The 143,673-nt window shown below is 46.8% G+C and overlaps 4 protein-coding genes across 6 annotated transcripts; 3 read left to right on the top strand and 1 right to left on the bottom strand.

Moving 5' to 3' along the window:
* Window positions 1-24,028: 24,028 nt before the first annotated feature.
* Window positions 24,029-52,141, top strand: GDF10 (growth differentiation factor 10). The gene is made up of 3 exons (XM_084632914.1): window positions 24,029-24,563; window positions 34,493-35,400; window positions 51,399-52,141. Exons 1-3 carry the CDS (start codon window positions 24,269-24,271, stop codon window positions 51,588-51,590), a joined length of 1,395 nt encoding a protein of 464 aa, XP_084489040.1. The 5' UTR covers window positions 24,029-24,268; the 3' UTR covers window positions 51,591-52,141.
* A 6,341-nt stretch (window positions 52,142-58,482) lies between these two features.
* GDF2 (growth differentiation factor 2) lies at window positions 58,483-66,304 on the top strand. The gene is made up of 2 exons (XM_084635010.1): window positions 58,483-58,983; window positions 60,925-66,304. Exons 1-2 carry the CDS (start codon window positions 58,638-58,640, stop codon window positions 61,869-61,871), a joined length of 1,293 nt encoding a protein of 430 aa, XP_084491136.1. The 5' UTR covers window positions 58,483-58,637; the 3' UTR covers window positions 61,872-66,304.
* Window positions 66,305-81,771: 15,467 nt separating this feature from the next.
* Window positions 81,772-102,103, top strand: RBP3 (retinol binding protein 3; the record flags this gene model as incomplete). The annotated part of the gene is made up of 4 exons (XM_084632830.1): window positions 81,772-84,819; window positions 91,937-92,127; window positions 100,149-100,291; window positions 101,715-102,103. 4 exons carry the CDS (start codon window positions 81,772-81,774, stop codon window positions 102,041-102,043), a joined length of 3,711 nt encoding a protein of 1,236 aa, XP_084488956.1. The 3' UTR covers window positions 102,044-102,103.
* A 9,673-nt stretch (window positions 102,104-111,776) lies between these two features.
* ZNF488 (zinc finger protein 488) lies at window positions 111,777-143,432 on the bottom strand. 3 transcript variants are annotated; one of them, XM_084632984.1, is made up of 5 exons: window positions 143,192-143,432; window positions 134,377-134,570; window positions 122,336-122,558; window positions 114,949-115,177; window positions 111,777-112,975 (listed from the first exon to the last, which is right to left on the bottom strand). In XM_084632984.1, the coding sequence occupies exons 3-5, from the start codon at window positions 122,549-122,551 to the stop codon at window positions 111,807-111,809; spliced, it is 1,614 nt and encodes a 537-aa protein (XP_084489110.1). In that variant the 5' UTR covers window positions 122,552-122,558; window positions 134,377-134,570; window positions 143,192-143,432; the 3' UTR covers window positions 111,777-111,806. The 3 variants fall into 3 exon arrangements, with proteins under 3 accessions (XP_084489110.1, XP_084489111.1, XP_084489112.1); XM_084632985.1 differs by lacking the exon at window positions 134,377-134,570; XM_084632986.1 differs by lacking the exons at window positions 122,336-122,558; window positions 134,377-134,570; window positions 143,192-143,432 and adding an exon at window positions 118,724-118,839.
* Between the last annotated feature and the right edge of the window lie 241 nt (window positions 143,433-143,673).

The following is a 143,673-nucleotide window of genomic DNA, read 5'->3' as shown; positions in this document are numbered from 1 at the left end:
CTTCGCCAATAAAAATGCCTAGCAAATGCAGCTTTTTCCATTTCATTTTAAAGTGAATATGAAAAGAAACACATACAGAATCTTTTTTTCCCCCTATAAACATAGCTATGTTAAATGTATGATCCAGGTATGAAAGTATTTTTGTATATGTGTATCTGGGGCTACTTTCTGTTTTGAAAGGGAGCTTTTACCCAACAAAAATGGCAAATCACTTTCACATATAGAAAGTTATATGTGTGGCATTCCTTGCCTGCAAGATGGGAATAGTCAGTGTAAATAATTTACATGAATTCCTTTATATATAAATTAGTTCTACTCATGGAGGGTATCTGTTACACTTAATATTTTTAAGAAATCAATTATTATTATTGTTCATAGACAGCATCACTTTGGAGCCCCAACCAATGTGAGGGCCCCGTTGTGCTGGGCTGTACAAAGTTATGGTAAGAGGCAGTCTCTCTGAGGTTGTATTTGCCTAATCTAGACTGTAAGCTCTTGGGGGAAAGCTGGGTGATCTTGTGTACTAGACCTTATGATGCACATAAAAGAGGTGATGGAATTTGCATTGATTTTGTAGGTAGTGTGTGAGATTCAGCAAATGTGGTCTCTTCCATTTTCAGTGCTGCCATTTACATTGTGAAAGTGGAAGTTGGGTGGTCATTAACATAATAAGCAATTGAAATCTTTGAGAAACTATGTTGCATTTTGTGTAGCAAAAGAAAAATACAAATCAGAGATACAAAGTAAATAAAAGATTCAATGGGACCCCTTCCACCATGGGGCTCTTTCCACCACTTGGTCATAGTCCGCAGTCTCACTTTTTAGCTTACATTGCAAACTCTCTGCCTCAACATATGGAAACACTCTCAACTTCGGAAAAAAAAAATTCAGACAAGGTCCTTACCGCTGGGCTTCTTGGGATGTCCAAAGCCTGGCTGCATTTAAAATGTTGTTGCAGGGAAACCATACCTTTATGAAGCACCAATAGCTAGAGAGCTATATTAATGTGCTCATGCTAACAGTCTACAAAACACTTCATGCGATATAAATGACTGCCTGGACTCAGTATGCAGCCCAACATCTATGCAGTTACCACCCACTACATCCAAATGATAGTTTCATAGAGTTTAAGGCCAGAAGGGAACATTAAATCATCAAGTCTGTCCTCCTGCGTATCACAGGCCACAAATTTCACCCCACTCCTATGTTGAGCCCAATGACTTCAGTTAAAATAAAGCATGTCAGTCCTCAGAAAACTAAACTGTTGTGTACCGCAGGCAAGGAACATGAGAGACTGAGGTGTCCTTAATGCTCAAGACTCCACTGATGGCAGGGAACTGATTAGATGAGAAATACCCAGGTGATGCTAGCCAGCGATCCAAGCCCTATGCTGCAGAAGAACCTCCAATGTCCCTGCAAATCTGACTTGGGGGAAATTCCATCTCAACCCCAGATCTTGCCCTCAGTCTAACCCTGTGCACACGAGCAAGACTCACCAGCCAGGAATCTAAGACAGAGGATTCCAACTCAGAGCACTGGTCTGCCCCGGTTCTTCAGGAATTCGTCTCACAACCCACTGAAAGCATCCCCCCACACTTAGCCCTTTGCTTGTTACGCACAAGTAAATCCTGCTGTTCTACCATTGCTTGAAAACAGATATGCTGATGAGGCAATGCGTTTTTATTGTTGACCTCATCAGAGATCAATGATACTGAACAAGGGTAGCATATTAGATTGTCTATCCAAATATCTGTATAATGATTGGCCAAGTCAGTAACAGTTTTCCGTGAATTAATTCAAGAGACAGTCACATCACATATGAAAATCTCTGCTAGCAGATTGGTTTACCGGGGTCAATATAAATTTTGTTCCCACGACTTCTGCTTCTAACTCCTCTCTGGAAAGTTTAAAGGAAAAACTGTTACACTTGTAAAATTCATGGTCGAGATGAGGAGCTGGCCAGATAAAGGTATGGTATTCATAAGGCTAAGATTTTGTCATGGGTATTTTTAGTAGAAGTCATGGGCAGGACACGGGCCGTAAAGAATATATCATGGAAGAATGAGCCCCGCCGCCCAGGCTTGAAGTCGTGGAGGGCACGTAAAATCACGGAATCTGTGACCGATTTGTAGCCTTAGGTATTCAATATAGAGTGTGTGTTAACTTAATGTTTTGGGTAAACATCAAGCTGTGTTAATCCTTGAGATAAATATGGATCAAGATATTTTCCCCACAGGTCAATATTAATGATAAAAATAATTAATATCTAGCTCTTTGGTCATGCTTTCAACCAGATCTCAAAGCACTGTACAAAGAAGGTCAGTATAAATATCCCCATGTCAGATATGGGGAAATTGAGGCACAGGGAGGAGTAATGAGTTGTCCAAGGTCACCCATCAGCCCATTGGCAAAGCTAGGACTAGAACCCAGGTCTCTTGAGTCTTAGTCCAGTGTTCTAGCCATGAAAGCACTGGACCACCCTGCCTGAAATCTAGATGTTCCTGCCAACAGAACTCAATATCTGATTGTTCTCTCCTGAAAACATCTGAACGGGCAGCTGATCACCTTTATAATTCCCACTTAGGTTACAAGAAGCAATGAAGCGCTTCAGAAATTAGGTCATACTAGATGATCAGAGTGATATATTCCGGCCTTGGAATCTATGAAAAAATTCATTGGTTGAACCCAAGTACTCCTCAAAAATGGCAGACTTGTTAATAATTTAAGTTGTCTCCATATCACTGATGGCTTCCTGGTCAATAAACAGATTATAATTAATATCAAAAGGAAATATTGGCCCTGATTCAATGCCCACTGAAGTCAATTAAAAGACTCATTGACATCAGTGGGCATTGGTTCAGACCAATAATAAATACATTATTACTGATATAAAATGAAACATTGCCCATTTAAATAATATCTTCAGGTCCCAACTACATGCACCTCAAGGGGAGATGCACATGTATTCCCAGGAGAGAATCTAAAAGAACAAACCCCATGTGTTTCATAAGAGAGCATGAAAAAGCATGGCAAAGGGTATGGAACAGTATGGAACGGCTTCTGTATGAGGAGAGATTTAAAAGACTGGGACTTTTCAGCTTGTAAAAGAGACGAGTAAGGAGAGATATGATTGAGGTCTATAAAATCATGACTGGTGTGGAGAAAGTAAATCAGGAAGTGTTATTTACTCCTTCTCATAACACAAGAACTAGGGGTCACCAAATGAAATTAATAGGCAACAGGTTTAAAACAAACAAAAGGAAGTCACACAACACACAGTCAGCCTGTGGAACTCTTTTCCAGAAGATGTTGTGAAGGCCAAGACTGTAACTGTGTTCAAAAAAGAACTAGATAAATTCATGGAGGATAGGTCCAGCAATGGCTATTAGCCAGGATGAGTAGGGATGGTGTCTCTAGCCTCTGTTTGCCAGAAGCTGAGAATGGGCAATAGGGGATGGATCACTGGGTGAATACCTGTTCTGTTCATTCCCCCTGGGGCACCTGGCATTGGCCACTATCGGAAGGCAGAATAAGGGGCTAGATGGACCTTTGGTCTGACCCAGTATGGCCATTCTTATGTTCTTATTTTATGTAATGGGACTGAATCCTTCCTGAACTACTCTACAGAATGGCCATTAATTTGGCCACTCAGTTGAGATGGTGTAGGCCATCACATCTCTCAATACCATGACACCCACAAATATCCTGCAGACCGCGTAACAGCCCTAGGGGGTTGCTTGTAGGCTGCCATTGATTGTTGACATTGTTGTAACATTAGCCTAGGCAGATCTGTATTTGTGACGAGAAGTTAACTACTCCTTCAAATCTGAACCCCCTCCATCTCTTTTCCCTGGGAAGACATTGCTTCTGTTTTGGAGAGCGCCATCTACTCTTTGGGAATCTTCCCTGTGGAGAACACCCAAACCTTCCAGGGATGGGTTATAATAAGTAGGTTCCCCCAAAGATTGCAATCCATCTTCCTTTCCTACCAGGAGTTGAGATACAGAATCCTTTGTGAATCTCAAAGTCCTGGCCCAATCCTAGAACTGTGACAAAACTCTGGTCATCAGGTCTATGCTGCCCATGCTACTCATGTCCTGCAGATAAGGCAGAGGCCTTTACTGGGCAGAGGTCTCAGCACTTAGGCATCTCTGAAATGTTACCCTAAGTGACTTAGGAGCCTATGCCCTATTTTCAAAAGTGACCAAGCACTAAGGCCCAGGTTTGTAGAGGTCTTTAGGCTCATAAAGATGCAGATTAGTGCCTAGTGGAATTTTCAAAAGTGTCTAACTCCCATTCATTTCAAAACCTTTACAAATCTGGCCTTTGGGAGCCTATGTCCTATTGGCTTTCAATGAGCCCTCTAAGTGGCCAAGTCACTTTTGAAAATGGGACTTAGGAGCCTTTGAAAGTTTTACCCTTCATGCTTTTTCTTTCACTTTATTTTAAACATGAGGGTTCTAACATTTTTAGGACTTCAACCTCTTTTGCATTTGATTAAGGAAATAAACTAAGATACAGAAAGACAAAAGGATGGCCCTGCTGATGATTAAATAGCAGGAGGAGAATTCTAGGAGGAGGAAGAGAGAGAGAGAGAGAATTACGGGTATGATTTTAAAAGGAACAGAGCATCAAGGAATCTCTGTAATTCAGTCTAAGACAGACCGTACCCACCCTTGGCTGCATATACAGAGTAGCACCCAAAGCTTGCAGAGGCATGTTTCCATACTGCAGGCACATTTCAGGGGATTTCTCAGATAAGAAAAATCATGATGATCAAATGAGCATAACACAGTTCCTCAATCAGTATAGCCAAAACGAACTCAGTCAGTTCCTGTGGCTGCCTACATTCTCCAGTCACTATGCTGATCAGATCAGCGTGCACCTGTGCAACTTAACGTATCATCTCCCCTGAACTAGGCTATCAATGTACAGCTATTTCAAAGCTGTAAACACAACTTGAGACAAAGGGAGAGAGAGAGAGAAGAACTTTCTGGAGTGAACCTAGGTATAATGTGATAAAACTGAGCAAAGGAGAATTTAGGCTGGGGATCATAGAATCATAGAATATCAGGGTTGGAAGGGACCTCAGGAGGTCATCTAGTCCAACCCCCTCCTCAAAGCAGGACCAATCCCCAATTTTTGCCCCAGTTCTCTAAGTGGCCCCCTCAAGGATTGAACTCACAACCCTGGGTTTAGCAGGCCAATGCTCAAACCACTGAGCTATCCCTCCCCCCCTCAGGACAATATTCCTACCAGTGAGGTCTACTGATGAGAAATTGCATTTATAAAGCACCTTCCAATCACATGGTTCTCTAATTACTTTACTAATCAATCACACATAAGAATCACTTGACCAACTGCTGCAGAGCTGCCACCTCTACAGTGAAATGTAACACCACTAACCAACAATTTAGGACAGGAAGTGAAGACACTCTCGTTCAGTGCTAAGGATAGAGGGAATTTAGATAAGCAGAATAAAATAACCCATATTGGAATCTGGCCAGGACCACTAGGTCTTATAGAAAGTGTAATAAAGTACCCCTTTAAAGGCCACATGTTGCGTGGGCCACAGTTTCATCGGGTTCAATACAGCCTCCAGAGAAGAGCACCTCTTTCCAAATCGGCAGCATCCCTTCCTGCAGTACATGAGAAACCTCCCGCCCAAGTGTGGAGCCAGCCAAGCACTGCTAGAGCGATCAGACAAGATCATCCCAGGAGGAAGCAGGGTGAGATAGGATAAAACAGCCTCCTCAGGAAAGTAACCCAAGTCCCATGGCACGAGTCCTTGAAAGCTGAACTGAAAAGCCCCTGGAGAACACACTCTGCATGGGCTGCGGGAGCCAAGGGGAAAGATGCAAAGAGTTTGTTTCATACATAAGCAGGAGCATTAGATCCCGCTGGCAGACCAGTCCCATACCTGACACAAACGGAAGTCCCAACATCTCCTCTGCAAGGCTCCCAGAAGGCACCACAGTTTGTGAAAAATCTAGAGTGGACTCTTCAGGGGGATGCATGGAACTCAGAGCAGGCTGATTCCTCTAGGAAAACCCATGCCTTTTCCCTGGAAGAGAAAATGAGAAGCTTCTGGAGAAGAGCATGCTGCTGAGAGCCGACTAGAAATGCAGCTGCCAGTGGCCACACCCAGGACTGCCACAGCTTCATACTACTGAGAAATCATGCCCATTTTCCCCCTCTTGCTTTATTTGGGACATCAGAGCAGGCTCCCACTCCCATCCCCTCACGGGTCCTTTGACTTACTTACCTCACTGAATTACCACACAGACTTCCAATAAACTCCCATCACGTGACTGCTGCACTGCCTTTCACTAAATCACCATCCCCTTAAAGGTCCTTCAGACCTCCACCCCCACACCTTCCCCATCCTTCCTTTGCCCTTTTCTACCCTTCCCCCCCCCCCCGCTCCTTTAGCCTGCTTGCACTGATAGATCAAGTCTCTCCTCAACATCTACCCTCCCCTCACTCAGTCCCCATGCCCTGGTGATGGGCTAACCTCATGCTCTTCCCACACTATCTAATAAAATCACAATTAGTAAAGAGACTCAGTCCCAGGCAACATGGCTGATCCCCTAAAACATCTTGGTAAAGCTGCAGCTCAGATTGAGAGCCCATATCTGTATTTAGTATCTAGGGCCAGATCCTCAAAAGCATATAGGCTCCTAACTTCTACAATGGAAGCTTAACTCCCTTTAGGGATCTGGGCCCTGGAGCATAGCTAGCTAGATAAATGGATTAGATGAGAAGACCCAGGGCTTGTCTACACATAAACCGATACAGCGGCACCGCTGTAGTGCTTCCATTAAGATGCTACCTACACCGACAGGACGAGGTTCTCCCATTCATGTAGGTTCTCCACTTCCCCATGAGATGGTAGCTGCATTGACAGGAGAATTCTCCCATCAACCTAGTGCTGTCAAGTTGACTAGAAACGCAGTTACACCCTCCTAATTTCCTAGTGCAGACCAGGCCTAGGACAAGGAGGATGGGTAAGATGACCATGCCCTAATAGTATGCAGTGTTGTTGTAGCCGTGTTGGTCCCAGGATATTAGAGAGACAAGGTGTGTCAGGAAATATCTTTTATTGGACCAATTTATGATAGTTTCAATAGCTTATATACTCCCACCAAAAAGCCATTGTAAACAGGCCTTCAGGGCACTCTCCCAGGCACACTGGAGTCCAGGAGCCAGTGCTGTCCTAGATCTACCACTATCCAGGCCCAACGCCACATTATCCATTCCCTCAGAGTCCCAGTGCCACAAATCTATCACCCAGTGACACTGATCAGACTGACACCCACTTCTCCATTGCCCTGGGGCTGCTGTCCAACCCCACTTCACTAGTGACCTGAGGACCTCAAGGCCCCGAGCCTGAATGAATCCTGAATTCCTATCACTCTCGAGTTCCCTTAGGCTGTTGCCTGGATCCAGTAGCATGTTCTTATGACTAAAGACCCCAGGGCAGCTATCTAGACCATTTATTACCTATTATTAGCACTTGACCTTCCTGGTGCTGCTGATCAGAACCACTGCTCCTCACTTGACTCCCTGGCCTGAGGCTCTCAGTCCGACTGCCTGAAACCAGCAACACTTGGTCTATTACATGCCATGTCTTTCAAACATGTCCCCACTGATCTTCCTCCTTCTCTGCAGCACTTATCCAGAGGGACCATCTCACTCCCTGAAGGGGATAATGAGGGGGTGTGAATTCCAAACCAGCTCGTTCCAAGAGCTTTGAAGCCAAGTAACTCGCACACCCGGCCCGAGATTGTTTTTAAAACAGAAAGATCCCCAAAAGAGAAAAGTTGACAGGGAAAACATGAGAAGCACCGTACGGAGCTGGCCTTTGTTCTTTAGTATTTTCTAGGGACTCACACTGCACATAGCAAAGCACTGCTACCGAGTGCGGAAATGAGCCATGGCAAGATTTTAACGTGCTTTGTTCTGCTTTAATAGTCAAACCCATTAAACCATAAAAACATAACGATGCCCATAAAAATCCAACACTGCTCGCTAACGACAGGGCGGCTGGAAGTTGCTTTTGCTCTCGCACAGCCTCACCGGGCTGCTTTACTAGCTTGCTGACTCCAGGACGCGGCGGCACCACGGCTGCTTTCGGCTCCCGGAGAAGGAGCCTGCCCCACCGAAGGACACAAAGAGGGAAAGCTTTGGAGCCTTGTTTGATTGAATGTTTTACTGTTTGCTGCAGAGCTCTGCAGCCCTTTCCAATTGCAGAACACCTTGTTTCATGCCCCCTGCTGCCACCTCCCTCCGCAGAACCGCTGGGGCTACAGGCTTCACAGGAGCCGGAGCACTAGAAGGTAGATGGCCTTTGCCAGCTCACTTGGATCATTTTACTAGGACAGGCTTGCTTCTCTAGTAGGATACTGGGGGTTATTGAGGTGCAGGCTACAAAAACCTGGTGTGTGTGGAGAACCTCTGCAGATGGCCCTCTGGCCATGGGCCACAGATTTCTCTGATCTAACTAGTCAGGTGAAGATGGGCTGGACGCAAGTTGGCTGGTAGGTGTCCTTCAGAGGCCTCCATCTGGCAAGATTGGTAACTGAGGAGTCGGCACTCTTCCCTCTGAGACTGCTCCCAGCCTGGTGTGAACAGCACTGAACTCCTGGAGAAGCCATGTGCTGAATACGATGTAAAACTGCAGTCCTCTCTAGAGCTGTGCTGAGTGCAGAAGTTCCGTTTTGCGAACAATTTTGAGATCTGTCTTTGCTCTGAATCAGAACAAAAACGTCAAAGATCTTGGCAAAAGAAAATTCTGAAAAAAAAATGTCCGTTCAGGCCAGTCAAAACCATTCTTATTTTGTATGATAATGTAAAAGATGCAGTTTTTAAAAAGTCAAAACAAAATAAAACTAAAAACATTTCATTCTGAAAATGTCAAACCAAGATGTTTCAGCCTGATTGGAACATTTTTCCTTAGTTTTCTTCCAAAGCAAAATTGATCTGTGAGGTATTTCAATTTTAACTGGACCACACGTTCCAATAGAAATGGTTTCTCCCATCTGCTCTAGTCCTGACCACTTGTGGTCAGTGAGTTTCCCAGGTGACTTTTTATACTAGGGGTATTAGAATTAGTGCACTACCCAAATTCCAACTCAGCTAATTATGTTCTGCCTTCTTAAGACCTCTGTGGTTTTATTTGGACAGAGTGTTCCTCTTTACTTCCTTACCTGAGGTGCAGAGTTGCTGTGTGCTGCTAAACAGCTAGGTGAAGCAATCCCTCTGCATAGTTTGCAAAGAGCTTCAGCATGAAAGGTATGATATAATGGCAAGATCATAGAACCTCGCATGTTGCGCATGGCTCTCTCTATCACCGTTTCATTGGGTCCACGCCAATATCTCCTATCCTTCCACCAAAGAACCATTGTAAACAGGCCCTGGAAGAGAAGCTGGAGGGCCCATTGGTGAGGACACTAGCTTGGAATAGGGTTCAATTCTCTGCTCTGACATAGATTTCCTGCCTTATCTTGGGAAAAGTCACTTAGCTTCTCTGTACCTCAATTTCCACTCTAAAATGAAGATAATAGCACTGCCTTGCTTCGCAGAATGGTGTGAGGATAAATACAATAAAAGATAGTTTGGAATTGGGGTCATGTAAATACCTTAGCTAGGCCATTCCGCGTTTCTACAATGCATGGTGGTGTCCACAAAGGACAACAAGCTGTTGCTATCCCATAAGTGGCAGGGCGTCCCCTATGGAATTATTATTGTCCTTAGGAGATCCACCTATAGCCCAAGGAGCTGCTGGTATTGTGGGAGCGGGTAAGGCTCACTTTTAGGAACCACTGCTCTTCTAAGAGGGGAAGAACTTGTGTGAAAGAAGCTATAGACATGTAATCTCTGTTGCATTGTGTATGTAAAGGCATCTTTTAAAAAAACAGTAGTTTAGAGTTCTGAACAGATGACTCCAGATATAAGGAATCAGGAGCACATTCCAACTGTGAGGGGATTTCTCCCCCCCAGATTTAGAAAATCTCTGAGCCAGCACTCGAGAACATATCCATCTCATGGTTAGAGCTGAGTGAAATTCAGAATTACCATTGTTTCAAATTTGTCCCAAATTGGGACAAAAGTTTATATTACAAATATTTGTGCAGACCAAAAATGCTTAATTTTTTTATTATGAAATAGCAAAATATTTTGACATTCTTAATGGAAACAAACCATTTCTACTTGCCCAAAATAAAAATATTTTGTTTTGGTTTATTGGATTTTCTCTAAACACTTCATTTTGAGCCAGTTCAATATTAAACTGCATTTTGCTACAGTGGGGCATTGCCTTATGGGCAGGGGTGAAAGTAACATAGAAGACTTACTGGTATGGGGGCCTGGCTCCGGGCCCCCGGAAGTAGGGGAGGGGGGCTTGGGCAGAAGAGACGGGACTGGGGGGGGGTCAGCCTCCCCCAGCCAGCCCATCCACACTGCCTGACCCATGCTGCGCGAGGCTCCAACAGCGATTTAAAAGGGCCCGGGGTTCCAGCTGCTGCCATGGTAGCCACAGTGGCCGCTGGGAGCCCCGGGCCCTTTTAAATCACCAGCTCCTGGGGCAGCTGCCCTTTCCTTCTCCCCCCCACCCCCACCAGGTTGGCAGCAGGCCGCCGATGGGGGGAGGGGGCGGGCAAAAGGGGCAGTGATGTTAAAGCAGCAGCGCTTTAATGTTGGCTGCACAGGGGCCGGTACCAGCCACTTCTTACCACTACGCCGTACCGGCCGACTTTCACCCTTGCTTATGGGAGTTATAGTTCAGGCCCTCAGAGTATATGGGCCATGCTCCCTGATTAGACTTCATTTCCCATAATGCACCCAAAGTCATGTGACTGCATCACATTGTTGATTCACATTGGCTCACAAATTAAATATGAGTCAACAATGTGATGCAGTTGCAAAGGGGCATATTAACAGGAGTGTTGTATGTAAGACACCGGAGGTAACAGTGCCACTTGACTTGGTACTGGTGAGGCCTTAGCTGGAATATTGTGTTCACTTCTGGGCACCACACTTTAGGAAAGACATGGACAAACTGGAGAGAGCTCAGAGGAGAGCAACTAAAGTGATGAAGGGTTTAGAAAACCTGACCTATGAGGAAAGGTGAAAAAAAACCTGGGCATATTTAGTCTTGAGAACGGATGACTGAGGGGAGACCTGAGGATAGTCTTCAAATATGTTAAAGGTTATTTATGAAGGGGATGGTGATCAGTTGTTCTCCATGTCCACTGAAGGTAGGACATGTAATGGGCTTAATCTGCAGCAAGGGAGATTTAGGTTAGTTATTAGAAAAAACTTTCTAACTCTAAGGGTAGTTAAGCTCTGGAACAGACTTCCAAGGGAGGTTGTGGAATCCCTGTCACTGGAGGGTTTTAAGAACAGGTTAAACAACCATGTGCCAGGGATGGTCTAGGTTTACTTTGTCCTGCCTCAGCGCAGGGTGCTGGACTTGATGACCTTTAGAGGTCCCTTGACCTACATTTCTATGATTGTATGACTCCCATGATGCACCACACAGCTCAGTCAGAGAGCTATACACATTGTATTATGGGAGAGGTAATCCTCCAGGGAGCCCGACCCATAGGAGAGAATGCGGGCCTGAATACCCATAAGGTGATGCACTGAGAGAAATGCAGTTTAATGTTTTGTTAAATTGATTCAAAACAATATTCTGGGTTTCTTAAAAAAGTGAAATATTTTATTCCTGTCAAATTGCCTTAAAATGAAATATTTTATTCTGATTTTTCCTAATGGAAAAAAAATTGGGGGCATAATTTAAATTTTTCTCACAGAAAATGTTGATTTTGGAAAGATAGCATTTTGTGTTAGAAAGTCACTCCAATGGAAAATTCCCAGTCAGCGCTACTCAGGGCATCCTCAGAAAGTTGCCTATTACACTTCTCTCACTGACAGCTTTGTCTTATTTCTGCCAAACTAGAAGAGTCTAGAGGTGGTTCTAGTGAATACCTTCTTATGAGGACCAGTCAGTCACCATGATCGATTTTAGCAATCCCAAACTGGCTGCTCAATTGTCTGTGCCTACATGGCTTTCCTTTTAAGAACCACTGGCTGCGGGTTTAGGAGGATCAAGCAGCACTGTGGGGCTGTGCATCTCATTCAGAACAATGGCCACTTCTGTGTGCTCAGGGCTAACTCAACTCAAATAAACAAGCAACTCTCTGGCATACGCTAAGTGGCTGCTTCAGGCCTTCCTGGGGTATAAACAGAACCATAATCAGATTTGCAGATGCCACCAAAATGGAAAGGGCAGCAAATGCAAAGACCACCCAAACCAAAATGCAAAGTGACCCCAAGGGACAACATGGGCTGCAGGCAACAAGGGGATGTTTGGTCTTACCCAGTGTTGAGTCCTGTAGTCATGGAGGAGAAATAAAGAGCACAAATACTAAAGGGGGAGGGAGCAAACAGCTGCATTCTATTCATTAAAGAATTTATTTTCACCTTCTCTGCTCTACACTGTCCCATGTAATGATGGGCTGGTTGGTGATGGGAAGGTGGGAGGCAGGCATCCCTGAGAGGATCACTAGGGAAAGAAGTGGTCCACAGTGTTAATAATTTTGAGGCCCCTCGCCCAATACAAGCCAGAATCTGGCTCAGATCTTCAGAATCCCTCAGTCTACCCCCAAAGAGGCAAATAAATCATTCAAGTTGCCGGCTGCCCAGCGAGAGTTCAGATCACAGACAGAAGAGGGAGGGGAAGAAGCCAGACAGGAATTGGCACCGTGATGCTGGATGCCCAGCATTCCACTTGTTCCATGCGACTTTCCAGGCCAGTGTTGACCCAGAAAAGCAACAGTATTGCAAAAGACGTGGGTCATCAGAGTTTACAGTAGCAGAAGCCTTGCTTACCTATAGCTCAGGGGAAGTTTGCTGGGCCATATTGTACTATACCACACTTATTGCACACACTCAACACAGTCTTCACGTGCTAATACAGCATGGAACTGGAATAACATGAAGCAGCAAAGGGTGAATTCTCACCTTCTTTGTGACACTGCTTTTAAACCACACGAACAATTATTGAATAAAGTACAGCCTTGAAAAGAGTCTGCTGGCATATGCTAACAAATGCCCATTTTATTGACTAAAACAGGGTACTGGGATCATTTTAATAAGAACCAGAGGACACACTGCCCAAGTTGATTCTTATCACTGACTTCCACTTTGCCTACAAGTGCAGACAGGGTTCATTTCTAAGTATTTATCACATGGCAAGTTTGAGGATGCTCTTCCCCAGTGCTGCAGCTAAACCTAGTCCCAGGGTAGGCCCCAAAACAAAATCAAAGTGAAGGAAAGAGAAAATTATTAACGCAGGAGAAAGGCATCAAACTAGAGTTCCACTATGAAAAGTGGCTATATAAAATGGTGTTTTCTTCTGACCTGGTCCAATGTTTACTGAAGTCAACAGGAGTCTTTCCACTGAAGGCAGTGAGCTTTGGATCAGGCCCTTGTTCCCTGCCTTTACTATCTTCTGACTTTAGTGACAAAAATAAGCGTGCTCTGCTTTTGTCTCCTGTTTGCCCTGAAGAGCCACGAGAGCAAGCTGGACTCTATTCCTGCTAAGGAGTCAATAAAATGGTTTACCAGGTTCCAATTGTAAGAGCGACCAGAAACTTCTTTGAAAACCCACAGACACCAATGGGGCGGCACAGGTTTTCCCCAAGGGCCCAGCGCAGCCTGCAGAACTTCTATCACCGGTGCTGATGCACAAGGAGGAAACAGCCCAGCTTGATTCTCAGATCCCAGAGTGAGTTTTCAGAGTCGGGCGCTAAATAAAACCATCGCAAAGTGAAAACGTTGGATCTGGAAATCTTTGTCCGACAATAAACGTTGCACCATTCTATGCCATTTTGAGAGAACATAGTAATTGCCACACAAGTGGCACATTTAATCCAGGATCCGATCTCTGACAATGGCCAGTTGCAGATGCTTCCAATAACACTGGTTCCCTTTTATCCATTGTTTTGTTTCTATGCTCTAAGAGGAGCCGTAGTAAAGGGATTTTTCGGAGTAGATGCTCATTTTAAATCACACGGGATTCAATTCTTTAGCACCTATAACCTCATTTTCATGATTCTGCATTTCTGCCCTCTATACTTTCAGGGTTATACTACCACCCATCAGTAGGGTGACCAGATGTCCCGATTTTATAGGGACAGTCCCGATTTTTGGGTCTTTTTCTTATATAGGCTCCTATTACCCCCCACCCCCTGTCCTGATTTTTCACACTTGCTGTCTGGTCAACCTACCCATCAGCATATCGGACTCTACATAATAACTACTGATTTTTATGTGAACTCTAGTGAACTTCAGGGAATCTCCCTTTTGGGGCTAAACCTTCTGCATAGCATAGGAGATTTTTGTTTGTTTCTAAATTTTATTTTATTGTGTTGTGGCGGGGGGGGGGTGTTTTTGTTTTTTAAGGTTGATTGGTTCCAGAGTTCACTGGGGGGAGAGGGGTTAGGGTACCAGGGTTTTTTTTGGGGTGTGAATGTTTGAGTGTCATTCTTATGGAGGAACTGCCTTTCCCAATCTACAACAGACCTGTGATAACAGCAGGTTTGTGTGGGGCTAAAGGTGAAGTTGAGTTTAACATAAGTGATTGCTGAAATTTACGAACCAAGGCTTCAGTGGCAGACAATGGGTACCAGGGGAAGATCAGTTTGGTCCTTCATCTAGTGTGATGCTTTGGTTTTCTCTAGTCAAATAATCCCATCCACTCTGTTTTGTAATAGGTGCCTTCCTAATAGCCTGAGAGTTATATAATGTTAATGGAGTGTTAGTGTGAGGTTGGAGAACAAAACATTCTATTTCAAACCCTCATTTTTCCATTTGCAGGGAATGAGGACTATTGCGGAGTTTCAAATGATTATTTCTGTGGTTGTCATTCTGGCATGATCTATTTTCGGGAAAGGCTGTGATCAATCTAGCAGAAATGTGTAAAGTAGCAGGGCCAGATTTTTCCCACGTGTAACTCCACCAATATCAGTGGTGTAAGATGGGGAATTAGTTTGGCCCACAAAAGTCATAGTAAGAAAGAAAACTCACAAATCCCCATAGAAATGTTTGGCAACAAGCAAAATACCCATATGGACCCAAGCCCGCCTAAGGTAAAAATGGTTTTTTTGTATGAATAGATTGTAATCCCTTCCATTAATATAGCACCTTTAATCCCATAGTAGTTTACACATCTTTAATTTGATCCCAAACTCATTGAATTCAATGGAAAGATTGCCATTGACTTCAACAGGGACTTTAATCAGGCCCTTTATACATACATTCCCTTCGCTCCCTGCTATGATGCAGTCACCTCTGGATAGAACACAAACAGCAGCTTAATACTGCAAGGAAACCCTGTGCAGCAGTGTAGGACAGGAAGTAAAGGACTAGAACTGAAACTGCAGGAGGAATTTAGGGATGTAGACAGTAATGGAACTGGACTGAAAATAGACAAATTCAGACCAGAATTAAGGTGCAAATGATGAACAGTGAGAATAATTAAGCTCCCGGAACAATTTACAAAGAAATGGGGTGGGTTCTCCATCCCCTGCAGTCTTTAAGCCAAGACTGGATGTGCTTTCTAAGAAATCTGCTAGTGATCAGGCAGAAGTTATAGCCTTTATTCAGAAGTTAGTGGGTGAAGTTCTCTGGCAGGAAGTCAAATAGATGATCATAATAGTTCCTTCTGGCCTTAAAAATCTATGAATAGCCCCAAATGGAGACTGATCAGGCTTCCATAATAGAGCTGCTCTTTCGGGGTCGGGGAGAAGTACTATGGAATCTATTTGAATGATCACAACCCTCATCCTTAACCACAGCATGGGGCCCTGAAACACGCTGATAGAGCATTGAGTCATTATTGACTCAGAGACAAGAGCGTCACGTGCATCCTCAAAGGTATTTAGGCACCTAGCTCCCATTGAAACCAGTGGGAGTTAGGCACCTAGATCCCTTTGAGGATCTGGGCCTTAGCACTCGCCATGTCTCTAGATGCTCCCATGTGCTTTTTCTATTCCAGTCACCAATGAGTGCACCATCCCTATACAAGTGGAACTTGTCCCTTTCATCTTTGGTACAGACCAGAACGCAGCAAATGGCTGCAGAGACCCCAGGCCTGTCTGCAATGGGACTGGGGTTCCCAGTTGCTGCTATGTAGTTTTTTTCCCCTTGTCATTTCACTTCTGAGCAGGAGTCAGAAGATGCATATTGCAGCTGGCCATTAAGTACATAATGCCTCAGACCAAGCCAAAGCATTCACCCCCAGCCCTGCTTGCTCTCATGAAAAGCACCAGTGTTTATATTGGCGACTGTTGCTCAGCAGGTATTGATCTTGCCTGTTAACTGCATCAGGCTGTGCTCTGAACTTACACTGAACACTGACCTCAGTAAAGTCTTTGCTGACTAGAGAACTAGATGACTCAAGGGACTGGCAATGGGATGTAGGGCCTTTCTCCAATAGACTGCTGGCTGGTATCGAGCCAGATTGGGTGGTAGGGCTGGCTGCAATCTTTCCGTCAAAACTGTTTTTCAACAGAAAGTTGGGTCTTCAGCTAAACAATGTTTCACAAAAAACACGTGTTTTCCAGGTTGATTTTTCATCAAAAAACCCAAATGTCTGAAAATCAAAATATTTCAGCCAAAACCACAATAGTTCAGTTGCCTCATGTCCCCATTTTCCTTTATGGGCTGAGCTCCTGAGCTGGACTACATCCCCCATCATGCACCATGCCCAGGGACTTCCATGATTTACCACTTCTGGCCCGCAGAGAATGGAACCATGAGGCACCCAGTGGACTACAATTCCCATGAGGACTATGACAGCATTTCCATAGCACAAGATTTTGGAGTTTGGCCAACATTTTTCAGTATTTGAATTTCCACTGGGGGTGCGGGGGGCAGAATCAATATTTTCCACAGAGCACAATAATATTTTTTAACAAGCTCTAGTTGGTGGTGATGTGACTGTTGCAATCTGATGGCTATTTGTTGTCCTAAGTGTACTGAGTTTGCATTTCAGTCCAGCTCCCAGCAAAGAGTTGTCTAGATCAGTGATCTCCAAACTTTTTTGATTGCGCACCCCTATCAGTAAAAAATTTTTGAGCACGCACCCCCAATATATGTATATTTATGTATAAATTAGATACATGTACTACTGTACTAATATTACTATTTATAATAGTACTATTATGTACATTATAAAACATACACAAAAATAGAAATTAAAAAGGTGAGAAAGATGAAATAAACAATATTTTCTAAAAAAATTATTTTATTTATTAAAGGTACAAAAAACCTTTTTGGTCTCACTAAAAAAATATTATTATTAATAATAATATTTTTAGTGAGAGCAATGTGATTGAATATGCTTCCTTATTTTTGAAAATCTTGGTTTAACACTTTGTGATACAGCGATTCGAAGGTCTGGTTCTAAGTTCAGTTCATTTCGCACCTTGGTTTTAATGGTTGTCGTAGCTGAAAAAGATGCCTCACGAAGATACGTAGAGCCAAATGGAAGAAGTGCATCGTTTGCTGCGCTTACTAAATCATGATACTCATTTTTCAATCCCATCCACCAATTACGCAAAGGTTTTTGTTGAAATTCGGCTAGTAAATTTCCATCTTCCCTGATGTCAATCAGTTGTTCTTGCAAACTAATTGGAAGGTGTTGCATTTTTATATTTTTAACAAATGGGTTCAAAACCCACTGAAACTCGTCATTTGGAAGATTTTTAAACAGGTTAGAAAATTCTGTTTCCAAGTTTTTTAAGTGTGCAGATATGAGAGTTTTTATAGGTGACACACTTACATAATTTTCGGCAACAAAATCACATAATGATGGAAACATTTCCAAACATCCGTTTTCAAAATGCTCTCTCCACAGCATGAGTTCCTTTTGAAAAGCAGTTACTTTCTCACTCATTGTTAAAGCGTCACCTTTACCTTGAAGGGACAGATTAAGTGTGTTTATTTTTTCGAAAATATCTGCTAGGTAGCATACTACTGACAGCCACTTGTCATCACAGAAAAGGTCAGCAAATTTGGAACCCTTGTCTTTTTATAAAAGAAAAATGCATAACTCATCTTTAAGTTCGACAACTCTTTTAAGCACTTTGCCCCAAGATAACCAGCGAACCTCTGTGTGGTACAAAAGATTTTCATGGTCACTCCCCATCTCATAACAAAGTATTGTAAAGATTCTACTGTTTAAAGGTCTTGTTTTTATAAAATTAACCACATCGATGACATCCTGTAGCACTTTGTGCACTTCTGGCTCCAACTTCTTTGCTGAAGTAGCTTGCCTATGAATGATGCAGGGAATGAATTTCACGTGTGGTGCTATCTGTGTAACCTTACTCCAGAATCCTTTCTTTTTTCCAGTCAAAGCAGCCACTCCATCAGTGGTTACACTTACGCAGTTTTTCCATAAAACATTGTTTTTATTAAAGAAGTCATTTACTGTTGAGAATATATCTTCTCCGGTACATCTTTCCTTTAGTGGCTCACAAAAAAGTAGTTATTTGCTAGATTCTGTTTCAATAATGAAATACACAAAGACCATAAGCTGAGACATGTTAGAAACATCTGTACTTTCATCCAAATGTATAGCAAACCTCCCACACTGAGTAACTTGTTCTAATACTTGTTTCTTCAAATCTTCAGCAATGTTTTCTATGTGTCTTCCAACCGTATTTGCTGACAAAGGAATGCATTTTAGTTTGTCGCCATATTGTTTTCCATGTATTATTTCATCCATTTTTACCACAGCAGGAAAAACAAGTGTTTCCCCAATGGTATGTGGCTTTTTGTCTTTCGCTCTTAAGTAAGAAACCTCAAAAGAGGCTTCTAAACATTTATCATTAAGTTTAGTGAAATTTTGTAAAGTACTGGATTGAGTATTGCATGACTTTAAACATCGCTGAAAAAATTGAAGAGGTTTGTCTTCATGTTCTGGATGCTTAGTTTTTAAATGTCTTGCTAATCGAGATGGCTTCATACTATCATTAGTTAATATCTCAAGGCACAATATACACTTTGGGCGAGGTTCATCGTTAAAGATAGTGGATGTAAATCCATATTTCAAATAGTCTTCTTGATCATTTCGAATTTTTTGGGCCGACTTCTTGTCAGATCTGATTAGATCGTCATCGTTTTTTACCTCGTAATGTGGCTGACGAAGTGCTCGTACTAGGAGCAGGAGAACTGTCAGCTCTGCCATTTTCTTGTTGTTCGCTTGTGCTCGCATTATTAGTATTATCTTCAATCCGCGGTTTCTTTGCAGGAATCTTTTTAAGCCACTTGTCCATTTTGTGAGGGTTAGTTTAGTTAAAACTAGATAATATAATCCGTAAATCCACTTAACCGGGCACACGTAAACTGCAATTCATCGCAATACGCTGAAAGCGAACAAACGAGTGAGGGCGCCACTGTCAACCCCTCCACATTGTGGAACTCCCACTCTTCCCTCAGGATACCTCGCAGGGCCGGATCCAGGCACCAGTGCAGGAAGCACGTGCCTGGGGCGGCACACTGTAAGGGGCGGCATTCCGGCCAATCTCCGGGTGGCTCTCCTCCGGCTGCCCCCCCCTTTTTTTTCCCTCCGGCGGTGCTCCTCCTGCCGCACCCCACAATGGATCATCTTGTGCACCCCCTGGGGGGCGTGCACCCCACTTTTGAGGCCGCTGGTCTAGATCACAGAACCACTACTACAGCGGGCACTAATTGGGATCCCTGCTAGAGAGCATAGCTGAGAAGCCAGGGACTGAAGGAACCTGGTGCCCGAACTCATGGATAAGTTCCACCAGAAGAAGATGGAGGCTTGTGGGTGGTGGCAGCATGAGGGAATCACTGCCTGTGCATAAAGAGAGGAGCGCAGGGCAGACACACAGATCCAGGCCATCCGCGTTTGAGGCAGACCCTTTGGCCTTTCCTGTGAGGAGGAGCAAACTCTGCCCCCACCGTGAGACAGTGTGGGAAAGCTCTGCAGTGAGATCTTGGTGGACATTTCCTTCAAAGGAACCTCCTCCCCTCCCATGACCTGGGCCATACCCTTGACATTACATTGATCTGATGGAGGCCATATTTGGAGCCCAGTCCTCCGAGACACTGAGATGAATGGTGCCAAGTGCCCTCCTCTCCATTGAAACTGATGAGAGTTGAAGGTGCTCAATACCTCAATCAGTCAGGTGCTGGGTGTATGTTACAAGGCCCACTGATTCTCTCTGGAAGAGGGAGAGCTGGTTATTATTTTAGGATGGGTGGTTTCCTGGGAGTGCTCTAAGAGAGGACACACACATTGATTGTACCACTGATTTGTAGTGCTGTCTGTTTTAACATGTGAGCACCTAGGACTTGGGACAGGTCCTTTAAAATCACACTAAATAAACAATCCACAGCTCCATAGTGCCTTCCTTTGTGGATATCACAGCACTGCAAACACGTTAATTAAGCTGCAGGTAGGCAGGGACCATCAGAGCCATTTTATAGTTGGTGTAGCAGGCTGCAGCCCTTCTCCCAGCTGGACGCTTTAAACTACCCTCAGTCACTTCCACCCAGGCTGGCAACAAAGTCTTTCAAAACCAAACAGAACAGAACAAAACCTTCCCAACTGAAGCCCCTTCCTGCCATCTGTCTGTGCTGGGGCTCAGCCTTTAGCCTTCCTCCCTGACTTAAAACCCTGATCTCACCAAGTCAGCCCTTTCTCTCCTGGGCTAGGGCTGATCAACAGAAGCCGTCCTTCCCTATATGGGAGGAGGCCTGTTATATGCAGCCCACTTTACCAGAGCTTATCCTGATTGGCTAAAAGGGGAGCCTTGTCCCACCCTACACTACAAAGGGTCCCACCTGCTTAAAGAAACAGTAGCTTGGATTTTCCCAGATGCTAATATCACCCCAGGACCACTTCCTCTCTCCTAGCACCTGCCTCTGTCATTTTCTAAGCTCATGTCTACTCCTGAATTCCTGGAACAGGACAGCCTGGCCTCTCAGCTTTCCTCCTCTGGCCTTAAGGGGCCAGTCCACCCTGTTACAGCTGGGTGTGATAAAGGCACAGAACATTTTTCATTCACAAGCCAGAAGGGACCACTCTGACCATCTAGTCTGTCCTCATGCATAACCTAACACTTTACCAAGGCCACACAGCAAATCAGCAGCAGATGGGAACAGAACCAGCAATCCTGGCTCCCAGTCCCCTATTGTTATTAAACAACACTAATATTATGGTAGCAGCTAGTGAGCACAATCAAACTGGGCCACATTCTGCTAGGGGCTAGAACCCTAGAACACTCTGCCGCTGCTTTGTCTGCTTCATATGCAAGTATCAAAATACTTTAACTCTTGCCCAGAAAAAACAAAGAAACAAAAAATCCCTCTTGTTCACTATACATCGCTCTGTTTGTTGCCCCTCTTGACATTGGATTGCATGCAAAAAGCTTTGTAGAAGTTTCACTGTTCACATCTCTGAGAACCAGCACTCATTCTAACCAGCACTCGTAGCCCACAGTGTTTCAGTCAATCAATTTGCAGTTACCATTTTGTGGATGTAAGGAATGGTCCTGGGTAATCCTGGCTAACCACGCAGCATTACACAGAGCAAGATATTTTTGCACATGAGAAAAGAATGACCTAGGCTAGGTCATAACCAGAAATTTGGGCTAAAGCCCAAACTTGGTAATGATTCATGTTTTAACAGCTTCCCTGGAGTTTTAACCTTCATTAGCCTGGCTACTGGCATTATTATTGAAAGAAAGAATTTCAAAACAGATTTTCGACTCTTAAAAACAAAAAAAGACTTTAATAAGCTGCTTTATTTCAGAACCACAAAAAGGAGATTCACCCTATATTTCCTGCATTTATGTTCTGTGAGAAAGCACATGTCCAGGTCATAACAGTTCCTTTGTACAGGTGTCTCTGGTTCCATAAGAAATATTGCTTTCTGTTTCATATGTGAATGTTATTAAATGGTGTGGAACATTATTTACAGCATGTTCGTTGTCGCAGGAAGAGATCTGCGTTTAAAATCTTGAATGTGTGTTCTAACTATAGTGAGATTTCCCCAAGTCCTTGCTCACAAAGCTTTGACTTGAGCTATTTAAAAAAAAGGCTCTTTACTTGGCAAGGGCTTTAATTAGCAGAAATTTCCACGCTAGGAATATTATTCTGCATGAGCAGAAATTGCATAGCTCTTGCCTGTAGATGCCTTAGAGATGCCATTGATTGGCCATATTCAGAACAGGGGAATTATGTGACCCAGTGCTAATTTGAATTCCTTTACCAAACACATTTTTATTTCATCATCTCAGCTGCATAAAAGAGTCAAAGTACTAGAGCTTTAAAGCCTTTGAATTCCTGCTGTTCTGCAATAAAATAAGGCAAGAAATATTAGCCATCCCTGGTTGATTCTTTAATTCTTTCCCAACAATGTCAAAGTATCAGTGTCCTACAGGTTTTAGTGCAGGTTAAAGACTGATACAAAGCGTAGGCTTGAATAGGAGTTTGGAGTGAGTTAAGGGGAGAGAGAACATTTTAATAGGACATTGGTCCAAAATAGCCCAGCTTGTTCCTACCTCCTGCTGCCTCTTCCTCCTTTTCACAGGACCTTGATTGTATAGAAACACTACAGACAAAAACTACAAACAACAAAAGGTTTGCTCATGCCCCCAGTGGAGGTCATGAGCATGCTACCATGGAGAAACAGAAAAAGCATCAAAGGATGGTCTGGATTATTTATAAGCAACGATTAATTAATGGGAGGTTTGATACTTTAGCAACTTACTCTGGGCAAATTTGTATTTGCAAATTGTTCATTTCAGACATGGAAGAGGAGTAGAGCAACTGTAGCCTGGTGCTAATTTTAAAAATGAATCAAACCTTTCTTTGCCCCGGTCCAAAAACGACAAACTTGTGGTTCAGAGGCTTTCAATGGTATCTGCTCCGATCTGACACTCCAAGGTTAGAAAATCACAAAAAGGTTGTGTTATACACAGCAACAGGAGCTTTTTCCAACATTTTTTTTCAATTATTGCATTGTGTACTCTCCAAGAAAAGTAACTTGTCTTGGCTTTGGGAGGAACAGCTTTAAAAAGAGAGGCAGAATGAACTAATTCAGTTCAAATACACCCCCTCTCCCTCACAGATCGACTTGAAAACTGCAGTTCACTGTAACTACATTTATATCCACTGGGCAGCTATGACCTGTAGTTCAGAAAAACCTGCATCACATGACGAATTGGCCATGATGCAACATACACCTAACTGAATTCCCAGCCCAAGTAAACCCTTCAGAAATCCCTCCAGCCTCTTCCCCCTTCAGATCACACTCAGAAATGCTTCCAATGCTCGAACTCCAAGCCTTTCCTCCCCCTTCAACCCTTGCAACTTAAATACCTGCTTCAGAATTAGCAATGAGCCTTGTTTCATGGCAGGACAGCTCAGGTTAGCTCTCCCAAGAATACATAACAGTTGCTAGCTGATTGATTCACCTCTCCTACATTCTTGCAGCAAACAGAAAGGGGTAATGCCTTTTGAGATTGCACGCTCGGTTTTGCTTTAATCCAACCTAACAATCCCTCTGTTTCTTTCGTCATCTATCAATGTATCCCTCTTGCTTTGTGTGTGTTTCTGCTCCTATCTACCTATCCCTCTCTACTACTTGCTTACTAGGGCGACTTCCTCCTAGCTGTCTTCCGATGATTCTGTTCTAATCTCTGCTCCCTCCTTCCCCTGGCTTTCTGGAACCCAAAGTGCTCCCCTGTTCAGGTTGGGGCCCCAGCCCTGGCTGTGACATGTGTCTCCCATCAGTGGCTGAGCTCGAATTAACGCAGACGCTGTATTGGAAGCAGAGGGAACGAACTGTAGCGCTCCCTGCAAACTTTCCCAGCCCCCGGAAACCCTCGCCCCCCGGCGAGTCAATTTCGGAGCCGCGCATGGCCGGGTGTGTGTCCCTCCCCCCGTGCCCCCAGCCCAGCCCGACCTCCCCCAGCCCCGGTGCCAGCGCTGCTCACCTCGCGGGCCAGGGGATTGGCCGAGCGGGCTCGGCATCAGCAGCGCGGAGGGGTCGCTCCCACCTCCCCATCCCAGCCCGCATCCCGGGGCACCAGGAGAGCGGCTGCAGCAGGGGGAACCTGGAGCCCCAGCCAGCGGGCGCCGCTAGCCAGGCTGCAGCATCCCCGAGCCGGCGCGCGGCTCCGCAGCTCCCCGCGGGTCTCGGTGCAGCAGGATCCCCCCGATGGCCGGCCGCCTGGCGTGCTGGCTGCTGCTCTGGGCGCTGGGGCAGGGGGGCTGCCACACGCTCCCCGCGGAGGAGGAAGGTGCCAGCCGCAAGCCCAGGCCCCCAGCGGCTCCCCTGGCCATCGCCTCCCCAAGCAGGGACCCCCCGGGGGGCTCTTCGCCCTCCCCGGCGCTGGGCAGCCTCGCTCAGGACGCGGTAGCTGTCCACATGCTTAAACTCTACGAGAAGTACAGCCGGGAAGGCAGCCGGCCTGGGGACGGCAACACGGTGCGCAGCTTCAAAGCCAGGCTGGGTAAGCCCCTTGGGGAGATCCGCGTGTGCTGGGAGGGGGGTCAGAGGCACTGCGGGGTTGGGGGGCCCCGGGATCGTGGGCAGAGCTCCGGCCCTCCGGTGCAGGCGGACCCCTGCGAAGCTGTCCCTAGCTGTGCGGAGTGTCGGTGACGGGGGCTTCCTTGCCTAGATCATTGAATCCTGGACTGGCAGGGACCTCAGGAGGTCATCTAGTCCAACCCCCTGCTCAAAGCAGGACCAAGCCCCAATTTTTGCCCCAGATCCCTAAATGGCCGCCTCATGGATTGAGCTCACAACCCTGGGTTCAGCAGGCCCCTGCTCAAACCATTGAGCTATCCCTAAGCAATGCTGGACGTTTCCCTGCTAGTAACACCTACGCTGCCCCGTCGCTTTGCTCCGGGAGCCACGTCCAGTCTTCCTGCGTGCCCAGAAGCCGGCAGAGTACTCATTTGTTTACCAAAAAACTACTGTCCGCCTTTTTGAGAGCAGCCCTTGGCCTGGCAGAAAGCTATCAGCCAGGGGAAGTGGTTGTCCAGAGGCCCTCCCGCTAGTTCAGAGGGGTCTCCTCGCTCCTAAGATCATTAAATAGTCCCCAACTAGGATGACAACTGTGCAAACTTCACCGATTTTTTTTTTTTTGCATCCAAGTCTTTCAAAGACTCCCAGAAGCTGCTGTTAGAAACAGCGCCACCTATGGGACTTCTCTAACGGCTCACTCTCTTCCCGTGGTACCTAGTATTAGCTCTAAAAAGATATAGAGCGGGTGGGGGAATCTGTCTTCCTTTGATGTAGGGCAGCAATAGGAGACCGGCTGCATCCAAAACGCTTTATTCTGAAACGCGTTTGATAAATCAATCTAGGAAACTGTCCGTCACTTAACTGAAGAAAAGCCATGTTCAATATTTAGACTGATGCTTATTTGGCACTTTGTTAAAAAAAAATTACATCACTGAGGTTAGTGCCTGGGCAAATGGCATCTTTGGGAAACCTTTTCCAGCACAGGGTTAAGATATTGTTTAGACTAAATTAGGAAAGATCAGCAAAATAAAAAAAAAAACCCTCCCTTTTGGAATTCCAATACATGTATCATTTTTCTCACTTCAAAAGAGGCTTTTCATTTTAGTGCATTCAGGATGTTTTAGATAAGCACATTCAAAACTTGAATCTGTGTCAGGATTTCTTAGGTTTTTAAAGACATTTGCATTCTGTGAAGTGCAATGCAGTATGTAAGATTTTATAGTAAGCAGTTATTAGCAAGTCATCGCTATAAAAATGCATGTTAACTTACTTTTCAGCATTGTAAGTATCTGTAAAATGTCATTTAAAATGAACAACATTTTCTGCACAGAGCTGATGCTCAGTTGAATTCGTGTAAGGTTAATGTGCACTTCTAGAGTTTTATTAAAAACCCCAGACATTTGGAAGGGAGATGAACCCTCCTGTATCAGAGCATTAGCCAACCATTTACTGACAGGGCCTAGGAAGAAACTTCCCCAATGGCAGATGATTCCCTATCGTCCTACTACAGCATTTCTTGCACTTTCCAGTGAAGCAGTTAATACTGGCTACTGCCTGAGACAGGGTCCTGGACCACTGGTCTGATCTGTTAAGCCAATTCCTTCTTTCCTATGATGTAATCTTACTCATACTCTGGTTAATCTGTTTTTAAAGTAACTCGAATAGACTTGGGTGGCTGAGTTTATTTTAAAACACACACACATACCATTTATTGAAATGTAATAGTACTTAGCATATAAGTAGGAATATTTCTTACCCACAGTGTCACAGATCAACATAACTTCACAAAGGCGGGTATTTTTATATCCATCTTATTGATAGTCCAGCTGAGGCACAGAACATTGGAAGTAACTTGCCCAGACTCATACAGTGAGTAAACTGCAATGCCAGGTCTGAAACCAGTGTTCTGACTCCCAACCTACTGTCTTCTTTACTAGATCTCCTTTCTTCAGCAGCCTGAAAGAGGAAAGCCCCTCCACGAGGCCCCTTGTGGTTGAGTGATTAAGGAAATAACATTCTTTTCTCATTATTGTCCCTGGTAATTTACAAAATATGGATCACTATTTTCTGAGATTAACTATAAGGGTGCCCAAGACCAGTATGGGAGAAATGATCTGATTTTCCCTTCCTTTCCCTCATGCTATTCTAGAGTTCTTGGAAGAGGGGAAATTTGGGGGGCAGGGAAGCATCACTTTCTTTTAGCAACATACATGAAATTTCTGTTCAGATCACATCTATGGCAACCCTTTACTGCGATAGGCAAAACAATGTGGCAGCTATAAAATCTGTTCATTTCCCTCTTCCAGTGATAGCTCTAGGTTAAAAAAAATTCTTGGGTACACCCTTCCTAAGATTCATATGGTCCGCTGTAACATAAGGCTGTTTGCATTAGGATATATCATATTACATATTTAAAAGACAGTTGGATCAAGCACTCTGAAGTTAAGAAATGCCAGAATTAGGGTTGCCCATGTGATCTTAATTTGTCCCCCTGGTACATATACATTATGAGACTGTCTTTAATGACAAGATCACTTACTAATGTTTTCCTCCACTGGATCCCTGCCTCATTCACTGCATAGCATGGATGGTGCTCACTGACTGAGTAGTGAGTCAATATTTCTCATCTTCCTTATTCAAATGTAGCTCTGTGCCCTATTTGCTACACACCATCTAAACTTTGCACCGAATACCAAGTTAACTTCCTCGTGGGCTCATCTGTAGTGCTCCTTGCTGTAATAAGAGTGCTGCACAAAGAGCAATGGCATTACCTCATAGGGGTGTTGGACAACCGGGAGGCACCAACCCTATGTTCCAAATGGGGATGTGAGGCAAACATATTAAGGCCCAAATTGGCAAAAGTATCCGCTCACTTCGGGCTCCCAATCTGAGACTCCCCAGGCTTGATTTTTGTTTCCAAGCACTCAGAACTCCATATGTTCAAAGCACAGCGCCAAATGGCTTCAGCTGCAGTCGTGAGTGCTCAGCAGTTCTGCAAATCTGGCCCCAGATGTTTCCCACAGGGCATCCAGAAAGCCGGACGCACAATTTATGACCACCTGTGACTCGCTGAGAATCACCTACGCTTTTGCAGCAGACAGAATTCAGTTCTCCTGGGCAGTATTCAAGCGTGTCTAAACCACGAGACTGTCCTTTCCGTTCATGTCTCATTACTACACGCTTCCCAACTTCGTGAACAAACAAAGCAGGGCTCCAACACAGACCAGCCTCCTTTGCTACACAACCCCGACTCACTCCCTGAGTACCTCCATCTTATGCACTGAATAAGACAGGGGTCATGCAGATGTGGGAATAGCAATGCAATCATGTACTTAAAGATTGCATCATAATGCACATGCACAAAGAGAGCTTAATAAAGGCACAGGCAACTTGGTCTCCTGCCACTTTGCCCACATGGCTCTTCCAGGGTCCCATTCCATTTTGTGGAGAACATCAAAATTTTGGACTTTTTGTTCTGAATTGGAATGAAACCAAATTTTGAAATGTTGAAATCCTCCTCAAAATGCAGCCTAGCTCTAGTCTGAAGTCATGCAACTGCTTTGGAGTCCCCTAGTGGAGTGTCTGCTGAACAGCCGGACTCCTTCATCTGGACCATGGACCTCTATATTGCCAAAACAATGGCTATGTCATCACAGAGAGACACTTTTTCCCATGCTTTCCTGACTGGAGCAGTGGCCACGCCTGGTGTCCAGCAGGACATGGAAATGCTAAGAGGCTGTTTCTGCTTCTGCTCATGGTAGTTGGTATGGGAAAGCTTGTTGATATGTCTAGCCCCACTTTCCCAGTCTCCAGAGGCTTGAATAAACTGGGGCTACCCAAATGAAACCTGAATGCTGACCCTTTGGAGGGCTACCTGTCACTAGACTTCGCCTTGTGATTGTATGACTAGACTTAACCCTTGAGACTGGAGCTGGCTGAAAATTTTCCAGTGGGAAAACTGCTCCGTCGGAAAATGCTGATTCAACAGTCTGACACTTTCTTGGGGATCTTTGGATAAATACTATAAAAGCAATGTGTTGGGTGTAGTGAGTTCATCAGGCCTCTCAGGAGCTACTGTTACAGAACAATGAACCCTTTTGTCAGGTGGCATTTTGACAGATTCTTAGGGTCACAGACAGAATTGAAATGTTCTGTGGGAATGTGTCAATTCTGTCAACAGGTTCAAAAGAAACCAGCCAGCCTCATTTCCAGCCTGGCAGATGGGCAGGGCAGGTAAGCTGGCTGGCTGCAGGTATGTCACCTGGTAAGCCAACACAAAAGTGGATTGTCTCATGTCATTGGATCATCCCATTTCAATGGAAATTCCACAATGTCAGTGTCTTGTGTTGCCTTGGAACGAAGTGTCACAACTGTGGAATTTCCAGCTAAATGGAAATTCCCTTTTCCAGCCATCTCTGCTTGAAGCACTGTAGCCTTTGGACTTCTTTAAGGCACTGGGCTGAAACTTGGGAGGTCCAGGTTCAGTTCCTGGCTCTGCCACAGATTTCCTGTGTAACCTTAAGCAAGTCACTTAGCTTCTCCATGCCTCCATCCCCCTTCTATACAATAGGGCTAATACTTCTTCCTTGGTCTCTTTCAACTGTAAGTTCTTTGGGGCAGAGACTGTTTTTTACTGTGTGTGCACCACACTCAGCACAATGGGGCTCTGAGGTTGGTTTAGGCATCCAGATGCTACTGCTGATTAGATGCCTATATTAAAGTGTGAAGAACAGCGGAGATGCTTTGGCTAGCTAACATCAACAATATCAATTGAAGGCCTGTTTTTTCAGCCCGGCCAACTGATGTCAAGGTAGATGTCAATATGATAAGGGGGCAAATGACCCATTACTTCAGAGACTATTGTAAGGCTGATGATGGTGTTTTTAGGGGATGCCATGTGTTCTTGGAACAAGTAAAAAGTGGAGTTTAGCAGGTAAAAGTATTCATTTTGCTGTACATAGCACCAGAGACATCAGATGGAAATAAACCGATTAGGGAGTTTACTCCATCAACCCTACCCCAAGACATATGGCATTGTACCCTACAAGACATTCTCCAGTGTAATGCCCAGTCTTAAATGTCTCCAGGAGAACAGAGTAGAAGCTGGACTGCTTGAGGCTATTCCATAGCCTAACGGATCTAATGATTAACAACCAATCTAAGCTTTCCTGTGCTTGTTTTCATCCTGCTACTTTTATTTATATTACCCTAGATCATCCTAATTCTTGCCCTCCTTGGCGTGCTATATTCTGTTGTCAGCTGTGTCCTTGGTTTCCATTGTCTTCAGTGGGAACCCTATGCTATGGGACTCCAAGGACAGACTTTCCCTGTGGTGTTTACACCTTTCAGATCCATGCAGCTCTTGAAATATGTAAATGCTTTACACCTAGGGCTATGGATAAATTAGAAGGGAAGCTACCACTCTTTTGAGCCAGGAATGCCCTTACGGCTGTGTCACATAAATAAAAACACCAAGATTTTGTTTTGATATATAACAGATTGAGGGCACGGTCTGCTGATTCTGGTGCCGTTTTCAAATGGCCCTCTAAAACTTGAATAAACTGTACCTTATGGGACAATTCAGGGGATGGTTTGAGTAGCTACTTGCTCCACGGAATAACAGCACACGGTACAAGTGCTAATTACACAGGTATTTTGCATGCAGAATATTGCAATGCTTAGAGGTTAAGAGTCAGGTTTGAATCCTAAGGATCAAATCCTGTGTAATAGGAGTCTTGCCACTGACTACAGTAGGACCAGAACTTGGACATATGTGCCAAAACAAAGTATATTTTCCCCTGTGCATTAAACTAGACCCCCAAATGCTGCATACAGGGAGGAAGCATGGTCTACTGGCTAAAGTATAGGATTAGAAGTCCCACTGTGCCATAGGTTTGGTGGGTGACCTCAGACAAGCTTTATAGGTGAAAATCTTCAAAGGTTAGAGATTTACATCTATTTTAGGTTCCTAAATGTAGAAGTACCTCATTTACAGATATGATGAGTTCCCACTGTCCCAGGTGAAGACAACAGGAGCTGTGGGTACTCAGCACCTCTGAAAATCAAACACCCAAGTTTGAAAACATTGGTCTTAAATAGAGAAATAGAAATGAAAGAATGTATTTGTAAAATAGGGAAACATACTACCTGACTTATAGGAATATTAGTCTTAGTTCCTATCTAAAATACTCTGGAAACCTCAGATGTGTTTTCTGTTGTCAACTGCCCTCCCAAAACAGTGAGCAATATTCCACACCCTCCCATATTCTACATTGCATCTTCCTTAGTCTCCTGTCTGATTATTCCCTGGAAATAGTCATATTAATTACCAGTTGATTTGCATACTTACAAGAAGGCCTGGATGAAGGTGTATCTTCCATTCTGTACTGCAACTGGTGGCTCTTTGGATCAGCTGGTCCCACTGGGACTCAAATCCAGAACCTTGTGCATGTAAAGCAGACATAAGCACTACGGTGTGTGCATGTGGCCGATGGCACCTTACCCCCGATAGTGAGTTCCGCTGGGAATCAGCAACTGATGTTCCCCACTGACCATAACTGCTAGGATGGGGCAGAAGGGGAAAGGTAGCCTCAGAAAATAACTGGGTCCCAGATAACTTCAATAGGAAATGAACTGGCAGCCAACACTGTGATCAGTCTGGCCTGGTTAACAGTCTAGCAGCTTCATTCCACACTAGTTAAAGCTGTTGAGGGGCCTTTACCTCCCCAATCCGTTTCACCTGGGTCTCTTGCTACTACTTGGCCACTGCAGAAGGACGTCCAACATCTCTTCAGCACCAGCTGTGTGCTTGATTGGTGTGATTATGAATTAATTTCTGGTGGGGAAGAATTAGCAGAGCCCTGATTTCATGTCCATATCCCTAGTAGTTGGGGGGTGGAGAAAGGGGGTGATGGGGTATGAAACTATATTGCACTGAAGTTCTGCGTGTGTACCTGCAGCTATGAAGGCATTTTGTAAACAGTTGCAGCAGAGTCTAGCAGATATCGAACTGGACTGTGAGTAGAACCTGGCTACTAGTCTCAGCTCTTGAGCTACTGTGTGACTGTGACCAACTCACTTCCCTTCTCTCTGCCTCTATTCTCCCCTCTGTCAAACAGGAGTAGTTTTACCCATCACTTGTGTAAAGTGCCTTCCGATCAGTGAATGAGAAGAGCTATATAAGAGCTAAGTATTAAGTCCTGGGAAGTAGGTAAGCACTCATCTCTATTACAGAGATAGGGAAGCTAAGGCAAGGAATATAAGTGACTTAGGCTACAAGTTAGGAGTGTGATTCCCCAGCCCACGTACACATACCCATGCTAGCCCAATGAGAGCTAGTATGTGTATAAATAGTGTAGCTGGGGAAGCACGGCTTAGCCACGTCGAGTACAAACCTGCCTGAACCCTGTGTTGGAGTAGAACCCATATCTCCTGATTCCCAGTCCTACACTCTGGATCAGTAGATTACTTTCTCTGCAGAAGTGGGAGGGTGGGAATGGGGGGGGAGGGTTAGAACCTCCACATCCTTATACCCCTAGGACTGAGTGTTCTAGGGTTACACACCTCCGATCTGTTCTCACTGGCCTCTTTTCCCCCTTGCATCTCTCACCTCTGACTCCCTCTTGCTGCCTTGGCCCTCATCTGCAAAGAAGCTGGAGTACAGACAGGCCTCTCCTGCAATGAAGCTGGTAGCCTTGTGCTGCTGCCCCACCTGTTGTGGCCGCCACAGCCCTGCCCCACTGAGCTATACCTATTCCTCCTAAGGAGGGCTCTGCTTGTTTCCTGTTGGGAACTGGCACTGGGGCAAGGAGGAAGCAGACAGGCAGACGAGTTGCCTGGTAAGGGGAGGCAGAGTTGCTAGAACTCACATGGGGCAAAAATCCCAGCTAGCCCCACTTCCTAGCAGCCAGAAACCCTCCCTCCCTGTTGGGTTGACTCTCTGGTGGCTCCTCCTTAGTGCCACATAACTGGAGATCCTCTAAGGTACACATGGCCTATGAACTACCCAACTAGTAGCCATGGGCAAGCCCCAAAGCTTGGAACTGGCTCCCAACCTAAGTATCCCAAAATCTCACTCGGGCTGGTTCTGGCCCATCTCCAGTTAGAAGCATCTCTATTACCTCAGTCTCAGAGCTCCATGGGACTTTCCTCGTCCGAGACAAATAGTCCCTTCTTCTTTGCACCGGTACCCAGAGCAGAGGGAAGGGCATCCAGGGAGACTGGAACCTTTCACCTAGCAGAAGCAGTGGTGACAAAGCCAGGGATGGCTGAGGGCCGCTATTGGGAACCAGAGGGCCTCTAGGCCAAATGGGGGAAGGAGCAGGAGAGCATGAGGAAGGTCAAAGGGTGGGATGGGAGAGCTTGAAGCAGCCACCCCATCCTGTCTCTGCTTTGCACTTCCCCTCCCTTGTGCCCCATCCTGTTAGTCTGCCCTGTCCTCACTGCATTAATACCCAGCTCTACCTAGCATTCTTCACACATAGATCTCAAAGCACTTTGCAAAGCAGAGCAGGATCCTTGTTCTCATTTAACAGGTGGTTAAACTGAGGCACAGAGAGATGAAGTGACTTGTCCATGGTCACCCAGCAGGGCAGTGGCAGAGCTAGGAGTAGAACCCAGGTTACCTGAGTCCCAGGCCACTGCTCTGTCCACTATGCCAGTGGTTCTCAAACTTATTTGATCGTGCCCCCTTCTTTGTGTCTGTAGTATCTTCTGCCCTCCTTGGATGCGCAGCCAGCACCCACCACTCTCTGTTCGCCCAGCTCTGAAGGCAGAGTGGAGAGCGTCGGCTGTTAGCTGGGCACCAAGCTCTGGTATGGCATTGGAACCCTTACTTCTCTGCTGCTGCTGATGGCAGCGTTGCCTTCAGAGCTGAGGGCCTGGCCAGCAGCCGCTGCTCTCCAGCTGCCCAGCTCTGAATGTGCACAGTAAATTTTTTTCGTAACGCTTTTCGCGTTTCCACCAGAATACATTTCATACCCACTGGGGGGGCATGCCACCCACTTTGAGAACCTCTGCACTATGCCACTCTGCACGCAACAGTCAGGTCAGTTCCTCCTTCTCCGTGCTAGCTGGGCACTCATAGAGGATGCATTATGAGCACAGGAGATACTGTCTCGCTGCTGTCAGTGCCAGCATCAGAGTCCCTGGTGACTGGGAGGAACCTGCTTGGCTCCAGCACAATGCACAAGGGGAGGGGTAACTGTCATGGGGGCGTGGCTGCTTTGTCCCAGCCAATGGGAAGATGGTTACACAGCAGCAGAATGACCTTTGGGCGTGCATGTGTGTATATAGGCTGAACGCAAATCCTGGGTGCTGGCTTCCTGAGCTCTGAGCTTGTTGGATTCAAGGCTGTTCCTTCTCTCAGGATGGGGGAGAGGACCTGTGGGAGGGATGTAGCAAAGGGAGCAAGGTAGGGAAGGAATAGGAATGAGGAAGTGCAGAAGGAACTGGGAGGAAGGCTAGTCTTTCGGTTAAGGCAGTAGGCCGGAATACAAAAGGTCTGGATTCAGTTCCCATCTTTGCCACACACTCCCTGTGTGACCTTGGGCAAGTCACTTAATTTCCCTATGTCTCTGTTCTCCATCTATATAGCAGGGATGATCATCTTTCTTTTCTCTGCCTAGACTATAAACTCTTTTGGAGCAGGGAGTCCTGTGTGTTTACACAGAGGCTAGCACACTGGGGCACTGACCTTGTTGGGGTCTCTAGGTGCTTTGAGTCTCCTCTCACTTAGCTTGGTTTTAAGCTGGTGTAACTCCATTGAGCCCAGTCACTCTTGGCCTACAGTGGGGTACATGAGAAGAGCATTGGGTCTGTAAGCCCAACTATTTAGCGACACTTCGCATTCATGGTTAATTATATATTGTCCCCTGAGTGTTGATCTGTTGGTCTCTCTTCACTCTCTTGCAGAGCTATTGGACCAGAAGCCCCTGTACTGCTTCAATCTAACGTCCATGCAGGACTCAGAGTTGATCCTCACTGCCACATTTCACTTTTACTCGGACAAGCGCCCCCGGCACCGGGAAGCGTTCTGCAAGCGCTCCAAGAACTCATCCTGCCGCCTCCTCCACTTGCCCCACATCCCACGGCTCAGCCTCGTTTTCCGAAGCATTCTCCAGAACTCCGCCTATGGGCTGGTGAAAGGGAATGTCACAGTGTTCCTCCACAGGCGGGGGGCTTGGCAGATGAAGGACATCTCCCACATCATAAAGGAATCCAAACGGGATGGTGAGCTCGTCCTTTGTGCGGAGCTTGACTCTGGAGAGAAATACCAGGGCTTCCCCAAACAGCAAACCAATCACTTACCATACATACTGGTTTATGCTAATGACCTGGCCATATCAGAACCCAACAGTGTGGCCGTGACTCTACAGCGATATGATCCATTCCCTTCCAGCGATGGGGAAACCAGCCTATCCCCCAATGCTTCCACAGACACCCGGGTGAGGAGGGACATATTTCTTTCCAGCTCTATCCAGAACAACGAGCTGCCAGAGGTGGAGTATAACAACAACAAATACAACAAACATGACATATGGGAAAGTGCCTACAAGTCCCTAAAACCCAAAACCTCACGCAAGGACCGAAGGAGGAAAGGGCAAGAAAACACAGAGCTGCTCTCAAAATCTCAGATGCTACATTTTGATGAGAAAACCATGAAGAAAGCCAGACGAAAACAGTGGAACGAGCCCAGGATTTGCTCTAGAAGATACATGAAAGTGGACTTTGCCGACATTGGCTGGAATGAATGGATCATATCTCCCAAGTCATTCGATGCATATTACTGTGCTGGGGCTTGCGAGTTTCCAATGCCCAAGGTAGTATGAGTCTCTAGTGCTGATGCACTTGTCTTTATTTGCAATAAGTTGATTTTAAGATTACTTAGTCCATCTAACTGCTCCTTCTACAGTGGGATTTTTCCCTTCTTCACAATGCTGAAATGCGCCGCCCAATCTAGTTTAATGCAAATAACTAGCTCTTAAATGGTGCTTTTCATTCACAGATCTCAAAGCCCTTTTTAAAGTAGGTCAGTATCACTATACCCATTTTACAGTTGGCGAAACTGAGGCACAGAGAGGTGATGTGACTTGCCCAAGGTCACCCAGCAGGCTAGTGCTGAAGCCAGGAAATAAACCCAAGTCTCCTGAGTTCCAGTCCAGTGCTCTGTCCACTATAGGGTTTCCACCAAATTATTCAGAGCCTATTCTGAAACCTAACAGATATAGCCATTTAGGCATTTTTCTTAATATGAATCTGCAACTTACACTTCATCCCAGTATTTCTAGTTTTATGACCTCAAACCACAGGCATACGCAATGAATTAAACTATTATCACCAAATCTTCAACTTGCTTTTGGATGGGAGGGAAGATTCTACATTAATGGGGCTCAAGAATACATCTTATAATAATGTTACTGCAGTGTTCTGAATTCCTTCTATAGAAGTAGATGAAACTTATTAATAAAGTTCCAAGCTGAAGTCCTGTGGGAGCTTTGCCTTCTAGATTTGACCCAAGATGTACATTGTGGTTATTATGATTTCCTGCTTTTCCTCTTCGCTGCTAGAACCCACATATGTCAAAACAATCATCTATCTAACTCCTCATTCAGCAGTACCAGACAAATGAGTTTTCTACACTCACTGGAGATGTCCTTCAACATCCAAATGTGTAGATATCATTTGTTCCCTCGACAGGGCACCATAATACTTGAAAATACTGGAAAAGATAATCTATGGAATTCTTATGAGATATGGAGAGAATTAATTTTGTAGAGACTTGGATTTTTAAATAACACACTTTCAAAGCAGGGCACAACTTATACAACTTCAGAAACCCGACAAATGTACATTTGTTGGGGAAGAGTCCACATGGTTTTTGTAAAGGGAAATCATGCCTCCCCAATCCACTAGAATTCTTTGAGGGGGTCAACAAGGGTGATCCAGTGGATATAGCGTACTTAGATTTTCAGAATGCCTTTCACAAGGTCCTTCACCAAAGGCTCTTAAGCAAAGTAAGCTGTCATGGGATAAGAGGAAAGGTCATCTCCTGGATCAGTAACTAGTTAAAAGATAGGAAACAAAGGATAGGAATAAATGGCCAGTTTTCAGAATGGAGAGTGGTAAATATTGGTGTCCCCCAGGGTTCTGTACTAGGACCAGTCCTATTCAATATATTCATAAGTGATCTGGAAAAAGGGGTAAACAGTGAGGTCACAAAATTTGCAGATGATACAAAACTACTCAAGATAGTTAAATCGAAAGCAGACTGCAAAGAGTTCCAAAGGGATCTCACAGAACTGGGTGACTGGGCAACAAAATGGCAGATGAAATTCAATGTGGATAAATGTAAAGTAATGCACATTGGAAAACATAATCCCAATTATACTTATAAAATGATGGGGTCTAAATTAGCTGTTACCACTCAAGAAAGAGATCTTGGAGTCATTGTGGATAGTTCTTTGAAAACATCCACTCAGTGGCAATCAGAAAAGAGAACAGAATTTGAGAATCATCAGGAAAGGGATAGATAATAAGACAGGAAATATCATATTGCCTCTATATAAATCCATGGTACACCAACATATTGAATATTGCATGCAGATCTGGTCACCCCATCTCAAAAAAGATATATTTGAATTGGAAAAGGTACAGAAAAGGGCAAAAAAATGATTAGTGGTATGGAACAGCTTCCATATGAGGAGAGATGAAAAAGACTGGGACTCTTCAGCTTGGAAAAGAGACGACTAAGGGGGACATGATAGAGGTCTATAAAATCATGACTGGTGTGGAGAAAGTAAATCAGGAAGTGTTATTTACTCCTCATAACACAAGAACTAGAGGTCACCAAATGAAATTAATAGGCAGCAGGTTTAAAACAAACAAAAGAAAGTATTTCTTAACACAACACACAGTCAACCTCTGGAACTCCTTGCTAGAGGATGTTGTGAAGGCCAAGACTATAACAGGGTTCAAAAGGGAACTAGATAAGTTTGTGGAGGATAGGTCCATCAGTGGCTATTAACCAAGATGAGCAGGGATGGTGTCCTTAGCCTCTGTTTGCCAGAAGCTGTGAATGGTCAACATGGGATAGATCACTTCATGATTATCTTTTCTTTTCATTCCCCTTGTAGCACCTGGCATTGGCCACTCTTGGGAAGACAGGATACTGGGCTAAATGGACCATTGGTCTGACGCAGTATGGCCATTCTTATGTTCTTACATAGAAAATGCTTGTGTACATGCAAACTGTTTAGATGAGCAGTTAAGCATAATGCACATACTGAGGACTTTTGAGTAGCAAGGTTGTATTACCTCTGTATTTGGCGACCACTTCTGCAATACTGTGTCCGGTTCAGATGTCAACAGTTCAACAAGGATGTTGATAGATTGGAGAGGGTTCAGAGAAGAGCCACGAGAATAATTAAAGGCTTGGAAAACATGCCTTATAGTGAGAGACTGAAGGAGCTCAATCTATTTAGTTTACAAAGAGACGGTTAAGGGGTGGCTTAATCACAGCCTATAAGTACCTTTATGAGGAACAAAAATTTGATGATAAAGGGCTCTCAATCCAGCAAACAAACAAGATCCAAAGGCTAGACAAATTCATACTAGAACTAAGGCACAATATTTTAACCATGAGAGTAATTAATCATTGGGAAAAAAATTACCAAGAGTTGTGGTGAATTCTCCATCACTGGCAATTTTAAAATCAAGATTAGATATTTTTCTGAAAAGATCTTCTCTAGTTTGAAAAGGAATTAATTGAGGGAGTCCTATGGCCGGTGTTAAGTAGTGGGTCAGGCTAAATGATCACAGTGGACCCTTCCGGCCTTAGCCTATGAATCACACAAATAATGGATAATGCTTTACATCAGAGAATCTCCAAAAACTGAAATAGGTGTCATCCCTTTTTACAGATGGGGAAACAGAGGCACAGAGGCACAGAGGCCACCTGTGAAGTCTCTGGCATAGAATGTACATCAGACTCTCAATCCTGTGCTTCAGCCATAAGCCCCTTTGCACCAAAAAATCTGGGTTCTTGTGAACAAATTGATTATGTCAGTTTTTCTGTATTAAAGCTGCTGTTCCAGGCCAAAAGTAAGTGAAGAATTCTTAGTCAGAATACAAAAAAATCTTAAATCTGAAATATATCATAAATAGGCTAAGTTGTTTCTAAGGTAAGGAACAGCAAACTATAGATGTAGGTCCCTCTAGTTATTCAGGTGTCAAAATAAATCCAGTTTTCATGCTGTCACTACTTGGCCTTCAGAAGTATTAGGCATGTAGATGTATCTGAGCCACAGAGTTGAAATTCTGATAGATGCAGATCCAAAATTTGTGTGGGTTCAGATCTGTGGTTTTGGTTTGGGCCCGTCTCTTGTTATATCCCACTGTTCTGGAAAGTCTGCTTACTGGCTGCTCACAACTTGTATTTCAGAGAAAATAAATACAATACTGAGATATAAAGCCAAATTTTCTGTCATTGCTTCTAAGTTTGAGCACCCACAATTTGAGCACAGAGAAGGGAAACTAATTTTTTGGATACAGTCTTCAGCTATCCACTTCCAAGCAGGCAAACTACTTAATTTCCAGGAGTTTGGGGGGCGGGGGGGGGGAATACTATTTCTAAGGGCAAATACAAATGTTGGGACATGTAAAAACGTGGTCACCCAAAACGAGGTGGTCAAAAATGTGGGGATGTGATTTTGGATATCATAAAAGTTAGAGGTCAGGTTCAGGCTGCTCTGAAAACTTGTCCTAGACCAGCCAACACAGGAATGGGAGATTGATATGCTGTAACTAAAGAACTAAGTGCTCTATTTGTGGGATACAGTACTGGAGCCATGTGGTACATCTGGGATGCTGAGCATCAACAAATCAGAAGAGAAGTGTTTTCCTTTCTGCTGGGATCTTAATAATGAACTGACTAGAGAGTAAAAAGAAAAGGAGTACTTGTGGCACCTTAGAGACTAACCAATTTATTTGAGCATAAGCTTTCATGAGCTAGCTGTAGCTCACGAAAGCTTATGCTCAAATAAATTGGTTAGTCTCTAAGGTGTCACAAGTACTCCTTTTCTTTTTGCGAATACAGACTAACACGGATGTTACTCTGAAACCTGACTAGAGAGTGAAGTCCTCAATCTATGCCCAAAACACAGGAATCAGCACTGCACACTGACACACCTTGCCCAAGTGCCTCTCCCCTGCCCTGGAGAGGCTTCCTGTGAGGTAAGGGATAAGTCCCTTTTCCATGGCCTGTCAATCACTAGCCTGGGATTGCCAAACAATTGCCACTTCTGATGGTGGCCAGTTTTGATTGTGTGGACGCCTGTCTGCTGGGAATTGAGTGCCACTAACCAGTTCACTTTGATCTCCCCAACAAAAGAATCATAGAAATGTTGGGCTGGAAGGGACCTCGAGAGGCCATCAAGTCCAGACCCCTGTGCAGAGGCAGAACCAAGTAAACCTAGATCATCCCAGACAGATGTTTGTCCAGCCTGTTCTTAAAAACTTCCAGTGACGGGGATTCCACAACCTCCCTTGGAAGCCAATTTCAGAGTTTGACTATCCTTAGAGTTAGAAGGTTTTTCCTAATATCAAGCCTAAATCTCCCTTGCTGCAGATTAAGCCCATTACTTCTCGTCCTAACTTCAGTGGACCTGGAGAACGATTGATCATCATTCTCTTTATAACAGCCCTTAAGATATTGAAAGACTATCAGGTCCCGCCTCAGTCTTTTCTCAAGAGTAAACATGCCCAGTTTTTTTAACCTTTCCTCATAGCTCGGGTTTCCTAAAGCTTTTATAATTTTTGTCACTCTCCTCTGGACTCTTTCCATTTTCTCCACATCTTTTCTAAAGTGTGGCACCAGAACTGGACAGAATACTCCAGCTGAGGCCTCAATGGTGCCAAGTAGAGCAAGACAATTAGCTCCCATGTCTTACATACGACACTCTTTTTAATACACCCCAGAATTATATTAGCCTTTTTCTCAAAGGCATCACATTGTTGACTCATATTCAAGTTATGATCCACTATAACCACCCCTCCCCGGCCCCATCCTTTTAAGCAGTACGACCACCTACCCAGTTATTTCCCATTTTTCAGTTGTGCATTTGATTTTCCTTCCTAATTGAAGTACTTTGCACTTGTCTTTATTGAATTTCATCTTGTCCAATTCAGACTAATTCGCCAATTTGTCAAGGTCGTTTTGAATTCTAATCCTGTCCTCCAAAGTGTTTGCAGCCCCTCCCAGCTTGGTATCATCTGCAGATTGTATAAACATCCTCTCCACTCCCTTATCCAAGTCATTAATGAAAATATTAAATAGTACCCAGACCCAGGACTGAATCCTGCAGGACCCCACTAGATATACCCACCCAGTGTGACAATAAACAATTGATATTGAGTACGGTCTTTCAACCAGTTGTGCACCCACTTTATAATAAATTCATCTAGATTACATTTCCCTAGTTTGCTTATGAGAATGTCATGTGGGACTCTGTCAAAAGCCTTACTAAAACAAAGATATATTACAGCTACTGCTTCCCACCTATCCTATCCACCAGGCCAGTAACCCTGTCAAAGAAGGAACTTAGGTTGGTTTGGCATGGTTTGTTCTTGAAAAATCCATGCAGGCTATCCCTGATAACCCTATTATCCTGCAGGTGCTTTCAAATTGATTGCTTAATAATTTGTTCCAGTATCTTTCCAGGTATCAAAATTAGGCTGATTGGTCAATAATTCCCAGGGTCCTTTTTGTTCCACTTTTTAAAGATAGATACTATGTTTACCCTTCTCCTGTCCTCTGGGACCTTGCCCATTCTCCATGAGTTCTCTAAGGTAATTGCTAACGGTTCTAAGATTGCTTCAGCTAGTTCCTTAAGTACTCTAGTATGAATTTCATCTGGCCCTTCCAATTTGAATACACTGAGTGCAGGGTCGGACTCTGGGATGGAGTTTGGGTGCAGCAGGGGGTGAGGAGTGCAGGCTCTGGGAGGGAGTTTGGGTGTGTGGGGGGGTGCAGGACCTGGGAGGAAGTTTGGATGTGGGAGGGGGTGCGGGCTCTGGGAGGGAGTTTGGGTGCAGGAGGGGGTGCGGGCTCTAGTCTGGGGCATGGGGTTGGGGTGCAGGAGGGAGCGCGGGCTCTAGTCTGGGGCATGGGGTTGGGGTGCAGGAGGGGGCCAGGGGGTCAGTGCTTATCTCAGGCAGATCCCGAAAGTGACCGGCACACCCCTCTGGCAACGGCTCCTAGGCAGGGGGGCCATGGGGTCTCTGTGCACTGCTGCCCACAGGCACCAACCCCACAGCTCCCATTGGCCACAGTTCCTGGCCAATAGAAGCTGTGGAGTCGGCGCTCGGGGCAGGAGCAGCACATGCAGACCCCCTCCCCAGGGCTGCAGGGACGTTTCAGCTGCTTCCGGGAGCGGTGCAGAGCAAGGGCAGGCTGGAAGCCTGCCTTAGCCCCATTGTGCTGCTGGCAGCTGCAGCTGGGGGCCCCCAGGCCCTTTTAAATCTCCCAGGCCCCTGGGCAATTGTCCCTTTTGCCCCTGTTGGCGGGCCTGCCTTCAGATTTGTTACCAATTCCTCCCTGTTGGTCAGAATCAAGTCTAAAATGGATGTCCGCCTGGTTACTTCCTCCACTTTCTGAAACAAAAAGTTGTCCCCAGTGAATTCCAAGAACTTACTGGAAATTTTGTGTTTTGCCATAATACTTTTCCAACAGCTGTCTGGGTAGTTAAAAGAAAAGGAGTACAGCTCACTAGTAGCTCACGAAAGCTTATGCTCAAATAAATTTGTTAGTCTCTAAGGTGCCACAAGTACTCCTTTTCTTTTTGCAAATACAGACTAACATGGCTGCTACTCTGAAACCTGTCATTGGGTAGTTAAAGTCCCCCATTACTATCAGGTCTTGTGTTTTGGGTATTTCTGTTATTTGTTCTAAAAAGGCCTCATCCACCTCCTCTTCCTGATTTGATGGGCTATAGTAAACCCCTATCAAGATATCACCTCTATTTTTCCCCCTTTTATCTTTACCCAGAGACTATCAACTGATTTTCCTCTCACCTCCTTCTGGACCTCAGCACAAGTGAATATATTCTTGAAGTATAATGCAACAAACATCTCCTCCTTTTTTATCCCACCTGCACCAGCTGTAGCCCTCTATACCAGTATTGTAGTCATGAGACTTATCCCACACAACTGGAACCCTTCCTCATGCTGGCAAGCAACCTCTCAGTGGGACTACTTACATAAGTGTTCACCATCATCAGTGAGAATTTCACAAATGAGCCTCATGACTTTCAGTCACTCTGGATTCTACTCCACTTACTAAGGGGAGCAGCTCTATAGCCACTTACCAACTCCTGGGCCATCCAGTCCCCTCCAGAGAGGCATGGTTTATGTCAGGGAGGACATATTGCTAACAACATCTCCAGGACCGCACCCTTGTCAATGTCAACCACCTAGCCCTTCTGGTGATGTAAATCATCACTGCTGCATTGACTTCAGTGCCGCTATGCTGACTTACACCAGCTGTGGATCTGGCTCTGTGTCTATAAGCATCTACCTAGCATTGAGTCATTGTGGAAAATCAGTGCTGTAGTGTGAGAGTATGAACAAAGAGCCACGCTTTAAGCAGCAACTCGAGAACTCCCTCTGCCAAGAAGTTCCTGTGCTTATTAAGCTCCCTTCTACAACACATCCTGGTTCCTTCCGGAGAACCAGGAACTCTACAACCATGCCACATCTGAAAGATTAAAACTTAAATTATAAAACCAACATGTGTACTCCCAACCATTCAAAATAAGCTTATTTACTCTACTGTGTCCTCTTATCAATTCCATGTAACTAGTCCTGAACAGTACTTTAAAGATTAAGCCTTGGAGGTGAGCTGATGAATCTCCCAGACCATTTCTCACTTCTGTTGAGGGAAAGAGAGAGTGTGAGAGTGTGGAGTTCCCTGTGTAGGGCATTGGGAAATACTGAAGATGAACCTCTGAAGAAGTCCTTTTGGAGTCTCCTCTAGGTAGGATCCAGGAGTTTCTGCCAAGTTTCAAATGTCTGGATGCTTTTGATCTCCATTTTGTTCCCTGGTCTCTGTTCAGGTAGTGCTTTTGTTATGTGTTGAACACTGATGTTTTGTTGCTGCTGAATTTTTATTTCAGCATCCCATTTTCAAAATTCCTTAAGGTCAGGCCACTTAGGTTTAAGCTTGATCAGTGACACAGGTAAAGCATCTTCAGTCATCTTCCCAGCAGAACTTCTGCTGGAGATAGTCAGGATGTAAGTGGTGGTTGACAAAAATGCCAAGAGTGCTTTATATGGGTCCACTGATTTTGCAGAAGTCTTTTGAAACTCTGCACCGCTCTCTCCTCTTCCCTGTTGCTCTGGGTTATTGTGGACTACTAGTATGTTGTTCAAAGTCCTGTGAAAGTGCTAGGAATGTTTCAGAGGTAAATTAAGGTCCATTATCTGTTATAAGGCCTTCAGGAACTCCATGCTAGCTAATATTGACTTTCATTTCTGGATGACCTGTGCTGATGGAGTCTGTGAAACTATAGCCAAGTCAATATATCTGGAGAAGTAATAAACTGTAATAATATATGTATGTCCTTTCCAGAAAAATGAATCTGTGACTACCTGCTGCCAAGGTTGGTCAGGTAGCTTTGTAGAAAGGAATGGTTCTATCAATTGTTTTATTTTGTTTTGTTTTTCTTGTTTCATATCTTGCAGCCCTAAGGTCCGAATTTGCCTACTCAGACCAGGCCACCATATGAATTGTTGTGCTCATGCCCCACATATGTTTATACCTTGGTGTCCCTTATGGATTTTGAAGACCACCTCTTTCTGAAGTACCATGGGGATAAGAATGTGCTGTCCTTTCAGAAGCAGGCGATCAGCCATGTGAAGGTTGTTTTGTTCCTGCCTATATGGTGATAGGTCTCTTTAGAGTTACCTCCTTCCATCGCACCCTCTTTAGCAGAGCTGAGTCATTTTCCTGCAAGTCTCTTCCTTTAGTTGTTCATCTCTAATTTGCTGAAGTCAGCTAGCAGATGTTGAAATTGCTGCCAGGACCAGATCAATGGAGACTTTGACATCTTTCTTTAAAGCCTTTTCTTCTTCCATTGGTGGCTGCTCAGCTGGGGCTCTAGGTAGCACCTGCTGCTAGGCGCGCTTTCCTTGATATGTGTTTAATGTTGAAAGAAAATATAGCATCAGCCATAGTGAAAATCTTTGAACCCTAGGTGGATGATCATCCAGTGGTTTTGAACCCAATGATGAGACTAAGAGTGTTTGGTCCGCTTCTATGTTAAAATTCAAGTCAAACAGTTATTAACTGAGCTATTCAAAAGCACAAGTGATTGCTAGAGCTTCCTTTTCCACTTGAGCTTGGTTTCTGTGAGCCTTCTTGATATGAATGCAATAGGTCTGTGGTCTCCTTCTGGCTGCTTTTTTGAGAGCACTGCTCCTGAAGCACGTGAAGATGCGGCCACTGCTACTGGGTTGGATAGTTTATCAAATATTTTGTGAAAATAGGTGGAGATAGCAGTAGTTTTTTTTATTTTATTAAATGCATTTTGTTGTGGGCTACCCCAGATCCAGAGGAGCTAAATTTGCTAACAAATTCCCCAAATGATTTATTATGCCCAGGAATCTTCTTGCAGCAGAAACATATTTGGGTTCAGGTAAGGCGAGTAATAAGTGATCCATGCATAAGAACATAAGAACGGCCATTCTGGGTCAGACCAAAGGTCCATCAAGCCCAGTATCCTGTCCTCTGACAGTGGCCAATGGCAGATGCCCCAAAGGGAGTGAACAGACAGGTTATCATCAAGTAATCCATGCCCTGTCACCCAATCCCAGCTTCTGGCAAACAGAGGCTAGGGACACCATTCCTGCCCATCCTGGTTAATAGCCATTGATGGACCTATCTTCCATTAATCTATCTAGCTCCCTTTTGAACCCTGTTATAGTACTGGCAGTCACAACACTCTCTGGCAAGGAGTTCCAGAGGTTGACAGTGCATTGTGTGAAAAAATACTTTCTTGTGTTTGTTTTAAACCTGCTACCATTAATTTCAGTTTAATGCCTTCAGTTTGTCTAAGTCCAGATGAATTCCCTGTTTTCTAATTATGTGTCCTACAAATTTTATCTTCTCCTTTCCAAATTTACACTTCTCATTCAGAGTGATGCCAGCTTGTTGGAAGCATCTCGAAACTGCATGTAGTCGCTCACTGGATTCATTTTTATCTCTGCCAAATACCAACACATCATCTGCATGGCAGAAGCCGCCAGGCTAACCTGACAGAATCTGTGAGATTCTCCTTTAGAAATGTTCTGGTGCTGAAGATATGCACAATGGAAGATGATTGAAACAGTACCTTCCAAATGGGATGATGAACGTAGTTAGCCATATAGATTCTTTAGCCAGGGTTATTTGATAGAAGCCTGCTGTAGCATATAACTCTGAGAGGACTTTCAATTCCGATAACTGAGTTAATGTCTGATCAACTGTGGGAAGCATGTGTCTTTCTCTGCACAGGCTTTTTATTAAATTATGTAAGAGCCACACTAATGTAGATTTTGAAATTGGGCTTTGGTACTACACCCATCCCTGCACACCAGTCAGTGGATTCTTCTGTCTGGAACATAACCCCCATATCTTTCATTCTCTTTAATTCTTCTTTGACTTTCCCTCATAAAGGTATAGAGATGCAGCATGGGTCTGAGAGAGCAAAAGGAGTCGCTGATGGCACCAGTTTTATTTTGTACTTTTTGACAGCTTTCCTGGCCCTGTAAAGATACGTGGAAACATCTCCTGTATAGTTTTTGCCATCAAGGCATTCCAGTTTCTCCACTATGTGTAATCCTTATATTGCTAGCAACCCTAGTAGGGGAGTTTTCAGTCTTTGTTTTACATGTATATATGTTGAAGAACTTTCTGTCCCATCTCCAGTTTTCCAAGGAACTAGCCACAAAACATCCAGTGTTCTAGCCCCACATACAATTTCATTTGGTCTTTGAAGATCTCCAACCCGGGATCAATTACAATTTGTATTTGGAATTGCAGTGACTGTTGCCCCAATATCATAGAATCATAGAATCATAGAATATCAGGGTTGGAAGGGACCCCAGAAGGTCATCTAGTCCAACCCCCTGCTCAAAGCAGGACCAATTCCCAGTTAAATCATCCCAGCCAGGGCTTTGTCAAGCCTGACCTTAAAAACCTCTAAGGAAGGAGATTCTACCACCTCCCTAGGTAACGCATTCCAGTGTTTCACCACCCTCTTAGTGAAAAAGTTTTTCCTAATATCCAATCTAAACCTCCCCCACTGCAACTTGAGACCATTACTCCTCGTTCTGTCATCTGCTACCATTGAGAACAGTCTAGAGCCATCCTCTTTGGAACCCCCTTTCAGGTAGTTGAAAGCAGCTATCAAATCCCCCCTCATTCTTCTCTTCTGCAGACTAAACAATCCCAGCTCCCTCAGCCTCTCCTCATAACTCATGTGTTCCAGTCCCTTAATCATTTTTGTTGCCCTTCGCTGGACTCTCTCCAATTTATCCACATCCTTCTTGAAGTGTGGGGCCCAAAACTGGACACAGTACTCCAGATGAGGCCTCACCAATGTCGAATAGAGGGGAACGATCACGTCCCTCGATCTGCTCGCTATGCCCCTACTTATACATCCCAAAATGCCATTGGCCTTCTTGGCAACAAGGGCACACTGCTGACTCATATCCAGCTTCTCGTCCACTGTCACCCCTAGGTCCTTTTCCGCAGAACTGCTGCCTAGCCATTCGGTCCCTAGTCTGTAGCTGTGCATTGGGTTCTTCCGTCCTAAGTGCAGGACCCTGCACTTATCCTTATTGAACCTCATCAGATTCCTTTTGGCCCAATCTTCCAATTGGTCTAGGTCCTTCTGTATCCTATCCCTCCCCTCCAGCGTATCTACCACTCCTCCCAGTTTAGTATCATCCGCAAATTTGCTGAGAGTGCAATCCACACCATCCTCCAGATCATTTATGAAGATATTGAATAAAACCGGCCCCAGGACCGACCCTTGGGGCACTCCACTTGATACTGGCTGCCAACTAGACATGGAGCCATTGATCACTACCCGTTGAGCCCGACAATCTAGCCAGCTTTCTACCCACCTTATAGTGCATAGTGCATCAATATTCACTTTAAGATTTTGACTGTTTATTTATGTACCAAGGTGTTGTCTGTTCTATCAGAGATGAAGTCCCTAGAAAATAGGATTCATTGTCCTCTGATGATAACACTCGTTCTTGGATTGTTTCCGCTACTCTTGGTGACCTGCACACTATTGCAAAATGCCCCCTTTTGTCGCTTCTCCCATGTTCTTCCTCTTTTGCTGAACATTGTTGCCATTCATGGCATGGTGTCTTTCCACAACTTCCACAATTTTTCCAAGCTTCCCTACTATAGTTCTTTGGCCTCCCCCGCCACAGTTGTGCATTGTTCTTATGTTGTAAATTTGGTCTGACTGCTCCATTCACATACATTCTTTTCTGTTTGCTGTGTCAGTGTTTTCTAATGCAGTCTCCCCTATGCTGCTAGCATGTAAGTCACATTGCTATTTCTTTATGGTTTCTTGCATTCTCACTTTTGCTATAGCTTTTGCTAGTGTGAGATCAGGATCTAACTGCAGCTGTGCTGATAAATTGGTCTTGCTTATACCAACAACTATCCTGTGTCTTATTAGTTCCTCTAACATTCCATATTTGCAATGTTCTGCAAGGCTATGAACTACTATTACTCCAGTAATAAGTCTTAGCTGTTTCCCATTGTTCTGGGCACCACCTATTACATTTGGCCCTTTCATATATAATATTCTGTCTGCCTATGAAATGGACATCAAAAGCTTCTTTCACTTTGGAGTAGTCTTTCTTTTCCTCATCAGTGACGGATAGGGCACATAATTTATCAGCATCACCCATGGCAAATATCAGGGCATTTACCTGCTACTCTTGTGTTTTTTCTATTAATACAGAAATCTATTGGAATTGCTGAAATCTCCAGATCCAGCCAGGCCAGCTGCCTGAGTTGACAAAATCAAACTTCTCTGATGGAGCCATTTGCATTATGGGCTCCATTGCTGTGCTGAGATAAGGCTCTGCATTCTTCCTGCTCCTGCTTTCATAGGTCTCCTCTCTGATTTTCCAATTCTCTTTTCTTTCCTCTACTCCTTTAGGGAGATGGATCCACTGCTGACACCATGTAGGGTGAAGTCGTAAACACAAGAATCATGCTTTCAGCAACAAGTAGAGAACTCCCTCTGCCAGGAAGTTCCCATATTTATTAAGCTCTCTGCTGCAACAAACCCTCGTCCTGTCTAATAACTGTGGAGGACCAGGAGCTTTATAATCATGCCACAAGTGCCTGTCTGTGAGATCTATGGTAGTGAGAGCTTTTTCACTTTCAGCCTTTGTGAGATTTCAAACCCATGAGTTTCACTTTGTCCAAGGCTCAAAGCCAAAAATGAAACTTTCCTGAAACTAGTTAAGTGTTGCCTGGTTTTTCTGTTTTCCAGGAGAGGGGGAAGTCAAAACCCTAAGATAACACCCAGTTCTTAGGCTGGCGTGAGTCAGGAAATTGGCATAGTAGGTATAACTTCTTACCTGGTGGGATTGTAGAAGAGGAAAGCAATTAATGAGGGTCTGAAGGTGTAAGATACAAGGTGTGGGGTGGCTACTTTATCTTACACCTCCTGGCTGTTTTTTTTCCCTGTGTCAGCCCCACCCTTCTGTACTTTTAGGACCAAATTGCTCCTGAAGTGGGACTGGATAAGGAGTAAATGAAGACAGAATTTGGCCTGCAGTGTGTAGCTTAAACTCACTACCATGTAACATCTGGACCATGACTATACCACTGCCTCAGCACCATCCCTGCTGTGCCTTCAGCTCTGACTCTTGCAAGCTTTCCTTTACGAGCATGCACTGGTACAAAGATAAAGCAAAAGCTAGCTCACAGTTGCTCAAAATTTGGGCCAGGCTTCCTGCAAGACTGGCAAAATTCTAAGCCTGGACTGAGTAAGGATAAGGCGCTCGACAAGACTTGTCGTTGGGACACTGTCTTGGAACCTGAAGGACCAGCACATAGCGTACCCTCATAGTAGAGCCAAGTTCCTTGGTTTAGTTTGAGAACATTTGAAAATTTTAGCGTGGCTGAGTTTGTACTGATGTGCAGCTGTCGCTAAAAAGCAGCAAGAGATATTATGTTATGACTGTTAAAGTAAGAGGATCAAACCTGTTCTCCTAAAACCCTTCCCTGTATATAAAAAAAATCAAATGCATGCCAGGTTTTTCATTTCAGTGAAAGCAGCAATGTTTTTGTTATGGCAGGGAAAAACTAACTCTACCTTCTTAAATCATCCTACAGTTTCAGCTGCATGTGGTATTGTTTCTATCCTAAATAGCTGTGTAATGCTGCTGTGTGCTGTTCAACAGCTGCCATGTTCCATCCTAGAGGTTGCTGCATTTCAATAGTGGGTGAAGGGACTTCCTTCATATGAAACCCTGGATTTTCAGATCTGCAGGCATGTGTTTGCGGAAACTGTGTGCACCGATTTGGTACACAATTGTTCATGGCAAATGTTTCCCCATATGGCCAGATCAAGGTTTGACTATCAAATGTAGTGCTAACTAAGATATGAGCATCCCCAAGTTAAGACAAGCCTGAACAAGGAATTGCTGAAACAATTAACTCTTGTTAGTAAATAAGGGAGGCAGAAACTAACAATTGTGGGTATGTTTATAGAAAGCAACTGTTGTGGGTATGTTTATAGTAAGCAAAGTAGGAAGGAATACCCTGAGAGGATGAGCTTGCCTTAAATCTGCAAAGCGATTGGTCCTTACATGCAAGAAGTACATATGTTAGTAGCTAAGAAAGTTGTACGTAAGTTGGGTAGTGTATGACATGAATTGGAATTGTGGTACCACCTTGTATGTAAACCTCCCTGCAGCTGGGCTTGGCCAGCATAGGCGAAGAGCTGTTATGTACCTAATAAAGTAGCTGAGCAACAAGCTGGAGCTGAACTGCGTTTTTTGGATTGCAGAGTACTGGATGAAGTGTGCTTTCAGTACCTGGATCCAAATACTAAGAACTTATTCCTGGCTTATTTTATTACCTTGTACTTAACTCTTTCCATTCTGTCATACCTTTTTAAAGTCTCCCCATTGCTGAACATCACTGGTCTGTTGCTATTAGAAAACCAGTAGTAAAAGTAACACAAGCTGGGTTTAAGTGGTTTAAGGCACCACTATTGCTCCAGTTGAACTGCAAACTCACTTCATACCCCTTTTGCTTTTGAGCCAATGGTTTCCTCCAAACATCACAGGCCGCTGGGTGCCAGACACCTGCTGAGGTGGAGGAAAAGGGAGAACCTATTGTGAGCAAGCAGGGGCTGAAGGCAGTGAGACCTGTCTACATAGCAGGGAGAGGGAATCGCCTCACTCCAGCTGCAAGTTGCAGTAGCCTCGCCATGCCCCCATCCTAGGTCATGGAGTGCTAGCCAGTGCTCTCCTATATGCACAAGCTAAAGGGAGTGTGAGCACTGCAGTCTGACCGATAGCTGCCTCTTGGCTAAGAATCCCGTCCAGGTAAGGGGGCAGGGGGTGTCTCTGTGCTTTGCACCCCTCTGGCTCACTGGCCTGAGAGAAGCCATGATCTGGGCTCATATTTTCATGTGTTCAAAAAAGAAAAAAAACCCCTACTGTTCTTTTCCAAGCCCATGGGAAAGTGACTTCCCATAAATGAAGGGGTAATTTATTTCCTTCTCTGTTCCAGATTGTGCGGCCATCGAATCATGCCACAATCCAGAGCATTGTAAAAGCCGTGGGAATCATTCCAGGCATTCCCGAACCCTGCTGCGTTCCTGACAAGATGAACTCCCTCAGCGTCTTGTTCTTTGACGAGAACAAAAATGTTGTTTTAAAGGTGTACCCCAATATGTCTGTGGAAACCTGTGCCTGCCGATAAGTCTACGCCAATGCTCCTTTAAGGAGACCAGCGCCCCCTGCCCAGCTACACTGGGAAAGTTGTGAATGGGAAATCAATTGGCCTGTGCTTATGAATGAATGCAAGTCTACAACTCCATCCACAGAAAGAATGAGGAGACTCTAAAGTAATACACAAGCTCCCCTCGAAAGATCTCCCTTATTGTCACCATGTGTCTTGCAAATTAACAGGGATTCATCAGCCAGAATTCCCTCACTTTAAAAAACAAAAACAAACAAACAAACAAAAATCCTCTTCTTAACCTGGCTAGCTAAGAAATCTGGCATTTAGCGTAATCACTTCTACTTAAACAATTTGCCATAAACGGAAGACTAAGATACATTCTTAGGTGCTATTTTCCTGACTGTTTTATCTCTTCAGCTAACCAAGAAGGTGAAAAATGGACTCTGCAAAAGCAGGCTTACTCTAGAATCATATTTTTTGTACAAAAATTGTAAGGTTTTTTTTGTGCCTAAAACACTCACTTATACCTTTTAATCCACATATTTATACTGAAAAAGAATGCTGTAATAAAAGGCTTAATATGTACATTTTTCTTTGGGATTAAAATGTAGTGTACTGTATAAGCTTTTATATATACAGTATGTTAATATAACCACTTTTGGTTACCTTTCCCTAATATATATTTTACAAAATTTGTATGTAACTCTTTTCCACAGTCACTTGTTTGCTGGTTAATTTCAGATTGTTAAACATATATATTCTCTGAATAACACAAACTATATAGTAATATGTTTAAATACTAAAAATAACCAAGATTTATATTTTTGTAAGTTATACTTTATATCCTCTAGATCGATTGTTAAATGCTTTTAACAAAAGCTAAATAAATTAAAGGTACAGTAGTATCTAAACTAGTTAAAATGGTTCTCTAAATCTCATGCATGTTTCATGTCTCTAAATATAGATTATTGCATTGTGCTAATTAGAAGGAAAGCAAAGTTATCTTACTTGGAAAAGCCTAGTTATGCTTGTCATTAATAATTTTTAGTAGCTTAAGCTAGAAGGGACTGTTATGATAATCTCTTCTGGCCTCCTTCATAATGCAGGCCAGAGAAAAATGCCCCAGTAACTTCTGCATCAAACCCATAACTTCTGTTTGGAGCTAGAGCAGGTCTTTGAAGGAGATCTAATCTTGATTTAAAGCCTTCAAGTGATGAAGAATCTATCTTTTCCCTAGGTAAGTTGTTCCAATGGTTATTCCCCCCCCCCGTTAAAACTGTGCCTCATTTCTAGTCTGAATTTGTCCAGCTTCAAATCACTGGCTCTTATGCCTTTTTCTGCTAGATATAAGATGTCTACTATCAGAAGTTTCTTCCATGTAGGTACAGTAGTTACCTCAGAGTTACGAACTGACCAGTCAACCACACACCTTGTTTGGAACTGGAAGTATGCAATCAGGCAGCAGGAGAGACAAAACAAAAAATCCAAATACAGCACAGTACTGTGTTAAATGTAAACTACTAAAAAAATAAATAAAGGGAAAGCAGCATGCATAGTAAAGCTTTAAAGCTGTATTAGGGTTTGAGTCAACGTTCAGTTGTAAATTTTTGAAAGAACCACCACAATGTTCAGAGTTAGGAATAACCGCCATTCCTGTGGTGTTCGTAACTCTGAGGTTCTACCGTACTCATATACCATGATCAGGTCACCTCTTACCATTCTCTTGGATAAACTAAATAAAGTTTCTTTAGTCTCTCACTAAGTAGTTTTGAGGTCTGGAAAAATCTCTCACCTGGCTCTTTTCCGAACTCCCAAGTTTAATATCATTCTTTGGCAAATGGAGACCAGAACAGGATACGGTATCCAGAAGCGGTCTCACTAATGTCTTATGCAGAAGTAATACCACCTCCCTACTCCTACTTGATATTCCCCAGCTCCTACATCCAAGGCTCTCTAAGCCTCTTTTTTAGCATCACTGCATTCCAGAAGACTGTCCCCATCTTGTTTCCCACTTCCACTGACTTGCTATATAGTGAGACTATAGGACTAGGATTGTAGGTTTTGTTGTTGTTGTTGTTAACTCCACCCACTGAAGTCCATGGGGGTAAGTGAGAGCAGGATGTGGCCCCGTAGTGGTGAGATCTCCCTGCACAATCTCCCTAGACTGACTCCTCTGTCAAAAGCTCATGCACCATTTAATTCCAGACTTGTACTGTCCCTCCCCGCTGTGGGGTGAATATTACACCATAATTCACCGCTCTCTGCTGAATGTCCCTGTGTGGAGAACACTGCGGATGTTGGAGAATGTAAGTAACTTAGATAGAAGGGTAAGATCCAAAGGCTTTTGTTTGATGTATCTACATCTTAGGCCAGGGTGCTGATAAGAGTCTTACTTAAAAATACAGGGCCTGATTCTCCTCCCACTTATCTTGCTATAAATCAAGAATAACTCCACTGAAGTCAATGGGAGTACATCCAGCACTGCTTCTGAGGCAAAGACTTGCTCACCAAATCATGACGATGCAGGCAGCTGTGAGAAACAGCTCACTGATCCACATAAGGCCTGTGGTCTGCAGGTAAAAATTCCTCCCCTATACACAATGGGTGCACTTAAAAAGCATAAGACCTGGTCTACACTTACAAGTTATGCATGAAGAGCTATGTCAGAAGCGTGAACAAAAGAAATCACAACCCCTGCCCAGCATAGCTATGCCAGCAAAAGCCCTAGTCTAGGCACAGTTGGATACCTTGCTCAGAGAACTGGTATAAGCCATCATGGCAAAAGAACTCCTGCCTGCTACCAGCTGCATCTCCACTAGGAGGCTTTACCAGTAGAGATGGACTGGCAAATCTTTTATGTTTTTAAGGCCCAACCCCAGATTTTCAAAATTGATTACTGATTTCTGGACCCTTAATGTTTGGTTGCCCAACTTGAGACATCTGTGCAGAGGCCTGATTTTCAGACAGTGTGGAGCATTTGACAACTCAGAGTCAGGCCCCTTTTTAGGCATGTCAAATTTGGCATCCAAAAATCACGAGTCACTTGAACATCTAGACCCTAAGCTGATGACCTTTGAGCAATAGCACTGTGGAGGGGAATCTGGAATTGGAGCACCTGAAAAAAAATTGCTTCTGGCAAACACTCTGCTGCTTCCGGTGTACTCAGCTCCATCCCTACCTGGCAGCAGGGTACTACCCATTCCAGGCTTGAATGAACTCCTGTGGACAGAAGCCATCAAGCATTGCATGCTTCCCATCATTGGCTTCAGATTCTACTTGTTTGCTATTTAAACCCAATACAGCATTCCCCCTTCTACACGCAAGTTTGGGTCAAAATCTGTCCTTCAAAATGAGTGATAACGTGTGCACACCCATCTCGGAGCAGCATTTGTCCTGTGACTCACTGTGCTCTGCCCTTTCACAATGATGGTGGCCAAACATTTCCATTATTGGTGTCAAAACTTAGGTCCCTAAATCTGTATTTAGGCTTGTAGTGGCCTTACTTTCAAAGGTGCTCAGGAACTGAAGCTCCCTGTTGACTGCAGAGGGAGTTGCAATTGCTCAGAACATCAGGAATTTATTAAATGCCTAAATATGGATTTAGGAGCTAAAAGCAGCTGTGTTTGAAAACACCGGCTACTGTGCCCAGCATAAGGATCCCCAATCCTTACTGGGGCCTTTGGATGTTACCATAATATAAAAATATTTGCTATTAAACACTTTGGTTTAGTAGGAGTTGGGTCTGAACCAATGAGAGTTGGCTAGATCCTTGTGGCAGTTGACTTTGCTGTAATATGACCATTTTAGTAACTGCACTTGCTCTTAATTTAAGATGTCATCTCTGGTCCATTTAAAATCATTCTTAATGGTGCAGCTGTCACCAGCTGCAGTTGGGGGAATGACAGCCTTGCTCCTGTTCCCTGTGTCTGGTCTTCTTTTGAAGTGGATTTGCTCAACCCACTTCCATTCAGGTTCTCTTTTCTTGCTAAGAGTATCCCATAAGCCATTTCGCTGATGACCAAATGAACTGAGGAAATACTTTCCAGTTTGTTAGTTACTGAGGAGGATGTTAGAAAATATCTACGAGGGGTAAACATTTTTTTATATCAGCAGGCCCTGCAAACTTGCACCGAGTGTATGAAAAGAATTGGATGAGGAGACCTACTGATGTTAACGTTTAATAAATTGTAGAATACCTGAGCAATTCCAGAAGACTGGAGAAGTGCTAATGTTGTGCCAATATTCAAAAAGGGCAAATGAGATGACCTGGGTAACTACAGGCTGGTTAACAGGAAATCAGTCCTGGACAATATAATGGAAAAGTGATCTGTGGTTCAATTGCTAAAGAATAAAAATATGAGAATAAAGTTATGCCAGTTAATGTGGCTCTATGGAAAATACATCTGGTCAAACAAACCTGACTAGATTCAGATTAGAAATGTGGTCGATAAAGGTAAGTGCATGGATGTGATATACTTTGCCTTATCTAAGGTATTTGACCAAGTACCACACAACATTCTGATTTTAACAAATCTGCACTATACAAAAATCAATGGAGACTGTGTTAAATGGATTAAGCTCTAGCTAACTGACAGATCTCAAGTAATAGTTATAAATGAGGAATCAGCATTGAACAGGGCTGTTTTACAGAGGTTGTTACTAGGCCTGATGGTATTCAACATTTTCAATGATATCTGAGTAAACATTAAAAAAAATCAATGACAATACATTTGGGGATGACAAAGATTGGTGGAGTGGTTAATGATGAGGAAAGGGCAGTCACACAGAGCAATCTGGATTGCTTGGTAAAGTGGGTCCTTTCAAACAAAATGCATTTTAGTGCAGCCAAAAGCAAAGTTCCACACCCAGGAACAAGCCATGCGGTTCATACCTAGAGAATGGTGGGCTGTGTCCTGAAAGTGGTGAGTCTGAGAAGGATTTAGCAGTCAGAGTGGACAAAGAACTGAACATGAGCTCCCAGTGCAATGCTGTGACAAGAAAGGCTAATGTACAGTCAAATGCATAAACAGGGGACTAGTAAATAGGGAGGTGATTTTCTTTCTTGGTGAGACTAATACTGGAAGACTGCATCCAGTTTTGGTGTCCATATTTTAATACAGATGTTGAAAAATTGGAGAGGGTGCAGCAAGGAACCACAAACGTTATATGAGGGCTGGAGAAAATGCCTTGGGGTGACAGACTTAAAGAGCTCAACCAATTGAGTTTATCAACAAGATTAAGAGCTGACTTGATTACAGTGCCTAAGTACCTTCACAGGGAAAAGATACCAGGTTCTAAGGGGACCTTTAATCTATCAGAGAAAGGCATAACAAGAACCAGTGGCTGCAAGCTGAAGCCAGACAAATTCAAATGAGAAATTAAGCACAAATTTTTAACAGAGCGGGTGATCAACCACTGGAATGAACTCCCAAGGGAAGAATAGATTCTCCATCTCTTGGTGTCTTCTGATCAAGACTGGATGCCTTTCCTGAAGATATGCTGTAGTCAAACGCAACCTATTGGGCTTATCACACAGGTACATGGGCGAAATTTAATGACCTGTGATAGACAGGAGGACAGACTAGGTGATGGAGTGGTCCCTTATGGCTTTACACTTTATGAATCTATGAACCCCCTAGGAACTGCTGCAGGAACCAGAACCAAGGATTCTAGGTCTGCTTTGAAGAGAAATAGGTGGAAGTAACTGAATTACAGAGAGCTTGCATTATGCAATGGGCTAGATATGTCCTGCGAGAAATCTGAAGAATGACCAGCAATGAAACCTAGTTAGAGGCAGAAACTTTCATGAGTCTTTGCAATGAGATATTTTGTTTAGGTGATCTGAGATCTCATAGTACCAATAAGACAACATAGCACCCAAGCACTAAGGGTTAATTGGTTCTCTAAAAATAATATGCAGATAGCTTAGGTAAAATGATTATGTACACTTAGATTAGAGCATTAGAATGATTAAATTAAATTAGATTAGATTAAATATCAGGTAATATTTTTAATATTTTAACTGGAGCTTTTCCTCCTTAAGGCACACAAAAATATATCATAATTCTTATTTTTTGCCTTGGCCTATATTCACATGGCACACAAACATATCCTGGGCTAGTCTTCAGTGTCTTCATAGGGACTTTATGTTTCGCTCAGGCTTAGTAGGCCTGGCTTTATCTTCAAGAACAACCAGTTATTGTTGCAGTGACATAGGAGTGAACTAGTTTAACCAACGACCTCATGTACAAGAATCTAGGAAAATACATTACATAACATACTATAAAGCCAGATTTTTTTTACGCCCTCCACCAAAGGATGTAAACTAAAAATGGACAAGCTGGCAAACAATTTGAGGCAAACTTGACACAAAACAGATATTTCACTGTGTACAAATAATAGCTCTTGGATGATAAATGGAAGAAAATTTTAAGGCTGTTTGTATTGTCATGAGATCACAGCTTGCAAAAGAACAGGGTTCCAGATGATTGATTTTTGGAGGACATACATTAAGGGACCATGGTATAGATTTGAGGGGTGATATTTGCTCCCCGCTAATGGAGCTGTTTGTTCTTACTCCCTATTTTTTATTTTTATGGAGGACTGGGGAAAACCAGTCTTATTCCTCCCTCCCCTTCCCCCCACAAAAAAAGTTCCTCTGAAGCCCTCTCAAAGTTGGCAAAGAAATGATAAAAACATAATTAAGCAATGATGACCCTGAAGTGAAATGTGAATTCTTTACAGTATACAGTGTCCAGCCACATGTGTTTTTTCAGATGTTTATAGAATCTTCATTAACTAAGAGCTTTGCTAGATAACAGAAGCTGAAGCATGGCATCAATGGCTGAGATAAGGGCAAGTGTACAACCAATCTGCTTGACAACTGACAAGAGGCTGGGGTTTGCAACAGACTGCAAGAGAGCTCAAGAAAGTGTTTTGCAAAGGACACTCCAGTTCGCCTTCTGTTTCCCTTTCTTCTGCCTCTAAATGAAAGGAGAGCTCTAATCAACTGGAATATCCCTGTCTTTTTTCCCCCTCCTCCATTGGAAAGTGAACATATGAAATATGCACTATTTTGGGGTGATGGCTGCATTGTCTGTTTTCAACATCATCACTTGTTTGGCAAGAGGCAAGCCCTTGGAAGCCTGGGGCAAATTATCAGCTATGGAGAACTCTGATAAATCCTTTGGTGATCCTGGAGAGGTGGAGGGTGAGACCCATTTCAACTTTAAAACCTTCCTGGAAAACATGAAAGCGGATTTCCTGAGGAGTTTGAACTTATCGGGCGTCCCTTCGCAAGAGAGGTCTAGAGAGGAGCCACCACAATTCATGATTGACCTGTACAACAGATATGCCAAGGACAAGTCTTCCATCCCTGCATCCAATATTGTGCGGAGCTTTAGTACTGAAGGTATGAGATGTTTTAAGAATATAGGCTGGGGTTTTAAGAGAAGCATGAAAGAGTCAGTTTCAAATCCCATTGAAATTCAAAGGGAGTTGGGAGCTTAATTCCCTTACGCTTCTTTGAAAATCCCAGCCATACTCTGTTTTGTTATCCTTTCCACCGCTCCCTATTTTATTATAATTTTCAAGGTCTTAAATCCTTTTCTTTGATTTCTCATCAGACCATCTCCCCTTTCTTCTCATACTGATTCAGTTGAGTCACCACAATTTGGTAACCCAGCATTTGATTCTCAAAGCTAGAGATTTTGAGCTGAGCTGCACAATTTGGGGCTAGATTTTGAAATATTTGAGGATGTTTGGCTCCAGGATGTTGCTCCAGCCCTTTATAAAGAGAGGAGCTGAGCAGGAAATATGGCTCCAGAGTTCAGTTATGAACACCAGCCCTTGCCCTCAGAGTTCTGGAGTGTTTGGATTTGGGGTTTTGGTTCAGGCCCAGCTCAGCTCAGCTCAGCCCATCAGTAAAATATCCATCCATCCAGTGCTTAATTTGTGCCAGGGCTTGCCAGAGCTGAGCCCCAGCACTTCTGGGCTTGCTGCATCAGTTATGAATGTAAAAAAATTTTCTTGAGCCCCGGCACCTCTTTCATTACAAACTAAGCACTGCATCCATCTAAGATAACATACAACTCAAAGATTTTAAAAGCCGCATCAAAAGAAGCAATAAAAGCGGGGGGTGCAAGTGTTTTAAGTGAATTTAGTGCTGGCAAAAGGAACCAGCCAAGAAGAATCCAAGCTTCCATTTATTTACAGACTAGACACAGCACAAACAGCAACACAGCCATCTCCACGTTCCCCCACAGCCATACCCAACCCCAATGCAGAAGGACCCTTATAGAGTGCAGTCTCCAGGGCCACGTCCTCTGCTCCTCTGGCCATTGTGAAGATGCTTTTGGCAAGGTGGACACTTGTCCATTAGAAACTGGACTGACACCCATCCACTCATATAGACCAGTAGACAGCCATCAGCTGGGGGTAACTTACCAAAGCACAACCAGCCTGATCTTCCAGACATTCCTAGCACCTCCAGCTCCCATGGACTTCAGCAGGAATTACAGGTGCTCTATTTACCTCTGAATATCAGGACCTACCAATCTGGGCTGGACCTGAACCATAGACTTAGAGGTGAAAGGTTCCATATCTGATTGCTGAGCCACCAAGCTAGCCAGAACCTGGAGCTTCTAATTCAGACTTTTAAAGGATTGATTGTCTTCTCTAATTCTTCCCCAGTGCAAGATAATTTTTGCGCTAGCTGTATCGGGGAACTCAGCTAAGTTGGCCCAGGGGGGCATAAACCAGAGATATAAATTACAGCTCCCTTTACCTGAGAATCCCTCTCCATTGGAAGGGGAATTCACCCCAGAGCAGAGTAATGGCAGTGGAATTTGTATTATAAACCTCCATGGATGTTTACAGCTTTAATTCCTGCCAGTGCTCTTTAGAAAGGCCACATGGCAGAACCTCTATGGGAAGCCACTACATTCACAACCCCCCTCTCCCCGCCTCAGTCATGTCCCCATTATAAGCCAACACCATCTACTTTTGGGGCAGTGCAGCTCCTTATGTGTGAGCATGCCACACTCATGCACGCACATACAGAGTGTAATTGAAGGTGTGGTTATTGTGGACCACCGCAACTTGATCCCCGGTAGAGTTGCCACCATTAGGGACCGCCATTTGGGTTTTTAACCCATAACTCTGAAGTGAAGCCAGTCCGTTTAATTTAATGCTAGTGGCCATGGTGTAACTTCACTCCCAGCAGCTCCTAGTAGAGGGTGGGCATTTCTTCTGAAATATAGTATGCAGCTTGCTAAGTGCTTTCGTCCTCCTCATTGGATTAGCCTCTCTCATAGGAGGCAGGGTGACAGCTTTTCTTAATCTCCTGTTGCAGATGTTGTTTCTCTGGCTTCCCTGGAAGAAAACCCATTTCAGAAACACATCTTGCTCTTCAACGTCTCTATCCCACGGCACGAAGACGTCACCAGGGCTGAGCTGAGAATCCACATATCCTGTAATAGGGACATTGGGCCTCTCTCTAGACTGGAAGGCAACATGGTAATTTATGATGTTCTGGATGGAGACCTCTGGGAAAATCCAGAAGGCACCAACTCATTCCTTGCCTCCCAAGATATCCAGGAATGTGGATGGGAAATGTTTGAGGTGTCCAGTGCTGTGAAAAGATGGGTCAGGGCAGACAAATCAAAGACTAAAAACAAGCTTGAGGTTGTTGTTGAGAGGAAAACCCTGGGTGACTTCGCTTGTGGGAAGCTGGACATCAGTGTTATGCCCGACACTAAAAATCTGCCCTTGTTAATAGTGTTCTCCAATGACCGAAGCAATGGGACCAAGGAGACCAGAGTGGAGCTCCGGGAGATGATTGTTCATGAGCAGGAGAGCGTGCTAAAGAAGTTAGCAAAGAACAGCACTTTGCCCGAAGAGGAAGAGGAGGCAGAGGAGAAATCCTTATCTGTCACTGGACTCCACCAGCCTTCATCGAGAAGCAAGAGAAGCACTGGTACCAACCACTGCCGGAGAACCTCCCTCCGTGTGAACTTCAAAGACATCGGCTGGGATTCCTGGATCATTGCGCCCAAAGATTATGATGCATTTGAATGCAAAGGGGGATGCTTTTTTCCTCTGACAGACAACGTGACCCCGACGAAACATGCTATCGTCCAAACTTTAGTGCACCTCAAAAACCCCAAGAAAGCTGCCAAGGCCTGTTGTGTTCCTACCAAACTGGATTCGATTTCCATCCTCTACACTGATGATGCTGGGGTACCCACTTTGAAATATAATTACGAGGGGATGAAAGTAGCAGAATGTGGGTGCAGGTAGTACAGGGCAGCAGCTTTGAGAGCAAGATCCAACCTTTCTGCTCTTGTGTAAATCTGTATATTAACGATGTAAATGTAAATCCACACAGGCAAGCTTTTTTGTTTTTAAAACTAAAGCTGTCCAGAATGGCAGTCAGTGTAAATAAATTGCACATAACGGGGTACAATGAAACCCATGTTACAATATTGTGCAATTGAAAGCCCAATACATTATTTAATAACAGACACCAATTCATCCTGCAGAATCTGAATATGGTTTTCTGTTAATTTAATTAAACCTTGTGATTGCAAATCACAAGATTTGCCAACCTGGTTCCTGATTGTCAGAGCAGCCTAAGGGATTGGGAAGCCCAGTTCATTTTAAGGCCAAGATCCACAAACGGACTTAGGCACCTACAACCCGTGCCTAAGTCCCAGTTTCAGGTACCACTATGATCCTAAAAACCCTTGCTCAGCTGCCGCCTAACCCTACAGACACCTAAACTCACTTGGCACCCAGGTTTTTGCTGTTAAGGTTTCCTAGGTGCCTATCTCCCACCTAAGCCCCAAGCAATCCATGAGCCAGGAGAAGACAGGCAGAGGAGTGCCTCTCTCACCCCGGGGACCTACTCTGCTTGGCATGCTCAGAGGCCACCGGAATTCACCCAAAACAGTAGGGGGAGACCAGGCAGTTAGGCTGCTCAGCTGGGATGTGGGAGACCCTTGGTTCAAGTCCCCCACTGTGTCTGATGAGAACGGATTTGAACAGTGACCTCCTACCTCTCAGGTGTGAGCCCTAACCACTGCACTAGAGAGAGATTCTTGTGCTCTCTGGCCCAATCAGTATTTTATAATTAATGTGGAACAACCTCAATAGGAGAGACACCTATCAGAATAGCCCAGTGGCTAGGCCACTCACAGGAGAGACAGCAGATCCATGTTCAAATCCCTTCTCCCTATCAGGCAGCCCTACGACTTTAACCAAGGTTCTTCCACAACCAAGGGTAGTACCCTAGCCACTGTGGGGAAGGCGAGGAAGGAGCACCTCCTCCATTGCCGTTGTGTGTGGAGCGAACCAGGCACCTAACTCATTCTCACCAGCTGCGCATCACAAGCAGAGACAGGTGCCTCCCTGAAGTCTGGCCTTCGTCACTGAGCTCCATGAGAGCACTGGGGATTAGGCCACAACCTTCTCGTCAGGATCTCTGATTGGCTGGCTTCATGGGGGAGCTTAGGCAGCCTAGCGTGCTGGCTTTTGTGGACCACATTCTAAGGTGCCCCCCATCCCCCGAGATTGTATAGGAGCCTTTCTAGCCATAAGTATAGTTAACACTGGAACAGGTTGTCAAGCTGTCTACATCACTGTAGTAACCTCAGGGCAGATTGTTAAGAAGCAGGGCACAAACCCCAGACTGCTTGTGAATTCCATCCTTAGATTTCACCAACCAATTATCAAGTGTAAACTGCTCAGGCACTGTACAGCCTTAACATGGAAACAGACAGTCCCCTTGGTACTCCAATCTGTCTTCCCACCCAGATACACCTGCCTTGGTGATAGATGGTCCCTTACACCAAGAATCACAGCAATATTCAGGTTACTCCCAGTCCCAGAGGACCAGTCACTTATCCCAGGTCAATTGCAGCTTAGATCTCACACCAAAGACAATGCTTGTAGCCAAACTATATAGAGATGTATTAATAGGGAAAGGAAATTGGAGAGTTTACAAGATTAAAGTAGGTAAACAGACACGCTAATTACAATCAACTTCAAAAAGATAATTGAAGCTTCTATAATCAGCAAGTTCTAGGGCTAACCCAGGCTAAACAACTGGGGACCTCTGGCTTATGCCTAGAGACCTTGCCCTCCAGAGTCAAGGCGGCATGGAGATACTCATTTCCTTCTGTTTGGGGTTTTTATGCCCCTCCTGCCATATGCACTGAGCTGCAAACTCAGCTGATGGGCAGAATCCACTTGCATGACTCATCTTCATGGTGGGGGCAGGGCAGAGCAAAAAAGCCTTTTGTTCTGTTTAATGTTCCACACTACATTCTGTCTGGTGTCGATGGGCTTTCCCTTTGGGGCAGGACATAATGCATTTGGTTGCCGATCACACTAATTAACGTCTCCCTCCTGTCTGGTGATTTACATAGTTACAGAGGTTTATAATACCAAGACAGAAGTATTATCTTACAATAGGAGAAACAGATGTTGCAAGTGAGATTAATGCAGGCAGCAACTCACAAACATTTCAATAAAGATTAAATTCTTATAATTCTCCTACCGATTTTAACACACAGGTGAGCCAAACTGATTCCAGCTAAGTATTTGGCAGTGTTCAGGTGAGACATGGGAACCTCAGCATGGTCTGCCAGCATCACACAGGTTAGCAAGGGCAGTTGTGGGAACCCCTATCATTGGAGCTTTTTAAGAACAGGTTAGACAAACTTAATCCTGCTTTAGCACAGGGGATGGACCAGATGACCTCTTGAGGTCCCTTCCAGCCCTATATGTCTATGATTCTGACTTCTTGTAAGTGACGATTTGCAGTATTCCAGCTGAGGTTCTCAAGTCTTAATTCTTTCTGCGTGTGGCAGGTGCCTTGCTTCAGCTTTCTTATCCTCCATGTCCCTATTTTTAACCCCTTTACCACACGTCCTTGAACGATAAGAAGTGCAGCCTTCCGCCTCTAAGACACGGTTTCTTCAGAGGAGCTGCATCCCTTCTTATCTCCACACACAGATAAAGAGCCACTTGGACCTGCTGTACATTCTTAGTACTTCCGCAGGAAAATATGCAGGCAAACGAGATTAATAATTAGAAGCTGCATCCGGCTTCCATTGACGACAGTGGAAGCTGTGGAGCATTCAGCACTTTTGAAAAGCAGGCCATCTTCTTCAGTGCCAAAGTGTGGACTTAGAAGCCTAACATCAGGCTGCTGTTTTTTAAAATCTTTGTCATTTACCATCCAAAAGCCTCTCTTCCCTAGGTAAAAGCTGAACCATGTTTGGTAAGACATGGCAGCATAAAGGAACGTCTCATCATACAATTTTCCTCCAGTCTTTAGGTTTTTGTCCACTAATCAAGGACCCATTCTTGATGCCTTTAATCAAACAAGACTTATTGAATTCAGTGAGTGTTTTCCCTGAATAAAACCTAAGGTGCTTTCAATTGGGCCCAGCTGGTTGGTTTAAATACTGCACATGCAGCCATTATTTCCTTCCCCACCCCCACCCCAGCATTTCTGCTTCTCGTGCAAAGCCTCCCATGAAAATCCTAAAGAACAAAATTCTGTATCTCTAGCCCATAACAAACTCGCCATCTGTTCAAACTGATATTGCTATCAAGGAGATAAGAATCTGAACAGTAGCTGAATGTTTGGCAGGCGATGTGATTTAAATGGATACATGTGTTTTAAATCAGGGCAGCCTGAGGATAAGACAAATTCATTTGGCAAGAACCATTCCACTCCAGAATCCAATACACAGTTTATTTACTATTGTTAACTTGATACAGAGCAAATTACAGCCACCTCTGTCATGGCTGCCTGCTATTCCATCAAGAGCTTCTGGTGACATCATAAGCCACGAGAACAAAGCTTGATTCACTAGAATGCTGGGATTGATTTATAGCCCTTTTGTTCAGAACTGGCTTGCAAGACATAGATCGGGGATCTGAAGTCATGCGTGCCCATCACCCACCTTCCACCTCGCCCCCATCTGGGTTTCCATTGTCTCTTCTCTGCTCCCTCCCCCTGTGTCCTGCTATCTTCACTCCTATTCATTATTGCAACTCCCCTCCCTCTAAGCACCCACTGTTCCTGCTGCCTCGACTTCCCTACTGTCTCCTAAGAGCCTGATCCTGACAGCAGCCTTTCCTCTCCCCAGTGCACACTTCCAGAAACACACAGTAACATGTCAAGGTGCTGGTAGCTGATAGCTCCCATGTGCTTCAAACACAAGGCCTGATTCCATTCCGATTGCAACTGCAGAATGGTGTCCGGAATCAAATAAAAAAGGGGGAGGGAAGAGACATTGTTTTCCTGATAGTAGCTGGGAGAAATGTAATGAGCATCGACATTTCTATTTTCTCTAGCCTGAAGTTATATGTTGATATTTGTTTACAGAGCTCATTGGTCCCAAAATCCAAAATACACATTTTTGGACCCATAGTCAAATCTCAGCCACCATAGCCTAATTGCAGAGTAACTCCATTGAGCACTCTGGATTTACATCAGTGAAACCAGTTCATCAAGAAAGATGCAGAGCCAGATCCTGGCCTCTAATAAGGCTGCTAAAGTGATGTAAAACAGCCTGAAAGCTGGAGATTCTTTAGGCATCGGGCAATCCCAAACTGGTGAGGAACTGGTATACAGCCAACTGATTCTAGGATGGTGGCATGGCTAGGGGAATCCCTGTCTATAGGAATGGCCCCATGAGAGCTTTGCCTGAGTAAAAATCTCAGGATTTTGTAAAATAATTAAATAAAACAATTAATTAATGACTGACTTTATTAGAATTTTTTCTGGAGGCTCCTTGAGGCATTTGAGAACAGGCATGGTAAAGCACACTACTGTGTCCTCATTGTTCCTATAGATTCACATTTCATCCTAATGTCCAATAATGCTAAATGCGCTTTAAAAACTGATTACCATCTCTACTGAAATGCAGCCAATTCTTTGGCGGAAGGTGGCAAGTAGTTAACAGTGCACAGGAACACAGGGCTACAGATTTTAGGAAGGGAAAGGAAGCCTACCATATCCAAAGGAAACCATGAAGGGCAGATTTAGGTTGGCAGGATGGAATCACTCATTTCAGATTTGGCCAGGACATCCCTGGTCTAGTGAGTGCTATGGGGTCTTTTGCATCTTTTTACACATCACAACATTTTGGGAAGCAGAGGTGGGAGGGGAATTCTTTTACCTCTAATTCATGGCACACGGTTGAGTTTAGCTTATATAAGTTGCTTCTCCACTACGTATAAGGGAAAGAGTTTTGCCAGCTTCAGAAGCTGGTTTAAGAGGTTTGCCTATCCCTGAATACTGCCCATTTCCAAACTTCACTAATCCGTGTCTCTAGATCTATACATTCTCCCCCCAAAAAACTTTGATAGCTAGCAGCCGAAGTTGACAAAACTCTAAGCAAGACATCACACAAAGCTGGTGCAGATACTGGGCCATGTCTGCACCGTGCTTGACACAGCCTAGCAAAGGGTGCGGCAATTGTGCCACATTTATGCTACCCTGATCCTAACCCAGCCTGGTGCAATATACAACCTCAGGGCTGCTCTAAATTAAATTCATCTTCCCCTTTCCAGGCTGCTATGGAGGTTAGGAATGCATATCCCATTCCTGTCCCCTTCCAGTGGTGGCTCAGCCACTTAGAGGTTGATAAGCATGTTCCACACTCAGCTAACAGAAGGGGGTGTTTAATTTTCAGTCAGTAGCAGTTCATGCGTTTAAAACCAGAGATCTGGGATTCAATCCCCACTGCCAACAATCCATCCAGGGCACAGATGCTCCAACCACACCCCCAGTGTCGTTCTTGACATTAAGGTGAGGAAAGCTTGTGTTAGACAAAGAAGTTCTTTTATGCGTAACTGTACATCCACCTAACAGCTCACAAACCTGAGTCTGATCCAGCTCTGATCAGCATTCAGAACCCTGTGCGCCTGTGTGAGCAGTGACCCCTGTTACTCTCCAGCCATCCCACGCACGCACACACCCTTGCAGAACTGTTACTCCATAATGCCCCCATGCCTGGACCTGGCTTGGAGTTGAGCTTAGGGTGACCAGGTGTCCGGTTTTCAACCGGAACACCCAGTCAAAAAGGGATCCTGGCAGGCTCCCTGCTAGCCTCCGCGCTGTGCAGCTCCCAAGAAGCAGCCAGCATGTCTGGCTCCTAGGCTTAGGGGCGACCAGGGGGGTCCATGTGCTGTCCCACCCCCCGTCCGCAGGTTGAGCTCCCATTGGCCAGGTCACGGCAGGAGACAAACTAAAGCGACTCACAAGCGCGGCTGTTGAGGGGTCTTGGCGGATGCCTCTCCTGCCGCTGCCGGCCCTCTCCTCCTCGCGCTCCTCCTCTGGCTGGGCTTGAGCTGCGGCGCATGCTCCTGCGGCCACCCCGCGGCCCCGTCGCCAGCACCCAGGAGGTGGAGGGGTGTATCCCCGTCTCCGAGTGCTGGGAATGGGCCTGCTGGAGAAGAGGGGAGGAGAACAAGACGAACCCAGTGCCCAGTCTGCCCTGGCCACCCCTGGGAGTCGGGTGTGGGCCCGGCCTGGCAGCACCACCCCAGCACCGCCTCCACCCCCACAGCACCACCCCCTCATCCCGGGACAGTCCCCCTGAGTCCGCTGCTGGCCTCAGCAGCCCCGGACTCTGGGCAACTCCTCCCCCGCAGCCCTGCACCCCCATCCCTGCATCCCTCCCCATCCCAACCTCCCCTACTCCCCCATCCCCCTCACTGCATCGCTCCTTGTGCCAAGCCTCCCACGGGGGCAGGGGCTCAGGAAGGGGCAGGGGTGTTGGGTTTTGTGGAATCAGAAAGTTGGCACCCCTAGTTGAGTTGCCTCACCTGTATGCTTTCTTAAGCATTCTGGCTGGTTTGCACTGCCAGAGCAACCCCAAGCAGCGGCAGCACGGAGGAGAAATCAGGACCATTGTTTTTCTGAAAAACCCACACGTTCTAAACTATGGAAACAGCAGCTAAGACTCACATATACAACACTGATACCAAACATCACACACCATTCATTAATGCAGCCCCCTGTCCCCGTCCCCCCCCCGCCTCCCTTCTGCCCCCCTCAGCCCCTGCACCCCCCAGCCTTCCTCCTGACACCCCCCCACCCATCCCACTGCCCTTCACAACCCCTGCACCCACCTCAGCCTCTCCCTGCACTCCTAGCCAGCCTACTGCCCCACAAATCTCCCTGCACCTCCTCAGCCTCCCTCCTGCCCCCCACAACCCCTGCACCCCTCTCAGTCTCTCCCTGCCCCCAGTCACCTCACAGCCCCCTGCACCTCCTTTAGCCTCCCTCCTGCCCCCCATAGCCTCCTGCACCCATCCTTAGCCTCCTTCCTGCCCCCATCCCCTGCCCCCCCCAGCCTCTCACTGCCCCCCTACCCAGCCCACTACCCCCCACAACTCCCCTTAGCCTCTCTAAGTCTACCTCCTACCCTCGCACACTCCCTCCATCTCCCTTTCACAGGGTCTATGTGCTTCCCTCATCCCATGTCCTGTCCAGCCCCTTGAGCCCTAGACTGGCAGCCATCTTGTCCTTGGGCAGCTTCAGTCTTGCGGAAAAATGGTGGGACATGGCAGCAAACTGTACTAAGGGCGACCTCCCTTCCCCATGCTGTGGGGGATGGTGCCCATCGCGCTGGCTTCAGCCCATTGACAGTACTAGATGGTGGCCATCTTGAATAAGGGAAAAATTCACACGTTGGTGCCTTTCACCATGTTTTCACGAGGCAGGAAAAAACTGCCTGGAGTGACTGGAGTTGCAATAAAATCACAAGCATTAGTCATACTGCATCACGTTCTCTTTCCCAGGCAGAGCCACTGCTTCTTGGAGAACGGACCCCAACTCTCCCTAAACTCGGCACCTTTCCCCCAAACTGAGTGACTCGCCTCTTCCCCTCTCTGGAGCTATTTTCCCCTTAGCACGCCTGCCACAGTCCCTGGGTTCCTGGGTGCTGCATCTCCTGCTCTCTCTGCAAAGGCATGGGTCTGCTTTATATAGTCCCCATTCCCCCTTCTCGCCCCCCCGGCCAGCAGCCTCTTGAAAGGACTGGTTCATGGGAGTCAGCTGTCTGGTTGTTTGTTTTCTCCCCCAGGTGACAAGCCACGTCTCACACACACCTGTGCTTTGTCATCAGCCCAGCCAGTTAGCTGCTGAGAGCTAGTGATGTCACAGAGGCCTGTGCTTTGTCATCAGCCCAGCTAGAAGTGCTGAGCTAGTGACATCACAGAGATCTGTGCCTTGGCTGATCTAGTGATGTCAGACAGGCCTGTCCTATGACATCAGTGCAGTGCACTGGAGTTTGGGAGCCAATAACCGCTCAGAGGCCTACTTCCTGATACCAAACCAACTAGCTAGAGATTCTGTCAACATACATTGGGCACGTTCCTCCTACACCAGAGTGATGGCTAACAGCTCCAAGATCTGTTTGACCTGGGTTCAAAACTGGCAGGCTTTCAGCATGACATGCTCTTAGAATCTGTTAGGCTACAGTCATTTGTGAGTTCTGGCAAAAAAAAAAAAAACCCAAAGAGTATTGGGAGTCACTGGAATTCTCATTGTTTCATGTAATAAGCTAAGAAAGAGAACACTTTATGAGGGTTTAATAATTATTATTTGGCTAACTCTGACAGTGTGTACCAAACATTTATGATCTAAACTGGACAAACAAGGGATTGGAAGGTACACACCAATACACGCTTATTCCCCAGTTTCTTTGGAGAATTACTTGCATCAGGCCCATAATTCAGCATATGGGTCCAAAATTAGTCCAGGTTGTATTGCTGCAATGCATTTTACTTGAAACCCACTTAGAGGCGTTTATTGGTGAGGTACATGGCAGCTAACCTGCTAGGGTTGCCAACTTTCTAATGGCACAAAACCGAACACCCCTGCCCCGCTCCTGCTCAGAGGCCCCACCCTTGTCCCACCCCTTCTCCAGGGCCCCGCCCCCGCTCACTCCATCCTCCCTCTCTTTGTTGCTTGCTCTCCCCCACCCTCACTCACTTTCACTAGGCTGGGCAGGGGGTTGGGGTGCAGGAGGGGAGTGAGAGCTCTGGCTGGGGGTGTGGGGGATGAGGGGTTTGGGGTGAGGGAGAGGGCTCCAAGCTAGGGCAGGAGGTTGGGGTGTGTGGGGGGGGTTGAGGACTCCAGCTGGGGGTGCAGGCTCTGGGGTGGGGCCAAGGGTGAGCAGTTTGGGGTCCAGGCTGGGGCCAAGGGGTTCAGACTGCAGGAGGGGGTGTGGGCTCCAACTGGGGGTGTGGGCTCTGTGGTGGGGCTGGGGATGAGTGGTTTAGGTGAAGGAGGCAGCTCCGGGCTGGGGCAGAGGGTTGGGGTGCAGGGGGGTGAGGGCTCTGGGGTGGGGCCAGGGATGAGAGGTTTGGGTGCAAGAGGGAGCTCTGGGCTGGGGAAGAGGGTTGGGGTGCGGAAGGGATTGCAGACTCCCGCTGGGGGTGTGGGCTTTGGGGTGGGGCTGGGGATGAGGGGTTTGGAGTGAAGGAGGGGACTCCGGGCTGGGGCAGACGGTTGGGGTGCAGGGGGGTGAGAGCTCTGGCTGGGAGTGTGGGCTCTGGGGTGGGGCCAGGGATGAGGGATTTCGGGTGCAGGAGGGGGTTCAGGGCTGGGGCAGGGGGTTGGGGTGAGGAGGGTGCAGGGTGTATATTCCGGGAGGGAGTCTGGGTGCAGGACGGGACTCCAGGCTGGGGCAGGGGGTTGGGCTGCAGGTGGGGGTTCAGGGTGCAAAGTCCCGGCAACACTTACCATGGCTGCCGGGAAGCAACCGCCAGATCCCTGCAGCCCCTAGGTGCATGGGCAGCCAAGGAGGCTCTGTGCGCTGCTCTCGCGCTGGCAGGTGCTGCCGCTGCAGCTCCCATTGGTCACTGTTCCTGGCCAATAGGAGCTGCGGAGCTGACCCTTGGGGTGGGGGCAGTGTGTGGAGCCTCTCTGGCTGCCCATTCACCTAGGGGCTGCAAGGACCTGGCGCCTGCTTCCAGAAGCCACGAGGAGTTAGGGCAGGCAGGGAGCCTGCCTTAGCCCCGGGACCCTGCTGTACCGATGACCAGAGCCACCAGGGTCCTTTTTTGACCGGGTGTTCTGGTCAAAAAATGAATGCCTAGCAACCCTATCACCTGCTCACGGGAATAGTTTGGCATGAGCTTGTTATATCTGTGCTCTCTCTGTAGCCTACATGAGCTCCCCATGTGCTTCTGATTGCAACACAAAGTCTTGGCTAAAATTGGAGCTGGTTGAAAAATGATGAGTACCTTTGGCTTAAAATTTTGAAATTTTCCAATTTTTCACCAAAATATGATTTTTTTAAAAAAATTCCCCCTTTTTCTTCCTGTTTTCCTCTTCCCCTTTTCCCTTTTCTCCATTTTGCCACTAGAAAAGGGAAGGGAGTAAAAATTGGAAAAATACCCCCAACAAATGGAGGAGGGTTATATTTTCATCAAAAAATTAGAAAGTTTCAAAAAGAAAATTTGTCATGAAAAAAAGTTTCAAACAAAAAATTTCAGCTCACTCTAGTTTTAATCTATAAAGGCCTGTACAGTCTGGGATTTGATCGCCTCAGGGACTGTCTCTCCCCACACAACATCATGACAGCAGAAGACCATTTGCTGAGAAAGCCCTACCTAGCCTTAGTTCTTTCAGGTTGGGATAGTTAAAGGAACCTAGGGGAGTTATTAATTATTAATTAATTATTATTATTAATAATTATTTGTATTACCATAGCAACTAGGAGCCCCAGTCACAGACCCCCATTGTGTTAGGTGCGCTACAAACACAGACAGTTGCTGCTCAAAGGAGTTTACAATCTAAATATAAGACAAGAGACAACAGATGGATACAGACCACCAGGACAGTGCTAAGAAATAATGGGATGATATTGGTCAGTGTAATAGGCAGCAGTCTTAGCACATCAGCAGCTGAACCTCTTCCCTGAGTATGTGGGAAGTGTCAAGTTTTTTGTAGGCATCATGGCAAAGGAGAATTTGAAGGAGGGATTTGAAGGAGGAAAATGTTTTGTGGATATTTATGGGGAGCTCCTCCTAAACATGAGGGGAAGCATGGGAGAAAACTAGGAGCCCAATTAATCTTGCCTCCTATTAGTCCAGTCCCCTGGTGATTTCTTTTGCTCTTCCTGGGATTCCGTCACTTTGCAGTGTTGCAGTTGTGTTGGTCCAAGCCTATTAGAGGGACAAGGTGGGGGAGGTAATATCTTTTATTGGACCAACTTCTGTTGGTGAAAGAGACAAGCAAACAGCTGTTCTTCAGAGCTTCTTTTTCAAGCGGCGTCTCTCAAAAGCTTGTCTCTTTCACCAGCATCAGCTTTGTTGACAATTGAGCACCATGGTGGCCCTATAAATTATCATATCTGACCCATAATATACTTTTTTTCTATTTAGCATCACGGAAACTCTCATTGCCTTAAAATGACTTCCAAGCACATTTCTGTCTATGATACAATATTCTAAATATAGCCATGCTCATTTTCTCAAGCCAAAATCAGTTTGTGTCAAACGTTTGCCTTTAGCCTCTTGACACGTACAGCACAGTGCGGAACGTACCAGACGGAGTCAGTGACTGATCTTTATTGATGACAAAGCTGCTCTTTCTGCCACCTTCAGATGACTCTGTTGCTACTGCAGCTTTGGAATGAACTAGGGTCTTAGGATTGGCCTTATAAGAAAAAGGATAGCAATGTCTGCAAAGAGAAGGAAAGTTCACAGGAGCTGAAAATGATTAAATCTGCCCATTGTGGAACCCATTGAGAGTATGGGCTGAGAAATTTGGGACAGGTAAAAGTATGTAAGTCTTTCCTGAGTATGTGGGAAGTTCATATCTACAGGATGTCAGAGAGTGAAATACTTGTGGAAGCTTTCTTAAAAGGGTCACATAATTTTATGATCTATAAAAACTAGAGCTGAGCTTGAGCTATAAAGCTCAGATCCAAACTAGATTAGTTCAGAACTGGGTTTTTGCTTTAGCTTATCATAGAGGTCAGGCTCAGTTTTGAAGTTCCAATAATGGCATAGAGAGTACACTTATAAAGTTTGCAGACGATACCAAGCTGGGAGGGGTTGCAAGTGCTTTGGAGGATAGGATTAAAATTCAAAATGATCTGGACAAACTGGAGAAATTTCTGAAGTAAATAGGATGAAATTCAATAAGGAAAAATGGAAGGTGTACTGCAGAAAGGGATATGGGGGTCATAGTGGATCACAAGCTGAATATGAATCAACAGTGTAACACTGTTGCAAAAAAAGCAGACGACATTCTGGGGCGTATTAGCAGGAGGGTTGTAAGCAAGACACGAGAAGTAATTCTTCCTCTCTACTCTGCGCTGATTAGGCCTCAATTGGAGTATTGTGTCCAGTTTTGGGTACCACATTTCAGGAAAGATGTGGACAAATTGGAGAAAGTCCAGAGAAGAGCAACAAAAATGATTAAAGATCTAGAAAACATGACCTTATGAGGGAAGATTGAAAAAATTGGGTTTGTTTAGTCTGGAGAAGAGAAGACAGAGAAGGGACATAACAGTTTTCGAGTACATAAAAGGTTGTTACATGGAGGAGGGTGAAAATTAGATCTCCTTAACCTCTAAGGACAGGACAAGGAGCAATGGGCTTAAAATGCAGTAAGGGGAATTTGATTGAACATTAGGAAAAACTTCCTAACTATCAGGGTAGTTAAGCACTGGAACAAATTACCTAGGGAGGTTGTGGAATCTCCATCGTTGGAGGCTTTTAAGAACAGGTCAGACAAACACCTGTCTAGTTCAGCGGTTCTCAAACTGTGGGTCAGGACCCCAAAGTGGGTCACAACCGCATTTTAATGGGATCGCCAGGGCTGGCTTAGGCTTGTTGGGATCTGTGGTGGAAGCTGAAGCCTGAGCCCCATTGACTGGGGCCAAAGCCGAAGCCCGAAAGTGGCAGTGCTTGGGTGGGCTCAGGCTTTGGTCCCCCCTCCTGGGGTCATGTAGTAATTTTTGTTGTCAGAAGGGGGCCGTGGTGCAATGAAGTTTGACAACCCCATGTCTAGTTATTACTTACTCCTGCTTTGAATGCAGGGGACTGGACTAGATCAGTGGTTCTCAAAGCCGGTCTGCCGCTTATTCAGGGAAAGCCCCTGGAGGGCCGAACCGGTTTGTTTACCTGCCGCGTCCGCAGGTTCGGTCGATCGCAGCTCCCCCTGGCAGCGGTTTGCTGCTCCAGGCCAATGGGGCTGTGGGAAGGGCGGCCAGCACGTCCCTTGCCCCGTGCCACTTCCCGCAGCCCCCATTGGCCTGGAGTGGTGAACCACGGCCAGTGGGAGCCGTGATCTGCCGAACTTGCAGACGTGGAAGGTAAACAAATTGGTCCGGCCCGCCAGGGGCTTTCCCTGGACAAGCGCTGGACCGGCTTTGAGAACCATTGGACTAGATGACCTCTTTAGGTCCCTGCCAGTCCTATACTTCTATGATTCTGGATCAGGGTGCTCAGAAACAGGGCTTTGGTTCAGGCCTTTCTCTAATAAAAGTATTAGTAAGGTACATATGTTAAGAAAAGAGGAAGTCAAATTTTGTGTTTCAAGGCACAAGTGTTCCTTTGGGGTCAGAAAGGATTTCCCCATATAAGTGGCTATGAATATAATGGGTCATTTCACCTTCCTCTTGAGCATCAGGTATTGGCCACTGCTGGGGTCAGGGCAATGGAACTGATGGACCAATTGGCTGAGCCAGTCTGGAAAAACTTCCATTCCTGTGTCATGGATGTTGAGTTGTGCAAGTTGGAGAATTTTTCATCACCCATCATGTAGAATTTTTATTGCGTGCCCTGTGTGAAACTAGTTCTGCCTGCATGCCGTTACATTCTAATGTCAAGGGAGGGGGGGGACTCAACGATCTGAAATGAAAGAATCAACCAGACTGAGATGAAAGCAGTGTTGCCAAGTCTTGAGCTTTAGCATGAGTCTCATGATATTTGGTATGTTTCTTAAAGCCCCAGTGCCTGGAGTCATGTGAATATGTGAGACTCTCAACTTCCACTTTTTTAAAGTAACTTTCTAGCCTTGATGGTTGCCCAGAAAAGCTTTCAACATAACCAAAATGCACCCTAAAGGTTAACAGAAGGCAATAAAAAGAACCCAAAATGCTTTTGAGCCAATCTTAAAATTTTTTGGTTCCTGACTCATTTTTTTGAACACCTAGAGTTGGCAATGCTGGATGAAGGTATTCAGAACCAGGTGGGACCAGGGCCCAAATGGGTACAGGAAACTAAGTAATCAGTTTAACTGTGGATAGACAGAGATCATGTGGGTTTAGGTTGCTACACAGCACTTATTCTGCTTGGGTTCAGTTTGAAAATGCTTGGCCACTCTCAGAGCACAGGCCACACAACCTCCCATCTGTGTCTTGTTCTGTTCAGAGAAGAACAGGGAGAATCTGTAAACTTCTTTTCATGGCAAGTTGAAGTAGAGCTAACCCAGGTAATGTTGCGTCAATGTCATGCTACATTACCTAGTGTCCTCCCGCATCACAGAAGCAGGAAGTAACGGAGCACAATGAGCATAACTTGATGTGACAATGCAACACCTCTCAGATATTTTTGAAAGCCCCGTTCATTTTTTGGTACTTTGTTGTGTTTTAAATGGTGAAGAGATGGGACCTCTCCAGACACCAGGAAACTTTGTGTTCCCCTTGTTGTTATTTAGCGCTTTTACTGCCCTTCCTAGTACTGATCACCTATCCCCATATGAGCAAGTCTGCATTATGCACTATGTAGTAAAAGATTTTAAAAAGCCATTGTAAACATGCAACACCATTAATGTTTTCTGGGATGGAAAGGTGGATGCTTGAAGCATTCAGGCTAATGTACAGATGGACAGGAAAAGAGATCGGTGCTGACACATTCTCAGGGACATGGGTTATTGTACTTTTTTTTTACTGATTCCTGTCACAATGGATCCATTTTGCAGCCCTGCTCTGTGGCTCGTGGGCATACCCTCTTGCAGCAGCATCACTGAAAGAAAGGAAAGAAAGACAGAAAGAAAGAAAACCCAACACCCAACCCCAGGAGGGAAAACATGTTAGTCTTTCATGTTCTGTGTCATTCAGATCACAGGTATTTTGTTCTTAATAATCTTTTTTTTTCTTGTTCATAATCAGCCTTGGCCAACATTGTGTTTTCTTTTTCAAGTGAAGGTAATGCAGGCAAAAGGGGCCATATTGCCAAACCTGGAAACTGACATGCTCTGGCGATTGACAAAGGCAGTTCAATTTTCCCACAGAGTGGGCCTCAACCCTGATCTGAAGGGGCCACATCTAAGGCCGAGAGGTTAAGTTGACCTGCCTCGTTCTCTCTCCAGCCATGACTATGGGGGCCAGCGTAGACTGGGACAAGGAGCCTAGGAGTGAAGGAGACTGGGACTGGATGCTGGTGGTTGATAGACTGCGTGGGGGAGGCTACGCAAGGAGATTGCAACCCAGGAACTAGGAGGACTAGAACCAGTGGAGGGGAACAAGGAGTCAGATGGCCTTTTCCATCAACAAATAGCTATGAAACCCCCTGGCAAAGTGTGTGCCATGCTCCTCTAGTGCCAGTCGACACTAGATGATAACCTACTATTGCTATCAGTTACAATGTTAGCTCAACTGGTGAAGGTCTATGTGGTGGATCTAAAGGTTCCAGCCCTGCTGATGATCTATGTGGATGTTGATTTGATTTCACATGATGGAATTTCTGTTTGCTTTTTATAAAAACCTAAGAAATTTCATGCATAAAATTACACTAAAAAAACATTTCTAAAGGTTGCAAAGTCAAGCACTCAAAAGTTAGGACGTACCAGAATTAAGATTGTCTGTGCAACCTTAATTTGGTCTCTTGTGCATATGCATTATGAGAGAGTTTTAATTATGTGATCATGTACTATTTTTTCCCCATAGGTCCCCCTCCCTCATTCAGTACAGTTCTCTAAACATAGCGTTGTGTGTGTAATTACTATCATTATTATTACAGAGATCAGGGGCCCATTGCACTATGTGCTGCATATACCCCTAGAATGAGAAAGTCCCTGCTCTGAAGAGCTTACAAACTAAACCGACAAGACAGACAGTGGATGGGAGGGGAAACAGAAGCCCCAAGAGGTTAAATGACTTGCCCAAGGTCACATAATGGGTCAGTGGCAGCGCTGGGAGTGCCATGACAATCTTTTGAGACCTAATCCAGTGCTGTATCCACCGGAGCAAGGTCCCTGGGTATGAAGGTACCATGGTTTTGCCCCATCTCTAAATGCCATTTTTTAAAAGGTATCAGAGAATTCTTAGTTAAACCTTAGAGCAACCTCTTCTAAGCAATCAGTTTTTGTATCGTTGTGCCAGCCACTCCTGGCCCTTTGGGGTAAGAGGGTTCTGGAGGAGAAAGGGAGCACGTCAGGGGTGGGAAAAAGACAATGTGCTTTGGTGATCATAAGCAGCAGGGGGAGCCATTATCTACTTGCACAATTTAGAGCAGTCTCTAGGAGTGGGGGGTGTGGGGGTGTGTGAAAGGTGACTAAAAGCTTCTTCTGCCCCTTTCCACCAGGAGTCACCAACCCTGCTCTGGCTCACCTGGGCGTCTCACCCTACACCATTACTAATAAATTATCAGCAGCAGCTTTAGCCTCATCTTGGTCCTGCCTTTGGTGACCCAGCCGGCTGCCCTTCTGAGAGCAGGACTGACTCCTGACTGACGCTGGCCCAGCTGCTGCCTGAGACAGCAGCAGACAGAACATCCTGTACTCAGCACTTTGGCCACAGAATGTTCCTTCCTTCAACAGCCTCCTGCCCTGGCTGCTTTGCAGGGCTGCAAGCCGTTGGGGTTCCCCCCTTCCCTAGTTAAATCTCAGGGGTGACACCGTGTATTTACGGGAGACGCATCATTACCTTTAAGGAGCGTATTCTTTTGGTAACGGCAGTGTTCTCTATCAGTTTGGATAAACATGGCAGGCCCTGAGTTTCGCAAGCAAACTGAAAGTAGCTCAAAAGGCTAAACTGTTTGAGTCACTCTCGCAGCCTGCAGCACTTCCACTAGCTGTGATTAGGGTTGGCACGTCCCTGAGTGCCACTGCAGCAATAGGCTCGGCCTATACATTGTACGTTTTAGGGCCAGGATCAAAGGGAGGTCCTGACGCTCTTGTGCAATTGGAGATCCCATTGCTTCAGGGACCAGTCAATAGGTCCAACCCCACAATTCACTGGTGGGATGAAAGTTAATGTTACATTTAAATAGTTAGGACCCAGAAGGGGTGAATACCTACATACTGGGTCATATCAATCCACTGGGGATCTGGCTCATTGAATCCAATGGGGCGACACTGATTTACAGTGGCTGGTGTAAATTAGCATCGCCCCATTGGAGCTAATGAGCTAGCTCCCCAGCTGGTGTAAATCAGTGTAGCAATACTAAAGCCGAGGATCTGGCCATTGGAGTTCAGGTTCAGGGTGGAGATGCTTCCTCGGGGTCCAGCTGCTTGTCAGTCACAACCTCTTGAGTCTGCGAAACTGGACTGGAAATTTCATAAGAACATGCTCTCTTGCCAGATTTCTGGCACTGTGATTCTATTTTTATCTTGGGTTCTTGTCTGGCCCGCCCCATCACCACAGCATCTGAGCACCGCACAGCCCTTAATATATTTATCCACACAGCCCCTCTTTGAGGCAGAGCAGTGCTATTATCCCCATTGTACAGATGGGGAACTGAGGCATGGAGAGACCAAGTCATTTATCCAAGGTCACACAGAAAGTCTGTGGCAGAGCCAGGAATTTAATCTGGGTCTCCCAAGCTTGTGGCCAAACCGCTGGACCATCCTTCCCTCCTAGGGTACAGCCTCTTCGTAGTATTTCAGTAGTTTCAAGTTGAATCTATCAGCGCTGAGTCCTCAGGAAAAAAAATTGGCCAAACAGCTCCAGACCTCATGCGTTCATTTCTCAACATGAGCCAAGGTTCAACAGGGAGCCAAGGTCCAAGATACCAATGACCAGAAGTGAAGCTAGACACATTCAGACTGGAAATCAGGTGTAAATTTTTTATAATGAGGGTAACTGGACCAACTTACCAAAGGTCATGGTGGATTCTACATTACTAGTGATTTTAAAATCAATATTGGAGCTTTTTGAAAAGCTCTGCTCTAGCGCAAACAGAATTATTTAGGGGAGATTCTCTGGTGTGTGTTGTGCAGGAGGTCAGACTGGATGATTACACTGGTCCCACCAGGCCTTGGGAGCTATGAATCTATGGTTAGACACGGCCAAAATTCTTTTGCTGAAAAAAAATGGAAAGCAAAAAATGTTCAGAAGAAATTTTCAAGACTGAAACTCAAAAAAATATCTATATTACCAAATGCTGATTTTTTTATTTTATTTTATTTTTTTTTACTGAAAACAGTTTTTGTTTCAGCTTTTTATCAAAAAAATTTTCATCGGAAATTCCAACGAAAATGACAAAATTAATTCCCCCCCCCCAAAATTTCCTGAGAGAAAATTATTGGTATTTTTTAATTATCTCAAGCTATTATTAGAAATTATGTCTGTCTATGTCTATGAAAATGATTTGCCACCTCACCCACCCCGCTCCGCCCAGCTTACAGAGTGGTGGAGAATTCAGATTTGTGACAAAAACCTCATGGAAATGTTTCTGCATTTTTCTAGCAGCTCTGGTTATTCTATTAGCTAAATCCCCACCCTTATAGCTAATGCACACTCATGTGTGACATAAACTACATTCATACTAGCCTACAGAAAATGCCTGCACCACTGCCCATAAAGGACACAGGCAGAATATGAGTCACTGGTGAAGCAGATCCCAAGGCCAGGTAGGACCAGTGTGATCATTTAGTCTAAGATCCTGTGTAATGCAGGCCGTAGAACTTCCTCAAAATAATTCCCATTTGAAGTAGTGCTTTGATCAAAGCAGAAGTCAGCTAGAAGTCAGTCACCACTCCATGACACTGAGTGGGGATGGCCAGAGCCCCTATGCACCCACCGGAACATGGCAACAGGTTGATGCACATTCTTCATTCTGGAAGCAGGTGAAAGGGCTGCAGCTCCTTCTCCCTGGGCTATTCTTGCATCTGCCGCATGGCTCAGAGGATCATCACTCAGCCAGCACTTGTCTCAAAGGTAAAGCCAGAATCTGGCCCCGTCGTGTATCTTTGTTATGTCACCCCGTAGCTCGGTATGTTGACAGTTCAAATGGATGCCACCATCAGCTGCATCCCGCTCGTGCTGATCCGCTTTCAAACTCTTAATACAATGGGGTTCCGAAGACACTGGAGAACAAAGTTCTATTTTAGTATATCAAGTCGAATGTCTATTGGCTGGAAGCTGTGGCCAGACACGACCATATGTTACCCAGTGGTATTACCAGTAAATCCTCATTGAGTGCAAATTATGAAGATTAAAGTCACCTCAGATTTAGCTGCAGTATGTTGAGGCAAATGTATTTTACACAGCCCCATTCAAAATTATGGGAATTGTCACCACTGAAATGAATGGGCTGTTGTTACCTTGCATTTAATAGGCTGTTTCCAAATGTTCTATGTTTCCCTTTGAGACGCCGTAGCTGCAGACTGTAAATAGAACCTGTTGCAGTCAGTGGGCTGGAAAATACCAAGGACAGAGAATTATAAGTAATCACCGGGGCAAAAATACCAAATTATCTGCTGATCTAGCCTAATTCAAAATGTTCCAGGTATTATTTTGCCACAAGTGACAATAATAGATTGGATTATTGCTCTTCTAATTGTGGTTCTCTGCCAAATGGCTCTGCATTTAAATGATTTGAGGTTGATAAGTCTAGACCAGTTTAAAATGGGCAGTGGTGTATTGAAAGCAGTTAACTGTCAGAGGGAGACCTATAAGTCTAACAACTTGGAATAAACATCTCCTTGAGTGTTCTTCATTACTGTTTCATAAGAGGTTTGGAAAGTGGCATGATGCTGAACTTCATCTATTCATGCACTTTGGCTGATGCACTCCAGTTTAATGAGATTAGAGGTTTAATGCAGATAAAAGACTTATCGAGTCGGTACTCCCAGATTTAACACTGGGCTTTCAGTGCTGATTCACAGACAGAGAGGGTCAGTGGAGAGCTAAACGTGTCTAGATCTACAAGCATCTCTGGTTTCTTATCAAGGTGCAATTTATTTTCCTCCCTCTAATGATTCAAAATGATTGGGGGACCTCTCTTGTTGTTATCAGCTCTGGTTTTCTGCAACGTATGTACTGAGGAAATCTTCCAGCCAAATCTGGTGCGGGACATGGCCAAGGTCCTTCTGGATAATTACTGTTTCCCTGAAAACCTGGTGGGGATGCAAGATGCTATTGAACAGGCCATCAAAAGTGGGGAGATCCTGGACATCTCAGATCCCAAATTGTTGGCCAATGTCTTGACGGCTGGTGTACAAGGTGCCTTGAACGACCCAAGACTGGTGATCTCCTATGAGCCGTTGGCTCCTGTGGCTCCAAAGCAAGAAAATGAGGCTTCCTTTACTCGGGAGCAGCTCCTGGATCTTATCCAGCATGTGGTCAAGTACGAGCAGCTGGAGGGAAACGTGGGCTATCTGAGGATTGATCACATCATCGGCCAAGACGTTGTGCAGAAGATCGGGGCTTTCCTGGTGGACAAGGTGTGGAAGACTTTGATGGGGACCTCTGCCCTGGTGCTAGACCTGCGCTACAACACTGGGGGGCAGGTCTCCGGCATCCCTTTCCTCATCTCCTACCTATACGAAGCCGGCAAGGTGCTGCACGTGGACACGGTGTACAACCGGCCCTCCAACACCACCACGGAGATATGGACCCTGCCCCAGGTGCTGGGTGAGAGGTATGGCAAGGACAAAGATGTCGTCGTGCTGATCAGCCGGCATACCACTGGGGTGGCCGAAGATGTGGCTTACATCCTCAAGCACATGCACAGAGCCATCATCGTGGGGGAGAGGACAGCTGGGGGCTCACTGGACATCCAGAAACTGCGGATCGGTGCCTCCCATTTCTACATGACAGTGCCCGTATCACGGTCTGTGAGCCCTCTGAGCGGAGGTGGGCAGAGCTGGGAGGTCACTGGGGTGCCGCCATGTGTAGCCAGCCAGATGGAGCAGGCCCTGGAGAAGGCACTGGCCATCCTGTCAGTACGCAGGGCAGTGCCTGGCATGATCAGCCGCCTCATGGGCATACTGCAGGACTATTACACCCTAGCAGAGCGGGTGCCCGTGCTGCTGCAACACCTCTCTGCCTTCGACTACTCCTCCGTCCAGTCTGCCGAGGACCTGGCCACCAAGCTCAATGCCGAACTGCAGGCTGTGTCCGAGGACCCACGCCTCCTGCTCCGGGTCACCATGCCAGGCGAGGCTGCTACCTCACCCATGGAGGAGGAGACCCCGGTGGCTGCGGACCTGCCCGACAATGAGGAGTTGCAGCGGGCCCTGGTGGACACCGTGTTCCAGGTGTCAGTGCTGCCAGGCAATGTGGGCTACATGCGCTTTGATGAGTTCGCTGATGCCTCCGTGCTGGCTAAGCTGGGCCCCTACATTGTGCACAAGGTGTGGGAGCCCCTCCAGGCCACCGAAAACCTGATTGTGGACCTGCGCTACAACCCTGGGGGCCCATCCTCAGGCGCCGTGCCCCTGCTGCTCTCCTACTTTCAGGACCCCACCACCGGCCCTGTCCACCTCTTCACTACCTATGACAGGCGCACCAACCACACACAGGAGCACAACAGCTGGGCTGGGCTACTGGGCCAGCCCTATGGGGCCCAGCGTGGCATCTACCTGCTCACCAGCCACCGCACGGCCACTGCCGCTGAGGAATTCGCCTACCTCATGCAGTCCCTGGGCCGCGCCACTCTGATCGGCGAGATCACAGCAGGCAGCCTCTCACACACCCGCACCTTCCCTCTGCTGCAGCCAGAGGAGGACATCACCCAGGGACTCAGCATCACCGTGCCCGTCATCACCTTTGTCGACAACCATGGAGACTGCTGGCTCGGTGGTGGCGTGGTGCCGGATGCCATTGTGCTGGCTGACGAGGCGCTCGAGAAAGCCAGGGAGGTGCTGGCTTTCCACCAGGTCATGGGAGCACTTGTGGAAAGCACTGGACAGCTGTTGGAGGCTCACTATGCCATCCCAGAGGTAGCTGGGAAGGCCAGTGTCATATTAAACACCAAGCGGGCCCAAGGTGGTTACCGCTCAGCTGTGGACTTGGAGACATTGGCCTCCCAGCTCACCAACGACCTGCAGGAGGCCTCAGGGGACCACCGTCTGCACGTCTTCCACAGCCACGTGGAGCCCACCGCCGAGGAACAGTCCCCCAACAAGATCCCCACTCCAGAGGAGCTGGCCTACATCATCGATGCCCTCTTCAAGGTTGACGTGTTGCCAGGCAACCTAGGCTACCTGCGCTTCGACATGATGGCCGAGGCGGAGACAGTGAAGGCCATCGGGCCGCAGCTAGTGCGCCTGGTATGGGACAAATTGGTGGGCACTGATGCGATGATCATCGACATGAGATACAACATGGGTGGCTACTCCACCGCCGTGCCCATCTTCTGCTCCTACTTCTTTGAGCCCGAGCCCCAGCAGCACCTCTACACCATCTTTGACCGCAGCACCTCCCACAGCATTGAGGTGTGGACCCTCTCCCAGGTCACTGGCCAGAGGTATGGCTCCCTGAAGGACATCTACATCCTGACCAGCCACATGAGCGGCTCAGCAGCCGAAACCTTTGCCCGCTCCATGAAGGATCTGCACCGGGCCACAGTCATTGGTGAGCCCACCATGGGCGGCTCGCTCTCGGGGGGCATCTACCGGGTTGGCAACAGCTCCCTGTATGCCTCCATCCCCAGCCAGGTGGTGCTCAGCCCCCTCACCGGCAAAGTGTGGAGCGTGTCGGGGGTGGAGCCACACATCATCATCCAGGCGAGCGAAGCCATGGCTGCAGCCCAGCAGATTGCCGCCTTGCGCGCCAAGGTGCCTGGCATGCTGCAGACAGTGGGGAAGCTAGTGGCGGACAACTACGCCTTTGCAGACATGGGGGCCGACATGGCGACCAAGCTTACTGCCCTTGCCCCCAAGGACACTTACAAGATGGTTAACTCCGAAGAGGAGCTGGCCAAGAAGGTGGCAGCTGACCTGCAAGCCCTGTCTGGAGATGCGCACCTGAAAATAGCCCACATCCCAGAGCCCTCCAAGGGCCACATTCCGGGGATCGTGCCAATGCAGGTGAGTCTCTCACATGCTCAGCTAGGGATTCGCTACCATCTGTCACGTGGGTTCTAGGACTGTGTGCAGCGAGTTAAGGACCCTAGCTACATTCCTGGCCCATATTTCTAAACCTCCCAGCTTTCCAAGGCTCCAGCACAGAGGCGAAAGCCCAAATGGGTATAGGGCATGCAGGGCTTTGTAGGGGGACCTTACTGCTCTGGGGCTGCTGAGCTGAGCTCTCCCATGACCAGTGAACATGGAGGGGTTGCTGGGGGTGGGGGGTAGGGAGCGTACCACTGATTACATGGAAGATGTCTCATACCAGGTGACTTCTGACTTCTTCTCAGATGCTCTAGTTTTGCCACGTTGTATTAAGTTGGCCTCAGTAAGTACATTACTTGCATGACCAAGCCTGATAGCATTGATTTTTCGATCTGAGATGAAGTGGTTGCTCTAGGGGTCTTTAACAAGAGACATGTCCATGCATTTTGTAATCTACCCTTCTGCACGTATAAGATAACCTCACCCACCATCTCATTTTCTGTGACTCCCAGGACTGTAGGGAACTCCCTTATATTGACCATCCTCTCCTAACGGGTCTCCTAAGCAACATTAGAGAGCTTGGCCGCGCTTTGCCTTGGAAAAGTGGCTGGATAGATGCTAGATGACCTCAAAGAGAATTTGACTTTTAATAATCCACTTTTGCCCCCGCTGTGCGGTTTGCCTGGCAGCACTTCTGCGTCATTCTCAGCTGAGCTGCTCATACCCGTGGAGTGCTTCAACAAACCCTTTTATTTGATGTGCTGGAGGAAGCTCCCAGGAGTCACTTGTTAAAATTCCATCACAGATGGACTCAGCCCCTCCTTGGTTACAGCTGTAGCATCCCTGACCCAGACAACTTACCCCTAGGGCTCTTAATGTTGCTTTTGGAAGAGCGCCTTATTTTGCTTTTGGAGCGGACCACATGGTCGGGCATCTTCCTGAGGAAAGAGATCCCTGAGCTTCTACCCTGTGAGGTCTTTGGCTCGTACAATTTATCGTGGGGGGTGACCCTGTGCCATGCTCTCAGCCTCTGTCCCTGGGGATCACGATTGAGCATTTCCAGGGAAGGGCACTTGTCTTAGGTTTGTTTGCCCAGAGGTGCTGCCCCTTTCCTTAGCTGTGAGAAAGAATTTGTGCTAAAAACGGGAAACTAATCAATGGATTCTCCATTCCGTTGCTCACCCACCTCCCAGTGGTCCTGGGGCATGGGCATATCCCAGGCTAATGGGGAACTTTTGTGGGAGCTACTTGCTAAAATATGGGCTACACCTCACTGGTGATCTGCTGTCAGGTCTGTAAAAGCGCCATCTAGCAAGTCAATCCCCCTACCCCTGCATGTAATAGTTATTTATGAGTGTCTATTATTGCCTGGTGAACCCTGATTGTTGGAAGCAGATTCATAGGATAAAAATCTAACTTAGCACCTCATAGGTGAAATTTCAGCCCCGGTGAAGCCAGTGGGACCCCACACTCAGTAATGCTTCTGTTCAGTCCTGCTTGTCCAGGGCAGGCATTGGAAGAGGTAGGATGGCTCCTCCGTAAGAGTAGAGGGGGAGAATGGAAAGGGGTCAGTAGCCTCCAAGAGGGAACGCATATCTCAGGAGCAGAGAAGGTCTGCAGTCAGCTACGGGTGGCGAGCAGTCTGGGAGCAGACTCTCTCATGGTAGAGTACAAACCAGGAGAGGGATAAGGGCTGGATAAGGGGAGGCTGGGCTTGGGGAGTTTCCAGAGCCGAGAGCAGGAGTGGACTAAGAGCTGGAGGTGAAAGCCTCAACCTGGTGACAGGGAGAGAGCAGTAGAGGCTGGGGACACTATTGTGCGGAGCACTGGGGCAGCAAGAGGGCCCACGATGCGCCAGCAATGTAGCCTCTTCTCTCTTTCCATAGCCAACTACAGCAGCTGGCCAAGTGCCAGCAGTGAGCGGGCTCAGCCCAGAGTAGCACCATCGCCCCACAACTCAGATGGGGCCCCCGCTCCCCTCTTGACCCTCTTTGCAGGACGGACATTGGCCTCTACCTTGCTCTAGCTGCCACAAGGGGGTGCTGTCTATACATTTTTCCTGAGAACCCCAGTGCCACTGTCCAGAGAGCACATACCTCAAGGTAACGTTGAAGCTCACATTCCCAAGTGGCAGACTGTAGTAGATGAATCTTTCCCAGGGCATCTTCATTCACTGCCATAATAACCCCTCCAGCTCACTGCCTACATCCTTCCTAAAACGAAAGGCACCAACCTTCAGAGCCAGCCAGTCCCTCAAAAGTGGGGTTTGCTTTAGCTTGACCCTGATAATAAAGCAGAAGAAAGTGATGGTGTGCGGGCGGAAGAAGGGGAAGGATGCAGGTGACATGCATGTAGCCCTGGTGTGGCCACCCCATTGAAACAGCTGCTAAACCAGCATTTAGCGAGTGAAGAGATCTCCTCTGTGACAGCGGCAAGGTCAGTGCTAGCTGGAGTTCCCTGGTGCAGAAATGCTAGTTGCCCCAGTCAGGTTTCCCAGGGGCTAGCATTATGTAGGCGTTTGCTGTTCAGAACATAGCCCACACTTTTGCTGTGAAGCAGGGTTCCATATGCTCACAGATGCCTGCTCAGCAACCCCGGCTCCAACTCCCCAGGCTTATCCTCTCAGCTGATTCTCTTGTCTCTTTCCCCCCCCAAACCACAAAGTCTCCAAGGACTTTTCCCTTTGAGTACTGAGACGTCCATGTGAATGAACACCCAGGCCCTGTAAGTTGCATGGGGCTGGGGCAGAAAGGACATGCTGCCCAATTTTTCCACACGTGATGCACTAAGTTCAGATGACAAGGATCACAGATGGGGCCCTTTCCTCCAAGCTCCCATTAACCCCCTACATTTGGGGTTTAATTTACTGAGTCTCCAGCTGAGAATAGGGCCCCTAGTAGCCTCCTCACTGCACATCTCTAGTAAGCAGGATTCATTTTAAACAGCAACTGTCCTTGCATCTCAAATCTTCCCTTTCCTAGGTAAATATTACATATGCACAGTCTCTAACCCCAGGGGTGCTTTCTGGGGTATTGTCAGTATTTGGGGAGGAACGAGGGGGTTTACGGACAGTTCAGTGTGAGTGGGGAAGGGAAGCTTATGTCTTTTTGCTTGGCTACACTAATGAATAAAGGCATAGCACTTTGCTTAAAGGGACAGTGTCAGGACAGGGGTAAAAAAATCAATACCTATTGTATTACCAGCAGATGAAAGAATTTAACTGTGGGCCCAGTTCTCATCTGGTGTATACAAGTGTAACCCCATTAAAGTCAATGGAACTGTGCCAGTTTACACCATCTTAGAATCTGGCTCCTATACAAACCTAATGGACTCTTTGCTGTTTATTTCCTTTTCACATTTCGCTCGGGCTGGACCACGGCAACGCATTGACCCAGATCTCCAGAGCTCTCTTCCAACCCTAATCTTCTATGATTCTATGTCCCTTGCTTTTGCCTCTCTCTGATCCTCACACACTAGCGCAATGCAGTTACATGTAGGATTCACAACAACGCAGCCAGAGCCATTTTTTAAAAAAGTAAAAACACCACACACAGTCTGTTTAAAAGTGCCTGTTCATTTTTGGGTTTTGTAAAACTGATTTTGAACGAAATCCTAAATTTGGCTGCCTACAGTGTACTTGCAAGCTTTCCTTTCTATGATAATATGCCACTGTATTTGTCTGGAAATAAAAATGTTGCAAACTAACTCCAGCCAGAATATTAATTTACAGGACACCTGTTCAAATAGCTCTGTAGCAGTGGGCCGGCTAGTGTGTTTGTGCACCACTGCTCCCTGCTGGGTGGAATTAGAACAGCCCAGTTGTGTGTTTGTCTTGATGCTCTGGCTGGTAGAGTGCTGTGATTACATGAGAACCTCAGTTCTCATTTTAAAAAGAAGTAAGTTTCTAGCCTTGCTGGTTGCAGAGAAGACATGACCTGAATGTAATTCTCATGGTTTAAAAACCACATGCAAGAGAAAAAGAACCCAAAATATATTTTTTTAAAATCTGATGATTTTTAAGCCATCAGGATTTCAAGGCCATATGGCCCATCATTTTTGGATGCCTGGAACTGGCAATGCTGTTTGTTTATAGTACGGAAGTACCTAGAGGCTCTGAGATCAGAGGCCCATTGTGCTAGGTGTTGCACAAACACATAGTAAGAGACATTCCCTGCCCCAAAGACAAGAAAAGAGTGGGAGAGGAAACTGAGGCAGGGAGCAAGGAAGTGATATGCCCAAGGCCATAGAGATGATCAGTGGCAGAGCCAGGAATTAAACCCTACTCTTTGAAGGCCAGGCCGACATCTTAGTCCTGCATCAAGCCACACCATCTCATTCACGTAGCATTACTAATGTGTGCTCAGTGTTTACAGCACAGGGCCCACAGACCCTATCCTGTTAGTTAACAGCAATTCTTCTGTCACTCAGGTGGCATGGGCCTGGTTTGTTGGCACGGGAAAAATCTCCATTCTAATCCCCACTGCTTGCAGTGTTCTTCTTATTAAGGCCCAGAGAGCTTATATGTAACAATTCAACCTTTTTAATTTAACCATGCTGTCATGAATTTCCCATTGTGTAAGAGGAAATAACTCACTACTGTCAACCACCCATGTTTAAAAAACAAAGCACGCATCAGGCCACTCCAAATCATGAGATTTAGAAAGAAAGGAAAGAAAAAAAGCTTTTTATTTGCCTTCCAGCTTTTGAACCATTGGGATACCCATATTTTCCAGCTTTTCACTGCAACCATCAAGGCCAGGTGGAGATACTCTCCTGTTCACATGACTCCAGGAGCTGGGGCTTTAAGGCAAACACCAATTAAACACAAGACTAACAATAAAGTCAGGAGGGCTGGCGACACTTCTAACAAGTGTGGCGCTCCGAAATGGGCACAGATTGGGTACAAGCATGTTCAATGAGCGGGTAAGAAGCTAGATCATAAACCACATAAGTGTGAACAAATACAGAGCTTATTTTTAACCAACATGCTTAGGGGCAGTGGGTCATCCCTGATATAGAGCAAGGCCCCACTCTCAGCTCACTCTTACTTCTCCCAGATAACTTGTTTGCAGTCCAAAGTACTCACAGTAACATTCCCCTACCTAGCATCCAATTTACAGAGTCTCGAAATATCCAGTTTCCTCTAGCCCTTCCCCCCGGCTAAGGGATTCCACAGCCTCCTTTCCCAGGGCTATGATATAGCTCAAGCCAGCTTCCCCAGCAGTCATATTCCAGCCCCACTTCATAGAGTTTCCCTTCCAGCAAGTCAACTAACAGCTAGGTTTTGATCCTGGTCAGGTGATACCTCTCTAATTACCACCTGGTCCCATTCACTAGCTGGTCCTCTCCTCCCTTAAACACCTATTCCTTAAAGGGGCCATGTCATGGAACAGGGTGGGCTGGCCCAGAGCTCCCCCTTACTCTCTAATGGGACCAGAACATTGTGAAGGTATATTCCAGGGATCTGTGCTTACGGTTGAAGTCTTATTTGTAGGTTAATTCTTACTGAGAAGAAACACATCTGTAGATGGGGTTTTTTCTGACCTCTCCATTGCAAGGAGGGGTTCAGCATTTCTGCACCAGACCAAAGCAGCATCAGAACAATGCAATGAATGCTGGCTTTTTTCTTTAAACCCTGGGAAGATCAAGTTGCATGGCCATCACAGGCGTGAGTGACAAGGTCAGCAGAGTTGAACTGATATGTCTGCAGCCCAGATAGCGGGGTTGTTTTCCAGAGGGCACAGAGAGAAAGAGGGGCAGGAAGGGAATCCACTAGGCAGCTCTTGCGTTTAGGTCAGTAGCTGGTACCAGCAGGGACTCGGGATCAACAGTCAAAGTTTTGGCTTTGCAAAAGGCACTGGGATGGTGGCAGCAAATAGCTTCAGGAGCAAAGAGGAAGAAAAGCCCTGGGCCTCCAAGTAGCACTGCCTAATGGGCTAGCACTCAGGAGACCTGGTTCATTTCCTACCTTGGGTGAGTTACTTCCCCTCCCTGTATCCCAGTTTTAACATCGGAATAATGATACTCCTTTGTGATGCAGGTGGAGATATACTGCTGGGAAGGGGGCATTTGTACTTGCAGAGGCAAAATCACGATCAATAATGTACATTTACCTTAAACTGTTGGGCTGCATTCAGTCTGGGCAGGCTTTTCTTATCACTGCCATAGCTCAGTGTCCCATCAGCATTTATAAAGGGAGCCTCTCAGCTCTCCGGTAGGGTGGGGACGTTTAATAGGGGGAATAAGGGATTTGCCCAAGGTCACATGGACACTGTGGCAGAGCTGGGATGTGCATCTAGGGACCAAGGACGTTGATCCGTTCTCAGAGACGTGCAGGCAAAGCACTGAAGTCTGACTGGAGGAGCAGGCTGTGGCCCCACTATAGACAGGGGTTACAGGGACTAGAGCCCTGCCCCCAAACCCGACAGGACCCTACAACAAGTGTCGAGTCTGGGCTGTGCCGGGTGGGAAAACAACTGGATCCTGTTGGACCTGACTCAGATCAGCTGTCCTCCTCCTGCCTGTGGGGTTGTTGTGCTGGCCTCTGCATGCCCCGCTCCTGCCAGCCATTGCCACCTAGTTGTGCTGCGAGCGTGCCGAGGAGTGCTCTAAAATTAGGCCCAAGCAGACCTCACCCATGGACACAGTTCTTCTACTCGTTGGCTACACCTTGTCTTTCATTATTTGTTTTCTATGTTTGCCCTGGAACATCCAGATGAACAAAATAAAGTTAATCACTGCCCTGCATGTGAGATTCCAGACACATGTCCCACATATAAGCATCTTAGCACAAGGGCACCACATGATATTCCTGACACATGTACCATGTATAGGAATCTTAGTACATGGCCACCACATGACATTCCTGACACATGGCCACCACATGACATTCCTGACACATGGCCAACATAGCCTCTTAAAACAAGTCTCCCACATGACATTCCTAACACATGCCCACCACATGACATTTTTAACACAAGATTCCTAACATATGCCCAGCATGGGCTAAACCTGACACATGTGATTCCTCTCCAATCTTATGCCAAGAGTGCAGTGCCAGATAATGATTTTTTTTTTTTTGCAACTCTTTCAGATCCCTTCCCCAGAAGTATTTGAAGATCTGATTAAATTTTCTTTCCGCACCAACGTATTTGAAAACAACATTGGCTACCTGAGATTCGATATGTTTGGAGACTGCGATCTTCTAACCCAGGTGTCTGAGCTGCTGGTAGAGCATGTGTGGAAGAAGATCGTTCACACAGATGCATTAATCATAGACATGAGGTAAATTCTGGACAGAAATTCACCACATATTCTGTTTAAGTATCATTTTATTTGAAACAGTGAACTCACAGATTCCAAGGCCACATGGGACCATTGTAAAAAGAAAAGGAGTACCTGTGGCACCTTCAAGACTAACCAATTTATTTGAGCATAAGCTTTCTTGAGCTACAGCTCACCTCATCGGACCATTGTGATCATCTAGTCCGATCTCCTGTGTAACACAGGCCAGAGAATTTCCCCAAACTATTTCGTAGAGCAGAGCTTTTAAAAAAAACATCAGATCTTGATTTAAAAGTTGCCAGTGATGGAGAATCCACCATGACTCTTGCTACATTGTTCCAATGGTTAATTACTCTCCTTGTTAAAAATGTACACCTTAGTTCCAGTCTGAATTTTCTTCAGAACTAGATTTATGTGGTTCACTGTCATGCCATGTCAGCTAATACTGGGGATGAAATGAAGAAAAGGAAAATTCAGGGTGAATATCCAAGGAAAATTTCCTAACAGTGAGATCTATTAGCATATGGAATGATGTCTCAAGGGAAATTGTTCCATCACTTGGGACATAGAAAACTAGATCGGAAAACTAGGAAATATACCATAGGACAGCATTTTTCAAAGTTCGGGTCGCGACCCAGTACTGGGTCACGGCATGTCAGGCACTGGTTGCTCTGGTCAGCACCGCCGACCAGGATGTTAATAGTCCCGTTGGCAGTGCTGCCCAGCTAAGGCAGGCTAGCGCCTACGTGCTCCGACACCGCGCTGCGCCCTGGAAGCGGCCAGCAGCTGGTCCGGCTTCTAGGCAGTAGGGCCATGGGGCTCTGCGTGCTGCCACTTCCCCGAGCACCGGCTCTGCACTCCCACTGAGAGCTGGTGCCTGCGGGCGAGAGCCGCACAGAGCCGTTTGCACGCTTCCGCCTAGGAGCCAGACCTGCTGCTGGCCATGTCAGGCGCAACGTGGTCCGCAGTGCCAGGACAGGCAGGAAGCCTGCCTCTGTACCCCAGCTGCGCCGCTGACTGGGAGCCACCCGAGGTAAATCCGTGCCCCAATCCCTGACCCAGCCCTGAGCCCCCTCCCCCCCCAAACCTGGAGCCCCCTCCTGCACCCCAACTCCCTCATCCCAGACCCCACCCCAGAGCCTGCACCCCCAGCTCAGAGCCCTGACCCCCTCCCACACCCTAACCCCCTGCCTCAGCCCTGAGCCCCCCAAAGCCGGAGCCCCTCCTGCATCCCAAACCGCTCATCTTCGGCCCCACCCCAGAGCCTGCACCTCCAGCCCTGACCCCCTCCTGCACCCCAACCCCCTGCTCCAGATCAGAGCCCCCTCCCACACCCTGAACCTCTCATTCCCAGCCCCACCCCACAGCCCTCACCCCTGCATCCCAACCCTCTGCCCTAGCCCTCAGCCCTTCCCACACCCCTAAACCCCTCATCCCCAGCTCCACTGGATTGCAGGCATCAACAATTATCTTCAACTGGGTCCCCAGAAAAAAAGTTTGAAAAGCACTGCCATAGGAAACCACCCTGAACTGACACAGCACTGGGACCTCCCAGCTGTTTTCCATCTCTGATCTCTATACAAGCACTGACTGTATATGCCTTTGTTTACCTGCGTGTGTTGGTTAATGATATATTTTATTATAGGTGATGGTCAAGCGATTCACTAGTAGAACAATAGATGCTACTGTGGGCTGCACTAAGTTACACCAGGGGATCAGTGCAGATTGGTCCAAGAGTGAGGAGCACGGAGGTGGCCCACCCACCCCCCATTAGCCCTCTGAAGCCCAGTTGCAGCAAGGCACTTAATCACATGCCTAACTTTAAACAACAACTTTACTGAGCCGCCCAATGTATGAAAAATGGTACATATTCTTAAGGGTGAGTTGCTGCTGCTCTTTGTCTTAGCAACCATCTACAGAGGTGCAAATAGTTCACTTTTACACAGCACTCCCCTCGGTGGTTTTCTTGCCTCAGCCCAGAGCTACCGTATATGAGGCCGCAACACAACTGGCAAATATTTACCTAAAAAATAAACCCAGTGTCAGAAACGGTTTCAAACGCTCAAGAAACGCACACATCAATTACGGTCAGGAGTCTCGCCGTATTCGGCATTTTGCTTAAAGCCTCAGCTTCTGGAGTCTGGTGGTTCTATGAGAATCATCTCCGCTTTCATTTTTTAAAAAGTAGATTTCTAGCCCTCGTGGGCGCAGCGAGAAGCTGGAAAAGGAGACACAAGCACACGTCAGGGCACAGAATCCAATACAAAGGACCCAATGTTTATTATGGTTTTAAAATCTTGTAACTTTTCAGCCAATCTCGCGTTTCTTTGAGGGGCCCAATGTCTGATTTGTGAATGCTGGGGACTGGCAATCACATTGTTATCTAGGTCTGGCCCCCATCCCTGTGCTATCTGAGCCCCTCACCATCTTTAATGGATTTATCCCCGCAACGCAGAGTTGTTGTCACCATAGTGCAGACAAGGAACTGAGGCATGGAGAGACTAAGGCCCAGATCCTCAAAGGCCTCACTCCTTTTGATTGGGACCTAAGTGACTCGCCTCCCATCATACAGGAAGTCTGCGGTCAAGCAGGGACTTGCACCCAGGTCTTGAAAGTCGTAGACTAGCGCTCTAACCATTGGACCATCCAGGCTGGATTTTCCACCGCAGCTCATATTCCTAGAAGCAGGACACATGTACGGTTAGACACACAAGGCAGGGGAGATGATATCTTTTATTGCACCAACCTCTGCTGATGAGAGCTGAGTAGCTCAAAAGCTTGTCTCTCTCACCACCACAGGCTGGCCCAATGAAAGCTATCACCTCCTCCGCCTTGTCTCTCGGATATCCTGGACTAACACGGCTACACCACCACTGCGTATAGACAGTTAGTTAGTGCTGCTGTATTATTATTATTGTCTTGTCAAAACACTCATCATCCCAGAGCTCTCAACAATGGGCTAGAAAATTTGCAGCGTCCCCCCCTCCCTGGATTTTCACAGACAGGAGGCATTTGACATTTTCTGCTCCTTCCATGTCCTGTAGACTCAATCAACTCAACACCATGTGAAATCCGCACTGCAGGGCAGGCAGCTGCTCTGTCATCTCACTGCCTGGCTTCAGGATGGCTTTGAAGCTTTGTCTCTCTCTTCCCCAGCCAGCTGCTCTAGATTTGCATTCTGGGGACTCTCCTTAATAGCATCCTGGTGAGAAACGTTTGTCATCCTCCTTACCCGAAGAAAGTGACCCAAAGATTCAGATAGTCAAAGATCGGAAGGGAAACGGCCAGGGATCTTTGGCTGAATTAAAGTGGTCTTGGATTGATGGCATATGAAAAATAATCACTTTAATTTACAAAGAGGCGTTCCTACACCAAAGGGCTTTACAAACTGGTTTCAAGGATTACTTCCCCTCTCTCTGAAAGGGGCGCTGCCTGTGGGGGGAAAGCTTGTAACTGTTTAACAACACTCAGCAATGCTACGGGGCAGTTTAAGACAGGAAGTGAAGAAGATTCTCCTGCAATTGTAGGGGGGAGTTTAGGCAGGCAGAACATAATTGCTTGTGATAGACTGGAACCAGGGATGTTAGTGAAGAGGTTCCACTCACTGCTGGTGCACCTCCGTGAGGCTAAGTGTGGGATTAGCTCTCACCCCCTCCTGTCAGTTGCTCATGCTGCGGCCCTTCTCTCGCTCTGTGTGACTCAGGGTGCTCTCTCTTCATGACTCAGCCCTCTGGCCAGGTCACTCTAGTGTCCCTCCCACTTGTGGGGTAACAAAGTCACACCAGACAAGCTGTCTCAGGTGGTCTTTTGTTCCATGTTGCCAGGTCCTGTGCCACTTTCCCAGTGGCTGGTAGGGGAACCCAGGCCCACCCGCTACTCCGGGTTCCAGCCCTATGACTTGCAATCCAGATCTGCTCAATCTCTGTTGCAGTAGCTGTTTTTCTGGGCTCCTTCCTACCCCATTCTTCTCTCTCCTGGCCTATCTCTGGGTTTACCACCAGAGATTCCTCTGCTTCCCGTGGCTACTTCACCCCTCTCAGCTGCTTGTCAAGTTCCCCAGTCCAGGGAAAGACCAGCACTTACTCTCCCCCTGGATCTTCTCTTTGTCCCTGGCCAGATCTCTTTCCCTCTAGGGAGTTTCAGAGTAGCAGCCGTGTTAGTCTGTATTCGCAAAAAGAAAAGGAGTACTTGTGGCACCTTAGAGACTAACCAATTTATTTGAGCATAAGTATCCGATGAAGTGAGCTGTAGCTTACGAAAGCTTATGCTTAAATAAATTGGTTTGTCTCTAAGGTGCCACAAGTACTCCTCCTCTAGGGAGTGACTGCAGACCTCCTCCCTGCTCTCACTTCCTGGCTTTACACTCCTAGCCCTGCTCCCACCCCAGCTGGGCTTCACCTGTCATTAATGCTTAGCAATCCCTGATTCCCTTCCAGGTGCAGTGTCTAAGGTTAACTGGCCCATCCTGGCCCACATTAACCCACTCAGGGCTTGTGTGGGGTAGACATCCCGTCACTCACCCTTCCTGCAAAGGGACCAGAGGACACCAGTTCTCGCTGACAGCACGTTTTGAGGTTTCAACTTTGTCTGGGTTCCATACTGGAACAAAACCAAACCTATCTGCCTTAAAGCAGAGCTGGGTCTAAATGCCTCAGAGTGGGCAGTCGGGCATCGGCACATGGGGAAGTCCAGGTTCAAATCCCAGCTCTGCCTGATGCAGGGCACAATTTTTCATTCCCAGATCATGCTGATTCCAACAGAGCAGATACTTGAATCTGGGTTTCCTATACCCCCAGGGCAGCACGCTACCCACCCCCCTAGAGAGTGTGAGAGATTCCCTCGCTCCCCAGCCTGACAGTCTTCAGCAAAACTGAAACATCTCGGTTCCAACATTTCATTCTGTCAGAAGTGGTCTGACCCGCCCAGCCTCACCCTGGCCAGCACCTCTAGTAGTACGGCTCTGCGCTCAGGATGGCTCTACACCTACTGACGAGGAAAATGGCATGTGCTGAATTACCAATATCCCTTGCTGGAGCCACAATGCTCTTTAGTGTGAGTTCCTCAGCCCAGCCCAGCCTAGCCTGATATAGAGCAAAATTCCGCTCTCTGTTACACTGGTGTAAATCTGGAGTACCTGCATCAGAGTCAGCAGAGTTATTCTCAATTTACACGGTTGTAACAGAGAGCAGAATTTGGCCCATGATTCCCCTTCCAAGCCCTTTCTCATTTCATTGTGGGGTGGGGGGGAAAGAGGGGGAGCTCATCTCCTGCCCCCAGTTGGCAGTGAGCTCATAATGACAGTCCTGCAGGAAAGGGACCGTGACTGGAGCCCAGTGTGGTTCAATGGAGTTCATGGTGCATGGCAAATGGAAAGCTAAGAGTCCGGGCTTATCCGTTCACATCCGTTAACCATGCATTGCCTCCTGCACCCCATTCAGAACCCTCCAGCACTCTGCACACCCCTCATTACAGTGACAACTGCAGCAGCTTGGGCTGTGACAGGTACAGCTGGATCCCTGCGATGTACTGGCAGCAGAGCCTCGCTCTACTCTTCCCCAGCATTTTTCATCCCTAGATCTCCACATGCTTTACAAAGGAGATCGGAATCATTATCCCCATGTTACAGATGGGAAAACTGAGGCACAGAGTGACAGAAAGTGACTTGCCCAGGGTCACCCAGCAGGCCAGTGGCAGAGCCAGAACTAGAACGCAGGTCTCCTCTGAATCCCAGTCTAGTGCTCTGTCTACTAGCATGCAGGAGAACTGTGTCTCAGGCTGATTTGGCTATCACTGACTCCAGCGTGAGTCCACTGTGGCCATTCCCACATTGCGTAGGAAGCTGGGCTGATTTCCCTCTCTATGATGGAATGACCCCCCTGGATTCTACTAACCCCTCCCTGGGCTGGAGAGCCTTTTTTGCATTGGGGTTTGGCTGGATTGCACTAAATATCAGTTACCGCCAGACCCTACTACAAGGTCTGTGCCTTCCCCCGGATGTTAAATTACAGCCCGGGAACACCTTGCCCTCACTAGCTGGGGAGCAAGGGCTAAACATTTCCAATACAGTGCACCAGACAATGTTCTGATTGAAAGGGGAAAATAAATTAGCTCATTCTCCTCCTCTACACCAGCATGTTGAAATCGGCCCTGGGATGCAGGGCAAAGGGGAAATACTTGTAGCAGCCTCTTGTGACATCTCTGCAGCACATTACATTAATGTGTGTATACGTCTGCTGTGCATGCCGTCAGATATACAGATTAGAGATGCTCTGGACTGTCCACTCGGGGGCGCTTTACACCACAGCACATATGGCATTTATTTATAGGAGAGAAATGGCTGGTGTCATTAATGGGGACATGTTTAAAAGGAATGGTGTGTCTTTGCAGCAGAAGCTCCATCTGGGGTGATACATCTATGATTTATATCTTGAGCTGCTGATGTAGAATTAAAAGGGAGACTCTTAGTTTAAGAATCGTGGGCCAAAATTCTCAGCCTTGCATGCCCTAAGTTAGGCACCTGCATGAATATTTAGATACCCAAATACGCCGGCTGATTCGATGTGGTGCTGAACACTCACAGCTCCGATTGGCTTTCATGGGTAGGGCAGGGGCTGAAAATCAGGCCCCTTATTCTGGTGCCTATAAATGGAATCCAGCACTAGATTTACACAGCAAAGTTTGAATGGATTGGCTCATTTTTAAAGGCCTTTGCTTCTGCTAGTAAGAGCCTTAGGTTAATAAACCCGGAGAACTATAAGAATGTCATGTCCCCATTGACGCCGCTTGTTTACTCTGTGCATTTTGGGGCCGGGGGGTGACCCAGGAAAATAAACCTAATGAGTTTCACTTCTTGTTTCTGGTCAGGTTCCCTTGCAGATTCTCAAGGGCCAGCACAGTTCTGCAACGTTAGGGGTGCAAATACTGCAGGGCAGAATGCACTATGTAAATGGAAGCCATGACGTCTAGGCCATATTACTGGAGGTGTGCAAGCAGTTGCACTCGCTGCCACAGCACCCCCTGCCATCAGGTCAAGGTACTGCAGGGGTCCTCACCTCTAGCACACCTGTTGCTCACCTTCTGCAGTTTCCACAGTATGCATCCGATGAAGTGAGCTGTAGCTCACGAAAGCTCATGCTCAAATAAATTGGTTAGTCTCTCAGGTGCCACAAGTACTCCTTTTCTTTTTGCAAATACAGACTAACACGGCTGCTACTCTGAAACCTGTCACCTCTTTGAGCGTTTCTGTCCACAGCTTAGCCCTCTGGCTCAGTCACCTGTAGTCCAGTTCCTTCTGGGGCAACAGAGAGTCCAAACATCCCAACAAAAGACCCTTTCACCCTCTGGAGCTACTCCTCAAAACACCTTTCCTGAGCTCTGTCCTCAGCCCCATTCCAGGTACAAAAATCCTGGTAGAGGAACTCAGACCCACCTTCTGCCCTTGGTGCCAACCAAGCTAGGTCTGCTCCTTCAGATATGCTGCTGCTTCCATGGGCCACATCCTACCTCCTAGCCCCTTACACTGCTTCCCCGCAACCTGTGGTTCACACAGTCTCTCTTCTGGCTCGCAGCCCTCTCCACCTTTTCCCTGGGTCTTCTCAGCTCCATGGTTCTCCCCTAGAACCCAGGACTGCCCCACTGCCTTTGCCAGGGCCCACCACAGGGACTAGGTCCATCCCTGCAACCCTCTTCAGCTTATCTTCACCATGCCCTTCCCAGAGAGGGGAAACACCCTGCCTCTTCTGTCCTGGCTCTCCTTCTACTGATTGGGTTCTCGCTCTCTTTGCAGTGAGCCTTTACCCGGTCACAGCTGCCTCACTAATGGTAATTAAGCCACTAGATCAGGCTCAGCTTGGGGGTAGCTTAAAGGACCAGCCAGCCAGTGACAAGGCACTACAAAGCAGACGCTTGTGGGAGGGAGATGGGCAGGGCAGGGCAGGGCAGTTGTACTATTTGCCACAAGCTTTCAGTTATGTCCTTACATGCTTCGGATGAGGGGGTTTTTTTTGTTTGCTTTTAAAAAGGTACAATATTGGAGGCCCCACTTCCTCCATAGCAGCCCTGTGCTCCTATTTCTTCGATGAAGGGCACCCAGTTCTCCTGGACAAAGTCTACAACCGACCCAATGACACGATAAGTGAGATCTGGACCCAGCCGCAGCTCACAGGTGAGTTATCAATTGCTCTTTGTGAGAGCTTTTCCTTTCAGGTGACGACAAGTACTCTCGACCTATTTCCCACACCCATGGAATGCTGGTTTCCTAGCAATCCATCAGAGACAACGTTCCCCTACCACTAATGGCCAAGCCTGTATGGAGAATGGAAAAGTAATGAGCAGAGGAAAATGATATACTCCAAATGTCTGAGCTCCCTGAATACTGATCTTAATGTTAAGGGGGGAAATTGCAGACAGTGCTGGCGCAAGGTGCTGCATTGTCGGCCATAATTAGACATGGTGAGTGCTCTGGAGCAGCGTGAATTAGTGACCTGTTTGAGCATGCTGCAAACCCCCAGAACGGACAGAATCCCATTGACTTCAGCGGGAGTTGGATCCGGCCCTACGTATCCGCTATGATGACTGGGGATATCTTCTGGGAGGAGTTCATTTGTTGGTGGCATGGGTTGTTTTTAAAATGAATTCTCTAAGAGAAGCTTCGAGCATGAGGCGGCCCCCTTGCTGATCGCTCAGAGCTGGCTATCTAATAAGCTCCCAGGATTGTCACTCTGTGTGTGGGTCATGCTGACGTCTAGAATGTCTGTACGGTCCACGTGAAGCAGCTACAAGCACTGCCGAGTGCTTTTTGTTCAGAACATCGCCAGGTTCCATCATCACTGGGTTTGGCGACCGTTCCCGACCAATTTGCATGTTCTCTGCTTTTTCTTTACACTTAATAAATTTGAGGCATGCCACAGCCTGGGCTCTCGCCTAATCATTAACTATAACACCATGGGCACCTATGACAGACAGATACTTAAAGAAGCTTTAAAAGCTTTAAAAAGACTGGATTTTTAAAGGAGCTTAGGATCAGATTTCCAAGTGCTCAGCTCCCTTTGCGACACCTAGAGCTTAGCACCCAACCAGCACTCAGTGTGCTGAACTATTTTGAAAATCTGGCACCAAGAGGAAAATCTACTGCTCCCATCTGGTTATGTAAGGGACACAGCCAAGTCAGTTCAGATCCCAATTTGAGATTTTCTATAAAAGGGTTTGGCAAAACCTCTGATCAATGGAAATGTTGTGCCTTTTTTTTATTGTGTTTGAGCTCCACAGAAAGCCCTGTGAATGTAAAACATGTCCCCCCTTCCCCCATCCCCATTTTCAACTCAAGCACCCTCCCAGTCTTGTTACTGCAGGAGAGCCCCAGAGGGAAACTGACTCTGCACCACAAGTGAAACTGACTGGCCTTGCTTACCATGTGTCATTTGAGGGCAAAAAGCAAATTCATACCCTTCAAGCTAGGGAGTGAGTGAGGGTTTCAAAATTCTTTCAGGGGCCATAATGCAAGGTGGGATGGGAAAGCCCTTTAATTGTGCCTCGGCAATTTTTTGAAAGTGAAACTTTGTAAGGACACTTGCTCTTGCCTCTCACAGGTGAGCGGTACGGCTCGCAGAAGGGCTTGATCATCCTCACCAGTGCTATGACGGCTGGGGCAGCCGAGGAGTTTGTGTATATCATGAGGAGGCTGGGCAGAGCTTTCATCATCGGAGAAGTGACCAGCGGCGGCTGTCACCCACCTCAGACATATCATGTGGGTGATACCGGCCTCTACATCACCATCCCCACCTCCAGATCCGTGACCTCTGCTGATGGCACCTCCTGGGAGGGCGCAGGGGTGGCTCCGCACCTGGAGGTGCCAAGCGAGACAGCTCTCATCCAAGCAAAGGAAATGCTCAATGCACACCTGCACAGCTCCCAGTAAACTGGCTGGTGCAGCGAGCTCCCTGCCAGAGGGATCTAGGTGGTGCTTTTCAAAGGCGCTTAAGGGGGTTAGGTGCCCAAATCCCATTGATTTCCTAACTCCCTTCAGCCCCTTTGAAAATCGCAGCCAAGGGTCACCGGGGGCGTGACACACCCCTCTATGGTGGTGTTTCTGTCCTCGTGACACACGCACAAAGTCCATCGTGTCTGCTTTGGAAAATAACGTGTATGTTCCCCCTCCTGTGTCCTGAAGAGGAGTGAGAAATAGATGCAAGGGCCCAATTCCCAGCTGAGTTCATCTCCCATCTGGCTCCTTGTTCACGTGTTCCAGAAGGACCCTTCTCCACCAGCCCCGGCACAGCCTCCCTGTATTTCTGGAGTTGCATTCCTAGTACTCACTCCCCCAGCTCACAGAGAGATGGGTGGGGAGTGAGCAGGGAAAAGGCAGTGGTGTGACTCTGCCCCCAATGTGCCAGCTGGCATAGCTAAACCAGCAGGTCAGGGTAGGAAGAAAGTAACCACCTTCTGGTCAAAGCCAAGAGCAGATTGCGCCCAGCCCAGGAGCAAGGGGGAAAGCGGTGAAGAACCTACCTTGCCAAGACACAATTCCCTCGCTGGGCTCATCTTGGGCTGGTGCAGTTACATGCTTCTCTTGGCACGGAGTCAGTTAAGGGACAAGCGAGCCCATAGCACCCAAGTATGGTAATTGACATGAGCCCCAATCAACTCAATACATCTCTGAACTTCAGGAACCCTCTGATCTAGTAGTTTGTCTGCCTGTGTAGGGATTTATACATACCCTCCGCTCACTGCGATCTGGGTCTGAACTCTGTTGCTCAATCCCATCTCCACTAAATACCTGTTTGAAGGCCCTGAAGGAAGTAGATGAGCTAGCGTAGGCACCCAGGTTTGGAAACTGGTCTTCAGAAGCTGAGTTAAACGTCGCCTTTCTGCAGTATGTAGTGGTTACACGTTGGGTTTGTTGAAACTCAGCGTGCAGATTTAAAAAGAAAAAAAATGCTGTGTTTTAAACACCGAATCACAAAGAATATATTAAAAGATTGACCTGGAAAGAGTTTTAACCATCAAATAGACTTTGTACCATTTCTGTGATGTTCACCTTTTCAACATCACTCAGTGAAACCAAAGACTGTTCAGACTTCGCTTTCCATTCATTTTCATGGCTGGGTTTCTTGACGCTGCAGGGGGCTGTTTAAATGGATAAAAGTTTGTACAGGACCTTAGCTAGTCAAAGCACTATATAAATGACAAGTATTAAAAACACTAAATCTGGCAATGCCCACAGTTGTCAATGCATTCATAAAAAACACCGTGAAAATATTTGTATCCGTACTAGGTTTTGAAAAAGCCCCTTTGAAGTCTAAATGAACTAGCTTTGCTTCTTTTGTTTTCCGAAACACAAGTCTATATTTCCATGTGAACAAAGGTCATCAAGTGTGAATGCTCCTATTTGTTGTTACTTACTGGCTATTTATTAATTATTTTCCTGTTTTAAAAATTTCAGTCATCCCGTCAGGGGCCAGAAATTCTGCCATGTGACTTAAGTGACAGCACTAATAGCAAATAGAGTTAATTCGTCAAAACACACCCGTGGACCAAAATTTGTTCCCATGAACTACATGGTGATGATTTACAAATGACAGACGCATGACGGAAAATGGGATCAGTCTGGGAAAAGAAACAAAAAAGTTGCATTTTTTAAGCTAATCTATTTGCAATGGATAACTCAGCCAGCTCTGCTGAATCCCACTGGATTTGTCTTCACTAGAAAGTTAGGTCATGTGAGAACATGACCTTGAAGAGTTGTGTTAACTTACACAATGTTAACCATGATTTAACACTTAATGGACACAAGTACAATTGTGTTTAACACCCCGTCAGCTAGTCATGGTTCACCTCTACAGGGCTTAAAATGGACCAGCTGATGGGGTGTTAAACATGACTTGTCCCTGTCTACACTGACTGCTAAGTCATGATCATCATCATCTATGTTAATACAATGCCCCAAGGTAGTGTTCTAACACAACCTAATTTCTCAACAAGAAAGACGAGGGCCATTGAAAACCATTTGTATGAAGAGAGATTGAAAAGGCTGAGGCTGTTAACCAGAGAGAAGAGATGAATAAAAGGGGATGTGATAAAAATACTCAAGATAATGCATGGGGAAGAGAAGGTAGCCCAGGAGTTCCTGTTTCCCATCTCATAATCCACAAACAATGAAACTGAAAGGAGGCAAATTCAAAATAGAGAAAAAGGAAAGACTTGGAAAGGGAAGCCTGTGGAACTCATTGCCACAAGATGTCATTGAGGCCAAGAGCATAGCAGGATTCAGAAAAGGACTGAACACTTCTATAAACAATTGTAACATCAGGCGTTATAATGGTAAATACTAAAAAAAACTTTGATGTAAACTCTAAAGATGGAGGGTTTAGATCCCATCCAATCTTCAATGGCTGGGAGTCAGAAAGAAGTTTGTCCTGAGGCAGGTGTCCCACAACTGGCTGCTGCAGGGACCTTGAACCTTCCTCTGAAGCATCTGGTGGTGGAGACAGGGTACTGGGCTAGTCTGGGAAGTGCCATGTTCCTCGTAGAGAGGAGCCCTGGGAGCAAAGGCACCGCGCAGGGTTGTCTCCCAGACAGCGATGGACATCTGAGAGCACACAACCCCATCCTGAGCAGCGCGTGCCCCAGGCGGGGTTTGTACCATGGGGGAGGTGGGAGGGAGAGACAGGAAATGGAAAACGGAGTACCCTAGGGGTTGGTCTTGGGGCTGGTTTTGTTCAACATCTTCATTAATGATCTGGAGGATGGTGTGGATTGCACCCTCAGCAAGTTTGCAGGTGACACTAAGCTTTGGGGAGAGGTAGATATGCTGGAGGGTAGGGACAGGGTCCAGAGTGACCTAGACAAATTGGAGGATTGGTCTAAAAGAAATCTGATGAGGTTCAACAAGGACAAGTGCAGAGTCCTGCACTTAGGACGGAAGAATCCCATGCACTGCTACGGGCTGGGGACCGACTGGCTAAGCAGCAGTTCTGCAGAAAAGGACCTGGGGATTACAATGGATGAGAAGCTGGATATGAGCCAACAGTGTGCCCTTGTTGCCAAGAAGGCTAACGGCATATTGGGCTGCATTAGTGGGAGCACTGCCAGCGGATGGAGGGAAGTGATTATTCCCCTCTATTCGGCACTGGTGAGGCCACATTGGGAGTATTGCGTCCAGTTTTGGGCCCCTCACTACAGAAAGGATGTGGACAAATAGGAGAGAGTCCAGCGGAGGGCAATGAAAATGATTAGGGGGCTGCGGCACATGACATATGAGGAGAGGCTGAGGGAACTGGGCTTGTTTGGTCTGCAGAAGAGAAGAGTGAAGGGGGATTTGATAGCAGCCTTCAACTACCTGAAGTGGGGGGGTCCAAAGAGGATGGAGCTCAGCTGTTCTCAGTGGTGGCAGATGACAGAACGAGGAGTAATGGTCTCAAGTTGCAGTGGGGGAGGTCTAGGTTGGAAATTAGGAAAAAACTATTTCCCTAGGAGGGTGGTGAAGCACTGGAATGGGTTACCTAGGGAGGTGGTGGAATCTCCATCCTCAGAGGTTTTTAAGGCCTGGCTTGACAAAGCCCTGGCTGAGATGATTTAGTTGGGGATTGGTCCTGCTTTGAGCAGGGGGTTGGACTAGAAGACCTCCTGAGGTCTCTTCCTACCCTAATCTTCTATGATTCTAAGGGGCCAATAAGGCCGAAGAGAGAGATGAGGGAAGGGATGAAGCAAGTGGGGGAGTGAACACACTGAGGAGACGGGCTCAGAGGCAGGCAAAGGGCAAACCAGAGGCAGAATGTGTGGAGGGACAGGGGGAGGGGAGCGAAGGGCTGGAGAGAGAGGCTGAGGGGAAGGGAGGGAATGGGAGCAGGAAGGGGAGTGAAAGGGGCCACATGGTGGGAAGGAAAAGGGCAGAGCGGGGAGGAGAGGAGATGGACCAGGATGGGGGGCAGCTATCACGGTCTCACTTGGGCACTGCAAGTTTCTCTCTTCCTGCACTATGAAGGTCATGGGCCAGATCCCCAGCTGGTGTAAATCAGCATTGCTCCCATGAAGCCTGTGCAACTCAGCTGGTGCCCGCCAGCCAAGGATTACAGCTGGCAAGGCAAGTGGGCCAGAGTGGCCGCATTCAGCGCCGACAGCTGCCAGGGCTCAGGACAGGATGCATGCTGCAGTCCCTGCATCTCAGGGCAGGGGCATCCTGCAGCTCTGGCGGAGATCACTGTGTCACAGTGAAGAGCCGCTGCTCCCAGCGGGGAACAGGTCCCCTCTCACCCATCTTTCAGATTCCCTGCCTGGTAGTTTCCCTTTTCTTGGGTCCATCTGACTCTCGCTGCTCGGGGACGCTGGCCCCAGGTTCCTTAGCCCGAGCACACAGGGCAGGCGACAGGAGCTGTGTTCTGTGGGCCCGGACAGGAAAAGGAACTGTGTATGGATGGCAACCTGGAGCAGTGGATAGGATGCTGGGCTGGAGGCAGAAGATGCAGGCTCCATCCCCAGCTCTGCCATTGACTGGCTGGAGGATCCTGAGCAAGACACTTGTGGCCACATTTGCCAGAGTGGCCTCTGATTTGGGGTGCCTCAGTTTCCCACACTGCAGCCATATGACAGCTCTGAAATGGAGCTGTGAGCTGACAGGGGGGAGCCCTCAGGCCTGAAGAGCCCCCCCTAGGGCCAATGGAGACAGCAGAGATCTCCCACTGCCTTCCTGCAACCCCAACCACCAGCACATGTTCAGAGAGCTCTGCCTGAGTCTACTGACCTCCATCTTTGGGCTCCCCTAGTGCCACCCACTTCCAAAGGGGCTAGGAGTCCTGGCATGTTACTGGGGTCAGCAGCTCAGAGCACAGGGACTGGTCTCCCTGACCCCCACCCCTTCTGGGGACCGCAGATTTCCACCAAGGAATGGCTGCCGCTTGATTTATTAGCTCTTTGCGGCTATGGACAGAGACAGTCTCATTCCCTGGATAGTGACCTTGGTGCCTCCGTCTCTGACCACAGCACAACAGCCCTGGGACCACACCTCCCAGCCAAACACCAGCTAATTCACTCAGCCTCCCAACTCCCCTGCGACTCGCGTCTCCCAATTGACTGACTGAGACAGAGAGGCCCAGGGAGGTAGCGGCAGAGCCGGGGCGGAACGCAGAGCTGCTGACCTTCGGTCACAGCCTTTCTTCTCCAGCTTAAAAATCCTGCTCCTTTCCTCCTTCACTCGGGCCTGAGAGGGATGCACAGAGCTGCACTGGACTTAGTCCTCAACCCCTGCGTTAAGTCCCTCCACCGCCCCAGCCCCCTCTCTGCTCCCCGGAGTGCCGGCTGGATGTCCTTTCATCTGCACCAAGTTAAATGTTCGGACTCCTAGACGTGGACTGAAAACACTTCCCGGGTGATGCACTTGTAGGAAGTTTGTTTTTCTTTGTCCCGTTTGGCTTTCTCCTCCTTTCTCCAGCAACAGCTGGTTCTGCAAGAAATCGAATCCCTCCATTCTTGGGCGGACACACTGGATTATGTTAGCAGGCTGAGACGAGAGGCTCTTTAAGCATGGATGCGTGAGGAAAGATGTGGTCCCTCCTTGCACTGCGAGCTTTATGTGTAAGCTCATTGTGCATACTGGGGCTTCACCAGTGCTCTCTCTTATCAGCACAGGTGGGGCTGACAACTGAGCTGGGACCATCAAGTCTCTCATCAGTCAATGGTTTGTGTGCATTCCAGCCCTGCTCAGGAGAGCACTGCTGCTTCTGCTTGAAATAACCATGTACTTTGGTTGACTCAATGTCTGAGATATGGATCACTATTTGCTCCAGCTGCCAATAAGCAAGGGCAACACAGCAGAGATCTGCAGTATGGGTCCTCCCTATGTGCAAGAGGAAAACTCGCAATCCTCACATGCCAGGGGGCTGCTTTCACTCACCCTTTCACAGGGGAGGAGGGACACGAGGAGTAAACGCTGACCAAAATCACCCTAGCACTTGTTGGTTTTAAATTCTGGATTGCAAGCGACTTCTGCCACTGTTCAGATCTGGTTCTATTTTCTATTGGTGTGTCTAATATAGGGTGACCAGATAGCAAGTGTGAAAAATCGGGACGGGGTGGGGTGTAATAGGCGCCTATATAAGAAAAAGCCCTGAATATCGGGACTGTCCCTATAAAATCAGGACATCCGGTCACCCTAGTTTAACAGATGGAACTTCAGTGGAGCCATATTCCACCAGACTGTGCAGTTCTGTTGAAATCTAACAGCGTTGTGAAATTAGGTCAATTTCACTGGCATTCCATTGAAGGGAAAACAATTTCCAACATCCCGGTTCAAGATCTTCAAAATGAACCATTTCAGGTTTTTATTTAGAAATGACTTGCCACTTCAGTTGTTTTTCTGTTGTATCATATTGCATATTGTACTGCAATACACAACATTTTTAAAAGTTAACAGGGCCATTAAATATTTTGAACGACTCCAAATGCTTTTTTTCCCCCTGGAATTTTGAAATTGCTGGGTTTTGTTCCGATTTGGAACACAGCCAAATTTCAAAACTTCAAAGTCCTTCATAAAGTGGAACTTTATCTCCCCCCAACCCCCTTCTAATACCGGAGGTATTTACACAGTGCTAATGGCTGAGTTCCTATGGGCAAGGGATTCCCACAAACAGGTTAGCTAAAATATGAATTTTCTCCTCAAAGAAAACAATGGCATTGCATAACCTGTGAAGAAAAGTCTTCAGGGCATCCAAGATGCAGGGCCTTACTGAATCTGGCCCTTTGAGCTGGTATTGAAGTAATTTCCCAACACAGGGGTAGAGAGCAGTGTGCAGCTGGAGGTGCTGACTTCCATGTGACATGCAAGACCAAGGCTCTAACCACATGGTCATTGAAGATCCAGGATTTTTTTTTTACAAGAGTGTGAGAAAATGTTATGTCACAGCTGCATCAAATGGCCTTTGTCTTACTTATCCTGGGCCGACTCTGATCTCAGAAGATGCAGATGTCAATCTGGAATAGCACCCTGGATTTCAGAGGAGTTATTCCTGGCTTTGCACTGGGGTGAGATCAGAAGCCATAATCCTCCTCATATATGAACACTTCTACTCTACTGAGTTCTTCATTACGCTTTATGGATTTTGACTTCTCCTTGACAGGCCAGCTCCCAGCTAAAGCCAGACAGAGCTAAGTTTGGCCCAGAAAACTTAGACATGAATAAATTCCTTATGTGATAAATTTCATTGGACACAGACGTTAGAGGTGGAAAAGATGCAGGGGGCGAGGAGGAGGGGGGAAATCACATCTCGCCCTGCCCAATGCAGGATTATTTCTTGCACTGCGTGTTCAGTTCTAAATGACTCCAGGAACAGAGCTTCCACCACATCCCTTGGAAGACGGCTCTACAGTCCAACAGACCTCCCAGACTCAATTTGCTTCCTCTCAGTTCTAGAGCATAAGCCGCAAGCTGTCACATGTAATCATTCCCTTGCCTTATCTTGGGTAAAGCCTGGGCCTGTCTAGCTTGGTTTTTGGCCTGCATTTATATGGATGGGAAACTTCCACCCATGAATGCTGGGAAAAAGACATCCCCTGATTCATGGAACTCTCTCAAGAGCTGACAGGGAGTGTAATAGCGCATTGGATCCAACTGCCAGCCACCTAGGCCTTCACAGGTGTGCTCCTGACCACTCCGAATTTCCCAATGACATCAAGGGAGATCGACTGCTGAGCCACTTGCCCTATATACTTCAGTGGGACTCCTTCAGTTAAGACACTAGGTGCAGCTCTGGTTCCCCGGCTCCCGCAGACTATAGTATAAACAGGAGTTCAGAGACAGACAGCCAGAATTAGGGGCCTGGAAAAGTCAACATCTGAAGAGAGACTGAATAAGCTGGAACTGTTTGTCTTAGACAGAAGATGAGTAAGAGGGGACGTGATAAAGGGATTCAACATCATGCGTGGTATAAAGAGGATCGAGCACTTATTTTTACCTTTGGCATGATACGAGGGCAAGGGGCCACGCAGTGAAACTGAAAGATGACGGATGTAAAAACTGATCGAAGAAAATGCTTATTTTAAAAACACAACATACCATTAGCCCGTGGAACTCACTGCCACAAGATAAAGGTCAAGAGCTGAGCAGACCTAAACATTGACAGCCTATAGTGAGACCAGCCACGAGTACCATGAGGTAGCATTTCTTTTCATACGGGACCTAGCCCTCATGTTTCAGGGAATAAACTGAGCACTAATTGATGGGGGCTGGAATAAATTTCCCCAGCAGCAGGTTTTTCCATAACTGTCCATTCCTGGGAATTTAACACCTTCTTAACAAACAGCTGTCCCATGGCGGAAATGGGCTATTGGCCTAGATACTCTGCTCCAGTATAACAATTGCTATGTTTCCTTATTACTTTGCAAAAGAACTGCTAGCAGTAGAGGGCCCGTAACTCAGAACTGAGCAGTTCTGATTCCATCTAGCAGAGGGCACTGGTGATACATTCACCCTGACCAGGGCATTAACATGGCCAGTAGTGAACAATGGACCAAATTCTGCCTCCATTGTATCTGTACAAACCCAGTGAATTTCATGGCTGAATTTGGGCCTGTGTCTATTTGGTAACAGTGAGCACAAGCCACAACATAGAGATCTGGATCTCGGTTTAAAGAAAGACGTTTCAGAGTTTGCAGAGTATGAACAGAACCCAGATCTACTGATGTTCAATCACATCCTCTTCTGAGTTTGGTTTGGTCCATTACAGAAGAGGGGTGTTTACACAATTCAGATGGTGTTTGGATCACAACTCCCTTCAGCAGCCCTGGGGCAGGCCAGAGTCGAGGTTTCGTTTCAAGCCAATCACTGTAATCAAGTATGTCTATTTCCTTTACACAACCCAAGCTAGGAAAGTGGCACCCTCTAGAGTCTGGTCCACATAAGAGGATAAAAGTCTACTACATCTGTCAGCAAATGGTGTTATTCCTTTAGTTTAAGTATTTGAGTCTGAAGCTTTTTAATGCCGAGTGTCCGAGGTTCAAGCCTGCTGGCACTCAACCAGCCCCTGTTACTAGAAGTGGGTGAAAATTTTCTGTCAAATACTAAATTCACTGAAAAATGGAGTTTCGGTGCAACCAAAACACTTGATAAATTTGGGTTGAATTCAATGAATAATTTTGGCCAAATAAAAAATGAGGAAACATTTTTTTGAAAAAAGTCAAAACGTCATTTCAAACCAATGTTGGAATGTTTTGTTCAACCCAAAGAAAGCATTGTCATTTTTTTGTTTTGGGGAGAAAAATGGGAAAAAAAATCAGTTTGGGTACAAAACTAATTGATTTTTTTTCAGATGATTAAAAAAAAAATCAATTATTGGCTCAGCTCTAATTGTTGCATATGCATATAACGGCACATCTCACATGCGGCTGCAACAGATTGTTGTCTGTAAAGCAGCAGCTTCTAGCCTAAATTAATAAAACATTTCAATTAATTTCATCATTTTATTTCCTCAGAAATATACCAACAAGCGCTTGGCTGCATTTTCAAAACCGCCGACCCCTTGGTCTCATGTAAACATATATTTTTTGTGAAGCATCGATTATAAATTATTGTAAACAGCTGTTTCCTATAAGAAATTAATTTAAACACTGGAAAAAATAATAATGATACCAACTAACGTTTTCCCTCCCCACCCCCCCAAGCTGGTCCTGCAGTCAGATCAATCTACCCAGCTCTAATTATGAGAGGTCATGTGTCGGGATAAATGGTGCCGTTCCCGAAAGTACTCGTGACAGATTGGACACGTCAGCGCCTCCTCCCGTCTCCTCTTGCACTGAGACTCTGCCGAGGAGTAGTCCTTTTTGTGATGGGACCGCATGTGGAAGACTAAGTCGGACGTCATGCGGAAGGAGAGGTTGCATTTTGCGCACCAGTTCTGGGCAGCCACCCCGAAGGACGTGAAGGTGGGTGGCAGCAGAGTCAAGGAGGAAGAAGAAGAGGAGGAGGAGGTGGTGGTGGTGGTTTGCAGCTGCCCCCCAGTTGGTTTTGGCCACGGTTCTGAGGTACATGGGAAAGCGTTGCTCCGGCTGATGCTCGTCTGCAGTGCCTGAGAATTACACAAGTCACCGACAAAGAACGTGGAATTCAAAAGGTTGCCATAGCACATGACATCTGCTGTGGTGATGAAGCCAGACAACTCCCCCAGGCTCTTCGGTAGCTCGTTCATGAGATGGGAAGAATTCCCGGCAGGCTTGTCCACCAGACACTTGGTTGGCTTGCTAAAAGCACTCTTCTGTTCCCCCCGGGCTCGGGTGGGCCATACGAAGGAGAACGCGCTACTTGAGGAGTTCAGTACCACGTCCTTGGGCATCTGCTCTTTGCCAAACTGGCCCAGGCCACCCCCTTGCTCCACCTCCTTCGCTCTCTCATTCCTCAACCGGTCCTTCATCCTCCTGACCTCGGTGAAAGCACTCTGTTTCTGCTCCAAGGCATCCTTCTTCGCCGACAGCTTCCCTGAGCTGAGCTTCCAGACGGAGCCAGCCAAGGCGTGTTCCCCCACCGCCTCCTCCTTGCCCCCATAGCTGTGAGCTTCCCCCAGGTTATTTGTCTTCTCCAGCAACACAGATTTCCTGCTCCTGTTGTTCTCTGCCTCTTCCGACTTTGTTCTCTTCTCCCCTGACAGCCCACGGGGATCATCTCTCCGCATGGCTATTTTGACCTCCAGATCCCTTGCCAGGCTGTGGAAGTTTGTGGCCTGCTCAGGCAAGTGGCCCTTCCAAGCCTTCTGCTCCTGCAGATTTCTCCACGGCGGGGCATTCTTCTCTGGGACACAGAGGAAGCGGACGTGGGCCAGATAGGAGTGCCCACCTTTAAAGGCCTGCTCGCATTCCGGGCACCTGAGCTCTGCGGAAACAGAAAATAGCCATTGAGTTTTGCGTAGTCAGAGTCCTGCCTGCTCCTAAGGCCTGGCTGCTCTCGCTGACACTAGTCTAAACCAGGAGCAACTCCATTGCTGGGACACTGGGGTCAAGCTAACCGGAGTGCAGGGTCAGGTGCCATCTTGCTACAGGAGGCACCTTGCATACATTTCCTTCCATACGCTCTACAGCCCGATGCTGGCTGCTGAGTCATGTGCTCACAGCAGACACGGGCCTGAATTGACCCTTCGAACTCTGTGGCAGCTCAAAGCCCAAAACCCAGATCTGCGCCTGATCTTGCCAACAGCCAAATCATCTTTACAATGGTCTCGATGAGAAACCCAGCTCCAAGCACCCTGTGGATCCAAAACCAGAATCCAAACGTGGCGGCACCTCTCTCTACTCCATAGATCACTCGGGAAGCCTGCATAAGGGGACAGCCCTACTAGTTGTACGGACAGAGTTATGCCGGTGTTCTTAGAACACGCCTATTCTGGGATAAGAGGCCTTTTTTCTATTGCATTTACATCCCCTCCAAAGTGACATAAGCTAAACTGATAAAAAGGCTGTCTTATACTGGATATCTATGTGGGAGGTGGTTATACCAATATAACTCTACTGATTTAAATTCACACCTAAGGTTATATCAAAAAAACGTTCCCACTTTGAGTTGGTGTGATAGGGCCCTCAATGGCCGCGAAGCCTAGTGGCTAGATCATTGGTTAGGGGGGCTGTAGGGAGACCTGAGCCCTCCTTCTCCCTCAGGTCCTGGCCCAGGGTCCTGTGTTGCTCAACCCCTAAACAGGGAAGATGGCTCTTTCTCCCAGCCGTGGCGGGGGGTGTTCAGGGCCTGTTTTCCTGGCCTGCTCCCTATGCAAGTCCTTTTAGTTTGGGGCGTGGCCCCACTAGTCCAGTTGCCCAGGGCCATCCCTACCCATATGCAAAGCATGCAGCTGCGTAGGGCACCAGGAAATTTGGGGCATTGGCTGCAGATATAACGGGGCGGGGCTATTTGAACCCGGAGGTTTTCTTTAATCCCTGCTACGCCTGGCAGCAGGCTTTCTGCTCCTTCACAGCTGGTAAATTTCCAGGCCACCATAACCAATTTTAAACCGCTCTAACTGTGTCTACACACACACACAAGTTGCACTGCTTTCACTAAAATCAGTTTGAAAGCAGACTGGGTGCAGACTCCTGTGTGGACACACTTCTATCAGTTTAAAATGGGTTATAGCAGACAGTGAATTTACTAACACAACCTATCTTGCTACAAGCCAGATTTAAATTAATTCAAGACCCTCCACACTGGGTTTTGACAAAGTCCATTTAAATATCACACCATAAGTTACACTACAGCCTTGTGAGTAGATGTGGTGTGAAGCTGTCAATCTTTCCCTAATGCGCAGTGTTTCTTTAAAAGACTATTGCTTTCTGTGTTACTCATTTTCAAAGCAATTCATGGAGTATAAGTGAATCTCTCCCAGCCAGATGTGTTACCAAGAGTCCCTGAGAATCAGGACCATCTGCACTTACCCAGGTCTCAGCTAATTTAAGCAGATTGAGCTGTATCAAGAAGTGTTCAGACCATGAGCTGTTTTCTGTAGCCCAGTTCAGTTACATAATTCGAGCTCACCTCTGACCCTATGGCAGCACACCCGAACCCCTAGGCTCGAGCGGCTAGCCCAAGTCTCCACCAGAGCAGCTACCCTTAGTGAGCTAGCTCAAGCCCTGTTAGCACAAGACTGTCAACCATGGCTGGAAGACTCCCTTCATTGACTCCAGCTCAGTGCACCAAAAAAAAGATTTGCTTCTAACTGCCCAGCCCTGAAAGCCCAGCCTGGGATCGGAGAGTCAAGTTGGTCTCTTCCCCGCTTGCCCAGCATCACCTGTAACAAAGATCTTGCTCTCAGTGATACCCGCACAACCTCAGCGTCTGGCAATTTTCTCTTCAGTACTCACCAGTTTGGAGAGTCCTGGCTTTGATGGCGCTGAAACCCAGGAGCCTGGAAAGCTCCTCATCGTACCACACAAGGAGCTCCTCGTTTTTGCCTATTTTCCTAGTAGATCGATAATACAACTGGCTGTTTTTTAAGTAGGCTTCCAAGTTCTGTTCCTTGCTATTGGCAGCTGCTTGAACGAGCCTCATCCAGGGCAGTCCAGCGGGGCTATGCACCGAGGTGACATCTACCTGTTAGACACAAGACAAAAAGGGAGACAATAGGGACCAAGGATGCATACATTCATCAACTCTCTCAGCAAAGACTGTCCTTTCTTGTCTTGCACGTGATCCAGTATGTAAGGGCCGTGGCCCTGACGCAGCAAACGCTTACACAATGGGCCTGATCACAATGTCTGCAGCCTTCCTGAACTACACCTCGCGCCCATGGGACCACAGAGCCTGCAGCTGTGGGAAGGCTGGCGAGATGGTGGGGCCATCTGCATCAGTCCATGGAGCAAGACAGAGACACCAGAACGCGGCAGGCGGCACCCTCTTAAATGATGGAGAAACCTGTGCTGTCCTACTCAAAGAGTGACTCCCCCTGCCCCAATACCCACCCTCTCTCCCTGCCCTGCTGCTCCCATGCTGCCTCTCCCCAGTCTTCCTCTGCAGCATATGTGCTCTCAGCCCTGACACAGTCATTTGGGAAATCTCACCTGCCCACTTTCCTCTCTCCTCGGGCTACAAAGAGAAGGAGCCTCCCCAATACACACAAACACACACACACAAGGTTCTTCCTCCATAATTTCAGTATCGCCCCATCTCCAACAGGCCATGTCAGGACAGGTCTGTCTTCAAGTGATTGTGACACTGCTGTTAGTTTGCTGCTCTGGGACAGCAGCTCTTTCCAGACCTGACACACTCACTACACCTAACACACCGTTGTCACAATATATACCCATAAGGTGGCATGTAATATATCACTGGACAACTAATAACTCACTGATCATTAATATTCTTGCATGGTACATGTAGAGGGTCTGTGCAAAGAGTTATGGATGTGTTCTTGGATTACGTTATTAAAATGTGTTTGGCAAGCAGTGCGTAAGTCCAGCCTGTGCTAGACAAAGGAATGAGTATCTGATTGACAGGCAGGGAACACAAAGGTACGTTTAAACAAAGCCATCAGCCTCATGAGTGTGGGAGATAGCCTCCGGATTATAAAGTCAGGGGGCCTGAATCTCAGCTGAGAAGTAACTGAATCAGCTGATTACACACAAGATTACTGTATTATAAAAGTGCATCAAGTCAGGTCTTTTCTGAAAGCTAATGACACACTGGTGATTAATATCACTGTGAAATGTCTGTATTAACACTCCATGAGGGATTATGGCTACTCACTGATATTACGCTTTAAAATCTGTGACCACAGGGAGAAACAGGCTCTCTTCCAGACAGGAAGCAGGGAAGGCATCTAGCTACCTATCTCCAGTGAAATTAAGCAAGCCCCATTTCCATACAAATCAGCAGGAACATGAGAAGTTCACAGGAAGGGAAGCGCTGAGTCTGGAGACAGAACAGGGAGCTTGAAAGAACATAACGAAAGAGAAGAAGCCATCTCAATATCCACAAGGGGCCAGACCTCTTGCAAGCAGAGAAAGACAGGAAGCTGAAGTCTCTGCAAGACTTGCTATCACTTAACCTACGCCCTTTTGTTAATAAACGTCTTTTATTTTTACTGGAACCCAACTCGGTGCTGTGCTAGCAGGGCAGGGTGTATTTTCCCCAGCTGTAATGTGCTTTTGTCACTTTCAAGGAGCAACACACCGTATTCATTCTCGTAGTGCTCCAGTCCAGAGTTGGCAACGGCAGGACAAATGGTCTGGGGGAAATTCAGGACTGACAGGTGTTGGGGTCCCCCAGCAAATAGTAACCCAGGCTGGAGGAGAGCAGAGCAGGGCTGGGCTGTTGTGCTGTAGACAGGCTGCTGGGGTCGGAGCGCTGAACCAGGGCTGCATGGCACACAGACACTCAGGGGACTGCACGCTTGTCTGCTGGCTGTCGGCATCCAGGCTGTGACCCCCCACAGCAGAGCACTGAAGGCACCCAGGGTTACAGGGCTAGCAGTGACACTCCCCCCTCACTGGTGTGGGTTGCCCCCCCACCCCGAACGTCAGCCCTCCAGGCCCTGTGATGTGCGAAGAGCTGCCCAGAGCAGCTACCTGTTCCTTCCCCTCCCCTGGGAGCCCCTCTCCCCTTGTGCCTGGGGTGCAGTGTCTGCCAGCCAGCGGCACACACAGGTAATTCTAACCCAGCCACTGCCCACCCTCCCAACTGGCAGCTGGCTCCTGCAGTCCCCATGCCAGCCCAGCTTCCAGCTTCCTCTGTCCATGCAGCCCTCCAAACTCTCCTGGCCAGCCTTGGCCATTTTACTCAGAGCTCCCTGTGTTTCCTGCTCCCCACCTGGCTGGCTGCCTGGCCTCTATCCTGCTCTCCAGCGCCCATTTCCCTGGCAGCACTCAGATCCCCACCGCTACCAGAAATGCAGAGCTCCCTGCCCCTGCAAAGCTCCTTCCCTGGGAGATTCTCGGATCACCTCACTGCCCAGTCATTCAGCCTCACTCACATCACACCTGCCCACCCCAAGATAGGCCAGGACCATTATCCTTGTGGTACAGATAGGGAAGCTGAGGGAGATGAGGTGACTTGCCCAGGGTCACCCATCGAGTCAGTGGCAGAGCAGGGAACTCAAGATTCCTGGTCTGCTCTCTAGTCAATAAGCCTCGATCTGGAAAGCATGAGTATGGTATACCAGATAGAAACCAGAAACTCCATTACATTGTTCTCTGTTGTCAATTCACTCCAGAAGAGAAAGTCATAGAGAAATTAATGTAAAATGATAACCTCTCCCTAGGCTATAATGAACAAGCCTATAGAATTTAATAAATAACTAGATCCCTGCCCACTGAATCCTATAGGACAGTTCAAAACCCCTACAGAAATTATCTCATTCTCCATTAAATTGTGGAGGGCTTCAGAATTATTACTGCAGAACCCTATTAAACATCTATAGAGTTCTTTGGATTTCATCTCTACTAATGCCTATAGAGCTTTTCCATACAGGATATTATTAAATACAACTAATAAGCACTTATACCTTGCTCTCCAGCTTCAGAAATAGTGCAGTTTATTCATATATTTGCATCAAGTAAAAAATTCAAATTTATTTCAAGGTATCCATAAAGGACAAGCACTCAACAACTGAACACTGCAGACTCAATTATTTCTGAAATAATGTGGTATCGCCTAGTGGTTCTCAACCAGGGGTCTGGGGCCCCCTGCGGGGCCGCAAGCAAGTTTCAGGGGGTCTGTCAAGCGGGGCCAGTCTTAGACTTGCTGTGGCCGAGGGCAGAAAGCTGAAACCCCACTATGTGGGGCTGACGCCTGGGGCCCTAAGCCCCACCAGGAGCCTGAGCAACTTTGCTTCGCAATGCCCCCTGTGGCATGGGCCCCGGGCAATTGCCCTGCTTACTACCAGCTAACACCGGCCTTGGCTTTTATATGCAGAAAAACAATTGTTGTGGCATAGGTGAGCCATGGAGTTTTTATAGCATATTGTGGGGGCCTCAGAAAGAAAAAGACTGACAACCTCTGGTATAGCCGGTAACAGCTAATTATAATATACGTGCAATATTACATACGACCCCCCACCCATATAAAAAGAATTATATTTAGGTTACAAAGTCAAGCACTCAAAAGTTAAAAAATGCCAGAATTTAAGGTATTTAATGTTACCTGTGCAATCTTAACTCCGCTCCCTGGCACATCTGCATTATGATATGCTCTTTAATTACATGATCCCATAAAAATTTTTCCGCAAGACCCCAGCTCATTCAGTGCACAAGATGGACGATGCTCTGAGAATGACACAGCTATTCAATATGACTTTTATCCTCATTGCTTTATGTGCGGCCCTGCCTTATTCACTGCATGCCATTCTAAACTTGCACTGAATAGGGAATTATTAGTTTCCTCATGGGCTTTCCCTTGGGGCTCATCACAGCAGTATCTAAGCCTAACGAATATTAATTGCAAGGTAGAGAGGGTTTCCACAGCTTGCAAACAGAGGCACAAAGTGATTAAGGACATTTGGAAAAAAAAAAAGTCTGCTAATTTTTGAGTGCCTCAGTGGTTTTGAAAGAGAGAAGTTTGGAAATGAAGCATATTTAGTAACAAGAATGATTTAAATTTCACCCCAAGTGATTTCTCTCTCGGTTTCTCCACTAAGTGCCTCGCAGCTATGCCATGGGGTTTTGTAGGAGAAACAGGGTTTTGGACATCGCTGCTCTGTTTTTACCCCTTGGAATGCAAGCAAAAGTATGAGCACATTAGCAGCTTGGCCAGAAGAATGAACTATTAAGAGACAAAAAGAACAGGAGTACTTGTGGCACCTTAGAGACTCACAAATTTATTTGAGCATAAGCTTTCGTGAGCTACAGCTCACTTCATCGGATGCATTCCTCATGAAGTTGATAGATTCCACTCCATACGGCTAAATTCAGTGCCTTGCATAATGACAGGTTTCAGAGTAGCAGCCATGTTAGTCTGTATTCGCAAAAAGAAAAGGAGTACTTGTGGCATCTTAGAGACTAACCAATTTATTTGAGCATAAGCTTTCATGAGCTACAGCTCACTTCATCGGATGCATTCATTGGATGTAGCTCACGAAAGCTTATGCTCAAATAAATTGGTTAGTCTCTAAGATGCCACAAGTACTCCTTTTCTTTTTGCGAATACAGACTAACACAGCTGCTACTCTGAAACCTGTTAAGAGACCATTAGTGTAAGAGTTAATTAGTGTAAAGGAGAGAATAAATTAGCATGCCCTGCAACTGGTTCTCTTTAAACTATATGGTACTTAATGATGATTGACAAATATGGAAGTCTGATGCCCCCAGTGGTTGTAACTAATAGCTAGGACAAAGGCTGTCACTAATTAAGGCCTTGTTGTCAGAAGTGCCCAGCACCAACTTCCCACTCTAAGCACAGTCAACGGATACGCAGGATCTCTGGAAATTAGGCCCTAAGAGAGAGGGCTGAACACATGAAAAGGGGACAGGGAATAAGTGAGAGGACAGGACAGAGCAGAAGAGACATCAAAGCCTAGCTCAGGGTGTTTTGGTCTGCATGTGGACGTACTGCAGCGCCCAAAGCCCAGCTCCTCTGCTTATGAGTCCTCTGGACAGTGTGTGTACCTCCCTTGTGGAGGGAAGGGGAAGGCCTCAGTGGCCCAGAAAGGCTCAGTCGCAACTCCACTATAAAGAAGTTTGGCTTTCAAGGCCCCTCGGGGAGGGAAGAGAAGGGACCTTTCAGGAGAAGGCAGCCGGCAAAGGACACTGTAACTGGCTGGGCATGGGGCAGGTTGGGTTTAGCAGGCCTGACTGATTTACAGATGGCTGGGAGGAGGACATGGGGTAGATCAAGTTGAGGGAACCCTGTTATTTCTTAGGTCTGGGGTGCAGAAAACATCAAGGGAACTTGTTAAATTGAGGGTCCTGGGACTCCATGGAATCATAGAATCATAGAATATCAGGGTTGGAAGGGACCTCATGAGGTCATCTAGTCCAACCCCCTGCTCAAAGCAGGACCGATCCCCAACTAAATCATCCCAGCCAGGGCTTTGTCAAGCCTGACCTTAAAAACTTCTAAGGAAGGAGATTCCACCACCTCCCTAGGTAACGCATTCCAGTGTTTTACCACCCTCCTAGTGAAAAAGTTTTTCCTAATATCCAACCTAAATCTCCCCCACTGCAACTTGAGACCATTACTCCTCGTTCTGTCATCTGCTACCACTGAGAACAGTCTAGAGCCATCCTCTTTGGAACCCCCTTTCAGGTAGTTGAAAGCAGCTATCAAATCCCCCCTCATTCTTCTCTTCTGAAGACTAAACATCCCCAGTTCCCTCAGCCTCTCCTCATAACTCATGTGTTCCAGTCCCCTAATCATTTTTGTTGCCCTCCGCTAGACTCTTTCCAATTTTTCCACATCCTTCTTGTAGTGTGGGGCCCAAAACTGGACACAGTACTCCAGATGAGGCCTCACCAATGTTGAATAGAGGGGAACGATCACGTCCCTCAATCTGCGGGGAATGCCCCTACTTATACAGCCCAAAATGCCATTGGCCTTCTTAGCAAGAAGGGCACACTGTTGACTCATATCCAACTTCTCGTCCACTGTAACCCCTAGGTCCTTTTCTGCAGAACTGCTGCCGAGCCATTCAGTCCCTAATCTGTAGCGGTGCATTGAAATCTTCCGTCCTAAGTGCAGGACTCTGCACTTTTCCTTGTTGAACCTCATCAGATTTCTTTTGGCCCAATCCTCTAATTTGACTAGGTCCCTCTGTATCCTATCCCTACCTGCCACCGTATCTACCACTTCTTCCAGTTTAGTGTCATCTGCAAACTTGCTGAGGGTACAATCCACACCATCCTCCAGATCATTTATGAAGATATTGAACAAAACCGGCCCCAGGACCGACCCCTGGGGCACTCCACTTGATACCGGCTGCCAACTAGACATGGAGCCATTGATCACTACCCGTTGAGCCTGACAATCTAGCCAGCTTTCTATCCACCTTATAGTCTCACCCTGCCAGCCCCAGGCCACTCCAGGGGCATCTTTCTCCAGACAGTCCAGACTCCCCTCTGGGCTCTGGTGGCAAAGTCCCAAAAAGCAGCCTGAGAGTCTGGTCCTAGAATCCAAACACACGCTAACAGCCCTGACTCCTCCCTCCTGGTGCCCAGGCCCCCTCCAGAGATCTAATCTGGCCGCTAGAGGCAAAAGCAAAGGGGAGGAGACCCCCCCATGGGGCTGCAGCTCCCCCTGCCGTGCAAGGAGAGACAGGGTGGAGAAGCATGCTCTGCTCACTCCTATGCTCTGTCTGGACAGGAGCAGCCAGGGCCCATACTTAGACTTCAAACCACGGCCCCAGAGCCACTCGCTCTCCCTTGGGGATGGCAGGCAGTCCCTGCAATGGGATAGTGTGACCCCTCCTCCGCCTTGCCAAGCCCTCTTGGATGTTCATCTCCGAGTGAAGACATGCCCCTCATTCCCCCCTATCCCAGATCAGTTCAGCGGCAGGTCCAGGGTGTCTCAGAGTGGGACGGTACTCATGCTTTGGGCTCTTTCCCCCACAGGAACAGTCCTTGCTGGGATCCCCTCAGAATCCAGCCTCCAGGTCAGCACCACGCTGGGCCAGTTTCCCCTCTCGGTGGAGCTATTAGCTGTGCCAAACCAGGGATAAAACTATATCCCATGCCAACGCCCCCGGCCGAGAAGAGCAATCCAGAGCAGGCGGGGAGAGGTGACAACCTTTCCAATACAATATAAAATACCAGGCTCTCCTACCTTAAATACATAATGGATATTTCTTCTCTCGGAGCATTTCAGGGCAATAAAAGCAACAGTGTCCACCAAGGTGTTCTGCAGCATACACGGTCCGAAACTGGCTTCCTCTGGGATGTCTTGGGTGGTATGGACAGTTGCAAATACATCTGGGAAATGATGATGTAGGAGCTTGTTGTCACTCGTCCAGAGGAGTTTAGGCCAAGATGTCAGTTCCATCCTCAGTCTGCAACAAAGCAAGGAATCACTTACACTGGGGATAGGAAATTGAAGGGGGGGAGGGGGTTAATACCACAAAGGCAGTAAGGAATTGGAATTGAATTATAACCGGATGGGATCTTTAAAGCTACTTTAAAGCTACTGGGGACCAACGCATTGGCATTGGTGGAGATTGCCTGGCACATGGGAGCTTGCGGCTTTATTGATATCCAGAAAGAGACAAGCTATTCCGCACTAAAGCAGCGATCTTAATCTGTTGAATAAACCAGTCTATTTTTTCCAGGGCGCTCAGTCAGCTGCTCCCACGGCCCAGTAGCTCCCACAATGCTGACCGCTTATACCCAGGATCATGAAGCTTTGGGCACAGTAGGGAAAATCTCCAGTTGATGAAAAGAAAGCCAAGCTAGTCCACCCTAATCTCAGCCCTGTCTATTACAGGATCACAGGCTGCCGGACTTTCTCAAGACACAGTCATTGTCTGCTTCCGCCCCCCAAAATGGAAATGCTGGGATTGTTCCAAATGCTTGTGGCTTTTCTACATCAACTGAAGATTTCTCCCACTGTGTGTGCTGCCTTTTATGTCTTGTTTGTACTTTGTAGGGTGTGAGCCCCGGTGTCCTGGCCAGATTCCAGCCGTGGAAATTATGGTCCATTACCTAAGATGCCCCTTTCTTTCCTGGCCTGCTTCGTTGAGCCTTGATGCTGTGTGCTCTTAAATGGCTGCTGTGCTGCACCCCTGAGGTGGCTGCATTTCAATTTACATTCGATTAATTAGTAAATAAAGTGATTTGAGATCCTTCTCGGTTAGCGTGAAAGGCACGGTATAAATCAGAGGTAGAGAAGCAGGAGTGGGTTTTGGTTTGGCAGAACCTCCTCAGTCCAGGTTTGGGTTTTGCAGAACCAAACTAGGGATGGTTTAGATCCGAGGTGGGCAAACTACGGCCCACGGGCCACATCCAGCCCACAGGACCCTCCTGCCCGGCCCCCGAACTCCTGGCCCGGGAGGCTCACCCCGGCCCCTCCCCCGCTGTTCTCCCTCCCCTGCAGCCCCAGCTCACTGCTCCACCAGCGCAATGCTCTGGGCGGTGGGGCTGCGAGCTCCTGGGGCAGCGCAGCTGCAGAGCCTGGCCTGACCCGGTGCTCTGTGCTGCACGGTGGCGTGGCTGGCTCCAGCCGGGCGGCGCGGCTGTAGTGCTGTCAGCCACTGGTGCTCCAGGCAGCACGGTAAGGGGGCAGGGAGTGGGGGGGAGGGTTTGGATAGAGAGCAAGGGAGTTTGCGGGGGCGGTCAGGGGGCGGGGGGGTGGAATGTGGGTAGGGGTCCCGGGGGGCAGTCAGGAATGAGAGGAGGGATTGGATGGGGCAGCAGGGGGCAGTCGGGGCGCAGGGTCCAGGGGCAGTCAGGGGACAGGGAGTGGTGGATGGGGCAGGAGTCCCAGGGGGGCCATCAGGGGGCAAGAAGCAGGGGGGGTTGGATAGGGGGCGGGGGCCGGGCCACACCTGGCTGTTTGGGGAGGCACAATACAATTTTGGAAACCTGATGTGACCCTCAGGCCAAAAAGTTTGCCCGCCCCTGGTTTAGATCCAGATTGCTTTCAATCTGAACACCCAGAACCCATGAGGCTTGGATAAAAGGGTTGTTTTGTCGCATTTTATTCTGATTCATTTGTGGCAGTTATGAAGGCCCGGGCAGACTGTGACTCCTCTGCCTATGTCCCGACATGGCGATCTCAGACATCGCTAACAATATAGCCGGGGCAGTAGGTTCTTGCAGTTCAGCTGGCTTGCAGGGACTAGTGAGTGACTAGTGGGCAATGCTATTAAATGAATCAGCTCAGGGGCTCTCTCTAGCACCTTGGGCCTGGGCCTGGGAATTCCACACACGGTTAGGTTGCAGGATTGGGCCCTTAGCCATTTCAGGGTTCTGTGGGTTATTTACAGAGACACAGCTCCATCAAGCTCCCACTGAAGGCAGTGCAAAGATCCTCACTCACTCCAGGGAGAGCTAGATCAGGTCCATAAAGCAGAGAGACTGAGAGAGAACAGTAACACGCCCTGAAGAGCTCTTGACCTTAGAAATACCGAGATGGAAGGACAGATGAGCCAATCTAACCTCTCTCACCTTGTGCCAATGGGATTGTTTTGTTACAATGTGATTTAGAGCTTAAGCTAACGGGATGTAAAGCACTCAATACGCAAGGGAGCGGCACTGACCCAATTCCGGTTCTACCTCAATTTAATCAAATCAGAACAGTTTTCTCATATAGGCAAGGTCTGCGTCCCCGTCCTGCAAAGATTTTGTGCTTAATGTAATGCACTGTGAGTAAGTCTTTGCAGGATCACGGTCTAAACAGACAAGATGCTAAGACAGACAGCAGATGGGAGGGGAAACAAAGGGACAAGGTGGTAAAATGCCAAGTGCCCACAGTTACGTGGCAGGTCAGTGGCAAGATGGGACCAGATCCTAAGTCTCCTGACCCCCAGCACCAGAGACAAGTCACACTGGTGCACGCTGCCTCTGGCTGCATTACGCTCCTCATGGCTGGTGGAGGAACTAGACTAGACAGTTGTGCTTTCACAGTTGTGCTTTCACAGTTGTGCTGATCAGTTTCACTTCCTGGTCCCCAAGCACTATCCCATGCCCAGTGTTGCTGTGTTTGTGTGACACCACCACTGGGATACTATATAGCTATAGAATTTCTTTAAACACTGTTTTCATTTAAATGTGTGGGAGGATGGGGTTTACTTAATGAAAACATTCTGCTCACATTCGTTTTTAGAGAGCACTTCAAAAGAAGACAACAGAGCATAAAAATGTTGGCCTAAATTACTAAAAACAAAAACAAAAAACTGTGGGAATAAATTGTGGGCCCTGGCCCAGATCCCTTGTCTAGCAAGGTTACTCCCTTATCAAGGCAGGTAAATGCCACAAGCTGGGAATGGTGTTGTCTTCCTGGTATTATTCCATCTACCTACCTAAGTTCCTAGAAAACAGCTCCCCTCCCTGGAACTGGCCAGACCAGTGAACTGGCCTGACTAATACAGTGTTGTTCCCCTTCCCATGCAATGCAGATAGCAGAATAACCCCCTTGTGAGGAGTAGGGGCATCCCAGGGCAGGCCCGCTCCCTGGTGGAGGAATGTCACAGGCTGACTGGCCCTTTAAGGCAAGAGAAGCTCAGCCTGGCCCCTGGTCTAGCAGCAACACCCCTCTCCCCTCCCCTGCAGCTGATGGTAATGTGGCAATTGAATGATAATTAGTGAGCCCAGGTGTGAAAGGGGAGGACCAGACTATACAAGCTGAGGGGGCAACCAGTGAGGGGAGGGGCTTGGCTTGTAGAGTGAAAAGAAGAGAAGCGAAGCTACAGGGCATACTGGTGTAGGTGAGTGGGAGCTCTGAGACAGGCAGGCAGGCCCGACTGACCCACAGGGTGCAGGTTTGGCTTCTGTGCAGGAAGCCCTGGGTGAGGGCCTGCAAGGAGCAGAGGGATCCCCAGTGGGAGGGAGTCAGTGAGGGAAGCCCTGCTAAGACAAGAAGCAACAGAGGGAAAGCTCTGCAGGAGCAGGTCAGGCTTCTGTGGGAGAGGCCTTGACATAGGGTCAGTAAAAGCACCTCAGTGGAGCCGGGGGGAGGTGCAGGAGGAGAGTTACTCACTGGATGTTTAGCTTGGACCTTCTGTTACCCTGGAAGGGAATTGAGCTTCGTGTGGCTTGGTTGGAGGGCTGAGCCCCTGAAGACCTGGTGAGATGCAAGTTGGCCAGCAGGAGGCCCCAGAGACAAGGACCCCTTGAAGCATTGTGCTCTGACACTAGGGGTGTTGAACGCTATCTTACAAGGAAGAACCACTGAAGCTGGGTATATTTGAAGTGTAACTTGCTTTACTTACACACAAACAGGTTCTGGAACAGAGGTGGTTACAAACTGCACCCAGACAATACCCACTTCTGGAAATCTCAGCCCCTGCACCAATGTCTAGTTCCCAGGAAGCTTCTCTGTCCTGAGAATTTCGCCTCCAACTAGGGCAAAGCGTAAACTGTCTGCTACCTGCCACTTCTCTTCGCTTAACTTTTTCTCCAAGGACTATATACTACATCACAAAACCAACAACCTGCAAGCCTGTCTGCCAAATACTGAAAACTTGCTCATGTGGTAAGAAAAAGAGCATGTGAGGCTATGTGTAACAGTGCCATCTGGTGATGGCTGCCATAATATATTTCCCCAAGACCTGTGCATATCTGGAGTGGTCCACAGAGGCACAAGTCAGTCACGTGAAGGCTCAAGGCCTTAGCAGTGCTGCCCAGCCTCCTCTTTGATGCGTGCCCCCCCCCCAGCAGCCATGCTACTGGGGCACCCCACTGAATAATGCCCCCAAAAGGGACCTTTCCAAACTGCATAGGGAAAGTGGGTGTCCTAATACTGACAGCTCCACAGCGTGTGTGTGTAGTGATGCAACTTCTGCCACAGGCCCAGCCCATCTCCTCTCCTCCAACAAATCCCAACCAACCACGGAGGGTTTCCAGAGGTTTTGGGTCAGAGGAGGGAACTATGTCACGGAGAGCGCAATCCCTACTTCTGTGCCTGCTGCCCAGCAGAACCTGCTGGCTGCCTCCCACTCATCTCTGGCCATGGAGGGGAAGGGAAGATATGGCTCCTTGTTAAAGGGATCCTATTGTCACACACACAGCTATAGGGAAGGTTGCTGCAGTGTTCTGTTACTACCCGGGATGACTCTGTCTTCTGTAACACTGCACTCTGTCTGCATGACAGAGCATCAGGGAATGAGGATTGATTGGGAATCTCAGCTAGTATCTCATTAGCCCATTTTCACCCCATCCCACCTCTAGCATCTCTCCAATGCAACACGCCAGCTTTGTTTGCTTGTTGCTCAGTGACTGAAATGTCCAAAGATCAGTGGTAGACAAAGTCCCCATATCCTGCAGGATTGGATGCCAATGCCTGTGAGTGACAGCTACGGCTGTATTCATACATACAGAAAAGCTGGTTATGTGAAAAGCGGGAAGCGTATTGTCTGTATATAGGAAACAGGCTTGTTGTGGTAAGTCTTGTACTGCCTGCTGGTGCTGAAAGCATCCAGCAAGTGAAACTCCTTAGAAGTTGAATAATTGATTAAATGCACCACCTAGTGTTTTGCCTCAGCATAACACCGCACTCTGAGATAGTCACAGCAGGGCAACCTTCTAGTTTCTGTAGTATACAGGTTCTTATCCTGCCCTCATCCCCATGGTATCTGAGACCCAGATCCACGAATCTAAGAAAGATAGGTGCCCCTCCACCTAACTCATCTGTAGGGCATGATCCTGTGGATGGCCTCTGAACATACCCACTGGATCTGACCTGCAAAGACAGATGTTCCTCCACCCATCTTCTCCTGGTTCGTAGATTGCTCTGGGGCTTAGGCAGGAGATAGGCATCTGGGTGCCTACAGGGAGCCAGCAGCGTCCAAGCCCAGAGACTGGAATTTAGGCACCAAGGAAACTCTTATCCTGAAAACACAGGCACTGAGTGAGTTTAGGCACCTACAGAGTTAGGTGAGAGTTTTGTGTGTTGCAGTGATGCCTAAATTGGGACTTAAATGCCTATGTGTCTTTGTGGATCTAGGCCAGACCTCCTTCCAGTAGTGCATTAAGCAATGTGTCTAACATCTATCTCATGTGGTTTGTTCTCTCTCATCCCCTCTCTCTGCAGGGAGAATTGTGTGTGCAGTGGGGTGGCTTATTGGCGTAGAGTTTTGGTTTGTGGGAGGAGGGGGTATGTTAAATGTACATGTGGTTCTGGGTTTATGTTAGAGAAGGCAGCTGGAACTTGTTGCAGAAGATGGGGAGATCTCGGATGGTCCTTCATTCCTGGGGGAGTCTGTTCCACAGTCTGGGACTGGCCCCTGAGAAGGTTCTGTCTCCTGCCCAGATGAGCTTTACTCTTGTGGTAGAAAGTTCCACTGTACCTGAGGAGCAGCATTATTGACCATGAACTTATGCCAGGGCTACAGGCTTTGAGAGACCTGGTACGCCTTGAAGATAAGGACCAAGACCTTGAACCTGACTTGATAGTGAGAGACTGTCTCCTCCTTGACCTTTTAACCACCCTCCCCTTGAGAGATAAAGGTAAAGGAGCCTCTGCAAAGGAATTAGAGAGAGAAAAGAGGGCTAGAGGGATAGTGTTGAGTGATGGAGAGGAGCCAGACCTCTATGGACGCTTATCAGGCAACGTGGACAGGAGGTGGGGCAGGGTTTATCTGCTGGGAGAACGGCAGTGAATAGAGGGACAAAGTTACACTTTAATGGAAAACTGGCTTTTTTTTTTCTCTAAACCAATTTTTTTTTTTGCAAAAAAAGTGTGGCTATTATTGAAACCTTTTGGTGGCATTTTTCATAAGTTTAAAAAATGATAAATACCATTTGTCATGTACAGAAAGCCACACTTTGCTGTCTGATAACCCTTCCAATCAACATTTCTGGTTGTTGGGTTTTTTTAAAAAACACACAAAAATTCATGAAACTCCCAAATTGGGGCCATTTCAAACCCTGTGAAACACAAACAACTTCAATATGTTTCATAAACTTTTGTTTCCATTATCTGAGCAACTCTAGCATTGAGGGGGAGAGGAGGAAGAGGACTAGGGTGGAAGATGCTGAAGAATGGAGAAAGAAGGACAAAACTCCATCATGGTTGAAAGAAACTAAGTCTCTGGAGTCAATTCTGCCTCAACTAGCCCAGTGCCGCCCCAATGGAGTCAAAGCACTCAAGTCAATGATGTGACAGAATAACTCTCCTTGGAGTATGAACACTGGACTGCTCAGGAGCTAATCAGCCCCACACTCTTGCTGTTCTCCCACCACTCCTTGCAAGTCCAAAAAAATACAAACAACTAAGGAGCGGACGTCTGCAAGGTCAGAACTGACTGCTGTCACATAGGGATCTGCTACATTCTCTGGAGGGGTTTTCAGCAGGTATGTGACTAGTCTATAGCAGAGTGTGATGATCTAATACAAAAAAGCTGCAGCCTAAGAAATGCAATGCAATGTGACAGCTTAACATTGCAAATACACACCGACCCTTATTTAGCATACACACTAGAAAGAAAGGAGCCTAACGGTAAGGTGGTAGAACAAAGTTCATTGTTAGGGATGGGCCAAAATATGGAGCTGAAATATAAATGCCTTTAAATCTAACCTTCCACCAAAATTAAATTCCTGGATATGAACCTACCTCTGTGGGTCTGATTTGCGTTTGGATCCAAAGCCAAAGGGGACACCTGAGTAAGTCTTTGCAGGATCACGGTCTAAACAGACAAGATGCTAAGATAGACAGATAAGATGGGAGCTTGAAATCTCAAACCTCAACCTTGAACTGATTCAGCCACAACCCCAAATTCTGAAACACCCTAAACCTCATTTGGGTCCTGATCCAAACCTGGTGTCCTCAGCAACAGAGTCAATACTGATTGAGGAAAGCCACCATCATTATTAATTGAGCACTTTCCATGGGGCCATAATTAGTGAAGGAGAAGCCCTATTCAGACACCTAACTTCTCTTGGAAACCAAAGTAGGTGTATTGTTCAGACAGTACGCTGATGAGCACAGGAGAGAGAGAGAGAGAGAGAGAGATCTTGTTCTCTGTGGCTTTGTCTAATCTAGCCTTAGCTGACTCAAATGCTGGGACCACCACCACCATCTTTACATGGGAGCTATTTCCTGATATTGAACCATCCCTTCTCTTCGCTCACGACTATCCCATTATTCCCAGATATACCCCGTTAGAATATACTGAACTATTCCTCTTTCACTTTCTGGCACTTACACCTGTCAAATACTTGCTGATGATTATCAGCGTCCGCCTCACTCTTTGTTTGCCCAAGGTAAATGCATCTCCTTCTCCTCATTAGTTTCTCAGAAGCCAAAACTTCCAGCCCTTAAATCAGTCTGCTTGCCCTTCTGTGAAGTCCCTCTGGTACAGAAGTGCCTACAGCTGAACACAGGTTTTTCTGACTATGCTCAGACCTAGATACTGCATTGCCAGATCTACTGATAGATGGGAAGGAGTTCAGGAAAGAAGAACACAATTGAGCAGGCAGCCAGGAGGAGTGATTTGTAAGGAAAGGCAATGTGGCTCATTTAGTGAAGTGACAGCCAAGAGGTGGCATGTTAAGTCTCCAAATAGCTGAAGGCATGGACACCAAAAATGAAGGAGAATTATCTAAGGTGGTAGCCAGGGATACAACTAGCAGCCACCAGTTGAAATTGAGAGGTAAATTATAATAGATAGAATCTACCTCATACACAGCACACTTCATCAATAGATCTCAAAGCACTTTACAAAGAGGTTCAGTATCATTATCCCCTTTTACAGATGGGGAAACAGAGGGTGAAATGACTTTCCCATCATCACCCAGCAGGCCAGTGTCAAAGCCAGGACTCAAACGCAGGTGTGTTGAGTCCCAGGGCAGTCTGCCCTCTTAGGAGTAGCGCTGCCTAGGGGTCAGCCATCCCAATCACATGGCATGGCCCTTTAAGATTCTGGGAGGTTTTGATGTAGCAAAGACCTAGGAACTAAGGTATTGGTGGAGAGGAAGCGGTCCGGGGAATAAGTAGCTCGTGGAGAAGGTCAGTTCCTGTTTCTTTAAGGTCCCGGGGCTAGGAGCTTTGCAGAGCGCTGAGCTGGGAGAAGGGGGCAGGCATATATGCTGCTTCATGCCTCGGAGCATCAAAGACACTTGTAGGAGATGACTGCCTTCTGAGCCTGAGGACCAGCTGAAGGAGAAGTTGGCTAAGGACCTGGAGCTGGCCTGCATTATAACCCAGCCCCAGGGAGGAAGGCTGGGGACTTGCATCTCATGGAGAGGGACTGGAAGCACAAGTTGGCTCCTGGAGGAACTGGGGCACAGAAACCTATTGGGGCTCCTGTATGGACCCAGAGAGGGCATGAACTGGAGCAAGTAAACAGTGAGTGAAGCACTGAAGAAAAGTTGATAAACCAACCCCACCCCCAGGGGACAGATGTTCTGAATTAAGCAGGTCTGGCTGACTGACTGAAAGGGCACTAAAGACAATGCACCTGCAGGGCTGCAAGGGGGTGTGTTTGACTGCAAACCCCCCCCCCCCATAGAACTCCGCCCAGAGGCTGAATAGCAGGACAAACTACCTGGGCCATGAGTTCTATTAAGGCCATGCTGACGCCCCTCCCCGGCTTGGGCAGTGGGGGAAGGAAACAACCCTGCACGGCCCCACACAGGCACCAGCACTAGATCCTGTGGTGCCCGCACTTCTCCTGCTGCAGGCATGAATTGCAGTCTCCCCAGCAATCCTGACCCGTGCCCCCTTCGATGCAGTTACGTTTACAGAACCTTGTGGCATGCCTCTTGCCACCTCGACAGTGGCGTGCTTCAGTCCAAACGCCACTATTGGGAATGCCCTCACCTCCTGGAGAGACAGCCCTGGTGCGACAGCACCCTGCCAGCACCCTTGCCCCTTCTGTATAAGCAGCTCCCACCTCCCTGTGCTCTCCCTTCACAAGGGCTTCTCCACCAGTGGGACAAAATGACTATTGACAGGTACTCTCCATACTATATCACAACTGAAAGCTCTTCATGTGGATGAGCGTAGGGGCTCATTGCTTTATGGATTCCTTGTCCCCCAGAGAGTATCTGATACCCCCGTGTTATGTCCCTGAGTATAGATTTTGCATCTTGATTCTGGAGATAACTGACAGATCTGTCAAACAGCCACTACCTGTAGGCAGGCAGCTCCCGATGGAGTGTGCACCTGGGGACGTCCCCGTGAATTCTTCACTAGACGGTGCACGAAATAGATGGTGCAGGACCAAGACAACTGCTTGCTCACACTCCCAAGAGTTTTTGTTTGTTTCTTGTGGGCCCAGTTCTGCTACCCTCGTTCACAAGACAAAGTAGCCTCATTGGAATCAGTGGGGCTATAGTAGGGTAAGTGAAAGATACTCCTCAGTGAGTAAGTGTAGCAAAAGCCAGCCCCCAGAGCCAAGCTCTGGCTGTATCTATTCAGTGGAGCTGCCTTTCAGCTATGTCATCTCATCTGCCCTGGATCTGAGGTTCCCTTAGTGTCCCAGGTAATGCTACTCTGAGCAGTCTGGGGTGATCGAGTGTGGTCATGTTTGACATGGATATACCACTATACCTGGCACTCACGGAGCTAGAACTTTCCACCCACAGATCACAGTGATTTACAAGGGGGTGCCACTATTCGACACACAGGAGAGTGGGGCTGCACACAGACAAAGTGGCTTGTCTGAGGTGGTACAGCTAGTCACAGTGGCAGAGTCCGGAACAGAGCCCAGATCAAAGCACCTGACTGTGTTGCCCTATATCTAAGCACTTAACTGCCCTTATCACCCCAGGACCGGAGCCCCTGTTCGTATGAGATCTTTGGAAATTAATAATACTGACAGATCTTAAAACTGAAATTAATAATACTGTACATTGATTTGGCACTTTTGATCATAAATCATCCTAGAGGGCTTTATAGACAAGAATGGATGTGCAAACTACATGCAGGGATTGCTTTGTCTACGCCAGGTGGTGAAACCGGAACAGCACTGAACGGCCGAGCCGGTTGAAAATTTTCCAGTGGAACAATTGCATCAAAAAATGCTGATTCAAAACATTCCACAGGAATGTGTCAATTCTATTGAAATTTCCTATGGGAACCAGGCAGGCTGACCGGCCAAGCAACCTACTTGCCTGCTCTCCTGCCAGTTCACCTGCCCACCCACTTCCCTGGGCTTTCCAGCTCCCTGGCATCCCACTGGCAGGATCCTGGGCTCTCAGGTTCCCTAACAGCCCACCTGGCAGTCTGCCAGCCTCCCTGGGCTTCCTCCGCAGCCCACCTGGTAGGCTGCCAGGGCTTTCTGGGCTCCTTGAGCAGCTTGCCAGGCAGGCTGCTGAGCTCCCCAGCTGGCAGGCAAAAAGATGGGCTCCCCAGCTGATGGGCTCTCTGATGCTACCTGGCTGACCAGCTCCCCAGCAGATGGGAAGCCTGGGATCCCTGTGAGAATCTTTCATTTCAGAAACCCCAAAACGTTCCTACCAGCTGGGCCACCCCTGGAAACATTCTAGGGTGGGTTTGTTTGTTTTTTAAACTTTTTGTCGTTATTCAAGATGCATTTCCGCCCCCCCCCCCAAACACTCAGTTTTTCACAGGATGGAAATACATTTCCTGGCCAGCTGTGCTGAACAGTCCCCACACCGTACACTACACAGCAGCACTAGCCCATAGGGCAGAGCGTGAAGAAGTATCCCACCTCCAACTGAAGCTGCAGGGCGAATTTAAAGCAGCGTGAATCCAGTTACATACACTGGATCCTGGGTAAGACACCAAAGCTTTAATGACCACAAACAGGGAGGAGTCATGATCTCAATTCTAACACCCGAACCAAAAGCCAGCATCTTAAGCACTCGACCAGGGGAGTGACTATACACACTCTGTGGAAGAGTCCCAGATTATCCTCCAGAACACAGCAGGGCTGGAGCTGTCCGGGAGTCATTGATGGCTCCCTGATTCTCCAACTTCTACGGGCTACTCCAACTTCTACTAACTGGCCACCATCCGTAGAGGGCCCATACACTAGCTGAGCATAGCTAGAGTGCAGTATGCTATAGCCACACCCCCAACATGCACACTATACCAGATCCAAAGTGTAGGGAGAAGTGGCACAAGGGCTGGCTATGCCAGCTGAGAGCCCCCTGATGCTGGGGGAGTTCTCAGCAAATGAGCTGGAATGCAACCAGGAATCTGATCCTGAATTACCAACACCACTGGGTTTTCCTTAGAGGACTCACCTCTGCTTCCAGACCTGACCTCACTTCTGTTGTGAGAGATGACAGCACAGAGTCAAGTGGCTGGCAGACACTGGGGATAGATTTGGCCCATTAAGTATTTCCACTGCTGTATTTACACCAGAGGTCGGTCAGTCAGTCAGTCTTGTTTCTAGGACTTCCTTGCTTTCTCTCAACAGTAAAGGGATGAACATAGCCTGCAAACAAGGAAAGGCAATGATCACAACCACTAGGCCAAGTTCTATTGTGAGTTAGCAGTGGTGTAAACAGAGTAACTCCACTGAAGTCAGTGGAAATTAAACCAGTGTAAAACTGATGTGTGAGAGAGGAGAATTAGGCCCTCCAACTTGCTGCCCACTTTTGGCCTTCGAGAGACAGAGCACCACATGGAGCGGGTGTAGGTTTCATCTGAAGTGTTCAGGGAGCAGGAGAAGTTGACAGATCTCCTTTGAGAAGGAGAGAAAAGGACTGAAGAGAAGACAAAATGTTAAGCCCAGAACTAAGACAATACTTTGGTTTGCAAGGCGAATTTCATGCAAGGATCTCATTGAACTTTCCAGGCAATTACTTAAGACTCACTACAGCCTTATAGAACAGATCAACATTGCTACCCCCATTTTACAGGTGGGGGAAAACTGAGGGGGTCGTGGCTTGCCCAGGATTTCCCAGTGAGTCAGTGGCAGAACTGGGAATGGAATTGAAGATTTGAAACCCAACCTAGAGCTGGGAAGCCAACTGCTTCCCCGATTTTCGGCCCTTTGCACAGGTCAAAAGCAAATTCACAATTACTGGTTTTTGGTTTTGCTTGATGTTTTTTCTAATGCGAGGCTCAGCTGGAGGGGAGATGATTTCATATGAAGCCCATAAGCAATTTGTCTGTGTTAAGACATAGCCCTGTCACTGAAACATTTTAAAATAATCATTTTCCTGACTTCTCTCATAATTTAGATCCTAATCCAGGTAAGCCAGCCCCTCTCCCAAGGCAGAACACTAGTGCAGATATTTCCTCTCTCTCTCTTGTAAATGTCTACATTTCCCAGTTCTTGCATCTTGGTGTGGCCTGGGAATTTTTCAGGTTGTTCCCTGAGAGATGAGCAAACACTTTCTCCCCCCTACCCAGAAAGGGGAAAAAACAAAACAGTGAATTCATTTTCTGTGCAGCCCTGACTTTCCAGATCCCTGACTTTCCAGTGTTTGACCTTAAGATGTCGCTAGTAGCTCTTGGAAACAGCCTGACTTCCTGCATTTCATCTGTGGGCTTAGTGAAATAGCAAGCTAGAGGCAATCCTAACAGGCGTTCCCCCATCCTCCAGCTTTCATAGAACTTATCATGAAAAAGAGAATAGAGGCAGTTTACTTATTTATTACAGGGAGGGCTGATAGCACCACCTATTAAGTTTGCTCAATGCTTCCCATTATCAGACCCTGTTTTCAGTTGCTTATAACTTTTTCAAACTTTAACCATTTGGGCTGAAGTTTTCCATGCCAGGTGTCTACCACAGGCTGAATTGCTGTGGATAACTTCAGCCAAAATGGTTCAGTTGTTGCCAAAAATGAAGCTAAGGAAAAATACATTGTTTCACCCATGCTATAATCTTCTGGTGACTTTTTCTTTGAAAAGCTTTAGCATCCCTATGCTTTGGAGCAGGGATCTGAGACATGTGGCAGAAGGTGACATTTGTGACAGGGCTGGGCCTTTTGCTGTCACTGTGAATGTCTGCCCAAATTTGGCCAAGTTACAAGCCTGGTGGGAGGGGGGAAATGTAGTTTGCACATGCTCTGTAGACTTATTAGATTTTAGTAGCTAAATTCCCCCAAGATTCCATCTGCAATGGGCATGCTCCAGCAGAGGGCTGCAGTTGCAGTTCTGGGCTGCTGGGGGCCTTGCTGGGTCCAGGGTCATGCACCTGAACAGAGAACAGGGAGGCTGGCTCTCCCGCGCTCTTAATGACCCTTCTGCTGGGCCCATGCAGCGCAGAGGAAGGAGCTGCCTGATTTGAAAGTGGATGGGACAAAAGCCAAATCTGCAGTGGGGTCAGAGGGAGTAGCGTGTATGGTGAAGACGCACTATGCTGATGTGACAGGGCTCTCCCATCGGCATGATTACTCCACCTTGGCGAGAAGGAGAAGCTATGTCAGCAGGAGAGCATCTCCCACTGGCACAGCGCCGGTGTGGACAGCACAGAACTTGCATCACTCGGGGAAGGGAGGGGCTTTTTCACACCCTGAGCAATGTAATTTAGATTGACTTAAACAGTAGAGTAGATCTGCCCTGAGTCTCACCATTCCTCTGCTGTCAGCAAATATCAGTGAAACCTACGGGCAAAGTGTTCTGTCCTCCACCAGTGCTGCTCTACATAAAGGATGAAAACCTATCAATTCCTTTGTTAGCTCATCTGGCAGAGATCTGTGTGGTGGATTGAAAGGTCTCAGCCTTGCTGATGATGCATGTGCATGTGAGTGTCAGTATAATGCCACATTCTATCTTTTAAGTTTGCTTTTTTAAAAGCCTACATCTCTCACAAACAAGTCTATGTTAAAGGTTGAGAAGTCAAACGCTGAAAAGTTAGCAAATGCCAGAATTAAAGTTGTATATGTAACCTTAATTCAGCCTCCTTGTGCAGATGCAATATGAGGCAGTCTTTATTTACATGATTATGTAGGACTTTTTCCAAATTAAGGTTGCATAGGAAGTGCCAGAATGAATATTGCCTAATGTTTGAGTTCTTGGCTGTGTAACCTTGATAATGTTTTTTAAGCTTAGGTTTTGTGTATATATAGTATGTAACAGGCAGTCTCTGCTCCATATAAATGAATACAATTGTCTCTTCACATTGGGGTTTGAGGAAACATAAATTTAAAATAGAAAGGAACAGGTTTCTGAGAGTTTGTGTTTGAATTTATACAAAACTATGAAAAAGTCTGCCACCTGATTTTTGTGTTTTTATTAGCGGCTGTTAACAGTTGGCTACCCCCATTCTCTAACCACTAATAAAACTCTTAGAGGGCAATAATAGTGAAAAGACCAGGATTTGGAAAGCTGACAAAAAGGGTAAAGGTGAACTGATTGATCTAACTGGTTACTTTGTCACTGTAATAAATTAACACTCCAAATCACGGAAGCACTTAAGCACATGCTTAACTTGAAGCCCATGAGTAGTCACGCTGAAGTTCAAACAGTGGTGATCACATGTTTAAAGTTTAGGGTGACCAGATGTCCTGATTTTATAGGGACAGTCCCAATTTTTGGGTCTTTTTCTTATATAGGCTCCTATTACCCCCCACCCCTGTCCCGATTTTTCACATTTGCTATCTGGTCACCCTATTAAAGTTGCTTAAATTGCTTTGCTGAAATGTGGCCTATTAACCAGTTATAAGAAACATGCATTAGGGCCCAGATGAGCAGTGGCTGTATTAAAGAAATTATAAATCCCTAGAACTGGTCAGAAAATACCAAAGATTACTGAAATTTCAACAAAAAAGAGGGGGCGGAAAGCTTTCCCCAAAATTTCTTTTTTCCATCCAGTTGTGTAAAATTTCATTGAAATTGGAGGAGGAAAACTCTCAGTTTGAGTGCTGTCTCTGTTTTTGTTGACCCCATTGCACAGGTGTGAATCCTAATCCTACCCTTAGAATCCAATCTTTCAGCCTGCCCCAAATCACATTAGAGTCAATTGAAGTCTTTCCATTGACTTCAGTGGGCCTCTTTTGTGTCCCCATCATGGTGAGAAGTGCCCTGGTGAGTGTCAGTGTCCTGGCAGATCCACAGCACGGCCAGCCCAGCTGTGGTGACTGTATTGTTTGTTGGGTCCCAGACCCCCCACCTTCTTCTCCCCACACACATTTGGGACCTAGGCATAGCCCTAGTTTGCCTATGTGATAATTCCCCCTGGGGGCAGGTGAGGAGAAAAATGTGATTGAACCAGCCCTGCTCACAAGAGTAGCTGTTCCCAAGGGATCTCCACTATTCCTGTCTCCCCAGCTGCAGCCACTTACCACTGATTTGGCAGCTTCCCTAAAAAAGGCAGTGGAGGTAGCAGCTGGCTAGCACAGCCAGGTGAGACATGGAAGGCTTTGAGTAGGGGCCCAGTTTGCACTTCAGAACCTCGGGAATGGAAACTGACTAGACAGAAATTGGCCTGTTTGGAGGGGATGGGATCCAGTCCGGATCTCTTATTCCAGATCCAAACACCTCCAAGCCTCGGCGGGGTTCAGACTTTTTTAGAGCTATGATGTCATCAACGTCCAGCCCTGGAGCAACTGTGGATTGTAGACCCCCCACACTTTTTAGTCAGTCTCCATTCCCCGTATGCCGCAGTACACACCATACAGTCAGTTGGATTAGGATGAACCAGCAGATCTCAGCTAGATACGCAGCACAGTGACCCACAGTGAAGTGGAATCTCCCCAGAAAACGGTGCGGGGACCGCCACCCTGGATCAGAGTAGGGAGGTGATCTTGTGGACCACCGCAAGGGAGCAATTTCATCTGCTGAATCCGAGCCGGGCAACTCCCCCACTGAAGCCCAGAAGTGACATTTCTGAGACTCAGCACTGACATGCGGCTGGGTGAACTGCCTGTGATGCTGTATAAATAGTGAGCCGTGCCCATAAATTCAAAAGGCTGGGATTTGAAAAGAGCCTAAGGACCAAGGCACCCAACTCCCATTGGCTTTCAAATGGAATTGGGCACCTAACTTCCTCTGGTTGCTTCGAAAACCCCAGGTAGAAACTTAAAAAGAGGGTCAGCCTTTTTAAAGAGTGAATTCACTAACCCAGCACATCGTACCGAAAGGTTGTCTCTTCCCCGACCACACACGACTGCTAGAGCTGACTGAACTATTATATGGGAACAATTTATCCACTGGGTTTGGCCCTTTCCATTCCAAGGCCTATACACAACCGAAGACCTCAAAATAGAGCTTAACTGGGATTTCACATTGGCTTTGTGCCGTCCCCATGCCCTCCATGAATTGTCTATTAACATATCTTGAATTTTATGAATTGGTTTGTTATTTCTAAGTGAGGGACGAAGGCTTTTTGTGCACATATTTAGTCTCTGGTGGTTTGCAAACTATTCAAAGCAAGTAGTCCAGAGTATCTGAAATTCAATATTTGAGCTGTGTGCCTGGCCACCTCAGTTGCGTGGTCTGGTTTCTGGTTACCCTGTTAAGCTCGGATAACCCGACCTCTATGAATACAACTGCCTGACTGCATCTTTGGGGTGCTGGATCACTCAAGGAGGGGAAACAGCAGGTCTAAGAACTGTCTATTAGCATTTTAAATCTTTTCTGTCCCCTTTTACATGAAAATATATATATATCTGGCCAAATACATGGACCTTAGCTTTTTAAATTGCCGAGTTCTCTGGCTGAGGGAGAGAGAAAGCTATAGCCTTGATTTATTCCCTGGCAGAGAGAGGGGAGGGAGGGAGAGAGAAAGTTACAGACAGTCCCTTGAGTCACTTAATTGACAGTCCCAGAGCTCTGGCCAGCATGGTTTGGAAAGCTGCATTCAGCAACACAAGCCACTTTGTATAATTGCCAGCTGCACAGAGTGAATTCACTACTATGCACCACCATCGTGTGTAGCTTGCGTGCTTCAGGCAGATGACTGTATGGTCCCAGGACTATCTGCATGATTCCACAGAGTGATTTTCCTCAACATTGACTCTCCTCTATCTAACTGGCCCATATATCTGGGTAGTACCAGGAACAAGTGCAGAGTGCCTTCGGGCAAAGGATCTGTCTGCTGTTTGTGCATCCTGCCACCACCCACCCTACTCCCCCTCTCACTGCTGCTCATGCTGAGGGATTGTTCAGTTGTTTGCATGAAAAAGATCACTGACTTTCTCGTTCTCCTGCTCCCACACAAACACAACCACACAAGCGGACAAGGTGAGTGCTTCCAAGACCAAGATCCTTGTTCTTACAGTTATGTACGTTCACTCACTAGACAAACTAAGCCTGGAATGAAGATATAAATTTTTAATAGTGAGATTAATTAACCATTGGAACAATTTACCAAGGGTGGTGCAGGATTATCGCTGACAATTTTTAAATCAAGATTGAGTGTTTTTCTAAAAGATCTAGTCTGTTCTAGGAATTATTTTGGGGATCTTCTCTGGCCTGTCTTATACAAGATGTCAGACTAGAATCACAATGGTTCCTTCTAGCCTTGGAGTCTATGAATAGCTAGATGCACACAAACATCCGCACAAACAAAAATCAGTTTCATGAATATTCAGAGAAAGAAATGACCAAAAAAGGTGCTAACAAAGTCAGATTCAACCAAAATTTGTAACTGGTGAAAATGTTCACAAATCATTTCCTTTCACTATTAATGCAATTATAATCCAATTTATAATCATCTCTTTTTTTTTTTTTTGACGTTAAAAGGACTTTCATCCTACCGGTTTACAAGATTTTTAAACCACATTTTGGTTGAACAATATTTGTAATAACCAAGAGCTACTAAAGATACCAGGATTAATATTGGGTTGGCTGTGTGTCTGTTCCTTTCTGAAAGTTCCATACGTAGCTATTACATCCTTGGCATACATATATACTTTGAATATTATAAATTATTCTCATTTTCTCGTTATGATGGGGGATATCTGAAAGGAAACATCATTCACTTTTAGGTGCCTAATACTGAAGTGATGGTTGAGGTGAATACTACTATGTAATGTGAAGATTTGGTGAACAAGATAAATACTGAGTTTAAATTACTATGATGAGCAACTTTTATTTTCCTATGAAAGATTTATTTGCAAGAAGCTATGAATAGGACTTAAAATAACTTATGATACACTATTTGCTTTTTCCCTCATGATATTCTAAATAACTTCTAAAATAAGCAGTATATCACAGTGTCATGGGGACATAATTGTACTTGTATTAACAAAAGTATCATTACAAACATTAAAAAAACTACACATAATATGCTAAGATTTTAGCTAGCCATTTTCTTTAAAAATTAATTTGTTTTCCTATTCGCTTGTTAAAATAATCACATTCAATTAGCAGAATAGAGTATATTTTGACTTTGCATTCATGTAATGGTAATAATGCTCAATCCTCTTTTTCTATAGGATTTTGGTTCCATTTTGCAACACATATGAATTGTATTGAAATACCATAAGTCACCTAAAGCCAATCTATTTTCTCTTTATGATCCAGTTTTTTATTTGATTTACTTGCACACATAAATGACTGACCCAAAAAAATCTCAATATTACTCTTACAGTCTTCGTATTGCCTAGAGAAAAATCTCTCTCCCACTCTCGCCTTCTGTGGTACCAATTATCTTTATTAAATGGTGACCAAAGCTGTCAAGCACCATATTTAGAAATTTTTGTGAAAAAAGACTGAACACAAGGGATATTTCCTGAGTGATGGCTCACATTCAAATACTGCATTAACTACAATTGTAACTGATTTTTTCTGGACAACTGAGACCCTAAGAAACAGCTGTAAATTCCCTCTATCAAATGTCTATTGACATCCGTTTCAAGCAGCAGGTGTTTGATAACAGAAGACATTATTCAAACGTTTCACACACCCATACTAGACTGTTTTCTACCAAGTAAACTCTTCCATGGAAGGACTGGCAGATTTAATGGGGGGGGGGGTTAATTGACAATGGAAACAGATTCTTATTTATTTGGCCAGGAGATTTTTGCTAAATGGATTGAATCAGATTTAGAGGTCAATAGGAAGAAAGAGGTCTATGCCAAAGAAAGTTCACCAATACTAAATGGCAATTAGTCCCTAGATAAAAGTGTCTAAACCATGATCCTATTGTGATAGTCGCCAGATACTGTTTTGATGAGCTATTGTGGTTGTAAGGGTGACAAGAAAAAAAAAAGGGGGAAATGATTATTTAAACGGCTCCACTAGAAAACAGCCTGGGGGGGGTGAGAATTGGTTAAAGATTCATGGGGGGAGGGAATTAAGACAGGTTGTTTTTGTGGGGTAACCTTCACAAAGTGCCTTCTTTCTGCCCTGCCAGAGGAGAGAGGAGATCTTGTTTGCACAGAGAGATGTGCTATAAAAGAAACACGAAGCTCGGAAAAACACTCCCAAGTGTTCGGGAGGTAAGCTAATTTGATCGTCCTTCTCTGATCATTTTCCCTGCTCCCCACGAGTCCCACACATCTGCCCCTGTTGAGATCTTATCTGAGGTGCAGGAAGTTCTTCCCCACCCCCATCACTTTCCTTGGCTTGAGTTAAACGGGCAGTTCCAAGGAAAGGCCAAGCGAAGGGAAAAGTCTGAGTCCAGGAATGCTTCAGAAGAGCAGCTCTCTGGACCTTCCCCACCCCTGCTCTGTGCAGGGAGGCAGGGCTCGTTCACACGCTGCCCATAGCCCTTCCCAACCCTCCTGGAAGACCAGGGTCAGTCCCTCGAGGAAGGGGCACCACCAAACCCCTCCTGATCCCGCAGTCCCAGGTGCGGGGGGAGTTCACCCTAGACTCCCTGCTGCTCTGGCGGCTCAGCCGGGCTGCCGCCTCCAGCCCTGCGAGCCCCAGCCAGCTGCCCTCTCCAGCGCCGGCAGCGAGCGAGGCCAGCCCCAGGCCAGAGCGATCAACTTTCCCAGGTGTCCCAGCCGGCTCCGGGGGCTGATCCCTGCCGCCCCCCCCCCCGCCTGCTGGCTGAGCAGCTGCTCCGCACCCGCCCATCCCATGGGGCACTGCCAGCGGGGGGAGGGCGGGAAGGGCCCCGGCCCCGGCCCCCGCCAGGCGCGGACACACGCTGCCATGCCCCGCGGGGAGCCCGGAGCGCCGCGCAGCGCCCGCTCCCTCCGGCCGCTCGCTTACCAGCTGCCGCCGCCGTTCCGAGGGGGAGCGGGCAGGCGAGGCTGCCACTCAGCAGCGCATCCCGGCTGCAGTCCCAGCCGGAGCGGAAAGCGCCCGGGGGAGCTGGGCGGAGCGGGGCCGCCGGGCGAGGGGCCAGAGCCAGCTCCGGGCGGCGGCTGCAGCCTGCGGTGCCTGCCCCTCGCTCGCCCTGCGCCGGGCTGGCGGAACTCAGCGGCGTGACAGCCCCGGCCCCGCGCCCGCCCTGGTCCCAGCCCCTCTCTCCCGCACCCGCCCACACTACCGCACACCACCTGCTCCCCCGCCCGCCTTGGACCCGCCCCCCACGGCACAGCTCCACCCACAAGTCCCCTGCACCCGCCCCCCTACGGCACACCCCTTTCCCCCCTCCCTTCACTGCATCCGCCCCCTACACTCCACTCCCCTGCACACACACACAGCACAGCCCCCCCGGCACACACCCCAGCTTCCCCCTTGTTCCCCCC

The sequence above is a fragment of the Lepidochelys olivacea genome (assembly GCF_965140295.1).
Source record: "Lepidochelys olivacea isolate rLepOli2 genome assembly, chromosome: 7".
Lineage (NCBI taxonomy): Eukaryota > Metazoa > Chordata > Testudines > Cheloniidae > Lepidochelys > Lepidochelys olivacea.
The sequence above is the reverse complement of the archived record's forward strand: the minus strand, read 5'-3'. Positions and strand labels throughout refer to the sequence as shown.

Bases quoted from the DNA above. Each gene is read 5' to 3' on its own strand.
- GDF10 (XM_084632914.1), top strand. From the start codon at position 24,269: ATGGCCGGCCGCCTGGCGTGCTGGCTGCTGCTCTGGGCGCTGGGGCAG. The intron at 24,564-34,492 runs GTAAGCCCCTTG...ACTCTCTTGCAG, and splicing joins CAGCTTCAAAGCCAGGCTGG to AGCTATTGGACCAGAAGCCC. The intron at 35,401-51,398 runs GTAGTATGAGTC...TCTCTGTTCCAG, and splicing joins GCGAGTTTCCAATGCCCAAG to ATTGTGCGGCCATCGAATCA.
- GDF2 (XM_084635010.1), top strand. From the start codon at position 58,638: ATGCACTATTTTGGGGTGATGGCTGCATTGTCTGTTTTCAACATCATC. The intron at 58,984-60,924 runs GTATGAGATGTT...CTCCTGTTGCAG, and splicing joins GCGGAGCTTTAGTACTGAAG to ATGTTGTTTCTCTGGCTTCC.
- ZNF488 (XM_084632984.1), bottom strand. From the start codon at position 122,551: ATGGAACTGACATCTTGGCCTAAACTCCTCTGGACGAGTGACAACAAG. The intron at 115,178-122,335 runs GTAGGAGAGCCT...TGTGTCTAACAG, and splicing joins ATATCCATTATGTATTTAAG to GTAGATGTCACCTCGGTGCA. The intron at 112,976-114,948 runs GTGAGTACTGAA...CTGTTTCCGCAG, and splicing joins AGCCAGGACTCTCCAAACTG to AGCTCAGGTGCCCGGAATGC.